A 109355-nucleotide genomic window follows, 5' to 3' on the forward strand; every position below is an offset into this window, starting at 1 on the left:
CTTACAAGGTTCCCGAAATTGGACAGAATGTTTATGAATAGAGCTTTTCCTTTAGGATTTTTCTACCAGTAAGCTCCTAGCACCTAAATTTTCACACACTGCTCCACGACCTTTCTCAAAACGACTGCCAACTTCTACCACCCAACAGCTTTTCAACCCACCCAAGTGAGTGCGGTGGACACAAGATAGAGTGGGGAAGACTCAAGCGAAGAGTGAAATGGCAGTGTAACCCCCGAGGAAGGAGCTGTGGCAGCTTAAAACTCAGGATGTCTCTCAAAATATCAACACAGTCAATGAGATACAAACCTGAATTTTCTCTATTTTTGTGGTGTTTAGTGTTTCTGTTAAAGTGATTCATAATTTTTGTGGTGGATTTAAGTTAAGAATAAAGAAGGACAAAAATCCCACAGCCACCTGCCAAGCACCTATTAACCAAAACCTAAAGTAGCGTTGACTCTCCTCGGTCAAGCCTTTTCGCCTAGGAGATAGATAACTGCAAAACCAACCTGGGTAGGCTAACTAAGGGTGTAAAAGCCAAAATGAAGAAAAATACACAATCAATGGCTTGATGTTACATATGGCTGTAATGCAGAAATACTGTAAACTGCAATTTAGTGTTAATGCTGTCAACTAATCAGAAACTTCTGAAAACAGGCAAGGCCTAAACCATAAGAATAAATATACCTTATGTTTTAAGTCTATCAGCTTGGGATTTAAACTATTCCATGTCTGGTAGCATACACCCTGAAAAAAAATGCACAGCTAAAACAGATGAGACAGAAAGTACCCAAAACTTAAAAGACAAGAGCATATCTCTTAAAGATAAAAATCCTTACTGGAACCACAGAACTTATTGAAGGAGGGCCATTCCACTTAAGTTTTCTTTTCATCTTAAAACCCTATTTTCCCCAGCTCTATGCACCACCAGTCCCTACCATCAGGAAACGTTCACAAGCCTCTCAGATAGTCTCATCCACCAGAGGACAGACAGCAGAAGCAAAAAGAACTACAATCCTGCAGCCTGTGGAACAAAAACCACATTCACAGAAAGATAGACAATTCAAAAAGACACATGCACTCCAATGTTCATTGCAGCAGTATTTACAATAGCCAGGTCATGGAAGCAACTTAAATGCCCATCAACAGACGAATGGATAAAGAAGATGTGGCACATATATACAATGGAATATTATTCAGCCATAAAAAAGGAACGAAATTGGGTCATTTGTTGAGATGTGGATGGATCTAGAGACTGTCATGCAGAGTGAAGTAAGTCAGAAAGAGAAAAACAAATATCGTATATTAACGCATATATGTGGAACCTAGAAAAATGGTACAGATGAATCGGTTTTCAGGGCAGAAATTGAGACACAGATGTAGAGAACAAACGTATGGACACAAAGGGGGAAAAGCAGCCGAGGGCTGGGGGTGGGGTGTGATGAATTGAGTGATTGGGATTGACATGTATACACTGATGTGTATAAAATTGATGACTAATAAGAAAACAAACAAACCCTCCCCCCCCATTTTCTAGCAACAAGTTAAAGACAGCTCCACTTGCATTAATCTACAGAACCGTCCATATGCCAGTGTGAGGCTGCTGTTCCAATACCAGCACAGCTAGTCTGCCTTTCCACAAGTGGTATTTTGGCAAAAATGTCAAAGTCAGGACAGGTCGTGGGTTTCTCCTTAAGAAGGTCATCCTGTCACCCCTCTCTTTCCCTCCCCAACACGATCCCCAGCTCACGCAAAATAAAATAAATAAAGAGTGCAGTAGTAGCATCAGCGTGCACTGCCAGTCCACCTGGGGGCCTTAATTGCTGCCTTCTCCTACGGCGTCGTCTTGCTGATCACTTGTCCAGAGCGTTAGGTTGTCTCGAGGAGCTGCATGATGAGCGTCGAGTCCCTGTAGGAGTTTCCACTGAAAGTGTCAAGCTTGGCAATGGCGCCATTGAAAGTTGTCTTGGCCAAGTGGCAGGCTTGCTCTGTGGCATTCCGGATCTCATAGTAGAAAACGCAGTAGTTAAGGGCCAGGCCTAATCTAATGGGGTGAGTGGGCTGCGTGTGCCCTTTGCTGACCTCATGGGCTTTGCTACATGTCTTCTCAGATGACTCCTCGAAGGTTGCCCTCTTCTCTCCAGTGGAGACTTTGGCCAGGTAGCGGTAATAGTCCCTTTTCATATTCAGTTAGAACACTTTGCTCTCATACTGGCTGTCCTGGCAATTCTTGATTGGGTATTTATCCAGCAGGCTCAGCTCATCCTGACACATCAGCTCCTTGTCTATTTTTTCACGGTAAGCACGCACCATGTCTACCTTCTCGTTACCCTCTGCAGATATCTTCTGCTCAGCACTACTAATGACCCTCCAGGAAGAACAGCGTGCCCCAGCCGTTCTAGGGTCTCTCTTGTAGGCCACAGAGAGAAGGTTTCCTTCTTCACTAGACACTGGCTGCTTCAGCTCTGTCACGTTCTTCGTGGCCGCGGCCCTGTGGTCCTAGCGTTCCGCCTGCTCCACCAGCCGGGCTTCTGCACCAGTTGCTTGCGGTCTACCGTCTTCACAGGCTGTTTCGGGCCGGGCGAGGAGACCGGGGCAGCCTGGAGCCTGGGTGCTGGAGGGACCGACCCAGGCTGCGGCTAGAGCTGCGACCCTGGGACCGGGCGCGAGGCATCTGCCGGGTCTTTCTTTTTCTCTGGGGGTCTCCCCTGCACCCAGCACAGAGCTGGGCACACAGTGGGTGCTCCCTTAATGATATCGAATGAATCTGTGGATTCATTAATGAGCAAAATGGCCTGGCATGGTGGCTTCAGTCTTGGGGGAGGGTCATGGGCGTGTGTGTGACACTTTAATGGACCGGGGACGAGGAGAGGATGACTTAAGAAGAGACAGGGGAGGCAAGGGCCTCAGAACTGGGAGTGGGGGTGGTCAAGGAGTTGAAGGGGTGGGGAGGCAGGCCTGGACTCAGCGAGACTTGGTGGCTGCTTTCAGACGTCTGAAGTGCTGCCCTGGAGGAGGGAGTTGGGGGCTGATCGGGCATGATGAGAAGCCAGGACTCATGAAATATAAGGAAATCTGTCTAACAGTTTGTACTGTCAAACACCAGCACAAAGGTAGTGAGTTTCCCATCACTAGAAGGGCTCAGCCAGGGCTGGGCAGTGCCTGGTGGGGCTACTGTAGAATAGGGTCTCAAACTTTTTTTTTCCAAACTACAACCCATATAAGAATATAGTTCATGCTGCAGTCCTCCTCTGCACATGCACAGAGAGTTTTTTAAAATGCTACTGCTGACCCACTCTGTTCGCATGAGACCCTACTGCCTGGTGCTCAGCACAGGCCTGGGGAATGCATCACGCTAGTTGGCCCCAAGGCCCTATCAGGTCTGGGACTCTTGTGGCTGTCTGTCTTCTCAAGGAATTCAAACTCCTGTGAATAGTCAGATGAGAAAAACTCGTTTAGGAAGGTAAATCTTTGTTTTAAAAACTCACAAAACATTTACTCTTTTCTTATAAAAGAGTGCTTAGTGTTGACTATACCAAAAAGCAAAAAGAATGAATGTCACTGACTACTCAGAGAATGCCAATGTTAATATTGGGGTATATTTTATTCCAAGTCTATTTTTTTTTTTTTTTTGCAGTAACCAGGCCTCTCACTGCTGCGGCCCCTCTCGCTGCGGAGCACAGGCTCCAGATGTGCAGGCTCAGCGGCCACGGCTCACTGGTCCTGCAGCTCCGCGGCACGTGGGATCCTCCCGGACTGGGGCACGAACCCGCGTCCCCTACATCGGCAGGCGGACTCCCTACCACTGTGCCACCAGGGAAGCCCTAAGTCTTTCTTTTTTTTTTCTCGTTGTATATAGCTCTTTAAAAAACTTTTGCGATAACATGGCATAAACGATTTTGTGAACGTTTTACTGCACACTGTTTTATTGTTTTCCCTGATTGCTGTATATTCTTCCACAAGATTATTTTTAATGAATGCATTATATTTTATTGTACTAATGCATCATAAGAACTTAACCAAATTCTAGTTGTCATCAATTACGCACTTTCCAGCTTTTGCTATGTACGTATGTCTTAGTATACTTGGCCTGTAATTTCATTTGGATAAATTCCTAGAAGTGAATTTTGAAGAGTAGAAGTAAACTCTTAAGATTTTCATTATATATTAACAAATTACTGTCCAGTAATATACGCTTTTATAATCCCAAGAGCAATTATGAATGTGAGCTTCTCCATATGCTCATCAATCCTGGCTATTGTCATTAATTTGAAATCTTTACAAATGTGATTTTTTTAAAAAAATGGTATCTTGTTTTATTTTACATTTCTTTAAATACTGGTGGGATTGAAAACCTCTGTGTATTTCTTTGTTTATTCATGTCCTTTGCTCCCATCTTTATTTTATTTTAAAGTATTATTATTACTTTGTAATAATAATATATGATATTTAATATATAAACAGTAAATATATATAAACATATAAATATTATGTTTATATATTAAGGATATCTTGCAAATGTGTTGCAAATATTTTTCTTTAGTTATTTAAAATTGCTTTTCAAGTTGACTTATGCTTTTTGTTTTACATACAGGTTAACCTTCTTTTAAAATATTGCCAAATGTATTTGAAATGTTTGGACTTTGCATGTGATTCTTCTTTCCTCACTGCCCCCTCTGCCTCTTCCCTCCCCACCATGTACACTACAGATGTAGATAAGCAAGTACTCTTTATGGTTGGCGAGGGTTATCTCATTTTCCAATCTCATTTTTTTTCCGCCACTCTCCAGGTCACAGTCAGGTTATGACCATATAGTTAAACAGAAGGGTCATGGGAGAAAAGGCAACTGTGGATATTCCCTATAATCCCAAACTGCAGCCATGCTGGGGATTCAGGCCCCACTCTCCTTCCTGGGCACAAAGCCCTGTCACCCCGACTCTGCTCCACATGGGACAGAGGGGGGATAGCCTGCACTCCTCCTGGTGTCCTCACCCCTGTCCCTGATGGGCTTGTCGAGAAGATTCCAGGGTGGAAAGGCCTTCGAAGCCCTGTCTCTTGGGCCGGGCACAGCCACTCCCGTCTGGGATCGGGCCTCTCACAAGCCCCCAACCTCCATCTGCCTTTCCAGCCCTGACCGCTCCACCAGCACACTCTCTTTCAAACTACAGATGCTTTCACTGTTGGAGGAGGTTAAGTAGCAAGAGTGAAAAGCTGTGGAGAGAGACAGACCTGTGTTCTAACTCTGGCTCTGGCCCCTGTTAGCTTCAAAATCCTGGACAAGTTACTTAACCTCTGAGTTGCTCAGAGACAGTTAGTTATCTGCATGCAAGTAATTTATTTACATATAAGAGGCAGGAGAGCAAATAGGCTGTTGGTAATGAACAAAAAGCAAAACAGGATTTTTAAAAGGCAGGAGAGGAAAAAATTTTCTGGGAACTGTGATTTTCTTTTTAGATTTTCTTTGTCAGTTGATAAGTGGGTGGCTAGGTGAGAGGCCCATTTAGGCAATCAGCCCTGAGCAGGCTGGCTGGGCCTTGGAAGGCAGCAGTTTTCATTGTTTACGGATTCTCTGGGGAGCTTGAGAATTTAGCATGTGGTATACAGGAGGGCAGACTCTGTGAGGTCCGCCATGCCCCTCATGTAGGCTGAGTCCTCACCACTACCTCATGGGAATCTCTCCCAGTAACCACCTCCCGGGTTAGAACTGTGAAGGCTTTATGGGTAAGTACCTGTAAACGTTAAAACAGGACAGTCGGGTCTGCTATAATGATTGTCTCAGAAATACTAATTTGTTCCAGTGCAATTGATACATGAGGGAACAATCTGAACCTACTGCAAATTTCACATTTGCTGATGAATGATTTCATCTTCGGGAAACACTAGGTGAAAGCAAAAATCTTCACCCAGATGAACCAAGCCGCCTGGGAATACAAAAAACACACACGGCCACACCCCAGACACCTCCAGCTACCTTAGTTCACCATATCCTTCCATATCTGGTAATCGCATAACTGATACCCTCGACCATCCTCCATAACACGCAGCCACCCATGTCCAGGAGCCAACATCCCTTCCAACACCCACATCCAGAAGCCAGCTTCAGGTCTTTCTTGAGGTAAAGTACCATACTTATCATCGTCCTGATGAACTTCTTAACCATTCAATGTGTAAAGCCATGCTAGCGTTTTAACTAGGTGTATTTTTTTAAGTTTTTTTTTTTTTTTTTTTTTTTTTTGCGGTACGCGGGCCTCTCACTGCTGTGGCCTCTCTCGTTGCGGAGCACAGGCTCCGGACGCGCAGGCTCAGCGGCCATGGCTCACGGGCCCAGCCGCTCCGCGGCATGTGGGATCCTCCCGGACCGGGGCACGAACCCATGTCCCATGCATCGGCAGGCGGACTTTCAACCACTGCGCCACCAGGGAAGCCCAACTAGGTGTATTTTTTACGTGTCATTGACAAAGTTTTTGAGTGTTGTGCCCCAACCTCATTTTCCCCATAAGCCCTGTGATTTTTGTTCCACGATTTTGCAGAGCGCTGTGAATTTTAGTAACACATGTGCAGACTATAGCCAGGACCAGCTACATAATGTGTGGGATCCAATGCAAAATGAAAATGTGGGCCCCCTTGTAAATAAAAACTAAGACTTTCAAGATGATGGCAGCAGAGCATTAAACCAAGCTCGGTGCCCTCCTAATCCTGAGGTCCTGTCTGCCTGCACAGAGACACACCCATGAAGCCAGCTCTGGTTGTAATAGAACTGACTATGCTAGCACGTAGCAAGTACTTGATAAATGTTAGTTGTCATTCCTATTGTGGTTTCTTTAATGTTTAAGCTATTTTCACACTGTAAAGCAGAAATTCTATAAAGACCCAGTCATTTATTTATCCATTTTACAAACATTTATTGAGAATCATCAGGGGTCAGGCACTGGGCTGGGCGCGGAGACCTGGGGGAAGGGAGTACCTGGCACTTGAATGAGTCGCCCTAGTAAACCCAAGGTAGGGGAAAGAGCCAACAAGCTGGGCCAGCTGGACTTGGGTTTCCCTGGTGTCGGATGTCCGGAGACAATTCCCCTTTGATCTCTCCTGTTTCTGCAAGTCTGGGGAGCAGAGGTACTGACAGCCTTTTGTTCTCCACTATCTTTTCAAGGATGTTTATAAAGTGTGAACAGCCTTGGAAGAGAGAGATAGTGTCTCCCTCTGGGACAGAATGCTAATTTGTTTGCCATCCGATATAATAAAGATAACGTCTACCTTGGGGGAAAGGTTGGGCAGGTTTTCTTGCAGCCCTTAAAAAGATTGGTGTTTTCTAAGGTCAGGGTTCCTCAGCTATGATACAAATCCGTTGTGTCCCAGCATCCACTTGGGCCTACCTCTGCACTGCCCAGTAGGACTTTGTGGGCAAGGGAAGCCAATGTGAACATGAAGTTCAGGCTACTTGCTGCTCCTTGAGTAATAAAGCCCTTTGTCTCTGTCTTCTACCTGAATCCATGAAACTGTGCAGGCCAGTCCAGGAGAGACCAGGAGGAGGGGCCAGGCCGGGGCACTGGGCACCTGGGAAACACCTGACTGAGCAGGACGGCAGGCAAGGAGGCTAAGGTTTGCCTGGGAAAGAGCCTCAGCAAAAACCTGATGAATAAGCTTCATTCAAACCCTGAGGCACTGTGAGGACCTGCCAGGTAGAGTTGGAAATGGAAAAGACAGCTGCAGGGAGAAGGGAGCCAGGGCAGGAATCCCTGGGGGCAACTTGAGGGAGGATCTCCTCCTTAGCAAGCAGGTGTAGGCCACCTGGAAGCTTGGTCAGAGCTTCCTGATTGGGGGTGGGAGATGGCGGCAAAGCCAGTGAGGAAGGGTCTGAGGTCTCAAAGAATCTTCGGACACCGGAGGGAAGCCCGGAGCCTCTGGCCAATGCTGTTCCTGTAGAAAGCCCCTCCTCCCAGAGATGATGACTTTCACACCCTGGTTCCCACCTACCTTCCCTCTCTCCCTCCCCTCCAGGAACTAAAAGTCCTCCATCCCAGGTAGAAAACAGAAACACCCACCCAAGGGAACCCCCAAACACAGGTGCCTTCTGCACAAAGTCCCCCTCCTAACCCTCGCCTCCCAACACAGCAAGCTGGGAGATGCTGCTCCTTGCAAAGCAGGCTCCTGGCATGTTCCTCAGGCCCTTCTCTGCAATTTCCCTCCTTTCCGAGGCTTCCCTCACTCAGGACAGTCATTCTGGATTCCAGTCAGGTACCCAAAGGGTTTCATCTACATTCCAGGAAATTTGGGTGAATCAGCTGCGAGGACTTGCCACGTTTCTCATAGTGCCATGCAAGCTGGCAGCACCAAACGGCTAACACCTTGTAGGAGCCCTGGTTGCACTGCCTCATTTGCTCTTATTACCACTCCTTCCACGCCCACACCTGGGCTGCATTCGCAGGGGCTGGACTCCTGATCTGCCTCAGTCAGAACGACCATCTTCCCGTGTTCTGGGGACTCTGCCCACAGCAGCCCTTTCCCGCGGTTCGGTAGTTCAGGGTCTGGCCTGGATGCCTGAATCAAACCTGTAAATTTGCTCAGCTCTCCCCTCTGGCCTCCGCATCTTCTCCTTGCCTTCCTCACGGGCTGTACTCATCTGATGAAAGGCTGTACTTTAGGTCCTGAGAAGGGAACAAGAAGTCGTTGTTTTTTGTTTGTTTGTTTTTAATGTGTTGGTCATTTATACAGAAACGCAGACTCACTGACATGGATAAAAGCACCAGTGAATTTTGATTTTGCCTCTCATTCTTGCCGAGGGCTGGTGGGGAAGGAAGGAGAGGCTCTAACCAAAGAATAAGGGTTTGGGTTTCACGGTCTTCATTTTTTTTTTTTTTTCCTTTGCTTCCAGTTTATTTTGACATCTATAGTGACAAGAGTCATAAAATGGGTTTTAATTAAATACCATAAAGCAATTGGAAAGAAACAACTCCCTTAATTGTTTTACTGGTAGAAAACCCTCTGGTCAAAAATCTCACCTAAACTCAGACGCATATATCTGTTGTCACCTTGATAGCTTCACTTGAGTATCTCATCAATACCTCCAACCTCAATACATCCCCAAACTCGAATGAATGACTGTAGGTCTGATTTGCCAGGTACAGGCTCAGTTTAAGTTGTTGTCCCAGTTGCTCCAATGGTGCCTCCTTTCATTTTCAAATGTGTGCTGCTCGGGACAGAAACAACGTGGTGACCCTACCGAGAAGAGACTCATGTCTTTCCCTCCTGCAACCTCCCTCCATGCCTCCAACTTACTACTCCACTGATGTTCCCTTTCTCAGTTACTGGCACCATCTTCCTTCCTGTGGCTCAAAGTGGAGCAGAAGAATGACCCTCTCCCATCAAGCCTTGTGGGTTCTATCTCTGAAACCTTTCTCCAGCCAAGCATTTCTCCACCTCCCTGCCACTGTACTTCTCCGTACACCATCATCTCTTGCCTGGGCTATTCTATGAGGCCTCCTGTCTCATCTAGTCTCGCTCTTTCACAACTTGATTTCCACCTTTTTTGAACCAAAAGTTGGATCATGTCACCCCTGCTTAAATCCTTGCAATGGTCTCTCCTTGCCCTTGGATGAGGAGTGCCAAAAGGAGCAGCCTTTTGTGATAGGCCCTAGCGTGATAGCCCAGTGTGATAGGCCCAACGAACCATGAGTTTCATGTTCTTAATCCTTTAGGCAAAGTACAGTGATCTTTACTCTGATGGCATGGGGTGGGGGGGTGGGGGGCCTCTGAAAGCCAGGTCCTTGCAGGTGTGTGCCTGCTCTTGGCAGAGGGGCAAACTAACCAAGGGCGGTGGCCTAACTATCTCATAGGGACCAGGGCTTTGGGGTTTGGCTGCCCAGGACTGTTAAAAGCGATCAGACATTCAGGGGCTCTCCAGGCAATAACAGTCATGAAAGCTTTCAAAGCATTTTTAGAAAGCCAATCTCACACTTAAATTAGGCTAATACGATAAGTATAAATTATATATACCAGTATATCTTTCCAGGGCCAGCCCGGGGGGAAGTGGGCTCACCTGCCGGGCTTCCCTGAGGAGGCCACCTGTCCTCTACCGTAACGACCCACAAGTACCCTTCGCAAGCTTTCTTCGAAGAGATTTTATTGGGCTGGATGAGTGTCCCCCCAAACTCATGTCGCCTCAGAATGTGACCATATTTGGAAATACAGTCTTCACTGATGTCATCAGCTAAGTTAAACTGAGGTCATACTGGATTAGTGTGGGCAGTACTCCAATGACTTTTGTCCTTATAAGAAGAGAAAAGAGACAAAGACACACAGCGGGAAGATGGCCATGTGGTGACGGAGGCAGAGACTGGAGTGGCGCAGCTGCGAGCCAAGAAATGCCAAGGATACCGTCAACCACCAGCTGGTAGAGAAGGCGAGGACGGACTCTTCCCCGGAGCCTTTGGAGGGAGTGCGCTTTTGCCAACAACTCGATTTAGGATTTCCGGCCTCCAGAGCTGGGAGAGAATACATTTCTGTTGTTTTAAGCCACCATGTTTGTGGTACTTTGTTACGGCAGCCCTAGGAAACTAATAGGAGAGAGATCCTCTTGGACTGCCCTCAGTGAGTCTGTTCCATTGCTCAACATACACCCAGCCCTCAGGACCGCACACCCAGAGGGCCCATCTGTAAATGCCCCTACGCCCATGTCTAGATCCCTCTAGATTGTGACCCTGTGACGGCAGGGGCTATATCTTATTCATCTCAGCATCCCCTGTGCTGGGCACAGTGCCTGGCACAGAGGTTCACAGAATAACAGGGCTGTTGGAGTGCCAGGCTGACCCTGAGTTTTGTTGCCTCTGCTGTATCCTGGGGAGCAGGGCTTGCTGGGACTCCTTGGCTCTGCTCCCCTTCCCTCCCCTTGGCCGACCCCTCCAGCTTCAGCTAGTTCCTCTCCCCAGGGAGCTGGGGAAGAAGGAGAGAACCTCACTTCCCAGCTAGGTTTTGCTCCAGGACTATTTCCATTTTCTTCTTCTCTGATCCTCTGGTTAAATTCCCCCACCCCATCCTCTTTCAAATTCCTTCTGGATTACTTTCTCTAGAATATCACCTGCGCTATGTATCAAGTCTCAGTTCTTCAAATAAGAGGCCTGGCAGCTGGTCCTGGATCAGGGCTGGGAGCCCACCCAGGAAGCCATCCTTGAGGGACTCCACCTGTTTCCCAATCCACCTGCAGAGTCCTTAATCCAACCATGATTTTAGCTCATCTGACTAATGATCTCATTTTACTGTTGGTTCTGCCTCTACCGTTAGACTGTCAGCATTAGACCCCAAGTGTCTGAGAATTCGCTCACACACTGTAGACTTAGCTAATTCATGTTCATTGACTTTCTGCTGTAGGAGAAGGAAGATCAGAGCAGTGTATCAAAACATACCAGTCTTGATTCTAGCTTAAGGAAATGAGCTTAAATAGGAAATCATCTCTGCACTGCTTGTAATAGGGACAAGTAAATAGCCCGTGTCCAACTTAATTAAATAAATTATATGGCAGTCCACTCAATGGAACATTATGCTGACTTTAAAAATGTGTGCATGAAGTGTTTCATAACAACGAGAGGAAATGTTTAGGTTTAAAGTTATGTGGTAAAGTAGAATCCAAATTTATCTATGATGTGATAGATTAAAACTATGTATATGAGCTATTCCTGGAGAAGTAGCTAGAAATCTATCAGTGTATTAAGAGGGGTTTTTCAAACGTACTGATGATGTTTTTCTCCTCTCCAGTTTTAAATATTTTCCATATCTGCTATCGTGAGAATGTATTACTTTCATAAGGGGAAAAAAACAGCGATGGTAAACTTTATTTGAAAAAACTCTTTAAGGCCTGGGCTGGGCTCTCTGTCAGAACCCAGTGTTGGAAGTCTCTGCTGGCCGCCCTGTCTGAGAGGGCAGGAGGCCTCATCATGACAGCCCTTACTGAGCATTGCTTGTGGACAGAGGTTTAGGCTAGAGGCGGGTCTGACTGGGGTTCTAGGAGTGCACAAGACAACCTAATAACCATGGGAGGAAGAGCGCAGGGCAGAATGAACACTGGAACCATGGGTGCAAGCCCGCATCTGCCGGTGACCAACCCTGTGACTTGGGACACTCCCTTTTCTGTGGGCCGGCACCTCTTCCATGGCAGAATGAGCAGTGTGGACTCCATGATTGCCAAGGTTCTTCTGGTTCTAAAATTATGTTCAGACTCTTTTTTTCTTTCAGAATTTGAGAAGGGAAGCCTACCCGTAGGTCACAGATAGTGAATCTGAGCTCCTAGGTGCTGGCTTTTTGACTGAGCACTGTTGCTAACTTCCAGGACTGAGTTTTCTTCTCCTCAGAGTGAGAGGAGAAGAAAACTCAGAGTGAGAGTTGAGTGAATGGATAAATTTAGACTCCTGGGCCTCAAGTCTACCCCTTCACCCCTGCCCAGGCACTCAGCACGGAGCCTCCTTCTTGGGTACCCCAGGCCTGGAAGGTGTTGCTTGGGGAGGCATTAGTCCCCCTCCGCCGCAGAGGGAAAATGAGAAATGAACTAACTGGTGTGAGAACGCAGGGCACTTTTAGAGAAAGGGCCTTGAAGCCCAATCCTGGGAGAATGACAGAGGCCTTTGTGTGGCCCAAACACCAGGGCCCTGGCTTCCACCACGGCCTGGGAGCCAAGATCTCACGAGCAGAGCTTGCCCTTTGTCACCTCGGCTCCCTCATCCGCAGTGGCCTGACACCAACACATAGCACACTCCCGTGGCGGGTCCAGCCATGGGGGAGCCCCCGCCCCAACCGGCACCAATCCCATTGGTCTGTATCTTTTGCAGCCTGGGAATCTTGCCCTCGCAAGCAGATATCCCCCTCCTCTGTGTAGCAGGAGCCACGCCCACCAAGACCATAACCACCAACCCCTCCCCTTGCTGGACTGTTGAGTAGAGAGCAGTGGTCAGAGAACTTGGAGTTGTGCAGATTTGGGTTTGAAACCCAGCTCAGATGGTCAGTCTTTATATCGTAAAATGGTCATCCTCTTTTAAGTGAGTGTCTCAGGTTGGGTCCTGCTGGAAGCAAACGCTGAGATGGAGTGAAATGGAAAAGTTTATTGGGAATAACACCTGTGAAAGGAAAAGGCAGGAGGCAGGATTGGGCGGGAGCCAGCACAGCTGACAAAGCCACGAAGTCCCTACAGGTGCTGTGGGATTCTCTGGGGCGCAGACTGCCTCTTAAAGGAATCCTGTGGGACTGGAACTAGCCAAGTCCTTGCACCACTGCCTTTCTCAGTCATTGACCTGAGGGTCACCATGAGAAGGGAGTGCTCCTGGCTTGAAAGTTGAGGTGCACCTGAAGGAGCTGACAGCTGGCGCTACCAACTAACCACTCTCCTTGCAGCCAACAGTGTATCCATTCTTCAAGGCGTATCTCTGCGTCTACCTTGGGGAAATAACCGTTCAGCACATAAGCCCCCACCAGCAGAGGATAAGCGCTCAGGGCATGTTAATTCCATTCTTTGGCTTTGGAGCCAGGCAGACCTAGGCTTGAATTCCAGCTTTGCGACTTCCCCGTGTGACCTGGGCAGGAGTGATTCAGGACAGTTAGCATTCCCCAGTTGCACCTGATCACACAACCCGGACCGTGACTCAGTCATGATGAGAGTGCGTGTTCATTTCCCTGAACGTCAGTTTTCTCAGATGTGAGGTGGGGATGGTGATGTGTACCTTGCAGGGTTACGGGGACATACACAGGGCCTGGCACTCTAGTTCAAGTCTTAAGATTGAATGAATCAGGATGGATACATATCTGACTTCCTGCCCCATCTCAATCTAAGTGTTTTAAGGCTGGCCAGGAGTAACTTTATTAGCAGCATGAGGGTCTATCAGGGCATAACTTATATGGAGGTAAGCAATTTTAACCCCATCCCAAGATGAGAGTCTCCCACTTTGGGTAGCCTAGGAGAGAAGTCTCCTTTAAAGATCTTGACACGCTGCCCAGAACCCAGGCTGAGTCTATTCAAGCCACATCTGTATCTTCCTTCCACGTGGAAATGTCATAATCTTATCCTTGCTCCAATTTACTGATACCCCAAGTCAAGACTGAACTCTCTGGCCCCCCATGGAATATCAACCTCAATTTGGTTTCAGATTCTTGCCCCCGAGAACGCCCAGCAGTCTGCAGGTCTAGGAGGTCTCCATCAGACAGACCTCTGGGAATCTACTCATCTCTTCCCTTCTCACTCACCCCTCTCTGTCCCCATCAGACGCCTCGGGAGGGGAGAAGGAAGGACAAACAGATAAAGAGGGGCATTTGTCATAGAGACCCAGAAGCACACCAACCCCGGAAAATGGGCAAGCCAAGAGGTAGCTGGACTCAAAGGGAAATGGGAAGGGAACTGGAGGCAGACAGGGAGAAGATGAATTAGATTCACACGTGCCAACATCCTAAAACCCAAAACGGATGCAAGAAAGACCTCAGTATGCAAATGAGCCTGGAATTCTTCTCCAGACTCCTCTTCATGCCCTGCTTCCCTCACTTGTTTCTACCTTCAGGGTTGATGTCAGGATGAAACGAGAGGCCAAGTGCCCTCTACAGGTGTCTTCACAACTATAAAGCACTTTTACATGTTTGAGCTCATTTTATTTTCACAACCTTTTGGGTAGGTGTTATTTGACAAAGACTTTTGTTTGACTGAACTTTAGTCAGGCTCCTAAACTTCCTTCTAGGCCCGTCTGTGCACTTCCCTGTAAAATCCGGTTTTAGCAAGAGCCCTGCCAAGTCAGTTTAGCAAGAGTGTCCCATCCTCAATATCTGGAACTCTCAATGTCTGATCAGGCGCTTCATCCTCCTCCATCCCTCCAAGGTGATGTCTGATCACCCTGGCCTGTCTTCGGCCAAAAGTCCTGTTAGGTTGGTTTAGCCAGAATCTGCTCACCCCTGATGTTTTTTCTTAGTAATTTTCTATCCACTGACCCTTACCCTGCTTCTTGGCTATAAATTCCCACTTGCTCATGCTATATTTGGAGTTGAGCCTGGGTCTATACTGAGGTCCCTTTTCTCACATTGCAAGAGTCCTGAATAAAATCTGTTTTTATGCTTTAACTACCTGTCCAGCTCTGTTTTTTCTTTGACATATTATCCTTATTTTATAGATGAGGAAAATAAGTCTCAAAGAGGCTGTGACTTGCCTTGGGTGGCAGAGCTGGGATTCAAGTTCAGGTATCCTGAGCCCAGTTGGAGTCTTGGCCACCACAGTAGCTTCTGGAGAACACTCTGCGCCTCCAGTGTCCCTTGCATTGGAAAGTGGGAGGTTTGCTGTGTTAGGTCGACAAGATGTCCAACGCTTACTTTGGTCTAACCTGGAATGCTTTTTTCTCTTCTAAATAGGAAACTGTAGTCCAGTAAATGTCACCAAACAAAACACATAGCAAGTTAATAGAAAGAACTCATGAGCAAGAACTGACACAGAAAAACTGATTAAGAGACCAAGTTGGCCTTGGCGTCTATGTACATTTTTTCCAGTGATATCTTCCTCGTATCCCGTCCCACTGCTCTATGCTTAAAATTCTTTACCCTTATGGGTTTCCTTCTCCTGGGAAAGAATGGGATCAATGGATCCATACAGAGGTGGGACTGCTGGGGGGACCATGCTACTTCTCTGAAGTAGTTGCACTATAACTGGAAAGTCCAGCCTTTGGGCTTTGGCTGTAATTGGGATTTCAGCTTCAGAAAGCAAGTAGCCGACAAGGTGGTGGAGCCTTCCTGGTCCTCTGAGACGGCGCCACAGTGTAGCCATCCACTCGTCTTTGGATGTCTCCAGGTTTCTGCCTGGGAACGTAGAAATGCCGATTCCTCATCCTAGGCTGTGCAGTGAGAGCCTGAGCTCCCTGCCTGGGGACCAGTCACTCCACAGACCCCACACTCAGGGAATGAAGTCTGGAGAAACCAGGGAAGCAGGGGTTCACACGGTGGCAAAGGGTGGGGGAACATCGCTGTTGCTGTCCTTTGCAGAACTATACCGGCTACCTTCTTTCCCCTTCAAACTCTGCCTGACACGCTCAGTTTGGCGTTCCTGTCCCTTCTTGGTTATGCTTGTGAGTCCCAAGAAGTCAAAATGGGGTGCCCTGGTCTCCAAGGTCTCCAGGAGCAGCCCCACTTCCTCATGGGCTCACAATCCCTTCTCCCCAGGTTCTACTCTCTACCACACTACCCAGCCCAGATCTCTCAAGCAGCTTTCCCAGGTTGCCTTGGGCTTTCTGGACCCTGGTTCTGCTGCGTCCTGTCCTGGAAAGAGGAAATTCACCATTTGGTGAGGGTCTACCTTGTGCCTAGCACTGAGCAGATATTCCGAGCCCAGTCCTCCATCCCACAAGTAGCATACGGGGTGGGGGGGTATTTCTGATTCCCACCTCTCACCCCACATTGTTCCCCCCACTTGCCATATTTCTTAGGGTCTCCTCAAGTTTCACTCTCCTATTCATACAGCCCCAAACTCACTCCCTCTTAGCCCCTCTCTTTCCTGTTCTGCCCTGCCCTTCCTCCTGAAATGACCCGGCTGCTCCCGTTGTGGCAGTCCGAAACGCCGGCAAGAGAGGGGCAGCCCAGGACACCAGGCAGGACGGGGGGCCCTCATTTCCATGTGTCCTGGTTTCTATTCCCCTACATGCCCCTCCCATCCCTCCCGCTACTTGGCCCAGGCTGACTAGGAACAGAGCAGCCTGTTTATATTTTTTATTTTTTCCTGGTAGGGGAAGGGGGTGGAGATTGAGGAAAGGAAAGATGGGTCAAGGATGATTGGCAGGGGCCCCACCTTCTTTTGTCCGCTTCCCCTGGTACTCTGGCCCCTCAGGGAAATACACCTGTTTAAGGCCAGCAGCCAGTGGGGACAGGTTCACCTCTGCTGCTTGCACTACTACTTCTGTGCTGAGGAGCTTTCCCAGGGGAGCGTGAAGGACTCTTTCTGGAGCCATGAGGGGTGTCCACTGCAGGAGGGTCCCCTGGGTGTTCCTGAGCTGCTTGTGTTCCTGCATCCTTGGGCCAGTGCTCCTGGGTAAGTGATGCATCTGGGGCAGCATTCTGGGGACAGGGTAGCAGCTGACGTCGCCGATCCCATCCGAGGAGCTGGGGTCTGTCATGGGGAGAGAGACAGAGAGGTAGAGAGAGGTGAATGGATAGAGATGGGACAATATAGGGGAGAGAGAGGGAGAACGCTAAAGAGACTGAGGAAGGAGGATGTAGAGACACAGAGAAGCAGGGAGATGGGGGAGTGTCCTGGTTTGGGGAAACTCACTGGGGGAACCAGGGCTTATTTTGTGGAAAGAGACAGGTAGGCAGAACTGTAGAAAAAGGGAGAGAGAGTTGAGAAGGAATGACACAGAAAAACAGGAAAGCTGGATAACACCCAGAAGAAAAACTTGCAGAAAGATATAGAGTCAGAGGAAAAGACAGGTGAGAAACAGATGAATCAAAGCAAAGTAGATCCAGAGAGAGGAGGGAATCGGAGGAGACAGGCAGGATAGAAAGGAAGGACCAGGGGAGAAAAGAAGCGACTGGCTTGGAGAAAAAAGGCAGGACAAAAGGGCAGCTGAGACGGGCAGCTGAGACAGGCAGTCGGCTTCTTGCCTCTGAACTTGGGTTTAAAAGCTTCCTCTTGGGCTAATGCCCCCAGGGCAGGGCTCATAGCCCTGGCGTTGGCCTTGGCCTCCTCTACACCCTGCCTGCCCGCCTCTATCTGGAGCTGCAACTAGAGCTGGAACTAAGGCCTTTTGGGGAAGCTCCCCCTGGGTCCCCTGTCCCTTCCTCACTACCTTCCAAGCTGCCCCCCTGGCCCCAGGGCCAGGTTTCGTTCTGTATTTCTGGGTGTCTGAGTCTTCTGAAAGTTTCTGGGGCCAGGAGACGGTGAGGGGTCAGGAGCCCAAACCAAAGATATAATCACAGCTCCCTCCCCTCCTCAGCAGGCCCGGGGAAGCCTTCACCCAAGGAATCATTTCTCACACAGTGGGTCAGAGGAACACATTCTCTTACAGATAGTAAGAGGCACAATGCCAAGGATGTGGAAGATTCCACCTTCCTTGAAATGTTTAAGGGCTTGGCTAAGACCAAACGGAACGCCCACCATCTACACCACCCTCACACCCAAAGCCCCTCATCCTCCCTACTCATCACACAGTGAGGAAACAGAGGCCGGAAGGAGCCTTCGGAACCTTCTGTTGCCAGCCCCACAGGGTCTGTTCCTGGGGGTAAACTAAGTGGTGTCTGTAGGAGTCATGACCATGGGCAATGGGGAGAAGGGGGCTTGGATTTAGGGACCTTGGGTCCAGTCTTGGCTCTGCTGCTAAGTGATCTGGTCCCATTACCAGGTCCTATTGTATCTCTCTCCAGGCCTCCGTTCCCCTATGGAAAAAGGATGGCATGGCCCCTGGATTGCTAAGTTCTTAACGGGCAAGGACTGGGGTGGGAGTGGGCAGGGGAAGGCAGGTGGGGAGCAATGGGGTGTGGGCGAGAGGAGGACCTTGAAGTTGGAAGGGAGTCCCCACGATGGCTCTGAAGCCGCGCAGGGTGCCCTGGAACCGAGTCCTGTGCGTTGCGAAAGGGCACAGGATGGAGCAGGGTCAGGAAAGGAGGGAGAGTGGGATGGGAGGTGGTGCCCCAGGCCTGTGATTGAGCATCCAGAGGACCTTGGAGGGAAAAGTAGTCTCTGCTGGACAGGCAGTGGGTGCCCCACGTCTGCCGGGCTGGGGAGTTCTGGGAAAGTGGGAACTGGTCAGTCCCATTCCCTTGGCTCCCTGAAGGGGACTCACGAGTGACCTGCCTATATTTGAACCCAGGGTCTGCTTCCACGTTGCTGCCAGCACCCTCACCCAGGCCTGGGTCATCCTTGGAGCAGGTGTCTGAGCCTTCACCCCAGGTTGAAGGGAGAAACCCTGGGGTTTCCATGAAGGTGCTGTAGTGTAAGGGCTTCCTTAGGAAAAAGCCCTGGATCCTGAAGGGGAAAGGGGAAGAGAAGGGTGGACAGAGGTGGACTGGACAGGGAGCCAGCGGAGACTTGGTGCCTACAGGTGGCTCCCGGCAGGAATGGCCTAGAAGGAAGCCTGGCAACCCTGATTCCACGCCCTCTGTCAAGAAAACGAGGTAAAATAAGCCTCAGTCTCCCATACTATCAGTGGCCCAGTAACCGAGGGGCCACCGCCCTGCACAGCCACTGGGAGGTGATGGGACTGTAGCAAGTGCAGGACGGTGGAGATCCACGGCCACAGAGGGCCCCAGGGAGGGCTCTCCTGCTTCCCTTTTCTCCGAGAACCTCTAATCTGTCTGTTGGTTTAGGGGAGGCCCACCCAACTTGCCACCAATGGCACCCAAGCCCTCCACAGGCTATCTGCCCCCCACCCCAGGAAACCCTCCCTGGGCTTGTGGGCTTCCAAAAGGAGAAAGTCCCTGAACAGGAAAATCAATCAAATTTAAGTCAATGGCTTGCAAAATGTATGGCAAAAAGCAGGAAGTTCAAACCAGGAGACCCCATGTCAAAATTGCCTCTTACCAGCCCAGAATTTGTGAGAGAAAAAACTTTAACTTGGTGTCTTCATTGGCAAAATTAGTGAAGTGGAAAGAAGCTATTTCACAGGGTTGTGGTGAAGATTAAATAAAGTAATATCTAGTACAAAGTAGAAGATCCATGATATCTTGTTTGACAGACCCCTGCATGTTATCTTTTAAATTTTATTTTATTTTACAATGTATTAAACTATAGTTGATTTACAATATTGTGTTAGTTTCAGGTGTACACCTTCAGATTCTTTTCCATTATAGGTTATTACAAGATATTGAATACAGCTTCATGTGCCATACAGTAGATCCTTATATATCTATTTTATGTACAGTAGTGCGTATCTATTAACCCCATACTCCTAATTTATCCCTGCCCCTCCTTTCCCCTTTGGTAACCATAAGTTTGTTTTCTACATCTGTGAGTCTATTTCTATCTTGTATACAGATTCATTTGTATTATTTTTTAGATCCCTCATATAAGTGACATCCTATGATATTTGTCTTTCTCTGCCTGACTTACTTCACTTAGTATGATGCTGTCTAGATACATTCATGTTGCTGCAAATGGCAATATTTTGGGACCACTGCATTTCAGAGCTGGGAAGCTGGGGCAGGAGGATGATGGAGGCAGAGTGGAGAGGGCACCTCTGTTGGCTCGGGGGCATTCCCATTCATCCAAGGATCTTTGCGCTCTAAAAAGCCACCCCCGATCTTCCTGTGGGTTTGCAAGTGTCCGCTCGGTTTATTCAGAATGTGGCATCTCGCATGAACTGATGCCAGCTCCACCGTGGGGCAGAGGCCCCGCTCCCTGACATCGCGGATGCACGCTTCCTTGTGTGGCAATCTCCTCCACACCCTCGGTTTCTGGGCTCCGGAGGCAGAGGCTGTCCTGGCAGGGTTTGACACACCAGTGATTTACGTCTCCATTGCCAGGAGAGGCCAAGAAGCGGTCGGCCTTTTACGTGCTCAAACAAGCAGTTTGCTACCGTGTCTGTTCTCTGGTTTCGTGGTGCTGCTGAATGCTTCAGAGATGCAGCCACCCAGCCACCTCTCCCAAGGCCAGGACTGAGGACTTTCCAGCCATCTCTCCTCCTACTTCCAACCTTTCACCTTCCACCAGGCTGAATTCATGGCAACAAATACTTAGTCACTGTTGTGTCCCTGTCCCCAGCACAGCACTGAAGAGTTCAGTTGAAATGGACTCCATTTGTTGGCATTTCATAGAGGTTTAAATACTCAACATTTTCCATGAGACTCCAAAGCAGCCCCAGGAACTGGGCGTCTGTGTTTGCACATGAGGCCTCCACAGTCGTGGCCAGGCTCCTACGGAGGGTGCTGGCTTTGCGGCAGGCAGCTCGGTTCTCCTAGTGTGCATTTTTAAGGTCTGCAAATACATCTCCGCTCTATACAGATGTCCCCGACTAAAATTGCAGTTGGAGTTTGACAGTGGGTTTGGAGGAATTCAGAACAGGAAAGAGTGTGGAGTTATTCATTCACTTGCTGAATTTCCACTCATGCCAAATGCTCTGGACACAAGGATGACGAAGTCATGGTTCCAGCCTCCCAAGCTTGTGTGAGGCCGCACAGCCTGTAAATAGGGCAGCTGGGCCTAGAAGGCAGGTCCCCTGACTCCTCGGTCACTGCATTTGCATTGTGGTACACAAGCTCTATAATCCAGCCCTGCTCATTGGTGGAGGATGAACAGAAGCACCCACACCTCGTGCTGAGATATTCGTTCGTTCGTTCATTCATTCATTCATTCATTCATACATTTGTTAGTTAAACAACTATTTAAGGAGTGTCTCCTATGCGCCTGACATTGTTCTAGGCAGTGCTGTGTGAACACAGTGAAGAATGGAACAGATGGGGCCCAGCCTCCTGGAGCTAAGACCTAGTATGCAGAGAGACATGAAATAATTACAGAAAAATTCCCAACTGCAAATGTGGTGTTATGTTGAACAAGTATTATGATGAGAGTAAAATAGGGAAACTTCATTTGGATTAGTAAGTCCTCCAAGGCCTCTCTGAGGAAGTGCCGGACACGTGAGCTGAGACCTGAAGGTTAAGTAGTAAGTGAGGTGGAAATTGGTGGGGTTGGGGAGAGTAGTGGGGGGGGGGGGCAGTGGAGGAGGGAAAGGGAGCATGAACCAGGCAGGGGAAGATGTGCAGAGTAAGGAAAGAGCTTGACCCTTTGGAGGACTTGAAAGAGGTAGACAGGTCCAGATGATGTAGGGCCTTGTAAGCCGTGGAATGGATTGTGGATTTTAAGGAACTAAAATGAGCAGACAGTAAGGGGTTTTAGGTAAAGGAGGGATGTGATCAGATCTGAACTTTGGAATGGTTGCTCTGGATACCATGGAGGGAAATGGATTGGAAGGGGGCAAGGGTGAAACCAAAACTAGTTAGGAGCTGGCTGCGGGAGTCCAGGCAGAAGGTGCTATGATGGCCTAGGGGTAGCAGTGGAGATCTGGGAAGGGCGTGGATAACAGTAAAAACAGCAGCAAACAGAGCTTCTGCCATAATAAGGACGTAGTCACAAGGATTGCTGCCCTTGTCAGGCAGCAATCTGGCATCTCAGGACCTTGTAAAGACCAAGATAACAGGCAGTGCAGAGTGCCCTTTATTGAGCTTAGGAACTGAGCTAAGCATTTTACATACATTACCCCGTTGGTATTACTATTATCTACCATCATCCCACTTTTATAGATAAGGACCTCAAGCCTCAGAGAGGTCAAGTAACTTGCCCAAGTCAAACAGTGAATGTTGGTCAGTTCGACTCTGGAAACAACAGTCATTTTTTTTTTTGAAATTGACGTATGGTTGATGTATAATGTTGTGTTAGTTTCTGGTATACAGCAAAGTGATTCAGTTATATGTATTGATATATACATATATATTATTTTTCATATTCTTCTCCATTATGGTTTATTTTAAGATATTGAATATGGTTCCCTGTGCTAGACAGTAGGACCCTGTTGTTTATCTATTTTACATGTAGTGGTGTATATCTGTTAATCCCAAATTCCTAATTTATCCCTCCCGCTTCCCCTTCAGTAACCATGAGTTTGTTTTCTATCTATGTCTGTGAGTCTGTGGAACCCACACTCTTAAGCACTCTGTGGCCTTGTCTCCATTGACTTGTCCCTGTCGGTCTCAGAAAGGACCTTGTTAGGGGGCGTCAGCAGTACCACGTCTGTCTGGAATCACAGCTAAAATAACCAAACAAACACCAAATCATAATAGTTACTGCCGTATCATCTTCCCGCTTCATTCCCTACTCCCCTAAGTCAGAGACCAGCTGACCTATGTTCTGAGGGAACCGGCGTATCGGAAAATTCACTGACGTCTTTACAGCTTTCTCAAGCCTCCCTTCTTTTCCTCATCAGTAAATGGAGCAATCTCCTAGAGCTGACTGCAAAAAAAATTAGGTCAATAACATCAAAGAAAATTGGATTCCCATTTGGCTTCAAAGCAAGAACTTTATCTCTCCTTCGCAACTGTACCCACTGAAGTCACACCCCAAACAATGCCTATTCTTCACCTTGGATATCACCACAGGTTATTTGACCTAATGTCTGGTGTAGCAGACACTAAGGTTGCCCTGGTGATAACCCCAGAAACTCTGGAACCAAGTCAAGAAGCGTCACAACCTAGCTCTTACCGTCTGCTTGGCACAGCTCCAACTTTCCTTTTCCTCGATGCCCTCCTTGCCTCAGAAGTCCCATCTCCAGCTTCCAATATCTTGGTTTCGGAGCTTGTCTCTCCCTGGCCCCAGTCGAGGCAGACCCACCCTCCTAGCCAAGGGTGGCCCTCAGGAGTTTGGCTACCTTTTGCCACAGCAGTGTTCACACTGCCCAGGCTGCAGCCGTCGTGTTGGTCTCCTGACCCCGGGACCACTGTGACAGTCACAGGAGAAATTGATATCATTTCACCCTCTCTCAGCTAAAGGGACCAAAGACTAGGGGATGGGAACACATGAATTCATTCATTCAGCGGATGTCTATGAAGTAATTCCCATATGCCAGCCATCGTTCTAGGTGCTGGAGATATCTTGAGATCAGTTATCCTAAGGGCATTTTGAGTTAGCATCTTTCCTCATCATGAATTCTAGGAACAATGGAGGAAAGATACCCAGCAGACACAACAGTGGTCACAGTTTCTGCTTCCTCTAACAGCAGGAACACAAACACAGCCACCAGCTCCATTGTCACCTGTCACAGTTCCTATAGCAGGGGCTCCAACAGCCATCACATCCATTACCTAACACCCACCCATCATCCCTGAGGGACAGCTCTGGGAAGTCTCCAGCTCCCAAATCCTGACCACAGAGGGGCAGAAGCCTGAAATTACCCACAGCCCAGGAACCTTTCAGAAATTTCAGCCTTTGGTCACCAAGAATGTCTGAGAGGATGACAGTCTTCATCCTTGATCCTGGGAAGTGCAGACCCAGCTCTCTGTGAGCAGCAGTTTCTACACCCTCCTTCCTCCTCTGTGGGAGGGGCTGAGGCTGCATCCCGTTGAAGATGGGGGGCTACGCCGATTCTGAGGCTGACACACATACAAATGGCCCTGGTCTCCCGGCATAGCATGGCAAGGAGGGTGGTTCTGCCCCTTTCCTCCAACTTCTTCACAATTTTCAGGGCACCTGCCACACACCTGTGAGTCAACTTTCTCTTCAAGGTGAATCTTGCCATTGGGTGGTTTCCTTGGCTCTATGCTGCCCTAGGCACAGCCCAGTGAAGAGCCCCACAGATCAGGAAATAACAGCAGCAAAGTGAAACTTTGTGGGTGAAATGGCATATGGGTTCCTCACCTCCAGTTCCAAGAATAACTCAAGACAAACAGACCAGGCACGAAGAAGAAGCCTCTGGCCACAATGCACGTCAGCAAGACACAGGCTTTGTTTTGTTTTCTCCTCAGGGAGTGACGTCACCACTATGTGGGAACGCTATCTCCCACTATCTCACCGCTTCTGCCACCACTCCTTCACCTGAGTCAACAACACACCCGTCACCGCCTCATACCTCTGGAGTCACCAGAGGGCCACACAGGAGAAATGAGGCCTGTCAGCACCATCACGCTGGCCGTCCCCGCAGCCCTGAGAGCACAGGGGCAAGAGCTGGCCATCTCCCACCGGACACAGTTCAAGGGGAGAAGAATAACGGCCTTGCGGGGAGACCTCTGACTGCAGTGGTAGCAGAGAAATCCATGGAGGGTTCCAGGACTCCGAGTGAGGAATGCTCCACCTCAGTGCCAGCTCTGATGTCCTCACTGTCCTTAGATGCAGGTTCCTCCTCTGGAAGAACTTCTTTAAAACTATCCATTTTAGGTGACATGTGTCTTCTGACAGCAGTCTTATCACTGCAAGAGGTCAACAGCCATCACAACTCACTCCAACATCATCACAGACAAGGGGACACCAAGAAAATTGGCAGAAACCTCCTGGTGTCACTTGCCCCTGAAAATGTGTCAGACTTGTTCCCAGGCTCAGACCACTGTACGTGGCAGGCCAAGAGCTCAGGCAGGTCAGTCACCGTCCCTTACTTTATCTCTCCTGAGGTAGCATTTGAAGAGCCCAAATTGTGGAGAGGCCATGCACTTGGTGACAGCCCCACAGCTGAGCCCTGTCCCTCACAAGGTATGCAATGTTGGGCAAGTGACTTAGCCTCTCCAAGTCTCAGTTTCCTTATCTGTGAAATGGGGGTACTGTTAAATAAGAGAAGCTATAAAGCACTCCACAAATATGTGGTATCAAAATTATTATTATTTATAGAGTGAAAATATGCCTGATGAGAGAAGTGTGAAATAAATTCCTATTCCCAATGGTGTGGGTCAGTTAATCACAAGTCAGTTGACACTCAAGAACTTGATGTGAAGACAGTATCTCCACAGAAACTGCCAACAGGGTAGAAATGCCTGGGTAAGAGGGATTCCTCATTACAGAAACCATTCTGCAGTGCAGACAGAACCACTGACAAGACTCTCAAACACTCTTCTCAGCCACAACCAGAGGAAGATCAGCCAGCACCAAGTGGCCTCCCTCTGAGGACCCTGGTTTCCTTGGCAGTAGTGAGAGGATGACAGGACCAATTCCAGCCACCAGTCTCCATGGCTCTGATAAAACAATGAGACCCTGCCCTCAGGATCCAAGCAGCTGCCTTCTAGGGCAGGCAATTCAGGTGTTTTCTAAAGCGATCCCTGCTACGGAGGTGATAGTAGAAATTCCCCTTCCTGGTCCCCATAGCTGAAGATCAACCCAGCAGTGGTGTGATGGAAGCTAAGAGTCAGGGTGGGAAATGGAGGAATCAGGAAGAGCAGTTAAGAGGTGGCTGCAAAAGGTAATGAGGATAACACAGCAAAGTGAACAGGAGACAGTGTGGGAGAAATACAGTAATTTGGAGGAATAATAGTTGGTCCCAAACTCTGTTGCTGGCAACAAGGAAGAGGAAGGAATCAAAGATGACTCAGGGATTTCTGGCCTGAATATCTGAATATCTTCAGTTAACTGAAGTTACAATTAACCTAAGGAACGTGTTGGAAGGAAAGAATCCTTCAGCTTCTGTGAGGGCAATACTGTGCAAATACCAAAGGGACACTGGTCAGGGAGAGACTATTGAGGTAGATGCTCAATAAACGTTTGTTGAATGAGTGAATGGATGGTGCCAAATTTTACAGAAATTAATGGGAACAGAGAAGAAAATTTGTTTTGGTGCTTAGGAAGGAGTTTTCTGGTAACTCTGGAGGAAAGTGTTTTCAGCAAGGTGACTGAGGTGGAGGAGAGAGTGTAAGGAGTAGATGATAAAGAACACGTGGAGAGTGTAGACCCCTCTGTCAGGATGCTCATCTGAAATGACAGATAGGGATGTGGAGGACACAATATGGATGAGAGACTTTTATTTTAGGTCAAGAAAGACCTGGGCATGATAGTCAGGAGAAGAGAAGGAGCAATGCACAAAGAGACCCTCAGACAGAGAGAAGTGATGGACTAAGCCATCTGAGGGGGGAAGGAGGAAACAGACAGGGCACTGGGCATGCGTACGTGCGTGCGTGTACACAGCCTTTCAGTGAAGACTTAGCCTTTCTTTTTAGGTAGAATAAGGTACCTGGTGAAGACAGAGACATTTCCTGGTGGAGAGGTTCTTGGGACATTGAAGGAGATCAAGTTAGATGGCTTTGGTCTTTTCAGTGAAGTAGAAGGTAGTGTGTCATAGAGAAAGGAGAGAGAGGACGGGAGAGGAGAGGAGGGAAGGGGAGGGGAGAGGAAAGGAGAGGAGAGGAGAAACATATTTCTCTCAAATAGCAACTCTCCACAGTCAAATCCTCAGCTCTCTGCTCTGCAAATATATTACGTATTTGGCCAGGGTGAGAATGACGCGCTTCCGCTGTCTAACAATCTGATGAAAACTGAAAAGCCTGACTTGAGTTCTGCTAAAAGACAAGCAAAGCTTGAGCAGCAAGAATAAGGCTGGGAATATTCTTTAGAACAAAGCGTGGTCAAGACCCCCATTATCTGTGGCTTCAGTAAGGTGGTTTTAGCTTACAAAAAAATGTTAAGAGCAGATACTATCATTTTAAGGACGGTGTTTCTTAAAATGTGGCCCATAGACCACCTGTATCAGAATCACCCTGGGCACATGTTTAAATGCAGGTTTCTGGGGCTTCCCTGGTGGCGCAGTGGTTGAGAGTCCGCCTGCCAATGCAGGAGACACGGGTTCGAGCCCTGGTCTGGGAAGATCCCACATGCCGCGGAGCAACTAAGCCCGTGCGCCACAACTACTGAGCCTGTGCCCTAGAGCCTTCGAGCCACAGCTACTGAAGCCCATGCGCCTAGAGCCCGTGCTCCACAACAACAGAAGCCACCGCAATGAGAACCCGCACACAGCAACGAAAACCCAACGCAGCCATAAATAAATAAACAAATAAATAATAAAAATTTTTTTAAAAAATGCAGGTTTCTGGATCCCACCCCACACATGGGGAATCGGAAGTGGTGGTAGGACCCAGAACGTATCCTTACAAGCTCCCGCAGGGATTTGGATACACCCTATCTTTTGAGAACCACTTTCTTACCAATAACAACTTCTCTATAGCCTTCCTCCCTCACCAGGATTTCGTGCCTAAGAATAACCTACTCAAGTTTAGCAGGTTGGGTTATCTGCAAATTGTTTTCATAAATAGCTGAATAATCTGTTGAAGGAGCGTCTTAAGACATTGTTTAAATGGTGGTGAAAGACAAATACAATACTGTAGTTTTGATGTAACTAATGCTAATCTCTTCCTTCTAATAACGAGCCCTACAGATTTAGAAACTTGTTAAGACTGCACCTAACAGTAAAACTCTGTCATCAACGTGAAGGGGCTCACTTGCCTTCTTATACGCTGGAAAAGGACACTCTAATCAACTCAGCCCATGGTTAGCAAGTTCTTTAAAGATTCAAAAGGACACAGCCCTGTTGGACAATATCTAAAATTGGTACTGCCAAAACAAGATTTTTCCTCAAAGGGAGAGGGTATTGGGAAACATGTACTTGCTCATATACTGCCAGTGGGACTGTACATTGGCACAGCTTTTCTGCAAAGAAATTTGGCAGTACGTATTAATGACATGAAGACTTTTATAACAGCATTAACCAGTAATTCCACTTACAGAAATTTATGTTGAGACAATGAGCTGAAATAATGAAAACAAAACAAAATATCATACAGAAAGATAGTCATCGAAGCTTTATTTATAGTAAACAGCCTAAGTGTCAAACAGTAAGTTAATTATGGGAATATTATTTGATGTAAAAAGGTGATGTCCAATGTTCCACAAGGGACACAGACTCTCTCCCTCTCTTTCTCTCTCTCTCTTTCCCTCTCTCTCTCTCTCTCTCTCTCACCACCCCCCCACACACACCCACACACACACACTAGCAACACATGGAACAAGCATAAAATAAGGTTTATTAAGGAAAAACTTCCAAGCAAAGTGCACATGCTCCCTGAGCTCTCATTATTTCACAGAGAGGGGGTTATAGCAGGACACAATGGAAGAAGTGTTCTAGGAGAAACACCTGCCCCTGTGCTGCTGCTGTTTGTAGGGAAATGGGAATGGTAACAATGCAGGTTTTCAGGTTGAGGGAATGGCTTTGTTAGGAAAGGGGACCTCCAGAGCTCAGCCAGTGGTGTTTATGTAAAACACCCAAGATCTTGCTGTTGACATTAGCTGGCCCAATCCACCTGAGCCAGCTCTTCCATGCCTACAAAAGGAGGAAGAGAAAGAACTACCATCAGAGACAGAAAAGATTTGTCTTTCTTCAGGCTATCTGTACAAAGAATAAAAGCATGAAGAAATGCTTATATCAGGTAAAATTTTTAAAAAGAATGCAAAGTTATATATGCTAGGTAACTTGAACTATATATTTTTTAAAACATAGGAAAAATCCTGGAAGGACACATAACAATGTGATTGTCTGGGGAGTGAGATTATGAAGTTTTGGTCTTTCAAGATCTATAGTTTACAATTTTTATATAATGAGTATGTCTTCTTTAATATATTTCAATATTGTATAACTTTGTCCATAAAGATTAAGCACATCTTTTGTTGGATTTATTCTTATGTACTTTATATTTGTCACTATCAAAAACACTACCACCAAAAAAATTTTTTTTGCTGATGTATAGGAATGCAGTCATTTAAAAATTTTTTGGTCATATATGTAAAATTTGTTAATGATTTATAAACTTAGGTAGTTTTCTATGTAAACAATTATATCATCTGCAAATAATCACACATTTATTTCTTCCTTTCCATACCAAAAAGAACTTCTCTATACCTTCATACCTTTGTTTATTTTTCTTATCTTATTGCACTGGCTAGACCTCCAGCCTGATGTCAAATAGAAGTTGTTATAGCTGGCATCCTGGACTCATTCTGAATTTTAAAGGAAATATTTCCAATGTTTTGTCTTTAAGTATGATGTTTACTACAGGGTTTTATTGATATTGTTGAGCAGGTTAAGGAAGTTCACTTCTATTTTTAGTTTGCTAGGAATTTTAACAGGGATGAGTATTGAATTTTATCAAATAGTTTTTCTGCATCTGTTGTGACGATCATGTTTTCCCTTCCTTCTGTTTATATGATGATTTATATACTTTAATAAAGTTTTAAGTTTTTCTTGTATTTCTGGTTTAAACAGCTTGATCATGATATAATTTTTTATAAATCCAATATTGAACTTGGCTTGCTAATATTTTGTTTAAGACATTTCCATCCATACTATTACTGAGATTTACTGATCTATAGTTTTCCTTTCTTATACTGTCTTTGCATCTTGGTATTATACTAACCTTACAAAATTAGTTGTAGAGCATTCCCTCTTTTACTAAACTCTGGAAGAGTTTGTATAAATTGAAATTATCTATTCCTTGAATGTCTGGTGAAAATTGCCTATAAAATCATCTCGACCTACATTTTGTGAGGGATGGACTTTTTCACTTTTAACTGATGATTCAGTTTGGAATAGTTTATATTCAGATTTCCTATTTTTTTCTCAATTACTTTTCTTTTTTTCTTTTTTAATTAATTTATTTATTTTGGCTGTGTTGGGTCTTTGTTACTGCACGTGGGCTTTTCTCTAGCTGCAGCGAGCAGGGGCTACTCTTCCTTGCAGTTCACGGGCTTCTCACAGCGGTGGCTTCTCTTGTTGCGGACATGGGCTCTAGGCACGTGGGCTTCAGTAGTTGTGGCTCATGGGCTTAGTTGCTCTGCTGTATGTGGGATCTTCCTGGACCAGGGCTCAAACCAAAGTCCCCTGCATTGGCAGGTGGATTCTTAACCACTGCACCACCAGGGAAGTCCTCAATTACCTTTCTTTTCAATTTTTTAAATTGTGGTAAAATACACATACATAAAATTTACTATCTTTACTGTTTTTGAGTGACATTAAATACATTTATAATGTTGTGGTACTGTCACCACCATCCATCTCCAGAATTCTTTTCATCCGTAAAACTGAAAGTCTATACCCACTAAACAATAACTCCCCACTTCCCTCTGCCCCCCAGCCCTTGGCAACTGCCATTCTACTTTCTGTCTCAATTTTGACAAGCCTAAGTACCTCATATAAGTGGAATCATACAATATTTATCTTTTCGTGACTTGCTTATTTCACTTAGCATAACATCCTCAAGATTTGTCCATGTTGTAGCATATGTCAGAATTTTGTTCCTTTTTAAGGCTGAATAATATTCCATTGTACGTATATATCACATTTGCTTATCAACTTATCTATCAATAAATGTTGTCTGGGTTTGGTATCAGGGTTATTCTGGCCTAAAAGAATGAGTTAGAAAGTGTTCTTGCCTCTTCAATTTATTGGAAAGGTTTGAGAAGGATTGGTGTTAGTTTTTCTTTAAGTGTTTGGTAGAATTCACCAGTGAAGTCATCAGGTCCAGTGCTTTTCTTTGTTGGTTCAATCTCCTTATGAGTTGTAAGTCTGTTTAGATTTTCTATTTCTTCATTATTTCCTTCCTTTTGCTAACTGTGTGTCTATTTTGTCTTCAAAAAAACAACTTTTGGCCTTATTCTGTTTTCAATTGTTTTTCTATCACTAAGTTCTGTTCTTTTTATATATATATAAATTTATTTATTTATTTACTTTTATTTTTTTAAATTTTACTTTTGGCTGCATTGGGTCTTCATTGCTGTGTGCGGGCTTTCTCTAGTTTGGTGAGCAGGAGCTACTCTTCGTTGCGGTGTGCAGGCTTCTCATTGCAGTGGCTTCTCTTGTTGCAGAGCATGGGCTCTAGGCATGCAGGCTCAGTAGTTGTGGCCCGTGGGCTCTAGAGCACAGGCTCAGTAGTTGTGGCGTGTGGGCTTAGTTGCTCCATGGCATGTGGGATCTTCCTGGACCAGGGCTTGAACCCATGTCTCCTGCATTTGTAGGTGGATTCTTAACCACTGCACCAGCAGGGAAGTCCTGCTGTTCTTAATTATATTGTTCATTCAGCTTTCTTTTTCTTTCTTCTTTCTGATTTTTTCTAGTCCACCTTTTCACTGAGGGTTCCAGCTTTATGCAGAAGATACTCAATTTACAGTGTCCTGATCTAAGATTCTGTCTCCTTTCCCTATGAAGCCCTTAAATCCCCTAACTCTAGATCTCAGAAATACATGCATATCTTGCGAGAGCACTTACTTATCCTCTTAGTTTTCAACTCCTTCACTCCTGAGTGTCTCCCTCTCTTTCTTCTGTTCTCAGTTCAGCATTCAGACAACACTTATTACACATTATTTGTCATTTGCAGGTTTTGTAAAGACTTATCTCTTCTGCCATATTGCTGGAAATGGAGCTGTACTACTTTTATAAACAAAAAAATCTTTACTTAAAAAATTGGGCTGTGCAGTCATGAAACTTTTGCTGCTGATACTGATTTTAGCAGAGGTGATGTAGGCTCTGACAAGATTTAATTGCCAAGAATCTATAATAAGTTTAGTAAGTTTGGCATGTAAATAGCTTCTGTCTGGTGACTCAAAGCCAGATGACAGAGTGTTGCTTTTATTTATGTTTTTAGGAAAATAAAATAAGCCTAATAATAATTGCATAGTGTATGTTTTCCAATCCAAACCTTATCTAGAGAAACCAAGTTTTGGAACTTTACTGAGGAGAGAGAAGGTATAGAATATGGAGTCCTACAAACAAATCTACTCATAATTCTGAATAAAGAAAGTCCCCTTTTAAAGTCTAAGCAGAGTCATTTTGGGTTAAATAGGAACCCAAGGACTTTCCAACACAGCTCTGCAGCTCAATCCATGCATTTGTCCATACCAACTTAGAAGCGTAATTAGTACTATTAGGACTGTAATTAGTTACTATTAATAAATAGTAGGTGAGTCACTTTCTTTTTAACAAATTAGAGCTGCAGGTGAGTCACTTTCTTTTTAATAAATTAGAGCTGATTCATAGTCATTCTCACTCAAAAGTCTAAATTGCTTTCTTTTTAAAAAATATTTTATGGAAGTATAGTTGATTTATGATGTTGTATTAATTTCTGCTGTACAGCAAATTGACTCAGTTATACATATATATTCTTTTTCATATTCTTTTCCACTATGGTTTATCACAGGATATTGAATATAGTTCCCTTTACTACACAGTAGGACCTTGTTTATCCATTAAACTGCTTTCTTAAGAAAAGAAAGTGGTGAAATTGCAGTCACCTCCAGGAACAGCACTCAAACCTAAATTCTTCTCTAGGAGTTTGTCTCACTGTGAACTATATCCCTCCAACTAGTTGTGAGCACAGAAGTTAAAATTTTTTTTGAGAACAGCAAGGGACCTAACAAAACCCAAAACGACTAAGTTCCTAAGAGGGGGAAAGACACGCTTTCTTGGTTTCTTCTTGGTTTAGAAGACTCATGGACCTTAAAGTTCAGGAGGATGGTATGTTCTCCTGGCTGACAGGGTTTGTCTGTAGCTAGTGTAAGTGCAGTCAAATATTTTAAATAAAATAAGTTGATATTTAAACATTTTTCCAGGCCAATAAATTGAAAAAAAAATTAGGTATGATCAATTAAATTAACATCATGTTATGATGTGGTCAGGGCTAGAGTATGTGTACTTACTCATTAGGTTTCTGCTAGATTGGGACAAATGTTAAAAATAAAAATTAAAAATGGTAGGGCTTCCCTGGTGGCGCTGTGGTTGAGAATCTGCCTGCTAATGCAGGGGACACGGGTTCGAGCCCTGGTCTGGGAGGATCCCACATGCCGCGGAGCGACTAAGCCTGTGTGCCACAACTACTGAGCCTGCGTGTCTGGAGCCTGTGCTCCGCAACAAGAGAGGCCGCCATAGTGAGAGGCCTGCGCACCGCGATGAAGAGTGGCCCCCGCTTGCCACAACTAGAGAAAGCCCTCGCACAGAAACGAAGACGCAACACAGCAAAAATAAATTAATTAAAAAATTTAAAAAGGTAGAAATTTAATTTGCTTTTTAAAAAATGCTATAACACTCCTTCCCATTATGGAGTTTAAAATAGTCTGGTCACTATTCTAGTCTAATGCTGCCTTCTTTCTCATAAGGAAGATGAGTTGTTATATTCCTGAGATTTTTTTCTTAATAATTTGAAGCAGCCCTAATCAGGTTGCCTCACTCTGTGGGAATCCTGCTTTTCCATCCCTTAGCCTTTATTGTAGCATTTTTTTAAGCTTCCCTCCAAGCATGTCTAAACCTCCGACCTGGCACAAGTTTTATCGACCAGACCTAACCTGGGCTCATTTAGCCTCAGTACTGCCTGGCAACCCAGGAACGCACACACTTGGGACTCAGTCATCTCCTTCTGCACAGATACTGCTTATTCTCCACAGCGAAGGAATTTGTCTTCATCTTTTGTACCTCTCAGGGCGGTCTTAAGGGAAGGAGTATTTGGTGACTTTAGCAGGAAGACTGGCCATTTCAAATCAAATAAAAAATATTAAAATTTAATCTTATTCTAAATTCCTTGAAAAAAATTGATGATGCTTTTTCATTTCAAAAACAAATTCAGGGCTTCCCTGGTGGTGCAGTGGTTGAGAGCACCTGCTGATGCAGGAGACACGGGTTCGTGCCCTGGTCCGGGAAGATCCCACATGCCGCGGAGCGGCTGGGCCCGTGAGCCATGGCCGCTGAGCCTGAGCATCCGGAGCCTGTGCTCCGCAACGGGAGAGGCCACAACAGTGAGAGGCCCGCGTACCACAAAAAAAAAAAAAAAAAACATATTCACTTTATAGGATTTTTAAAAAATCAGTGTATGTAGTTGTCAAATTTACTTTTGAGGCCCTGAATGTATATGTCAGAGGCCTTAACCACCTAGAGAAGCACTTTCTTCTAGATGTTAACCTTATTAATGCTCTGTTTTGAATTTGACTAATGAGGAAAAATCTCCCCCTTCAATTAAGTATTTTGAAACTGGCTACTGTCATCACCTTGGAGAAAAGAGCTCTTTTCAAAGAAAGAATAGTGTCTTAGCCTTGATGTTCATATTACTTAAGAGAACAACATCTCTTGATAAATGGAAAAGATACTTCTATATAGAACCAAATACTGCAAAATTTGTTTAAAACTGGATTCATTATTGTACTCAGTAACTACTGGAAAAAAATTAGTGTCAACATAAGGGTTGAATCAAAAAGAAGTTAGCTCTGCGGTTTTTTCAATAAATTTTTTTGGGAGTTGAAGATAGTTTGGGGGGAGAAATCAGACAAGGTATCTGAACTAATGTAAAATATAAAATGAAGTTAGATTGTCATCAATGAACTGCCACTATTATGCCTATCTCTTTATCACTGGGTCGAGACTTTTGTTGAGACCGTCTAGAAAAAGGGCCACACAATGACTTTCATGGGTGCTAGGCACTTTTGTCTTCCTGGACTTCTTGCTCTGATTAAAAAAAAAATTAAAAACTGTACTTCATGACTGTGTTGGACTAATGCAATCAGGGCTGGATTCATTATTATATATTCATTATAATTACATTGATTTTTTTCCCTTCTGATTGTAAAAGAAATTAACATGAAAACAGTTTTATTGATCCTAAAAGGAGCTTGGGCCCCAGGCCCTGTGGCTCTATGCCTCATCTTGGGGGCTTGCTGGCAACTCTAAGGCAGTGGTGCCTTGAGAAGCATCTTGCTGAGGTTTGTTAAAAGGGGGTCAGCCTGTTCTCAGGACCTCCCACATTGTTCTAAAAACCAACAGAATTCATGCTACTCCCATTTAAAAAGAAAAATTAAGGTAGAAAGGGAAAGCTCTGGATTGTAGGTAGAGGGAACACCCACAAAGATGGTCCTCAGAGACAGTAAAATGAAATAAAAATAACTGTACATCTGAATATAAAAGAGAGTCCAGGGCTTCCATGTTGGTGCAGTGGTTAAGAATCCGCCTGCCAATGCAGGGGAAACGGGGTCGATCCCTCGTCTGGGAAGATCCCACATGTCGTGGAGCAGCTAAGCCGTGCGCCACAACTACTGAGCCTGCGCTCTAGAGCCACAATTACTGAAGCCCCGTGCCTAGAGCACGTGCTCCACAACAAGAGAAGCCACCGCAATGAGAAGCCCACACACTGCAACGAGAAACCCACACACCACAACGAAGGGTAGCACCCGCTTGCTGCAACTACAGAAAAGCCAGAGCGCAGCAATGAAGACCCAATGCAGCCAAAAAAAAAAAAAAGAGAGAGAGAGAGACCGTCCACCCAAAAAACACCCACAATATTCCAGAGAAGAGGGAGTCACTTTTATACTTGAGTCCTCATAAATTCTCTTGTATTATTTGGTCTACTCCCAAATGCTTTATACTGAATAAACAAAGCTTTTTAAGACAGTACAAGTAGTTGACATGTACTGTCAACAGTACATGTATCTATTCATGTCAGGCATTCAAATACACAAGTTCATAATATTTCCCTTTCCTTACTCTTCAAAGAAGGTCCTGATGAGTCAGCAAAATTCTTAGGTATTTGAGATGGGGTACGAGAGAGAAATAAAGGAGGAAAAGAAGATCAGAAGATTATCACTGGGGGAGAAAATTGAAGGATTTTTAGAAATAGAATTAGGAGACAGGTGAGAAGGAAAACTGAGAGATAAGCACTAGGTTAAGGAAAAGAAAAAGAGGCTATGAAAAAGGCAGAAGGCTACTCATCTCCTTTATCATGTTTAAGAAATGTTTGTATAGGATATGCAAAAATTTGAATGTTTTTCGTTGAATGAACAGTGTGTGTATTTTAATTAAAACACTGTTCTGAGACTGCAGCTAATGGATCTTGGCTTCCATATAAGACTTATATGGGGAAGGTAGGAGTATACTGGGCCAGTTTCAATTACCATACTCACAAAATTAATGGTAATGGAGAAAATGTTAGCACAAAGACATTCATTGAAATATTATTTATGACTAGGTACCACAGTGTTGGTAGAAAACTTAGACATGGTTAAATAATAAATCCTGCAGCCATTTATTCTGAAGCCCTGTGATATAGAGTGATACATGAGCAGAATGATTCTGTTATAGACTTTCCAGCTTCACAGAAGGAACCTCTCATCTGATGAGTCCTTGTATCTTATATTTAAAGGCACTGCCCAAACAAGCACATCTGGAACTTCATCTGCCACAAATAGACACAAACTGACAAGTAGTGTTACTGAGAAACTATCCCGTTCCAGTATCAGCCACACACTTCTCTCAACATCGGAAATGTCCACAGTAACAACCTCAACAAAGTCCACTGTATACCAAACAAAAGGAACATCACATTCTGTTACTAGCAGTAATGCTCCAGGCACTTTAGCAGTCTCAAAAACACCTACAGTAGAGGGAAAAACAAAAGCATCCCCTTCCAGACCCACTACTCAGGTAACATCACCATCTTCTCAGGACCACCAGGCTCAGAGCACGGAAACCACCAGAGACACTCAAACCACCACCATCACAGATGTGACCACATCCACTCCCTCATCATCCCCACGGGGATCCACTCTTGCAGAAGGCACGCCCCAGGAGACATCCTCTTCAGGTGAAACAACCACTTCATATCCAGCTAGTGTGAGCCGCACACCTGCAACAACATCAGAAATATTGACAACACCAACCTCAACAAACAGAAATTTCTCTCCATCTACTGGAGACAACACATCTCGAATGACATCAAAGATGATGACATCACCAGCTTCAACAGACACCACTGTAATAAACACAAGGGACACAAGGCCAACTGTAACGAGTAATATCACTCCAGTGGTCTCAACAGCCTCAGTGACAGCTGGACTAGAGCAACAATCAACCTTACCCTCTTCCACCACTTCTACTGAGGAAACATCAGCATCTTCTCAGGACCACCAGGCTCAGAGCATGGAAACCACCAGAGAAACTCAAACCACCACCATCACAGATGTGACCACATCCACTCCCTCATCATCCCCACGGGGATCCACTCTTACAGAAGGCACGCCCCAGGAGACATCCTCTTCAGGTGAAACAACCACTTCATATCCAGCTAGTGTGAGCCACACACCAGCAACAACATCAGAAATATTGACAACACCACCCTCAACAGACAGAAATTTCTCCCCATCTACTGGAAGCAACACGTCTCCTACAACATCAGAGATGATGACATCACCAGCTTCAACAGACACCACTGTAGAAAACACAATGGACATGTCACCAACTCTAACGAGAAATATCACTCCAGTAGCCTCCACAGTCTCAGTTAAACCTGGACTAGAGGACCAACCAACCTTACCCTCTTCCACCACTTCTACTGAGGAAACGTCAGCATCTTCTCAGGACCACCAGGCTCAGAGCATGGAAACCACCAGAGACACTCAAACCACCACCATCACAGATGTGACCACATCCACTCCCTCATCATCCCCACGGGGATCCACTCTTACAGAAGGCACGCCCCAGGAGACATCCTCTTCAGGTGAAACAACCACTTCATATCCAGCTAGTGTGAGCCGCACACCTGCAACAACATCAGAAATATTGACAACACCAACCTCAACAAACAGAAATTTCTCTCCATCTACTGGAGACAACACATCTCGAATGACATCAAAGATGATGACATCACCAGCTTCAACAGACACCACTGTAATAAACACAAGGGACACAAGGCCAACTGTAACGAGTAATATCACTCCAGTGGTCTCAACAGCCTCAGTGACAGCTGGACTAGAGCAACAATCAACCTTACCCTCTTCCACCACTTCTACTGAGGAAACATCAGCATCTTCTCAGGACCACCAGGCTCAGAGCATAGAAACCACCAGAGAAACTCAAACCACCACCATCACAGATGTGACCACATCCACCCCCTCATCATCCCCACGGGGATCCACTCTTGCAGAAGGCACGCCCCAGGAGACATCCTCTTCAGGTGAAACAACCACTTCATATCCAGCTAGTGTGAGCCGCACACCTGCAACAACATCAGAAATATTGACAACACCAACCTCAACAAACAGAAATTTCTCTCCATCTACTGGAGACAACACATCTCGAATGACATCAAAGATGATGACATCACCAGCTTCAACAGACACCACTGTAATAAACACAAGGGACACAAGGCCAACTGTAACGAGTAATATCACTCCAGTGGTCTCAACAGCCTCAGTGACAGCTGGACTAGAGCAACAATCAACCTTACCCTCTTCCACCACTTCTACTGAGGAAACATCAGCATCTTCTCAGGACCACCAGGCTCAGAGCATGGAAACCACCAGAGAAACTCAAACCACCACCATCACAGATGTGACCACATCCACTCCCTCATCATCCCCACGGGGATCCACTCTTACAGAAGGCACGCCCCAGGAGACATCCTCTTCAGGTGAAACAACCACTTCATATCCAGCTAGTGTGAGCCGCACACCTGCAACAACATCAGAAATATTGACAACACCAACCTCAACAAACAGAAATTTCTCTCCATCTACTGGAGACAACACATCTCGAATGACATCAAAGATGATGACATCACCAGCTTCAACAGACACCACTGTAATAAACACAAGGGACACAAGGCCAACTGTAACGAGTAATATCACTCCAGTGGTCTCAACAGCCTCAGTGACAGCTGGACTAGAGCAACAATCAACCTTACCCTCTTCCACCACTTCTACTGAGGAAACATCAGCATCTTCTCAGGACCACCAGGCTCAGAGCATGGAAACCACCAGAGACACTCAAACCACCACCATCACAGATGTGACCACATCCACTCCCTCATCATCCCCACGGGGATCCACTCTTACAGAAGGCATGCCCCAGGAGACATCCTCTTCAGGTGAAACAACCACTTCATATCCAGCTAGTGTGAGCCGCACACCTGCAACAACATCAGAAATATTGACAACACCAACCTCAACAAACAGAAATTTCTCTCCATCTACTGGAGACAACACATCTCGAATGACATCAAAGATGATGACATCACCAGCTTCAACAGACACCACTGTAATAAACACAAGGGACACAAGGCCAACTGTAACGAGTAATATCACTCCAGTGGTCTCAACAGCCTCAGTGACAGCTGGACTAGAGCAACAATCAAACTTACCCTCTTCCACCACTTCTACTGAGGAAACATCAGCATCTTCTCAGGACCACCAGGCTCAGAGCATGGAAACCACCAGAGACACTCAAACCACCACCATCACAGATGTGACCACATCCACTCCCTCATCATCCCCACGGGGATCCACTCTTACAGAAGGCACGCCCCAGGAGACATCCTCTTCAGGTGAAACAACCACTTCATATCCAGCTAGTGTGAGCCGCACACCTGCAACAACATCAGAAATATTGACAACACCAACCTCAACAAACAGAAATTTCTCTCCATCTACTGGAGACAACACATCTCGAATGACATCAAAGATGATGACATCACCAGCTTCAACAGACACCACTGTAATAAACACAAGGGACACAAGGCCAACTGTAACGAGTAATATCACTCCAGTGGTCTCAACAGCCTCAGTGACAGCTGGACTAGAGCAACAATCAAACTTACCCTCTTCCACCACTTCTACTGAGGAAACATCAGCATCTTCTCAGGACCACCAGGCTCAGAGCATGGAAACCACCAGAGACACTCAAACCACCACCATCACAGATGTGACCACATCCACTCCCTCATCATCCCCACGGGGATCCACTCTTACAGAAGGCACGCCCCAGGAGACATCCTCTTCAGGTGAAACAACCACTTCATATCCAGCTAGTGTGAGCCGCACACCTGCAACAACATCAGAAATATTGACAACACCAACCTCAACAAACAGAAATTTCTCTCCATCTACTGGAGACAACACATCTCGAATGACATCAAAGATGATGACATCACCAGCTTCAACAGACACCACTGTAATAAACACAAGGGACACAAGGCCAACTGTAACGAGTAATATCACTCCAGTGGTCTCAACAGCCTCAGTGACAGCTGGACTAGAGCAACAATCAACCTTACCCTCTTCCACCACTTCTACTGAGGAAACATCAGCATCTTCTCAGGACCACCAGGCTCAGAGCATGGAAACCACCAGAGAAACTCAAACCACCACCATCACAGATGTGACCACATCCACTCCCTCATCATCCCCACGGGGATCCACTCTTACAGAAGGCACGCCCCAGGAGACATCCTCTTCAGGTGAAACAACCACTTCATATCCAGCTAGTGTGAGCCGCACACCTGCAACAACATCAGAAATATTGACAACACCAACCTCAACAAACAGAAATTTCTCTCCATCTACTGGAGACAACACATCTCGAATGACATCAAAGATGATGACATCACCAGCTTCAACAGACACCACTGTAATAAACACAAGGGACACAAGGCCAACTGTAACGAGTAATATCACTCCAGTGGTCTCAACAGCCTCAGTGACAGCTGGACTAGAGCAACAATCAACCTTACCCTCTTCCACCACTTCTACTGAGGAAACATCAGCATCTTCTCAGGACCACCAGGCTCAGAGCATAGAAACCACCAGAGAAACTCAAACCACCACCATCACAGATGTGACCACATCCACCCCCTCATCATCCCCACGGGGATCCACTCTTGCAGAAGGCACGCCCCAGGAGACATCCTCTTCAGGTGAAACAACCACTTCATATCCAGCTAGTGTGAGCCGCACACCTGCAACAACATCAGAAATATTGACAACACCAACCTCAACAAACAGAAATTTCTCTCCATCTACTGGAGACAACACATCTCGAATGACATCAAAGATGATGACATCACCAGCTTCAACAGACACCACTGTAATAAACACAAGGGACACAAGGCCAACTGTAACGAGTAATATCACTCCAGTGGTCTCAACAGCCTCAGTGACAGCTGGACTAGAGCAACAATCAACCTTACCCTCTTCCACCACTTCTACTGAGGAAACATCAGCATCTTCTCAGGACCACCAGGCTCAGAGCATGGAAACCACCAGAGAAACTCAAACCACCACCATCACAGATGTGACCACATCCACTCCCTCATCATCCCCACAGGGATCCACTCTTACAGAAGGCACGCCCCAGGAGACATCCTCTTCAGGTGAAACAACCACTTCATATCCAGCTAGTGTGAGCCGCACACCTGCAACAACATCAGAAATATTGACAACACCAACCTCAACAAACAGAAATTTCTCTCCATCTACTGGAGGCAACACATCTCGAATGACATCAAAGATGATGACATCACCAGCTTCAACAGACACCACTGTAATAAACACAAGGGACACAAGGCCAACTGTAACGAGTAATATCACTCCAGTGGTCTCAACAGCCTCAGTGACAGCTGGACTAGAGCAACAATCAACCTTACCCTCTTCCACCACTTCTACTGAGGAAACATCAGCATCTTCTCAGGACCACCAGGCTCAGAGCATGGAAACCACCAGAGAAACTCAAACCACCACCATTACAGATGTGACCACATCCACTCCCTCATCATCCCCACGGGGATCCACTCTTACAGAAGGCACGCCCCAGGACACATCCTCTTCAGGTGAAACAACCACTTCATATCCAGCTAGTGTGAGCCGCACACCTGCAACAACATCAGAAATATTGACAACACCAACCTCAACAAACAGAAATTTCTCTCCATCTACTGGAGACAACACATCTCGAATGACATCAAAGATGATGACATCACCAGCTTCAACAGACACCACTGTAATAAACACAAGGGACACAAGGCCAACTGTAACGAGTAATATCACTCCAGTGGTCTCAACAGCCTCAGTGACAGCTGGACTAGAGCAACAATCAACCTTACCCTCTTCCACCACTTCTACTGAGGAAACATCAGCATCTTCTCAGGACCACCAGGCTCAGAGCATGGAAACCACCAGAGAAACTCAAACCACCACCATCACAGATGTGACCACATCTACTCCCTCATCATCCCCACGGGGATCCACTCTTACAGAAGGCACGCCCCAGGAGACATCCTCTTCAGGTGAAACAATCACTTCTTCCGCAGCCACGGTGAGCCGCACACCTGCGACAACATCAGAAATGTTGACAACACCACCCTCAACAGACAGAAATTTCTCCCCATCTACTGGAAGCAACACGTCTCCTACAACATCAGAGATGATGACATCACCAGCTTCAACAGACACCACTTTAGAAAACACAATGGACATGTCACCAACTCTAACGAGAAATATCACTCCAGTAGCCTCAACAGTCTCAGTTAAACCTGGACTAGAGGACCAACCAACCTTACCCTCTTCCACCACTTCTACTGAGGAAACGTCAGCATCTTCTCAGGACCACCATACTCAGAGCATAGAAACCACCAGAGAAGCTCAAACAACTACCATCACAGATGTGATCACATCAACCCTCTCATCATCCCCACGTGGACCCACTCTTACAGAAGGCACGCCCCAGGAGACATCCTCTTCAGGTGAAACAACCACTTCATATCCAGCTAGTGTGAGCCGCACACCTGCAACAACGTCAGAAATACTGACAGCACGGACCTCAACAGACAGAAATTTCTCTCCATTTAGTGTAAGCAACACATCTCCTACAACATCAGAGATGATCAATTCACCAGCTTCAACAGACACCCTGAGTGATGTAGCCTCTCGTTCTCCTTCCACAATGTTGTCCACAAGTGGAGAAGTTCTGACAACAACCCCAGGCTCATTCACCCATGAAAATACGATGGCTGGGGTCATTTCCCCTGTAGGTTCTGACAATAACTCCTTGACAAATACCACACAAGTCCCTAATTCCTCAGTGGGCGAGTCAAGCACACCCACCTCTGAGCATCTTGCACCTGTTCAGACAGTAGCCTCTACTATGCATCCTATTACAAAGCCAACAGATATGGTTTCTACAAGTAATCAAAACAGTGTAGCTGGATCCACACCGACTTCACCATTTCCACCGACAAGCTACCTTTCCATCAATACCACTCCTGATACTTCTTCAGCATGTAAGTATTCTAAGAGTCCATTGCTTACTCTACAGCCATCCACAGACTATTCTGTCTCTGACTCTACTTCTTCTGGTAATGTGGGCACAGCTCAGACCATATCGAGTTTCTATACTTCAACCAGTAATTCTTCATTCTCTCAATCAGCCCCTGGCCCTGCAGTCACCTGGAGCTCCACCACCCTATTCACAGGTCACCCCACTCATCTGTCTGTTACCAGCACTTCTCCACCATCCACAGCATCCTTAAGTTCTGCCGTGAAGACTGAGACATCAGGTAGGTGGGGACTCCGGGGTCTTGGCCTCTTACAGTGGCCCAATTGGCTCAGTTCAGCTTCAAGGAGTGCTTGAGAGAGGAAGGTGAGTTAGCACTGCCAGGCTGGAGTTCAGGTCCACGAGAAGATGAAGTCAGTGGCGGGTATGGTGGGTGACAGGCTCATCATCCCTTCTACCCCAGGAGATAACTGCTTTTCTGCAGGGAGTGATTTGGGTGTGACCAGAAGACAGACAGGTTTCTAGCTGTCTCTCCCAGCTCCTAAAGTCTCTGACTCTCTTTAACTCTGCTATTTTCTCTGTAAAGCCCACTCCAGTCTTCTTTCCCTGCCTGCCCAGGAACAATCGTAACCTCACAGAAGACAGACAGTGGGAGAAGCACAGCAACATCACTACCCTCAACAACCTCCCAGTCCCTTACCACTCCCACTGCTGGCACTTCCAGAGGCACCTGTTCAACAGCTGTCCCAGTCCCTATCAAGCCCGAGAAAGGCAAGTGATTCCATAAAGCTGGAGCCTCTCCACCCTGGGAGGGAGAGGATGGAGTTAGATGTGGAGGTTGTAGCTGTGGCAGCTGGATTGGATCTACCAGTGAGATCCCCCATGGGTCGCTGGGGGAACCAGTTCTGTGGATCTCCCCACTGCCCCACCTGGGCCATTGGAAGTCCAGCCGCTCTCCTACCCCCTTGATAGGGGTGGGTAACTGAGTGCTTAGTTTCAGCCTGCTTGCTCATAGACTGTTGTTTTGAATCAGAAGGGCCTTACAGGGGCAAGGCAAGAGCATCAGAGTTGGGTGCTGAGGGTTGGCTTTGCACGTGGTGCTGGGCTAGGACCTAGAGATACAAGGTGCTGTCTAGCAAGAGACAGAGCTGCTGCCTCAGTAGGTGCCATTAGAGGAATAAGCCCAGGATATTAGCTGCACAGACTGGAAGGCCCGAGGGAATGTCAGGGGTGGGCGGTGGGGTCAAGGTGAAGAGGAGGCTTCCTGGAAAGAGTGAATAGGAGCTGGGGTAGTGGAAGTGCCCCAGGCAGGCAGGAGGGCCTGAACAGCTGGAATAAAGGCATGGACAGGAAAAGCAGTCTTAGTGTTGCATGGGGAGGAGATCCGTAAAGCATTTGGGGTTACCAGAAGTGAGGGGAAGGGTGCTGAGAAGCAAAGCTGTCATGTGAGGGAATCTTGTAGATAACAGGCACCAGGGAGGACGTGGCGTGGTTTACATTTATGAACAGTGCCATGGCGGCTGGGGTGGGGGATGAATTTGCAGGAGGCCAGGAGAGCAGTGTAGAGACTGCTGCAGTATTCCAAGCAGTACCAGGTGAGGGCTGCCAGTATGGAAAGGAGGAGGCCCATTGGAGAAATGTTTAGGACAAGGTTTCTCAAATTGGAGCCCAAGGACCTCCATGGGGGATCTGATGACAAATTCTACGGGGATTTTAAGTTTACCTAGAGAAATACCATCTTAGGGAACAAGTCTCATTCTGTGAAATGATCTTTCAATTACTCATCTTCACTACATTGGAGGAATTTTGTCTTTTCACCCTTAAAAGAATTTTGAGTACCATAACTGGTACAGAATAATCTGTTGGTATTCTGACAGCAGAACCTGTTTTTCTTCAAACTGGGGAAGGCTGAGCGTACCATTTCAGGGGTAAAATGAGGAGATGGGTTGAATGCAAGTGGAGAGAGGAGTCCTTGATGGCTCCCACTTAGGGGAACGGGGGGCAAGGGCGGAGGAGCAGCTTGGGGACACTCTTGGGGGCCCCTACCCGCCCTGATGACATCAGGGCCCATGAGAACTTCCTGCTCCTCTTTGTACCGGCCCAGGCGTTTCCCTCTTCCCCTATGGTCTGTGTGCTGGAGACCAGGAGTTTGTCAAGAGGACTGTGGACTTCACCTCGCCACTCTTCAAACCCCAGATTGGCTTCCCCCTCGGCTCCTCTCTCCGAGATTCCCTCTATGTGAGTCCCCGACTGCAGCCCAAAGGGCAGGACCCATGACCTGCATTCCACAGGCCTTGCTTCTCCCTCTAAGCCTCAGAGACATCCCTGTGACCATGACCAACCATGACCATGACCGAGCAGGAGAATGGAAGCAACGTTGGTCAGGCACCTACTGTGTCCCTGCCGCTAGCTCAGTTTGCATGCACCATCTTTAATGATAGGGCACCAGCTGAAGAAGACAGGGAGCTAGGCAAGCCCTCCCTACCCAGGTGGACAGAAGGGTTGTCACCTCAGTAGAGAGGTGCCGGGGCCCAGTAAGCTCTCCACTGTTTTCACGGGCCCTTTTATTGAGTAGGATGCTCTGCTTGGGAAAATTGACTCTTCGATGCTGTTCACATTTTCTATAATTATTTCCTGGTTCCCTGGTCCAAGTATTGATACTTCATGTCTCCCGGAGGAGAGCTGAATGGCAGTCGTAGCCCTCAGTGAGGGGGCTGAGTCAGGACACACTGTGAAAGTGTGACACAGCGATGGGGTGAGGGTATCAATTCTTTTAGCTCTAACGGATATAGCACAAGCTTCAGGGGTGGGGCTAAGGGGATTTACCCAGAGACATCTGCTCTATGATGATGGGCTGGTCTGTAGATGGGTCTGCCACTGAAGCAGGACAAAACCTACCACCTTAGGAAGGACTTAGGACGTGAGGAATGGCCTAAGGATGAAGAGTATTTGTGGGAGAACTATGTACAGTGCCTCTCCCGGCAGGCAGGGAGATGGATGAGACCTTCCAGAGGTTGTTGAAATCTCTGAAGTTCTACCCTCATGCATCCCAGGAGCTGACCCAAGGCTGGGATGTTCCCTCCCTGAATGCTAACCAGAAGAACTTTGTGCTCAGTTCACAGATAATGGCCAAATCATTTTTCCGGAGTCAGAGTACCAGATTTTCTCCTACCCCAACCCTCCCCTTAGAGGTTTTACAGTCTGGGATCCTGTGGCCCTGGTGGCTCCATTCTGGGACGATGCTGATTTCTCCAGCAGCCGGGGAACCATATTTTACCAGGTGGGCCTTTCAGAGCTCAGCACTCAGAGTCCTGCAGCGGCCAAGGAGAGACAAAGGGCTGTGTGGAGGACCTTGAAAGTGCTCCAGCTGTCAGAGCCCGGGCTCAGTGTGGGCAGGGACTGAAGCTTAAATATGAGGGCGGGAAGGAAGCAGACTAGGACACAACCACAGGAAGACTGCAAGTGACAGAGATGCGGTGCAGCGATCCATGGTTTGATTTTAGAATGAGGTTGTAGGGGTCCATCCTAACGAGGCTGAATCAAGCAGGAACCCTGCGTGTGCTCCTGGGTGGGGTTTATGACTCCAATCAGTGGGAGGTACCAGCACAATGAAAGCTACCGTAGGCCAATGTGGATCGTGCCCCTGCCACGGACAAGGCACTGTAGAAGGTCCAAAGGTGAAGAAATGCATGCCTGTCTTCAAGGAGCCTTCAGCCGGACATAGGGAGGTACAAACGGGCGCAGGTGGTTGCACAGTCAGAACCAGCTTATGCTAAGAGATGCACAAGTTCAAGTCCAGAAGACTTGGGTTTCTGGGCCTCGACTCTCCACTCCATACACCCCAGGTGTCCCTGTGGCCCGAATTTAGATCTATCTTAAGGTCACAGGCACTAACTGTGAAAATGTAGGCCTGGGAGGGGGAAGGATGGGAGACACAGGTGGGCTAAAGTGAGCAGAAAGTGAGGAGTCCCTCAGGAGTATTGAGCTGGGACCCTCATTTCCTTGTCCGTATCCGCCTTCTTTTCTAGGAATACGAGACTCTCTATGATGAATACAACCTGCTAGTGAGGGAGGTGGAGTCTTGGATTAAAAGGTTAACAAACACCTGGAACTACAAAGCCAGGTGGACGCTAAAGGTCACGTGGGTCCACGTCCCCGCCTATCCTGCCTGGGGGACCATCGGGGTGAGTGGACCAATGGGCACTTTCCTGTGAACCATCTGGAAGTTAGACATCCTAGAATCCTAGGCAGGGCCCACTCTTCTAAACTCCTCTCTGACTCAAGGACAGATGGCTGATTATAGCACTCCCCTCCGGGCCCACCTCCCCGCCTCCCCATCCCCCATCCCTCCACCTCCAACGCCCCCCCCCCCACCCACCCTGTTTCCTGAGCACTTACCACGTGCCAGGTGTGCCTCAGGGCTTTGCTTACATGACATCACACCAGCCCAGAGCACTGGGTATTAGGAGTTGAAACATGGGACATGAAATTTCTGTTAGTCAAAAGTGGCTGCCTATTGGCAATTTTATATGGCTCAACCTAATATTATTATTCACATATTAGAGATGAGGGAGATGATGGCTAGAGAGGTTAAACAACTTGCTCATGGTCACCCAGCTAGGAAATGACAAAGCCAGGCCTGGAACTGAGGTTTTTCTGACTCTGCACTCTGGCTCTCAACCGAAATGCATCCAGTGGAAGGGGTCACAGCACAGGCTCTTCTTAATCTTCTCTCTGGGGCCTCACCGCTCGGACAGTCACAAAGTTATTCCTTGTGTCTGGTCTAAAAAGTCACTCATTTCTTCCTTGGCTCAACAAGTTCATTGCTTACCTCCTTTGTACAAGCCCAGTGCTTGACACCTACCTTCAGAGAACCTCCAGTCTCACCTGCGTGGTCCTCCACACTATTTAGGGTGAGGGGACATTGGGACAATATCCTTAAATATCCCAGAGGAAGTTCCTCAGGCCTCTCCCAGCTCTCGAGTGTCTTGGCTAACCTCTCAGGTTGCTGAAGCTTTCTCATACAGACCCTCTTCTAACTGGATTCTAACCCAGAGTCCTTTACTTTCCCTCCTTGGAAAGAAGTCACAAAGAAGGCGAATCCACCATGGCAGGTGCTTTGACAGTTAGGGTGAAATCTGTGCGTAATTCCAAACTTGTTTATATTTTAAGCCCATGCCTTTGCTCTGGGTAGGCCAGGAAAAGGTGACGTGGATGTGGTGGGGGTGGGGGGTGGGATGGGTGGTGGGACATCCCAGATCTCTCACAGGCATCCCTATGTCTGTCTCCTACCAACCCCCAGACCAACACCTACCAGGCCATCCTTTCCACAGACGGGAGCAGGTCCTACGCCATGTTTCTCTACCAAAGCGGCGGTATGCAGTGGGATGTGACCCAGCGCCCAGGCAACCCTGTCCTGATGGGCTTCTCCAGGTAGGACAGGGAGGGGCTGTCAGCCCTTAGCAGATAATTGGAGCCCTGCAGAGCAGGGCTTGCGCTGCACACACACTCCATCCCCCCCAGGACAAGGCAAGATTCCTCCTTGCCAATGCTTCTGACTCACACAGACTCCAGTTCCCATTTCTTGCTGTTTCAGATTAAAAGATCCCTATTCACCCTGCCATTCTCTTTCCTACCCCAATCCCCGTGCACAGTGATAATAATTCCCAGAGCTTTCACTTCTAGGATTTCCACTGACATTAGCTGACCTCTCTTGACTTCTCAAATATCATCACAATAACAGCCAACATTTATTACACCAAGTACTTAATAGGCATTATTTCATTTGACTATCACAGCAACCTCATGAAGGAGATACCATTTACTACCCATTCTGCAGGTAAGGAAACTGAGGTACAAATAGACAAGTCATTGCCCAAAGTCACAGAGCTGGGAAGTGGCAAAGCAGGAAGTTGAATCCAAAATATAATGCTGAAATCTGCCTTCCTGACTTCTGATGGGCTGAGAATTAACCTCTCGCCCAGGGGCACCAACAGCTTGTGTGGGGTCAGTGGCAAAGATGGAGAGCAGAGAGGTGGATGGCGCGTGGATGCGGACGTGGGTTCCCAAGTGTGGAGATGGCTCATTCTCTGACACAACAGCTCCGAGCCATGGTGTGTGTGCAATCAGTTGTGAAGGTCACATGTAATTTGTTACTGGTAATTGCTGCAAGGGTTTTTCTCCGAGAGTGTGTTCAGGATCGCCCCTATAATTACATTGCTTTCACTTGCTTTTTGATGTGCCCTGGAGGAGAAAGTAGCGGAATTATCCAGCCTAGCTAGGAATTTCACACCATTCTGAGTGCACCCATGGAAGGTGTCATGCCCAGGTGCCTCATCTGTCCTGTGTCAAAGGGGAGAAAGGATCCGGAGTCGCTGCTCTGAGGCGTGCACCCAGAGAGGCTGAGGGTTCCGCTCCAGGGTTTCCTCCTTCCTGCAGCGGCGCTTAAACACCACCCCAGGGTGTGTGGGGAGGGGCGGAGCACCCATTGCCCAGGTCCTCCTAACTCAGAGACGGCTCTTAACCCTCACAACCAGCCGTCCCCTACAGCGCCCCCTCTCCAACCCCTAGTTGAAGGGAAACTAACAGGAAGGAGGCCTGAGCTGTTTCTTTCACACCCCTGTCTCAGGACCAGTTTCCTGCAGTTCTCCATCTGATGTGGAATAAATTAGGGCCTCCTACCCCTGCCCCATCCACCTCCTTCCCTCCCCTGCTTAGCGCTGGGAGTCAGTGATTCTGACTGAATAGCTGACTGACCAGCTGATAACTAATGACCGGCTGGACCGAGTGGGCTGACTGACCGGCCAGATGAATGAGTAACTTGCCGACTGAGGGGAAAGACTCTGTGTGTGACAGAGGCCAGAGATTCTTTCCTTTGCCTGCAGTGGAGATGGGTATTTCAAAAATAGCCCGTTGACATTCCAGCCAGTGTGGAAGAAGTATCGTCCAGACCAATTCCTGGATTCCAACTCAGGTAAAAGGGCCACCTTATCACACTGGAGGGATTCAAGTCCTCTTCTGTCTCGCACTCCGTGTGCCATGACAGTCCTAGAGGGGCAGCTCCCTTGTATCTCCACCATCCCAAAGGGTGTTTCCAGCACAATCTGACCTCCCACAGGTGGAATCCAGACTTGGCACTGCCCAGGGAGCAGCGTACCTCCTGCACCCTCATGCAGTACAGAGTCTTTTCCCTGGAATAAGCCAAACCCAGGAGGGCAATGAGAGGGGGCCCAGATCCTGAAAGTGAGGACGGGGTACAGCAGGAGGTGGGGACATAAATGAGCAGTTAGGAAAATTCTCCAAGTGTCCTGTCCTAGAGCTGGAGAGAGAACCCGGATGAGATCCCTTAATGGATCTACCAAAAAGGAGTTCCAGGGGATCTAACATCCATTCAGTCATCATTTATTGAGTACCTGCTGTGTGCTGGACACAGTGCTGAGAGCCACAAGTATGAAAAAAATAAAGACCAATTATGTTGGTCTCAGAGAGCTCTTTGGTAAGAAGGCCAGTACTTTAGGTCCCATGGGCCTCCTCCATGACTTGTACTGTCTGGTGGCCCCAAAGGGAAAGAAATTACAGTTTCCAAAATGTGATAGAACAAAAGATATTTTAGCATTAGAAATTAGCCACGTAAACTGTGAAGCATAAATCCAGTTCTATTTGTTCTGTGGCAAGAAATTCTGGTAAACAGAAGCTGAGTCAAATCATGAGTGCCATCTTGTGGAGAAAGCTATCCTGTCAGATTAAGTCCCTTCTATCCAGATGCATCTGCTTGTGATGTAGGGGGCGCAATGTGATAGCGTGTGTGTGTGTTTTGGGGGAGAGTATCTGGTGTGTTTCCCTCGATACCAGGCCATTGTGGAGAAGATACACGAAGCTAATCATAAACTATGATTATCCTTTTCAAAACCTTATCAAGCTGTAGTCATCTTGATAATTTCTTCTTTTGTGTGGGAACAGGATCAAAACCTAATACATTACGTCCTATTGCATTTTTTTGTACTCTGGAGCCCCATTTCTCTCTCAGGCAGCTGGGGTGGGTGGTAAGTAACTTACAGTTAATTAAAGGTCTATTTGAAGTTCAAACCCCCTTCAGGATTTCTTCTCCCAGTTACTTCTCGTGTCCAAGGATGGCATCTGGGCACAGAGGAAGCTTCCTCAGCCTCGTATTGTCGGAGCAAGCGTCTGCTTCATGTGCCACCCTCCCTGTGGCTCCCCAGCTGACCTCTGAGCCTCAGCCTCCATCCTGGCTGCTTTGGCCACTGGCATGTCTGTGCAAGTGTCTGAGCATGTAGCTGGTGGCTGGTGGCATCACTCACTGAGATATAGGGTGCATGAGGAGAAACTGGTTTGGGGGGATTGGCAGGTATTGGAGCTTAGAGTAGCAGACATGAGGGTAGAGAATGGGGTGGAGTGAAGCTCAGGGCCAGGGTTTGGCTCTGAGTTGGGTATAGGTGAGCTCTCCCTGCCCAGCACTTGTCCCAGGGTTTCACCCTAAGATCCAAGCTTTGGGATTTTGACCGTCACATCAAAGGGGCCTTTGGGGAGGAATCCCTGCCAGCCTCAGTTGGGTTCATCCCTGGAAGAGCTGTCCAGAGTTGGGGGAGTGACATACAGAGGGTGCATTTATGAGTTTTGCTTGTCCCTAAAGCTAAATCAGAGCTTGTGGCCCCAGGCCCTGGGATAACCCCTTCTTCCTCTGCTCCCCCAGGCTTCCGAGGGCTGCAAATCTACAAGCTACACAAGGAAGAAAAGCGCAACTACCGTCTCCAGTGCCTGCAGTGGTTGAAGAGAGAGTCTCAGTGGCCCAGCTGGGGCTGGAACCAGATCTCCTGCCCGTGTTCCTGGAGGCAGGGACTATGGGACTTGAGATTCCAGCCCATCAACATAGGTGACGCCTCCTTCCTACCTCTCGAGGCACCCCCAGTGTCCCCCACAAGCCCACCCCCTCCCTCTGGCCATGCCTGACCTTTCCCTTCCGGGGCACCCTCAGTTCCTCCCTGGAAGCACCCCGACCCCACTGCCGCCACCACCACGGGCATCCTGGGCCTGAGTGTGTCTGGGCTTGTTGCAGCCTGGTCGGGCCTTGGCAGCAGGCAGCTGTGCAGCTTCTCCTCCTGGAGAGGGGGCGTGTGCTGCAGCTACGGACCCTGGGGAGAGCTTCTCCAAGGCTGGAGAGTGCAGAGTCCTTGGCAGTTTGGTAAGTGTGTCCACGGAAAACTCAACCCCGCCTTTTCTGGAGCTTTCTGTTCTTCACTGTCAGAGACCAGCTTGGGCTCCACGTCAGCAGTGGGACCCACAGAATGAAGTCTCTTTTCCCCATTTCCTCCCAGCTGCTTCCCCTCAATTTCCTGATCTTGTAAGATTAGGAAGTTTCCGACATCCCTTCCAGCTGGCATCCTAGGGATTTCTGACTGAGTTCCTCTTGCCCCATCTCCACTTGGCCCATAACCCAGTCCAGAGTAGGGACATCTTTCTAGGGAAGGGGAGGGGCCTGGTCTGACCCAGATTAGCAGGCTGTCTGGGGGAAGACATGGGGTCGTTTCCCGCAGAGACCTTCCAAAGGAGCTAGAGAGGACAGGGTTGGGGGCCCAGGGTAAGCATGTGCTCCCCACCTCCTCCCTGCAATCTCAGCAGCCTCCTTAGTCCCCAGACGACCAGCCACAGCCTCCCACTCCCAGCGCTTGGAAAGCGGTGGGACTCAGCGCCCCCCACTCCAAGAAAGGAAGGACCCTGTGCCTGCCCACCAGAGGCTTTGCTCCACGTGGCTCTGACAAGCCCACAAGGGACATAGTAACTGGTCAATGGCCTAAGGTCATTAAGCAGGGTGGGATCTGAACTCATGTGGGCCTGATTTGCCAACCATGCCCTTGCCGCCCACATCATCCTGCCCAAACCTCCCAGCTGGGTCCTGCAGGTCCCTCATCTCCCCCAACCCGCTGCTCTTCCCCACAGACCAAGAACTGGAGCCGCAGAATTGGTGTTGCCGTTTCAACGATAAGCCCTCCTTCTGCGCCCTGTACCAGCTCAGGAGGCCCCGCGTCAGCTGCGCTGGGTACCAGCCCCCGAGGCCAGGTGAGGCTGCCGGAGCCCAGCCCTGGGGCAGGGCTGAAGTGGAAGATCTGGGGAGGGGTAGCCTCTCGGGGTCTGGACCAGGGCGGCAGAAGCTTCCTGGGGCAGCGCTGTGACCACAAGGGAAGGTGGAGGTGTGTGCGGAGTGTGGCAGAGGAGGGACTTCACACACGGCCCTGCGGAGGGAGAGGTGTGGTAGGTGGGGAGGTAATGAGAGGACATGAGTGGGCACACAAGCACAAGAGGGCTTTCGGGGAGGGTTAAATGCTCCATGAGCACCTCTCCAGGCTGAAGCCTCCCAGGTCTTTCCCTGGTCTGCCCTGCCAACCTAGTACCTCATTTGTTCCAGCCTGGATGTTTGGGGACCCCCACATCACCACGTTGGATGGTGCCAATTACACCTTCAATGGGCTGGGAGACTTCCTGCTGGTCCGGACCCAGGATAGAAACTCCTCCTTCCTGCTGCAGGGCCGCACTGCCCAGACCGGCTCGGCCCAGGCCACCAACTTCATTGCCTTCGCCGCTGAATACAGCTCCAGCAGCCTGGACCCCATCACAGTGAGTAGGGCCGGGGTCCTCCCCTCGCAGGGAGCCTTTAGCTCAGGGACTTTCAGGTGGAGACTGAGGCCCCGGAGGAGAAAGAGAAGGAAGAAGGGAAGGGAGCAGGAGGGAGGGAGGACGCATCCTGCCAGTGCAGTGGTTCAGATTAGGAGTTTGGGATTAACACACATACACACTACTGTATATAAAATAAATCACCAACAAGGACCTACTATATAGCCCAGGGAACTATACCGCATATTTTGTAATAACCTATAAGAGAAGAGAATCTGAAGAATTATATATATATATATTCTTCATATACATATATGTCTGAATTGCTGTGCTGTACACCTGAAACTAACATGATATTGTAAATCAACTATACTTCAATAAAAATAAATAAATAATTTAAAAAAGAGTCAACCCGGGAGACACGGGATTAGGGTCCTGGCTGTGAGACTGAAGGAACAACTTAACTTCCAGTGCCTCTTTTTCCTTAGAGTAAAATGGGGATGATAATATTACCTACCTCACAGGGCCGCAGTGAGATTTAAAAGCTAATCTATGAAACGTGCCTCGCTCAGAGCCTGGCCCATGCCAAGCGCCTCACACATGGTAGCTAGCATCACCTCATGGTCACACTCCCCATCACCTTCACCTTCATCCAAGCCCCAGGCTCTGAGCTCTGCGCAGCCTCCTTCCTCAGTTTCTGGGCCCACCTGCAGGTCGGTCTTAGGCCTCTGCCAATTCCCTTCCAGGTTCAATGGCTCCTTGCGCCCAGTGACACGATCCACGTTCGGCTCAACAACCAGACTGTAACATTTGACACTAACCGTGAAGGTGCAAAAGGTAGGCTGGGGACAGCCGTCAGCTGCCCTCTCCTGCTACCCTGGGTCAGGATCAGCAGGGTGCCCAGCACCAGGGAGAAGGGAGCTGGGGCGGAGAGGCAGTGGCGTCGGGGAAGAGCAGCGTGGTCACCACCCCTGCTGTCCCTCCAGCAGCTGTGCCTGAGCAGTTCCTTCACCAGAGCTGGGCCTTAAACTTTACCTCCTCACTTCTCTCCTTCCCCTGAGGCCATGACAGCCTCTCTACGACAGCCCGTCCTCAGTCCCCAGGGAGAAGGGTGTGGGGTGGGCCGTGAAGGTGTCCTGTGATTGTGGTTTGGGGCCACTGGAGTAGGACCCTGCAGGGCATCTCCCAGCTGCTCTTAGTCTCCTCGCTGCATCTTGAAACCTCACTACTGCCAAGTCTTGGGCCTCCAGGGCTCCAACGCTGGCTTTTTCCTCATTTGTCTCCCAACATTCCAGGCCAGGAGATGTTCAACACCTCTGGAGTTGTAATGACCCGCAATGGCTCCACGGTATCAGCCAACTTTGATGGGGCAGTGACCATCTCAGTGATCGCTATGTCCAACATCCTCCACGCGTCCTGCAGCCTCCCGGAGGAGTATCAGAACCACACAGAGGGCCTCATGGGTAAGGAACAGGCAGGAGCCTGCCTCTGCCGTGGGAGCTCAGACCCCCCAGCCCGTAAGCAGCTCCACCTCCAGTGGGCCTGTGGACATCACAGGTGGAGTTTCCTTTCTCAGCCTCCTTGGAACAGAGCCTGAGGGTACAGAGCAGCAGGGAAGGAGGAGGGAGGTAGCTCTTCAGCTGCCTCTGAGGCTCACTTCCCGTCCTCCTGAAGCTCTGGGTCCAGGGCAGCGGCGGGGGGGGGGGGGGGGGGCAGGGGGCATCGAGGATGGGCTCTGGGGAGCATGGGGCCAGCAGCCACCCTTCCCCTCCCTGCCTCCCTCCCTCCCTCTGGCTTCACACCTTCCCACCTTCCCCCATCCCCCACATTCCCTCCCTTCTTTCCCCACTTCCTCCTTCACTTCCTTCTTCCCTGAAGCAGAGGGGCAGGCTCTGAGGCTATAGTCCTCTCCTGGCCTCCTGGAGGACTGAACCGACAACAGATGCCACTGAAAGAGGCTTCGCAGGCCCCCTACTCCCCACATCTCCATGTGACCTGTTGGATGCTCCCCAGGGAAGGGAGGGCCACAGTCCCAGGGTGGCTGACCCCTGCTCTGTCCCTCAGGCTTCTGGAACGGCAACCCAGATGACGACTTCAGGATGCCCAATGGCTCCACCCTTCCCCCAGGGAGCTCCGAGGAGATGCTTTTTCACTATGGAATGGCCTGTGAGTCTGAGCCTCAGGGTCCCCAGGCAGATGGGGTAGGGCCAGGATGAAGGAAGCTGCCGCACTGTCTCCCTCAGGCCTGTGGGGACCAGACCTCTGTCCTCTATGAGAGGGGAGTAGGAAGGAAGAGACCTGAGGATGCTGGTGCCACCTCAGATTTGTCCCCTCCACTTCCGTCCCACCTGCGTCTCTCTACCTGGAAGAGAGGACAAGGAAGCTGGGTGGCCCTCACTCACGAGAGCGGGGACTTCCAGACTCAGAAGCTGGAAGTCGCTCTGTCCTTCCACATACCCCTCCCCCACCCAAACCATATAAAGTAAGGGTAAGGGGTGGACACAGCGGAAATATAGCTGGAGTCCCACCCTGGTGCCACCACCATCGCACCTTGTGTGTTTTAGGGGAAATCAACGGAACAAGCCTTTTTGGCAAGAGGGACGACCCTTTGCCGTCCAACTTCACCCCTGTCTTCTTTTCACAACTGTCGGGAAACAAATCTTTGAATGAGAATTTGACCTCCCAGTGTAATGGAGATACCCACTGCATCTACGATGCCCTGGCCACAGGAAACAAAAGCCTTGGACTGTCCACTGAGATGCTCTCTAGAAGATACCAGCTGATGAACACCACCCTGAGTAAGTGGTGTGAGGCCCCGGGAGGCATGTGCAGAGTTGGGGGCAGACGAGGTGACCCCCTTCCATGACACTCCTTTAAGCTACACAGTTTTAAAACTTAACAGACTCTTTTGCTCATGTTATTCCTCTGCTCAAACCGTCCCACGATCCCCCAGCCCTGTCCTTACGATAACCTTCACAGCCCTATCCAGTCTGGCCCCCTTGCCTCTCCAAACTCTTCTCCTAGGACTTCCCACCTCACTCATTCCACTCCAGCCCCACTGGCTTCTTTGTGTTCTTCACACATGCCAGGCTCACACCCGACTCCGAGACACTGCACGTGCTCTTCTCTTTGCCTGGAATGACCTTCCCCCAGAGAGCCACAGGCTCGTCCCTCACCTCCTTCCAATCTCTATTCAAATGTCACCTTCTCAGCAGTGCCTTTCTTGGCTAGCCTGCCTAAAATTTCACATTCACCCCCACTTCCTATTTGCCTTCCCTGCTTTATTTTTTCTCTTAGTATCTATAACTATCTAACATATTTTCTAATTTTCATAGGTATCTTTTTTATTATTTGTTCATGGCTGCATCCTTACTACCTAGAACAGTTCCAGCCATAGAGTAGATGCTCAGTAAATATTCGTTATGACTGACTGACTGAATAAACGATTGTATGGAAATAGCAGGGCTCCAAAACACAGAGACCAGTGCAAAGGTTTTACTCCCTCTCCATTTCCTGACAAATGCAAAGCCCATCAGATGTTACCCTCATGGTTTACAGCCCTCTTCCAAAGGTAAAACTCCACAACGGTCTGAGCAATGCTGACCTCTGATTCACTTCATACCATGCCCAGAATAGCATTCTGATCAGGAAAGAACTTGAATCCTGTTTGAGGAGAAGATAAAAGAGAGAATAAAGATTTGGGTGTGTGGGCAGTACAACCACAACCTTCTCTGCATGTGTCTGAGAGCAGGTACACAGAATAATTCCTGCTTCTGGAGGTAGGTCACAGCCCGGGCAATGCCTCACACAAGAGAGAGGACTGAAGAAACAGGAGGCCCAGAAGGCAAGAGAGTATCTTGCCTCACATCTCGCATTCCTTCTTTGTGTCTCAGATCAGTACCCCCCGTCTATTGAGGGTCCTGATGTGATGGAAGCCTACATGGGACAGGCCAAGGTGGCTAATTACACCAGCAGCACTAAGGACGTCACATTCACTCTCAGAAACAACTACACTGACTTCAAGCTCTTTGGTAAGAATCCTTGGCTGGGGCTGTAGCAGATGAGGTCACAGTCAAGCTTTGGGTAATTTTGCATTATTATACCCTGTGCAATTTCATGTCACTTTTCCATTGGAATATCCAGGACCAACATTGCTTGGGAATAATCCCTGTAATTCAAATAGGTGCCCCTGGTGAATAGTAGTGATGGGCTTACGGAGATTTGGCTGGCTAGCTAGACTGCCTCTGGGCATGTACAACTGATTCAAAGATCATTTCATCTCAGTCTTATAATACGCAATCATCCTTATGCAATCAACAGATTATTAGAATAAACATAACAATTAACAAATACTAATTTCAAACATTTTCATATCTATTAAAAGAAGGATATCATATGGAACGAGATTTAAAGAAAAGCAAATAACTTCATTTGGTACCTTTCTCACTATTTTTATGTTTGTCAACCATGTTTACTTCACTTTGCCTCTCTTTATCTGCTTTTCTGCGCTGGGACCAAGCAAAGCTCCATCTTTCCCTCCCAGTAATGGTGTGAAGACCTGGTTTCAGGCCTGTAACCATGATCTGGGTCAAGAGTCAAAGCCCAGGGAATTCCCTGGCAGTCCAGTCCTTAAGACTCAGCACTTTCGCTGCCGTGGGCCCGGGCTCAATCCCCGGTTTGGGAACTAAGATCCCACAAACCACGAGGCACGGCAAAAAAAAAAAAAAAAAAAGAGTCAAAGCCCACAGGATGTAGCTTGCCTTCTGTTGCCAGCACTAATTAAGCTGGTGACTGTTCTTTGCTAAAACCAAAGCCCTTAGGGACCTTATTCTGAGCTCTGAGCGCCTCTCTGACTCATTTTCTTTCTCTGTGCATAAGAAGGGACTGCTTTGGCTGTACCCTGTCGCTCCATATAGCATCCCCTCAGGTGCCAAATGAATAGTATCAGGAGATTTTCTCCTCCATGGGGCTCCTATCCTGAAGAGTGTTGGCCTGGAAGTTATGCTCGTTTGTTCCCTCCTATCAGCTCTTCTCAATCTACTGTTTTAAGGAGACGTTCCTATTTTCTTGAAAAACATAAGACAGGTTGGATCAGAAGAGTCTATTGATAGGTAGCAGTGTTTCACTGTAGTCTGGTGTCTGAAGGTAGCTGGTCAAAAGTCCAGGCAATGAGAGCAGCGGGTGAGAAATCAGGGCGAGGGATGAGGATGCCATGAAGCTGAAGTCAGTTTGGCCTGCAGTGTAGCCTGGGGAAGCGTTGGGAGGATCCTGGCCTTCGTCCTCCATCGCCCCTGGATGTCCCATCCTGGTGCAGGCCTAGGCGGCGTTGCCTTTTGGGGTCTCTTCAGGGGGAGCAGCTGCCTCCCCCTCTGTGAGGTTCCACCCTACAATCGCTGAGTTGGGCTGTGCCACCTCCAGCTCGGAGCGTGGTCAGGATTACTCCAGGAAACCAGCCTTGCTCAAGGAAATGCCGGAAAAAATCGGAGGGGTGTTCTGGCGGGGGGGGGGGGGGGGATGTCCAACATCAGCTCTTGGGGTGGCGGAGAGCAGAGCAGTTGAGGCCTCCAGCTCTCAACAGTCTCGTCTTCCCTGGGGCAGAGAATGGGACATTGCTATGGACACCAAAGTTGCTGGGACCACTTACTCTGGAGATTCTAGCAAGAAGTGCCAAGGACAACTTGTCGTCTGTACTCAAGCCAAGGACAGTGGTCTGTGCGTGCGAGGCAGAGAGCCAGTGTTTATACAACCAGACCAGCTGGGTGGGTGATTCCTCCCTGGAGGTGAGTGGCGAAGAGGGTTGGCGGTGGGGGGGGGGGAGTTCCAAGTTGAGGGAAAGGAAGTGGGAACTGAAAGGATGTCGTCCTTCAGCTCCTCTGTGCTAATGTGTGTGATGGGAGGCGGGTGGAGCTGTGGTAGGTGAGTAGAGCAGACAACAATCTCGGGCCACAAACTTACAAGTGTAAGAAATGGAACTTTCTTTCCTGCTTATAGCTCAACTGAATTTTTATCTCCCAGCTCCCATTTAGCCAGGCTGGCAGGAAACTTCCACCTCAGTCTTTCTTAGAGTTGCCCAGTCGTTGCCAGCTCCACGGTTCTGGAGTAAGACAGTGAAGAAAGACAGTAAGATGTGGGTAGGAAGGTGCCCATGTGGTCCCTGGGCCTGAGTCTACACGGATCACAGCTCCAGGCACCCTCCCTTCAGACACAGGGGAGTGTTCTGTGGCTTCTGTGCGTTGCTCAGACACAGGAAACCTTGTGGCTTAGGGTCCCATCTGCCTAGAAGCACTGCATAGCCATTTCTCTGGGGCTTCATCTTCATGGTGTTGGGAAGAGAAGTACAGATCCCTCTGATCTTGGTCCCCCCAAAACCTTTTTTTTTCCCCTTTTACTCTCTTCCGCCAACTAAAAGAAACATCTCTTTTGCAGTTTGAAGAAAATCCTTCTCCATTCAAGTTTCTAGCCAAGATACTTGGCCTAAGTCCATGAATCTGGCCCCATCTGCTTTTTTTTTAACTTTTTGGGGGGAGTCAGAAAGGAAAGTGTTCGGCTGGCAATACCCCACTACCTCCTTCACCTCTTACACACACACACACACACACACACACACACACACACACACACCCTTCTCCTGAAGCATGAGCAGAGAATTCCTACTTGAAAGGGAGAGAGGTGGAGGAGTCCAGGAGGCAGAAAAGGAAAAAAATACAGAGTAGGGGGAAAAGGGATTAAAATCAATATATTATTTTAGATATCCCAAGATATCCAGTGTTAAAGGGTTCCATTTCGGGGAGATTTCCAGCGTCATCTCAGTAGGCGAGATAGAAAAGAGAGATGAGGAACTTGATGAGGATCTGGACGGTTCCCCTCCCTGTGCCCTTGTTCTGGTTGTTGCGAGCTCTCACTGTGCTCAGCAACGAGCCTCCTTCTTGGCTGGGAGTCAGCAAGGGAAGAGAGAGCAGGAAACTGCAGCTTACGTAAGATCCAGTTTTCCAGGGATAGTAGAATATTTATTTATTTAGCCCCTGTCTAGGAAGGGTTTCAGGCAAGGAGATTTGCTGTAAGAGGGAAGAGGCTGGGATCCCGGAGCAGAGGCCAGGCAGAGGGCTCAGGAAAAGGATGGCCCAGGGAGGCCACGTGGCCTGGAGGACGGTCTGCCTTTGACAGGGACGTGCAGGCCCAGGGCCTGTTCAAGAAGCTGCTCAGTGGATACTGGCAGAATTACGACAAGGACTCAGGGTCCATGGGTTCTCAGACCTGAGGGGTTGGTACAGCAACACCCCAGAAACCCTTAATGGTTCAGCCTCCTGGCCGCCCAGTGATCAGCAACCTATTCCAGGTGGCCGAATGCAAGTGTGACGGGAACGCCACAGGCCGCTACTGCAACCGCACCAAGGACCCCTGTGAAGAGCAGTGCTTCCCGAGTGTGAAGTGCATTTCCGGGAAGGGCTGTGAGGCCTGCCCCCCGCACCTGACTGGGGATGGACGTCACTGTGCACGTGAGCTGGGGACAGGGCCTCGGCAGGAGGAGGTTCTGGGGACAGGTGACATCTCGAGGGCTTAAGACAACTGGGCGAACCATTTCTCCCCCCTTTCCAGCAAGTCTTTAGAATGTTCAATACAGGTGGTTATGGTAAGGAGGTAAGGTGGGTATGGCAGGGTGTGAGGCCGAAGGAGAAGAGATTGTACAGGCATGGAGGAGGGGCCAGAGCTAAGAAGCCCTGAGGCACTGTTGGGGGAAACCCCGGGCAAAAGACTGAAGATGGCCTGGAGAGGGGAGGGAAATTTAGCAGCAGTCAGGGAGCCAGAAGTAAGCTGGGGTGGGGCCCTCAGGCTCCGGGGGTTTTCAGAGATGCAAGGCCCAGGGTCTCTGCATTTCCCTAGTCAGGACATTGTGTGAGGTGGGGAGGGGGGGGCGGGGGTGCTGCCATGGGCATCTGGTGGCAGGGGTGCCTCATCTTCCCTTTGAGTCCTCCTTCCACCATCTGTTGCTTGACCTTTGAGCCATCAGAGTCATGAGGGCATCACGGTGAGGCCTCCACTAAGCCCCCTGAAGCGCCCCAGTGAAGTCTAGAGACCACTGCATCTTCTGAGCAGAGACCAGAGAGGTAGAACCACAGCCTTATAAAGGCAGAAAAGGGGATGGAAGTGAAGAAAACAGGTCGGTCCTTTCCTGATGGAAAGGGTCTGATAAACACTCCATTCCCTCAGCAGAATTGGGAGAACCCTTACCTGGCAGGGGAAGAAGGGTCGCCCGGCAAAGAAATGTCTGGAAAAGGAAGAGGATAGTTCGGGGTTCAGAGTGGCCCACAAGCAGAACGCAGCTTAAGTGGGCTTTGCGGGAAAGAAATCAAGCCTGTCCTGGGAGCAGCTTTCCCTGGGCCGAGGGCTGCCCCTTGCTGCTGAGAGAGGTGTTGCTGACCTCTCTGCTCCCCCTGCAGCTCTGGAGAACCTCTTCCTCTGTCAGAACAAGTCCTGCCCTGAGAATTACTGCTACAACAACGGCCACTGCTACCTCTCCCAGGCTCAGGCCTGCCAGCCTGCCTGCACCTGCCTCCCAGCCTTCACCGACACCCGCTGCTTTCTGGCTGGGAACAATTTCACTCCAACAGTCCATCTAGGTACGACCAGATACTCCACCATCCCCACTTCTCTCTCCTTGGGGGACGATATGGGGCTCTGGGGGCCAGGCTAAGTCCCTCAAACTCACAGGACACAACTCCAAATTTCCCTCAGGTGGTGGTAAGTTGTAGGCTATGGGAGCGAGTGGGGGGCAGCTGTCACAGCATGAACCACGGGCCTGAGCAGTCTGCTGAGGAAAGACTGAAGGTGACCTCACAGCTCAGCAAGACAAGAGTTAGGGAAGCCTTGACCATAGTCCAACATGCATTTGTGTGAGGGTCAGCAGACTTGGCCACTTCTGCTGATCCTTCTGGTAAACCTGTGAGGTGATTATGAACCTCCTTCTCCCGTCTCCAGAGCTTCCCTTAAGGATCATCCATCTCTCACTCATGGAAGACGAAGGTGCCTCCCAAGCAGATGTCAATGCCTCGGTCAGTGCTGCAGGCCAGCTCTGGGTGGGGGACGGGTCTTGGCAGGTTCAGGGTGGGGTCTTAGCCATGGCTTGTGCATTCTGCCTCTCATAATCCGTCTAGATTCAACTGCCAGAGGGGGCTGGAGCCTCCTGCCCCAGGGAAGGCTGAGGGTGAGGAAAGCAGGAAGGCCTAGGACAGAGACCTCCAAGGGGGTTAGAATGACCAACTCGCAATGAATAGAGTCCAGGGTGGCCGAGTCAATGCAGCCTTTCCTTCCGAGCATCCCTCAAGACCTGCCCTTGGATATTATATGGAGGAAACACAAGAGGGCATTTCACCTCCAGGAAGCCTTCCCTGACTTCGCCGAGGAAACTGGGCCTCCCTCTTCTTGGCTCCCATGCCCTTGTCCATTCCCCAATCACAGGCAAAGTAGCACAGTAGTTGAGCTATTGAGGCTCAGGAATCCTACCCAGGTTCAAATCCTGACACTACCACTCACTAGAGCAGGTGTAATAATTAGACAAATTATTTGAACTCCCATCTGTAAAAATAAAGTAATAACAGTACTTATGTCAGTGGTTTGCGTCAAGGTTTAAATGATAATGTAGGTAAGGCACTCAGCATGGTGCCTAAAACACAATGTATTAAAAAAAATTATCCAAATTATTATTACTACTGTTGCTACTACCACTACTACAGCACTCCACACTCTGTACGGTAAAATCTGTTAACATTTGTCCACTGCGCCAGACTGTGGGTCTTTGAGAATGGACTGTTCCTAAGTCACACTGACATCCCTCACACTTGACCATCCCCTAGGACTGGCTAAGTATAATCTCTGTTCAATATGCACGTGGGGAGAGAATGAGTGGGTAAGTCGGGGATCAGAGGCAAGGTAGAGGTCATTCATTTCAGATTCTCCCCTTGTGATAGGAAGTGGGGGTAAGGATATGTAAAGTCCTTCACTCACCAACAAACTTCTATTAAGCAGGGACCTGTGCCAGTCACCAGGCTAGGCTGGGGTGTGGGGATGCAGAAATGCATAAGAAACATTCTGGTGTCTTGGGTCCTCATCTTCAAAGAAGGAAACAGGGAGTTCCCTGGTGGCCTAGTGGTTAGGATTCCAGGCTTCCACTGCTGTGGCCCGGGTTCAATCCCTGGTCAGGGAACTGAGATCCCACAAGCTGTAGGGTGTGGCCAGAAAAAAGTTAAAAAGGGAAGAAGGAAACAGAAAGGGATGAATATGTGCATTAAAGTGGGAAGGGTCTCTTCTCTGGATTGGGCCTCACCCTCACTTCCACCCTCCCACCCCAACTCCCATCCTCTGCCTTAGGTGGCCTATAGACTGAGGAACCTGGATGTGCGGGCCTTTCTCTGGAACAGACGAGTGGATCGAATGTAAGTGGGACTGTCCCTACCTGGTCGCCGGGTCCTCCCCCAAACTCCTCACCCCTTGGCCCCTCACTGTGCCCCTCCCATACAGTGGGCCCCCAATAGCACAGGCCTCAGGAAGCTCCCTTCACCGCTGGAGCATCATCTCAGAGTTCCAGTACCGCCCTGGGGGCCCTGTCATCAACTTCCTGAATACCCAGCTGCTAGATGCAGTGGTGGAGGCGTTCTTAACTCCGTGGAGTAGGTGGAAGAGAAGTGCGGGGCCCAGGAACAACGTGACCTTCCACCCCATCTACAGGAGGGACGTGCACAGTATTATGGCTCGTGAGTCACTGTCTTGGGGACAGCTACTGGGATAGCTGAGGGGGGAGGTAAGCAGAGGGAGCCTGTCACAGATCTGCAGCCCACACAAATCCATGGCTGAAATGTGTTCTACAGCAAGCCACAGACAAAAATTAAGTTAATTTAGTTTTTTTTGTTTGTAATTTTTGAGAGACGTTGTGAACATTTTACCCACCAGCCTTCTAAATTCAAGAACAGGCGCACAAAATACTGCTTGATGAATCCCCACGTGTACAGTTTCACAGAGCAATTACTCCAACTGCTGCTTTCCTGACCGTCACTGCTAACGGTTTTCTTTCCACAAAATTGTTAATGATTTGGTTAAAAGACCATTGTACTTTATAAACATAAACAAGGACATTCTTTTTGCCTTTGCCCTCCAGCTGGAGATATTCAGTTGAAGGCTGGAGACCTGGCCCAGGGGCAGATATATCCCCTCCCTGAAAGAGTGTGACCCCATGCAAAAGCCATCCCCAATCTAGGCCTCCACACTCCCATCTGGAAAATGAGATGGGATTTCTGAGGTCCCTTTCAATTCTGACAGCCTCTAATTATCCCGGAACAGGAATGAAATAGGTTGGCAAGCTTGCCAGGGAAGGAAAGGAATAGCCCACCGTATTTTGTGAGTCAGGCAGAGAACGGGGCAGTGAGTATGTCAAATCCGACAGAAGGTGCTGCGTTACTTGGGTCCAGGACCAAGGCAGAGCTTCTTTTAGAATCTAGGCTAAGCCTCCTCCGTCCCAGGGGCAACGATGTGAAATTCTCCAAACTACTATGCGTATGGGTGGTAGGGGGGTAGGGTTGGGGTTAAGAGGACACCCCAGACCTGATTGTGCCTTTTGTTAGAGAAAACAAACAAACAAACATCCCGCAATTTTTATTATACAAGTACAATGTGTTTATTGTAGAAACTTTAGGAAACACAAATTAACAAAAAGAAAAAAAAAATCACTTGTAATCCCTGTCCCCAGAGACAAATCCATTTTGCACCTATTTTTCTGAATTTTCTTTTATGCATAAGAACCTTCAGACATATAAATTTGTTTACAATAAAGGGATCAAATCATGCCTAATGTTTGTTAACCTCCTCATTACTGAAATAATTGTGAACATATTATCTTGTATATTGTTTACACATTCCAATTTCATATATTAGTTTACAATATGTCTTAATATAGTGTGCTATAATAGATTTTAAAAAGAATGTTATACTAATAGTGACCATTTAATGAGGGCTTCCTGTGCCAGGCACTGTACTGAATACTCTGCATATATTATCTCATTTAAAATTTACAGCAAGGTAGTTTCCTTTTAAAAATAAGGAAACTGAGGCTGAAAGAGTTAAGAAATTTCCCCTAAACCACACAACCAGTTAGTAGTAGAGTTTGAATTTCAACTCAGGTCTGGCTGATTTCAAAGCATATGCTCTTAATCAATGCATTTTTCATACCGTGGTGCTTATCAGTTGCACAATATTTAACAAAACCACTCCTGTTGAACATTATTGCTCTTATTAACCATGCTGCTCTGGTCTTCCATGAACATATGTAGTTTTCATGTGTGTTTCCAATTATTTCTCAGGATAAATGCCTGAAAATGGAATTCTTGATCCAAAAGGTATAGATCTGGTGTTAATCGGTTGCTTTCTATATTCACTTTTATCCTACCTGACAGTGAATGTGAGCACGCTGGAAACTTACCTCCAATGCAGCGGATACAAGGGCTACCATCTGGTCTTCCACCCCCAGAGCGGCTTCACCTGCATGTCCCCCTGCAGTGAGGGCTACTGTGAGCACGGAGGCCAGTGCCAGCACCTGCCCGAGGGGCCTCGCTGCAGGTGGGCGGGGCTGGGGGCAGGAGGCGGAGGGCAGTGCTGGGAATCCAAGCTGCAAGGGGTCCGGAAATGCCATGGTACCTCGTGGTGTCTGAAAATTTAGGATGGCTCCGTTTGTAATTAAGAGAAAGGGGATCAGAGGGAAAAGGGACAATGGAAAAGAAGATGTGTGCATGCCTAAACTGTGCAGATGAAAAAGTTGTTATATTACCTATGCAACTCAAATCAGCTACTGGGTAGATATTATGACCACTTTAAAGATGAGAAAACTGCAGCTTAGAGACGATAAGGAATCTGCCTAAGGTACTCAGCAAGTTAAGTAACAGGATCGGGGTTCCAAAGCCAGACTCTCCCACCTGATTTTGCTTCTTGGGTGGACAGCCTGCTGCCTCATTGTGGAAAAGGAGCCCATTGTCTTGTGTCTAGGCCCGGCCCTGACCCTCCTTAAGAGTAACAGGGGAGGCCCTCTCAAACTGGCGCCCTCTGTCCCACCGGTTCATCAGCAGTCTGAGGGGCTTCCGTGAGGGGAGTGCACTAGGTCGCAGGCCTTCCATGGAGAGAGGCAGCGCCACCTGGGCCCTCTTGTCACATCAGTGCCCTCCGTCTACGCTTGTTCCCACTGCAGTTGCAGATGGGCCCAGCCCTCTCCGCTCCTGAGTCCAAGGAGGGGGCGGGTGGAGCCTAGCACCGGACCCCAGCTCTCCGGGGGCAGGCAGGGTTTGTGACTGCGCATGCTCACCTGCGGCCAGCCCCTCCCCCTCCCCGAAGTCCCTGTGGAGGCGACCTTAGATGAATTCACCACCCCCCTCCCCCATCCCCCGCCCTCCTTGGTAGCCCAGTGGCCTCCCCTCAGCTCCAAGTCAGGGCTGACTCCGCCCCTTCCCTAGACGGGAGCCGAGCCTATCGTGGAAAACCTCCTCTGGCCCGACAGAGAGGAGGGATGGGGAGGCCGAGCCACCTTTTGACCGTGTCCCCTCTCTGTGTCCCCAGCTGTGAGCCCTTCTCCATCTACACGCCCTGGGGCAAGCACTGTGAGCACCTGAGTTTGAAACTCGACGCCTTCTTCGGGATCCTTTTCGGGGCCCTGGGCGCCCTCCTGCTGCTGGGGGTCGTGCTGTTTGTGTTCCTGCGCTTCCGGGGCTGCTGCGGGAGCCGTTTCTCCTACCCGCTGGGCTCGGAAAGCTGAGGCTTTGCCCCGAACGGGCTGCGGTGGCCTATGATACCTCAGGAGCTACCCCAGCCTCACCTGCACACACTCCCAGGCGTCGTGGTTTAGGGAGCCTGGAAAAAGTAAGGTGAATGATGCGGATTCAGGATTCTTTAAGAAGAATGAATAATGGGAATGAATAATAAAGACCACACCTTGTCAGAACAGGAGACACAGAGGCTGAAAGGAAGAGGCCATAAAGGCCTACTATATAAATAGATGGATTCTCACACAGACATACCCACACAGAGGACACTGACCTACAGAAACACTACGTGCACACACCAGCGTTGATGGGGTGATGGCTTTAAATTAAAAACCAAAATACATTTGCACACAAAAGTCTCCAGTTTACTTCTAATTAAAGTTTATTTAAATAAAATCCCTCTGACTTTTTGTGTTCCCAAAGCCATGGATTTCATTCATGATTTTCCTCTGGTGGCTAAAGGGCCTGATACAGAGGGTGGAGGGAGCAGAGGTCGGTTGGACCCAGTCCTGCTTCAGCCCTCAGTTACTCTATGTTGGGAAGCTCGGTTACTCCAGCCCAGACTTGGATCTTTGCTTCAGTCTCCACATCCCCTTCTTCCCCTCCCCACAACACAAGCCAAGGCCTGGCCCTCTGAGGAGAGTGGTAAGGATACCCCCATATGGAGTATCCCCAACTCTCTCCCAGGACCCCTCCCTGCCTTGCTGGTCTCTGCCCATCAGTTTCAAGAGGATAAGTATGCAGTGCCTTTTCCTATCTGGAGTGTTCCCTGGAGGAAGGATTAAATCATTTCAGCTCCCTTTCCAGGAACCACCCCATCCTTAGATCTAGGGTACCCAACCCCTGATACATTTTCTCAGTCCTTTCCTGGGCCCCAGTTAGAGTCTTTTGAGCTGCTCCACCCCGTAGTCCCTCAGTCCCACTCTCTCTGCTTTTCCCAGGAACCTGATCAGTTTCCACCTCAACCTTCTCTCTTAGCAGGCAGAACTTTACACATATCTGGTATAACAACTCCAAGGACAATTGGTCCACACCTCCTGTGTCCAGAGCACCTCAGTTCCAATCCGGTGCAGAAGCTGGGTAGTTGCCTTTTGGTCCTATATCCCAAATCCATGAAGAGAGAATCTGATTGGTCCAGCTTGTGTCAGTTGTCCATCCCTGGTCCAATCAAGTGTAACCACAGAGTAGGAAAAGAGGTCACATGATACAAACCTGGTGATCAGGCTCAGACTTGTAGGTGAGTAAGTGGTGTTGGGAGAAGTTCCAAGAGAAATATGATTTCTGATCTGAGCAGAGACTCCAAACTGTCTGCTTTACGTAGAGAACGACTTCTCCCAGCAGGTGAAGCGCCTCCCAATATGTACAAGTCTGTCGTTTTCCCCTCAAATGCCCCCAAGTGTAATCAAGTCTCCATATAGAACCACATTCATTTAATCCCAGCATTCATTTATCAAGAATTAAGCACATGGGAATTCTCTGGTGGTCCAGTGGTTAGGACTCTGTGCTTCCACTGCAGGGGGTAAGGGTTCGATCCCTGGTCGAAGAACTAAGATCCCACGGGCTGGGTGGCATGGCAAAAAAAAGAATTAAGCACATAGCCCAAATACGTTCACTGGTGAATTCTACTGATACCTAACATTTCAAGAAGAAATTCTGCCAACTCTATAATCTCTTTCAGAAGACTGAAGCAAAGGGAAGCTTCCTAACTCATTCTGTAAGGCCAGCACTTTCCTAATACTAAAACCAGAAAAATGCATCACAAGAAAATAAAACTATACACCAATCTCTCATTAACATAGATGCAAAAATCCTCAACAAAATATTGGCAAATCGAATCCAACAATGGATAAAAGGAATTATACACCACAATAAAGTGGCATTTATCCCAGGTACGCAAGTCTGGTTCTACATTTTAAAATAAATTAATGTAATCTATCATGTCAACAGACTGAAGAAGAAATCACATAATCATATCCATAGATGCAGAAAAAGCATTTGACAAAATTCAACACCCTTTTTTGATGAAAACTCTCAACAGACTAGAAATAGAGGGGAACTTCCTTAGCTTGATAAAACACACACACACACACACACACACACACACATACACACACACACACACACACACACTCTACAAAAAAATCCTACAGCTAACATCATACTTAATGGTGAGAAACTCAAAGCTTTCCAGCTAAGATTAGGAATAAGGCAAGGATGTCCCCTCTTACCACTGCTTTTCAACATTTGTACTGGAAGTCCTAACTAATTCAATAAGACACACAAAAAATTCTTTTTAAGGTATAAAGATTGGGAAGGAAGAAATGAAACTGTCATTGTTCACAAATGACATGATTGTCTATGTAGAAAATCTGAAAGAATTGATTCTAAAAAACCCTCCTGAAACTATTAAGCAATTATATCAAGGTTATAGGATACAAGGTTAATGTACAAAAATCAATTGTTTTCCTGTATACCAGCAATGAACAAATAGAATTTGAAATTAAAAGCACGTTACCATGTCCATTATCAACCAACCAATAGAATTAAATACTTAGGTATAAATCTAAAAAAATATATACAAGGTCTATATATGGAAAACCACAAGACTCGGATGAAAGATATCATAGAACTAAATAAATGGAGAGATACTCCATGTCCATGGATAGGAAGACTCAATACTGTTAAGAAGTTAGTTCTTCCCAGCTTGATCTACAGATTCAATGCAAACCCAATCAAAACCCCAGCAAGATTTTTTATAGATATTCACAAACTGATTCTAAAGTTTCTGTGGAGAGGCAAAAGACCTAGAATAGTCAATTCAATATTGAAGGAGAAGAACAAAGTCAGAAGACCTATACTACCTAATTCAAGACTTACTTTTAAGCTAAGTACTTTATAAACTATAGTAATCAAGACAGTGTGGTGTTATTAAAAGAATAAACAAATAGATCAGTGGAACAGAATAAAGAGCCCAGAAATAGACTCACATAAATATAGTCAACTGATCTTTGACCAAGGAGCAAAGGCAACATAATGAAACAAAGACAGCTTTTTCAACAAATGGTACTAGAACAACTGAACATCCACATGCAAAAATATGACTCTAGACACAGACTTTACACTCCTCACAAAAACTAACTCAAAATGGAACAAGACATAAATGTAAAATACAAAACTATAAAACTCCGAAAAGATAACATAGGAGAAAACTTAGATGACCTTGGGTATGGTAATGACTTTTCAGATACAACACCAAAGTCATGATCCATGAAAGAAAGAATTGATAAGCTGGACATCATTAAAATTAAAAACTTCTTTCAAGAGAATGAGAAGACAAGCCTGGGGGAAAATATTTGCAAAAGATGCATCTGATAAAGGACTGTTATCCAAAATATACAAAGGACTCTTAAAACTCAACAACAAGAAAACAAACAACCTGATTAAAAAATAGGCAATAGACCTCACCAAATAAGATATACAGATGGCAAGTAAGCATATGAAAAAATGTTCAACATCATACATCATTAGGGAATTGCAAATTAAAACAATAAGATTCCACTACACACCTATGAGAATGGCCAAAACCCAGAACACTGACAACACCAAATGCTATAAGGATGTGGAGCAAAAACGATTCTCATTCCCTGCTCCTGGGAATTCCAAAATGGTGCAGCCACTTTGGAAGGCAGTTTGACAATTTCTTACAGAACTAAACATACTCTTACCATATGATCCAGCGATTGCACTCCTCGGTATTTACCTAAAAGAGATGAAAACTTATATCCACATAAAAACCTATACATGTATGTCTATAATAACTTTATTCATAATTGCCAAAATTTGGAAGTCACCAAGATGATTTTCAGTCGATGAACAGGTAAATAAACTATGGTACATCTGGACAATGGAATACTACAGAGCACTAAAAAGATATGAGATATCAAGCCATGAGAAGACATGAAGGAAACTTAAATTCATATTATTGCATGAAAGAAGCCAATGTGAAAAGGTTACATAGCTTACGATTCCAAGTATATGACATTCCGGAAAAGGCAAAACTATGGAGATAGTAAAAAGATCAGTGGTTTCTAGGGGCTTAAGAGGGAGGGAAGGATGAATTGGCAGAACACAGAGGATATTGAGGGCAGTAAAATTATTCTGTACATCACTATGATGGCAAATGCATGTTATAATACATTTGTCAAAACCCATACAACACCAAGAGTGAACCTTAACGTAAACTATGGACTTTGGATGCTAACGATCTGTCAACCAACATAGGTTCATTGACTGTAACAGATGTAACAGATGCTCTCCGATGGGGGATGTCAATAGTGGGGGAGATTGTGTGTGGGGGGAAGGGGCTATGTGGGACTTCTCTGTACTTTTGGCTCAATTTTACTGTGAATGTAAACTACTCTGAAAATAAATTTTATTAACTTAAAAAATAATACAAATTTAAACCAAAAGAATTAAACACATATGGCACTGAGGACAGACAGCATGGGGCATGGGGAGTTGTCCAACAGTTAGAAAGAAGGGAATGTAAAACAAGGAGGGAGGGATGACGGAAGCGTGCTGGACTGGCGAGACTGCCGTGCCTTGACCATTGCAATCCCAAAACTAAGCTATGCGATGAGGACTTTGTAACGTGACTTGAGGTCAGGTAGGGGAAGGCTCTCTTTTAGGGTAAGGTACAAAATTTACGTCTCATCCTCAACCCAGTCAGGACCTTGGTAAGGGATTTACCCATGCTGTGCAAGACATGATTATTATAGATACTTTGTGTCATCAAACCTGCTAAAGGGAAACCTGATAGAACAAAAGCAAGGTGGAAACAGGGAGCAAGGCACCCAAACCCAATGTCCTTTCTCCCCCCCATCCACGTTCAGACACTAAGCTTCTTCTCCTCCCACTGAGAAATGGAGGTGGAGCAGAAAGACAGAATGTGTGTCACGGACATTCCTGCCAGAGGCAGTGGAGCTGTCCGTAAGCCTAAGAAAAGGCTGGGGGCTTGCCACAGCAGAAGGAAACCCACAGACTGGGAAAAGGGAAGAGGTGGGGACACTGGTGGAAGTGGAGGCATTAAAAGTAGGGTTTAACAATAAAAATACAGATTTAACAATAAAAATACAGAAAGCCCAGTTAAATTTGAATTTCAGATAAACCACAATTTTTTACTATAAGAATGTCCCATGAAATATTTGGGATATCCATATATTTTAAAAAGCATTCATTGTGTATCTGAAATTCTAATTTAACTGGGTGTACTGTATTTTATCTGGCAACCTGGTCAGAACGGCTGAGGCGCTGGGCATGTAGAGAGAAGGAGTCAGGAGAAAGGAGGACTGCCTGAGGGGGACAGCCTCCTGGCTGGGAAGGAAAGGCTTCTTCTGAATGGTACGTTTAGATCAAGGACACAGCTGCACATTTTCATCAACTCCCCGGCTCTGTGATTCTGTCACGTATGCACCTGGAATAAAGAACTGATGGGCTCTGCTTCAGGGCTCCAGGCACGTGTTGGCTTAGCAGAGAGGAAGGAGAGACCACACATCCCTACCCCCGGTTGGTGGCAAGCAGCTGAGACACCCTCAGTGGGCACTGGGGGAGCGAAGGGAGCTGTCTGGGAAGATGCTTGGCCAGAGACACAGATTCCCCTGCCCAACCTTCCCTGCTCTCAAAGGAACCTTTCAGAAACACCCTTGGGCCAGCTTTTAATGACCAGGATGATGCTTAATCGATCACTGGTATGATATACCAACGTACTTATTTATTGATATCAAAAAACGTGCCCACTCACTTCAATTTGTGGTGCACCCACGGGATTAGTTACCATTCACTGCTTTCCACTAACTGGTGGCCAGTCCCGCTCACAAGGGATGAAGGAAGGACGGGCTGTGCAGAAGCTTCAGTTGAAGCCTCTTGTCAGAAAAGTTCCACCTCAAGCTGTCCTCATCATGGCCTTGCGTTGTTGCCTTCTGAGTCTGGGCTGAGTCACGGGAGATTTTAGATAGGGTGTCTTGTTTAGGTCCATGACCACCTTTGTCTTTATGAAATATGTGGCATTTTCATCTCATATATATACACGTTTGAATCTTAAATAACTGGAGAATTTTCTCCGGGCACTTCTGGTTCTTGCTGGTTTGGTAACATTACTTCTGTAGTAATGTTCTGCTAGTAATGTTTGGGAACATTACTTCTGCTAACTTTGGTCATTTCCAGTAATTCTCTCTCTCTCTCTCTCTCTCACACACACACACACACACACACACAAGCATAATTATACACTTTAATTCCTAAATGCTTTTAATTGGTGTATCCCATATTTTACAGATATTTTTGGCTTCCAATAATAACAGTAATCAGCACTATATGTACATGTATGTCTTTATAGGTATGTAATTAAGATTAAATTATCCACTTTATTAGGTATCATCTGTTTGAATAAGTGCAAAACAAGAAAAACTATTTAAAAATTGGGTTTCTGTAACAGCAGTGTTATATAAACTGCTCTGTATTCATGCCTAACTATAGTGCAACTTAATAGTTATATCATTAAATTTATCTTCTGTTACTCCAACACTGAATGTCATTTTCTTACCTTTCGGAGCTCAGTGCCCATATTTCATGGTCATCTGCTCACACAGCCCGTCCTCTAAGTCATTCAGTAAACATTTGAGTGCCCTCCGTGACTCTGTGCTAGGTTCTGTGGCTACAAGGATGGATAATATATGATGCTCTGTCCTGATTTAACAAACTTATAATAAATAAATCATGACATAGCATGTTAGCTCCCCTTTAGACAATTTGAGAAAAACCACCATGAGGAAGTAGTGGATGATCTGGGCTTCTAAGCATGAGTAGGAGTTTTCCTCCCCCTACTAACTTTAATCCATGTGGAAAGAGACATCTTTGAATCCCCCAAGGCACACAACATAGTCTTTCTTCTGTTGTAGGTGCTGAACAAATATGCCGAGATGAATGTTTGAATTATTTTTGTCCAATCTACTTTATAAAACTCATTCTGCAAGAGGAAGGGAGTCAATTGAAAACACACACTCCCCTTATTCAGAGCAATATCCAAGTTGTCTTGTTGTTTCCTTCTTTTACTCAACAAATATTTACTGAGAGCCTTTTTTGTACCAGGCACTATCCTAGATGCTAGGGATGCTGCAGTGTGCAAACTCTTCCATTCTAGATGAGGGAGACAGATAATAAACAAGACAAATAAAACATGTATTATGTTAGGTTGTGATCAGTGTTATGAAGAAAATCAAAGCAGAGGAGAGTGGTTAGGTAGGCCCACTGAGAAGGTGAAGGAGGTGCAGGAGTTAGCCAAGAGGATATCTGGAGGAGAATTCTAAGCAGACTGAGCAGTGCATGCAAAGGTCCTGAAGCAGCAGCATGCATTCAGGGAACAGCAAGGAAGTCAGTGCGGCTTGTGTGCAGTGAGCAAGTTCAAGAGGCTGGTGTAGGGGTGCAGATCGTGGACAGTTTTGCAGCATTGTAGGAACGTGTCTTTTTCTCTGAATGAAATGGGAGGGTTTGGAGCAAAGGAGTGGTACAGTCTGTCTTACATTATAAAAAGACAGCTCTGGCTGATGTACTGGGACTAGATAGGGAGTGGGGGGAAAAGGTAGAGACAGGGAGGCTTGATAAGAAGATACTAGTCATCCAGGTGAGAGGATGGCAGCTTGGACCAGGGTGAGAGCAGTCAGTAGAGATGGTGAGGTGGGCTCATGGGCTGGGCATATTTTGATGACAATAGAGCCAACAGAATTTCCTCATGAATTGGATATAACATGTGAGAAAAAAAAAAGAAACAGAGGAATAAGAAATAGTTCCAAGGATTCGGGCTCGACAAACTGAAGGATGCAACTGACATTAACTGAGATGAGGAAGGTGCAGGCAGAGCACGTTTAGGGGTAAGGTTAGTACGCTGATCTTGGAAATGTTGAATGTAAGGTACCTCTTGGTGGAGATCCACTCAGAGCCGCACACGTGGAGAGGCTGAACATATACATTAACAATGGTTGTATTACATACAACTAGACAACTCCAGACAACTAGAGGTGGGATTTTAGACATTTCTTTCTTTCTCTTCCCCCACTTCTCATTTCCTTTCCCCCCACCCCTTGGTTCTTAAGAAGGTCTCAAAAATTTAAATGCAAGTTTTACTTCTACAATAGAAAAAAAATAAGCCAAGTTTAATTTTTAAAAACAACATGACTTATGAGCTATGGGGGAGGAATAATTGAGGATTGCTTGTATCAAAAACTTGAAATTCAAGTCCATTCAACAAGCATTCTCTGTGATCCTACTACAGGCCAGGCGCTCTGCTAGGTTCCAGGGATACCGAGATAAACAGATGTGGTTCCTGCTCTGAAGGAGCTCACAGTTCAAGAGGCTCTAGGGCCAGCCTCAGTCAGTGCTGTAATCAAGGTCCAAACTGACAACCTGGGGAGCATGAAGGAGGGAGGTAGCAGTGAGGGTGCACAAAATTCCTGTACCATAAAACCATGACCCTGGGCCACATTGAGTGTAATTTTAATGTAGGATGGAAACACACAGCAGGTGACAGATGGGTGATCAGGTCACTCTTTACTGAAACACAACACACATGCCAGGGGAAGTCCAAGGACATCTCTGGAACAGGCGAAGACCCCACCCGCTCCCTACACACGTACACCCAGGCATATGTGAGCCAGGGTCCCACTGCCATGACCGGGTAAGGCCGTGGCTTGCTGATCTACATGGGAACCTTCCAGGTAACATGGCTCCAGTCGTGCTGAGGCCCAGGCTGCAGGCGGCACTGCCCCCTTCCACACGTGGCAGTGCCTGATCACAGCTGATGTTCTTCAGCCCCTCCTGACACGCAGCAGGGAGACTTGGATGGGAGACATAAACATATGCAGTTTACGGTCGAGCTGGTGGGCAAAAGGGAACATATTAGGAGGCCAGCAGCACTTTCTGAACCTCTTGCAGGCTGGGCATAGGCTAGGTCCTTCATGCCATTTAAACCTCACAGTAACCTTAGAAAGCAGGTAGTACCAGCCTCATTTTACGAGGAAGGAAAGTAATATGGAGTACCTTACCGAAGGTCACACAGTTAGGAACTGGAATTCACACTCAGGTCTACGTGGCGCCAACGCTTGTTGTTTGTCTGACCCCTGAGCCTTTCGCCAGTGGCCAGCTCCCAACAAGAACTGACACCCAACACCTGCATGGCCTGGTTCCTGCACCTCTGCTCCTGATCTGCTCCTATCTCCCTGGCTTCTTTCTGACCCCTGAAATAGTTTCCAGTTTGAGGGGCTCAGATCTGACATATCCTTGGCTTCCTTCTTCAACCAGGATTCACACTTGCTACTTGGATTATCATGTGCAGTGGGAATTTGTCACTTATTTGGCTCTCCCACTTCAAAGTCCCATGCCATGTTCAGGGACCTCCTTATTATGGGAGTCCTGATAGGCCCCCCTTCCACTAAGAGAACTTCTAGGGCCCAAATATTCCCTCTTCCCATCATCCCCTGGAAGCAAGATGGGGACACAAGAGTTAGGCTGAGCTGACTCATTCTAACCTTCCAATGACTCACACCATCCCCCAAAACCCTAAACCTAGAATTCCACCACTAGAAGCTTTGTCCAGGGATCTGGGTTTTAGAATTTTCCCAACTTCTACAAATATAATCTGGGTCCCCATCTAGAGCGTACATCTATGGTGTTTTTTTGGTTTGTTTTTTGTTTTCTGTCTAATATCCCTATCTCCTTTAGAGCCTTTCCTTCCCATTCCATGTGGTTCAGGTTGGGCTGTCAGTCATGGTGGCCCTTCCAGGTCAATGAGATCCATCCTTCCCTAGTACGATATGCAGACCTTGGGAGAGGTAAGTGCCTTGTGAATCTAGGGCTGTCACAGCCACCTTTCCTTACATATGAAGAGACTCTGAGGAATGAAGGGAGCAGAGCTAAGAGGGGGAGAGAAAGAGAAAATCCTGATGATCCTGTTTGAGCTTCTGGATCCAGCCATAACTGAAGCTGGACAGCCACCTCTAGGTTTCTCAGCCAATACCTTGCCTATTGTATAAGCTACAATGAGTTGGGTTGCCGCCACTTGCAACTAAAGTCCTCCTATCTGCCCATTTATAACATTGACCTTCTCCCAGGGGCCTGAAAGCCTGATCTTCCTAAAGCCTGAGGAAATTGGGATGAGGGAAAGAATCTTTTTTTACATAGCAGAGAAGAGGAATTCAGAACTCAGGAAAAACAGGCAGAAGCAAAGCCAGACAGGGATTTTTAGATCTCACTCCTAATACTCCATAAGAAGCTAGCCCCTCCCAAGTGTACAGTATCTTCTGTATCCTGGAGATCTTCCCCAGGGTCTCCGAGAACCTCTCACTCTCCTCTACTCCCCGGCACAGAAAGTGCCACTCACCTGCTGCATCAACCTCTCTGCCACTCTGGGGGCAGTGAGGTCTTCTGAGGAGGCTACGCTCAGCCTCAGGAGGAGGAAGCCTCCATCCTCACCTGCAAGTTGAGAACAGTAGGAAGATGAAAATATGGGTAAGTCATTTCAGGAATCAAGATGTGAACTGTGCTACCCAGTCTCTGTCCCCACGCTGCATATGTGTGCTCACACTCATGTGTAAATGAGTCTGTGTTCACATAGGATCTTACCTCTATTCACTGCAAAGAGAAAGGATTCCTTCTCTCCAGTAACTGGACCCATCGTAGTGTCTTCCCAACAAGAGGGAAGGAAATGATGGCTAGAGGCCCCATCCACATTTGGAGAAGTCAAAAGAGTAGTGTGAGGAAGGAGAAATGAAAATGGATCTAGAATGTTCTCAAGGCCTGGATGCCCGGATGGGGCTGTTGGGAAAGGGGCCAGCCGGGGAGGAGGCTGCAGAGAGGCTGGTCTCTGAGGGGATGTCCTCAGCCAGTGCTTCCAGCTCCAGGTTGGCAGAGGTCTTTCAATCCAGCCTTCCTGACTTAGCAGCTTGTAGGCAACTTCCGTCTTTTCTTGAGCCCTAATATGCCTGCCTTTACCTGCCACATTTCAGTCATTTCTTCCTATTAGAATACTATTAGAATTGATCCAGCAATTGCACTCCTAGAAGTTTATCCTACAGAAAATGACACACATGTGAAAAATGTACTATTTACTGCAGTGCTGTTTGTCATAACAAAATACTGGAAAAGACCTAAATGTCCAAAAAGAGTCATGTACCACAATATTCATTGCAGCTCTGTTTACAATAGCCAGGACATAGAAGCAACCTAAGTGTCCATCGACAGATGAATGGATAAAGAAGGTGTGGCACATATATACAATGGAATATTACTCAGCCATAAAAAGAAATGAAATTGAGTTATTTGTAGTGAGGTGGATGGACCTAGAGTCTGTCATACAGAGTGAAGTAAGTCAGAAAGAGAAAAACAAATACCGTATGCTAACACATATGTATGGAATCTAAAAAAAAGGTCATGAAGAACCTAGGGGCAAGACGGGAATAAAGATGCAGACCTACTAGAGAATGGACTTGAGGACATGGGGAGGGGGAAGGGTAAGCTGGGACAAAGTGAGAGAGTGGCATGGACATATATACACTACCAAACGTAAGGTAGATAGCTAGTGGGAAGCAGCCACATAGCACAAGGAGATCAGCTCAGTGCTTTGTGATCACCTAGAGGGGTGGGATAGGGAGAGTGGGAGGGAGGGAGACGCAAGAGGGAAGAGATATGGGGATATATGTATATGTATAACTGATTCATTTTGTTATAAAGCAGAAACTAACACACCATTGGAAAGCAATTATACTCCAATAAAGATGTTAAAAAAAAAAAAAGACCTAAATGTCCATCCATAAAACACTGGTTAAATAAATTATGGTAAAACAAAATACTGAGAAGCCATAAAAAAGAATGGCCTTGTCTCAGAGATCTGTGTTTAACACATGCTCCATTTGCATGAAAAGGAAGATGAGAGATATTATTCTATATCTATATGATATAGTATCTATGTCTATATTATATCGATATAATATGTAGATATCTTTCATCTTCCTTCTTATGCTTCCATATGCATATTTCATGTCCAGAAGAGGATTCACAAGAAAGTGATACCATCAGTTATGTATGTAAGGAAAATTGGGGAGCTGGGGGACAGCAATGGGAGAAAGACATTTTATGGTGTACTCTTTTGTACTTACTCAATTTCAAATCATGTGAATGTATCACCTAATCAACAAATAAAAGCTTTTTAAAATAAAAATATATTAATAAATTGAGCCTTTAAAAATAAAAGCACAACAGGAGACTGAGTTTTGGAATCAAACAGACTTGGAATTCCGCTGTTACTTTTTTACCATCTTTAAATCTATTTCCTCATCTGTCAGGTGGGGTGTAAGAATACCCACCTCATGAGGTAGTTTTGAAGGTTTAGTTAGAGGAGATAACATGCAAAGCTCATACAGTAGTTTACTGCCTGGAATCAGAGAGAAACTTCAGCTGGTGCCAATGCTCACTAGCTGTGAAATATTTTTATATCACCTCTGCCTGGAATACAAAAGATATTCAGTAAGGTAGTTGTGATTAATATTTTTATCTCACCCCCCAAAGAAGGCAGTGCAAGCTGAGGATACTGCAGGGATGAGGCAGGAGGAAGGAGTGATGGGAAGTGGAGGTGAAGGCTATAGGCTGACTGGGAGCTGGGCTGACAAGGCACCTCTTCCCCAAGAAATATCTGTTGTCTTAGAGATGTAGCTTTCTTTCTTTTTTTTTTTTAAACATCTTTATTGGAGTATAATTGCTTTACATTTTTCTGTTAGTCTCTGCTGTATAACAAAGTGAATCAGCTATACATACACATATATCCCCATATCCCCTCCCTCTTGAGCCTCCCTCCCACCCTCCCTATCCCAGCCCTCTAGGTCATCACAAAGCACGGAGCTGATCTCCCTGTGCTATGCGGCTTCTTCCCACTAGCTATCTATTTTACAGCTGGTAGCGTATACATGTCCACGCCAGTCTCTCACTTTGTCTCAGCTTACCTTTCCCCCTCCCCGTGTCCTCTAGTCCATTCTCTAGGTCTGCGTCTTTATTCCTGTCCTGCCCAGACATGTAGCTTTAGACTCCCAAACCTTTGCCCAATTTATTTATTTATTTTAAGTCACCATTTACGGCACCAATCCCAGCAAGTGCATCCAGTGAGCTCCATTTTCATGGGGTCCCAGCTGCTCAGAGGGCAGCAATTTGGGCCAGATGCCCATATGGTATGGCCCTGGCTGAACCAGAAGCATTCAGATAATGAGGGCTGTGTCTTTTAAGTAAAATTTGGGTCCTTGCCTGGTGCACAGTAGTTACTTAACAGTCAACTCCGTAGAATGGCAGAGATGGAAAGGACTTCACTGCAACCTCCTCCAGCAACTGGTGGAGTAACTGAGGCCCAGAGAGGGAGAGGGAACTGTCCTAGGTCACTCAGGTTGTTAAGGGCAGAGACAAGATCCCAAACCATTTCTCCACACTTTTTCCATACACCACCTTAATTCTGCTCGTTACTGATTTTGGCAAGAACCACTAGAAGATCATGAAGAGGTGACATCAGAGACAGGGCTCAGAATAGGCCCCCAGAGCCTTCCTTTCTCCCTACTCCCTAAACATGCAGACTCCAAACCCCAAATCCCCAAAAATCACACATGGGGGAAGCTGCTCACCTGCACTAACATCTGTCAGACTTGTCTGAGCACTGGTGGGCGTGACTGTTGAGGGCTTCCCTCCAGCTGTGCTGGCTATCTTCAAGGTCTTTGCTGAGGCTGTGGTCTTGGCTAAGGTGATGTTTGTTTCTTGACTGCTGTTGGCCGTAGCCGGATGGACAGAAGGAAGAGGGCTCCTGCTGTTGGGGGCGGGCACACTGAATGTGATGTCAGTGGTAGAAGTCTCTGTGGGGGTAGAGCTCATGATGGTAGTCACTTCAGACAGGCTGTAGACCGTAGCTGAGAACCCAGCAGGGGAAGTCACCTCGCCTACTGTTGACGCAGTCCCTGTGGAGATTGTCACTGCTCCTGAGACCTCGGTGTGGCTTGTTGTCTCAACAGAGAGGGATGAGTTTTCTTCCAACAGGTTCACGCTAACTGTCACCAAGGTTCCACTGGGGGCCGTGGCCCTGGCGGCTGTTGTTTCCATTTCTGTGGTGCTACTGATGGTGAGTGTGATGTCAGGTGTGGCTGATTCTGTGGCGCTGGCTGCTGACAAGGTCTCAGCAGAGGCTGTGGTCCTGGCGAGGTGTGATTTTGCTTCAGTGGAGTCAGGCAAAGCGGATGTCTCGGGGGTAGACAGGGCCTCTCCTCTCGTGGGGCTGCGATCTGTGTCTGAGGTCCCAGGGATGCTGGCAGTTGCTTCCATTTCTGTAACACTGCAGTCGATCACCTCGATGTTGCTGATGTTGTAGGTAACCAAGGCTTTAGCCAGAGCAGCGATGTCAGGTGACAGGGCTTGTGAGGCGGTGATGGCTGGAACTGAGCTGTCAGAGGAAGCGCTGCTCTCCGAGGACAAGGCCTCGGCTTCTGTAGCGGTGTGAGCTAATTTCAAGAAGTCTACCGTGATTCTCTTTGCCTCTTCAGAGCTGTCGAAATTGCAAAGGGTGTCAAAGGCGGCTTTCGAGAGCTCAGTGCCTGTGACGGTCTCAACTGTGGTCATTCCACGTCCCGTGGGGCTGCCGCTTGTGGCTGATGTCTCCATAGGAGTGGTGATCACAGCCGAGGACTTGGAAGGCATTATTTTTATGAGGGCCATGGTCTTGTTTTCCCTGTTCTCTGCTACTGAAATGGTGCTGCCTGGGAGGAAGGTCGTACCAGAGGTCTGGGTGCTTAGGGTTTGAGTTTCCAAAGAGATACGGTTTGACATAGAGGTCTCAGTGAGGTCAGTGGTCTGGAAGACTCCCTCTGAGCTCATCCTGACCCCTGGAGTCACAGCAGGCACTTCCGTGTGGCCTGGGTCACTGGTGCTGGGGCCTGTATTGGGTAAGACCAACTTTGTGAGCTATGAGTCCCAGGGCACTGACTTCACACAAGCTCTTGTGCTTATGCCCTGGGCACTGCTGGGAGGAAGGTGGGGAGGGAGACTGCTTTTACCCTATTTTTCATCTATATATTCAAGGAAGAGGAGGCACTATTGGGAAGATCAGGCCCATGTGGCAGCCACGGTACTGGGATTGCCCTGACTGATGTCCTCTGATGGCCCACATGAGGCAAGCAATCCCCAGAATCTAGTTGATTATTGGTCTGAAACCATCCGAGTGAATGTGTAGGGCCAGGATCCAGCTTCAAGGGGGAGCAAAAAAGGCAGAAGACCCAAGTGAGCCAAGAACTGCAGAGCAGGGACCATGACTCTTAGAACTTTCTGGAAGAATCTTGTCACTTTTTTTTTTAATGTTTATTTATTTTCTTATTAGTCATCCATTTTATACACATCAGTGTATACATGTCAATCCCAATCTCCCAATTCATCACACCACCACCCCCTTGTCACTTTCCTATCAATTCTTTTCTCATCCAGTGACTGTTTCCCCATGGAAGTAAAACACTTCAACCACAAGAAACGTCTGTGGTTTTGTGTTGAGAGGTAGCTGCGGGGATTGGAGGAGAGGAATTTCCTGGACAGTGTGGGTGATGGCCGCTGCAAAAGAGGGAAGCAGGCAGAGCCCCCGGGGCTCTAGCAAAGGAAAAGGGCAAGCTGTCCACCTGCTCAAGTCTCTCCTGAACGCGGGCCTTAGACGGCAAGGATGGAACCCCAGAACGCCAGAAATGATGAACCCAGCGTCTTCCACAGGAAACAGGGAGCCAGGTGAAGCAAAACTGTACTTTTTAGAAAGAAGCTGCTAGCGTGTCTCCCCAGGGCAGGATGTCTCTGCTCACTGGACCGACACTCTGAGGTCGTGTGAGTGGAGGGCCAGCAGGCACGTATTGCCCGGGGGAGGCTACAGCAAATATTTAGGAGCTGACAAGGGTGCCTCTCCTGTCTACAGAGGGAGAGGGGCTCTCTCTGTATGGAGGCCATGGTGCCTCTTGAGGAGGGTTGCCAGATTTAGCAACTAAAAATCCAGGATGCCCAGTTAAATTTGAATTTGAATTTCAGATAAACAAGGAATTATTTTAATGACAAATTCTTTTAGTATGTGTATTTCTCATGTAATATTTAAGACATACTTATACTGATAAACTTATTACCTGAAATTCAAATTTAGGTGGACACCCTGTATTTTATCTAGTAACCCTATTCTTGGAAGGAAAAGATGAAAATATAACCACCCTTTTTCAGGGTTCTTATGGTTTAAGATGGTCTTTCCTGAGACCTACTGGCCCCAAAGTACCCAAGGGCCCAAAGGAGGGCCAGGACCATTTGGTCACCTCTACCTAGGGTGTCAGGACAGGTCCTCGGCTTGTCCTCTTGTGTCTCCCATTGGATAATGAAGCATCACTGGGCCAGGAGGCAAGAGACTGGCTTCTAGTCCCAGATGTGTCGCCTACCAGCTCTGGAGTCTGATGATTTACTGGTGCAAATACTGACTCTGTCCCCCACCAGCAAGGGTCTCATATCTGCCTTGCTGTGGGGGTGAGGACCAGAGGGGAAGGGGAATGGGGAAGCCCTTACATTCCAAAGCCTGCAGGGGGTTATTAAGCATCCCTCCCTGACCACGTCCTTTCAAGGAGTCACCTGAGAGCACACAACCTACTTTCATATAGCGAGAGTTTCAGGCTGTACCCACATGAGGATTAGGTGGTCATGGCACTCGCTCTCATTACCTGTTCAGTGCGGTCTACCTACACACACAAACCACGCTTTTACAGAAATATACTTGCTTCTCTCCACTTCAAAGCCCGAGATAGTTCTCTGAGCCTCTCAGTCCCCACAGGTGGAGGCAGAGCCCTGCTGCGGCTGCCCACACAGCCTGAAGTTCAAGCTGTGGGGTCTGACCACTGACCTCCCCTCACACATTTTCTTCCTTTCTTGGGAGCCTTGCGGGGTCATCTTGCGGTGAAACCTCCTCATGCTTCCCAAACCCATAGCCTCTTAATCTCTGGGGCCCTCACAACCCCCCACCCAACTCTCTTACCCACTGGCAGTCTTCTCAAACAGAGCAAAGCCCACCCTGGCTCTTTACAGCTCTAGAATGCTGCAGCTCTCCTGACCCATTCCTCAAATCAAACTGGTAGAGAGGAAAACATCTGGACTTTGGACTCTGAGTTCGAGTCCTGTCTCTGCTGCTTGCTCTGCTGCTTACCAACCTTGTGACCCGGCCAATTCTCCCAGCTCCAAGCCTACATTTTCCCATCTGTGGAATGGAGCTGGGGTACCTATTTCATAGGATTGTGAACATTACATTAAATTAAATGTCAAATGTGCAGCACAGGACTTCCCTGGTGGCGCAGTGGTTAAGAATCCGCCTGCCAATGCAGGGGACGTGGTTTCGAGCCCTGGTCTGGGAAGATCCTACATGCTGTGAAGCAGCTAAGCCCGCAAGCCACAACTACTGAGCCCACGTGCTGCAACTACTGAAGCCCACACGTCTAGAGCCCGTGCTCCGCAACAAGAGAAGCCACCACAATGAGAAGCCCGCGCACAGCAACGAAGACCCAACGCAGAAAGAAAAAAAAAAAAAGTTAGAAAAAAAAATGTGCAACGCAAGCCTGGTAGATCATGAGTGCATGCAGGAGGCAGTGTGGTCTAGGGGTTATGTATGTGTGGAATAAAAGCCTGGCTCTGCAGACAAGTTACTTAATCCCAGTAAGAAGCCTCAGTCTCCTCTCGGTGGGTGGGGGGCTGGACGAGAGTAAGAATGAGAATTGTATCTCTCTCACAGGGTTAACTGTGAGGATGAAAAGGATAGTGATGGCTGAGTAGAGTTGCCTGTGCTATACAGTGGGTTCTCATTAGTTAGCTATTTTATACATAGTATCAGTAGTGTATATATGTCAAAATGTCATCAAACTGTATATATTGTGTTACAACTGTTTTCATTCAATAAAACGTTATGGGTATATCCATGTCAAAAAAAAAAAAAGTGATGATCACAAAGAAAAAAAAAAAAAGATAGTGGTGGGAGTATATGGGAAATCCCTGTACCTTCCTCTCAATTTTGCAGTGAAGCTAAAACTGCTCTGAAAAATAAAGTCTTAAAAGATAACGCATGGTAATGATGTGTCAGTGTAGCTTCCTCAATTGTAATACATGTACCTCTCTTGTGAGGGATGTTAATAGCAGAGGAGGCTGTGGGGAGGTGGGCAGAAGATACACAGGAATCTTTGTACTTTCTGCTCAATTTTGCTGTGAACCTAAAACTGCTCTAAAAAATAAAGTCTATTTTTACAAGAGATAATGCAAGTGACAAGCCTCGCACAGTTCCTATTACAGATCAATGTTCATTCTCTTCTTTCATAAAAGCCCTGCCTCTCTCAGAATCCACCCTCCACAAGCAGCCTGTGACAGTCAGACTTTTCACACAAAAATGGGTTTTTGAAGGAAATCCATGCTAGAAAATAAACTTGGAGGAGAAAGAATCTTGTCAAGCCACATTCTTAGGCTTTAATCAGATTTATCTCCAGCCTGCACCTCCCTGACCCCCACAGTCTCCCCGCCCCACGTACTCACACCCTCACAGGCATAAAGACAAACCCACAGCAACCTCACGTTTGTATGGACCGCAGAGTCCCACGTGCTTAAGCTGACCCAGTGCCGTTGCATACTATCAGCCATAGTAATACTTCATGTATAGCTTTATGGTTGATGAAAACTAACCCGAGAGAGCTACCCTCACCCACAAAGGGCTGCAGTACAGAAGCTCCCACCCAGAGTCAGGAGAGAAGCCCACAGGCACCCTCTGGCCTCCTTACCTGCAGAGCTCCTAGGAGCCCCAGCCACCCAGCAGAAGAAGAAAAGGGGCAGAGCCAGGCCCCAGAGAAAGCCCATCCTAGCTGGGGCTCCGGCCACCATTGCCCAGCAGATCTGCCCACTGCCTCTTGCTGCCACCTTTTCCTGCTTGCTCAACCCGTGGAGCAGGGGCGGGCCACCTGCTTAGGTGTGGCTGGGTAGTTTCCAGGAGGTAACCAGGTGATCACAAGTGCACAGGGTGAGAGCTGGCAGGTTGTGTGTCAGGGCTGACGGGGAGCTAACCCTCCTGCCCCCCTTGCCCACTGACACCCCCCTCTCTGAAGTTTGGTTTGAAGCTATGGAATCATTTCCACAGTGATATTCATCCCCTGGGTCCTGTAGGCAGGGAGGCCATGGAAGATGGTGTTTCACACACATTTCCCCCTTCCCATAGCCTTTCCCCCCTCCCTCTCCCCCTGTGCATGGGGCTTTGACTTCTACTTAGAGAAACATGGGTTTTATTCCTAATTCTAGACTTACTAGCTCTATAATCTAGAGCAAATTGAAGAACTTTCTGAACCTCAACCTCCTGATCTGTAAAATGGGCATAATCCTTACCTCACTGGGCTGTTTCATGAGGCTCACATGAGATAAAAAGGTTCTAACAGTGCCTGCTACATACTTGGTGCTTGTTGAAAACATATACATTTTAGGTGCTCAATAAATGAGTGAAGGCTCTGATGTCCACTCAGATCCTCAAGCAACAGAGAGAAGGAACAGCCCCCTGAGGTCTGCAGGAGACAGCTCTCCAGTGTGGGGCAGGACTCTGATTCCTAACATCCTTCCATCTTTACATCCTGTGATCCTGCATCCCAGCCAGAGGCAGGATCATGTCTTGGGCCAGACTGGAGGTGTGGGGTAGGAAGAGCACAGCTGGGAGAAGGGAAAGTGTAAGTGTGCTGGTCTGAGTCCCCAGGCCTGGGAGGAGGGACACTGAGGGTGATTACTTAGGGAACCTTGGGGATTTGGCCACAAGACGGGGAATGAGGTTGCAGAATGTATTTCCAAATGCCCTAGTGAAGAATCTTATCCCCTCAAAGGGTCAAGGACATAAGCTGTTATGGCCACAGCCAGTGGCCAGACAAGGTATCTTGGGGATTTCAGGGCAAGAGTTTTGTGAATAAAGCAGCTCCAGAGTAGAGGAAAGCTTGCTGAACAGGTGTCAGAAAAATCACAAAATCTCACAGCTGGAAGGAAATTTAAAGTGGAATCAGAAGGTCTAGGTTTGGAACTTCCCTGGTGGTGCAGTGGTTAGGAATCCGCCTGCCAATGCAGGGTAACACAGGTTCGAGCCCTAGTCCGGGAAGATCCCACATGCCGCGTAGCAACTAAGCCCGTGCACCACAACTACTGAGCCTGTGCTCTAGAGCCCGCGAGCCACGGCTACTGAGCCCGCATGCCACAACTACTGAAGCCCGCGCGCCTGGAGCCTGTGCTCCGCAAAAAGAGAAGCCACCGCAGTGAGAAGCCCGTGCGCCACAACGAAGAGTAGCTCCAGCTCACTGCAACTAGAGAAAGCCCGCGTACAGCAACAAAGACCCAACAAAGCCAAAAATAAATAAATTTAAAAAAAAAAGGTCTAGGTTCTGTTTCCAGCTCCTTCCTTGGTAGTGGCCCAAGAACTCTGTGCAATCTTGGACAAGTTATTTGCCTTCTCTGGGCCTCTGTCAATAAGACCTCTGAGGTCCTCTTGGCCATGAAGTCTGAGGTCCTGCGTTTGGTGTGAGCCACTGTCTTCTAGAACTCCACCCTCCGTTGGGATAAAGGGCTCTGTGGTCTGGAAGGAGAAGGGAGTCATTCTAGGGCACGGGGGTGGGATGAGGGGAGGAAGACTCTATGAGAGGAGACTGAGGGGTCCATCTGGGACACAGCCCAGCACTTGGGGTCAAGGATTTTGGACCCCAGTTCCAGCCACACTGTTAATCTGTATAGTACTCCTGCCAGGCTGAGCCCTTCCACCCTCCCATTCAACCTCAGTCCTTCACTTTATAAAATGGGAGAATGGATTTCCCCTTGGGGGGTGGGTAGGTGGGGAGAGGAGGCCCCAGGGCCATAGCAGTGACCTGAATTCTGTTTGACCCGATCTAGTAATGAGTGATCTGGTGTGACTCTTCACCCTTGAGAAGACAGAGGAGAAATCCAGAAAGAATGCAACTCCTTTGAGCTGCCTCCCTCCCCTCCTGGCCCACCTGTCAGCCCCACCCTAGCGGGGAAAGGGACTTCCTCATTCTAGCAGCCAGTGGCTTAATCTACAGACCGAGGTACTCCAGGTGCCCTTGCACCCCCACCACAGACTTCCCTTCTCCATTTCCTTTCTCTTTTCATCCTCTAAGTGATCAACAGCTCAGCTCTAGCCCAGATGTCTACGATGAGATCTAACCAGGAACCTGCTAGAAGGGAATCCTGGCTGAGTGCTTTCCTGGGTTTTGCTGAATTTTGTCTGGTCCATCTTCCCCTGTATCTGGGGAATTTCCAAGCCTGGACACATGACTGTTGTTCCTGGGGGCATAATAGTCTTATCCAGAAAGTTCCTGGACATTTTGTTCAGCCCAACTCAGCTCTCACCCTGAATGAGCATAGGAGGCTAGTTTGATTAATTTAGCAGACATATAAGGAGCACCTACTAGATGCCAGACACTGTTCTAGGCACCCAGGATACAGCACTGAGTAAAACAGATCCCTGCCCTCACGGAACTAACTTCCCAGTGAAAGGAGATGGCAAACATTAATACGTGAACAATATAGGGATGAATATTATGGAAAAAAGAAAAAAAAAAAGACAGGTAAGAAGAATCTGGTGTGTGTGGCGTGGAGAGGTGAGGGACAGATTAAAGTATCAAATAGCACCATGGGATCTGAGCAATGATTCCAAGCTGGTGAGAAAGTTAGCCAAGTGGATACGTGGGGAAGAACACTCCAGGCAGCGGAAGTGCTAGAGCAAGATCCAGAGACCTAAGGCAGGACCTAGTTCAAGAAGCACAAAAGAGGGCGTGTGGCTGGAGCCACGTGAGAGGGCAGAGTTGGGGGGCAGGGGAGCAGGGTGATAAGGCATAGGTGACAAAGGGCCTTGCCAGCCTTGGGCGCTGGGTTCTTGGAGTGAGGTGGGAGCAGCCCCTGGGGAGTTTTGAGCAGAGGAGTGACGAGTTCTAACTTGGGTTTTAGAAGGACCACTCTGGCAGCTGTGGGCTGGAATAGAAACTGGAATAGAGTTGGGAGGATTTTGCCCTAGTCCAGGTAAGAGATGAGGGTGGCTCTGACCATAGTGGTACCAGAGGAGGTTGGAGTTGGTCAGATTCTAGATATATTTTGAACGTAGAGCCAACATGACTTCCTACCAGATCGGTGTGGGCTGTCAAAGGAAGAGAAAAGTCAAGAAAACTACAGACTTCTCAGCCTGAACAAATGGAAGGATGGAGTTGTCACCAGCGCCATTTGGGTCTGTGTTTGTTGGGAGGAAAAACTTTTTCCTCTTCCAACCTGGGTCCAGTGACTGGAGGCCTGCAACTTAACTAAGAAAAGACAGATGAACAGGAGAAAAGACAAAGTTTATTTACACGTGCACCAGGGAGTTGCTTAGTAATGAGTAACTCACTGAATAACCAGAGACAAAAGTTTCTCCACCACACTTAACAAAGGCATGGGGCTTAGGACCTCTGTGGGAAAATGTGGAAGGTTCTATTGGCAGTCTGTCTCCACGGCAGCTAAAATTGGCCGGAAAATCCCTTGGAGGGAGATTTATGGCAGCTGTATTTTTAGAAGGCTCTGTTTTAGTCAGATAACGGAAGTTCAGATAACATTTCTTTCTGCATCTTCTGTAGGTCAAATGTTTCCTCTTTAAAACAATCTTTATACCAACTCTGGGGGTCTGAGTGGGTCCCCACAGGTTCAAAATGTGTAGATAAGGAGAGATGGTGGGAATCATTTAAGTCTGCAAAGCCCTGAGAATGGACCCCTCCATACCCTAGCCCCTATTTCCTTGGGTTGTAGCATAGAAACCTCTATGGCTGATTCTATGCACATTTAACAGTGTTTACGACAGCAGCAGGTTTCCGTTTTTCCTCTGGTTGAACCAATGGGGAAGCACACAGGGTGGCAGCTGGGAGACAAGCACCCCTGGGCCCGGTGATCATGGCCCCAGGAGGGGAGGCTGAGCTTTGTTCCAGGGCCCTGCTGGCACCGAGTGGGGGAGGAGCTTCAGGGAGGCGTCAGGCCGTCTTCTTGAGTCCCTTCATGGAGATGGAGAGGGGCTGGTTTGGAGAAGCTGCCAGACCTAATGAGCAGTAAGCGAAGGCCTGTTGCCTCTCCAGCTAATTTACATTTCCCCAAATAACCGCTCTCTCTTGTTCATCCACCAAGAACCAGGCCCTTCCACAGCGGCCCTGCAAGGCAAGCTCTAGGACACAGATGAGGAAAGGGAGGCGCGGAAAGGCTCAGAAGACTGAAGGCTTGAGGTCAGCCAGGATTTGAACCCAGGTCTATCTGGCTCCCAAGTCCAAGCTCTTTCCATCGCGCTATACTGCCTTTCTTTCTGCCCAACGCTGTAATAGGCTAGGGTGGGGGCTGAGAGCTCTCCTCCAGTGCTGCGCAGAGAGCTGGACAGGTCAGGGCTGAAGCCGGGACACAAAAGGAAAATAAAGAACAGAGGATGATTTAGGGCAGAGAGCAGCAAACCACAGTCTGTGGACCAAATCTGTCTTGCTGCCGGTTTTTGGTATAGATCACAAGTTAAGAATGTTTTTTACATTTTTATACGGTTGAAAAAAGTCAAAAGAAGAATATTACTTCATGACACATGAGAATTATATGAAATTCAGTGTCAGTGTTCATGGGCAGGAACCCTGGCTTCTACCCTAAAACCGTGGCTGCAACAGTGCTGCGCCCAGCTCAGGCTCTTTGCCCCCTTTGGTATTTGCTCCTTGACTTTGGGGCTTGGAGGCCAGGGAGGCAGGAGCAGGTTGCCAGCCACCCCTTCTAGGAGCATCTCCAGGGCACTCACCATGCTTTGCATCCAGTCTAGATTGCTTCTGGCAGGGCTTGGGCGGGTTCTCCTTCCTCAGCACCACCTGCAGCACCATGCTGATAGTTTGAGGAGCAGAAAAACACAGGTGAAAGATCCTGTCCTCATCCCTGCCTCCCACCCCCTGCTGCTGCCCAATACCCCTAGCACCTCTCTGCAGACTCCTGTCTGCCCTCAGAAGTCTACATGGGACAGGTCAGGAGGCATCTGTACTGCAAGAGAAGCGGGGACAGTTAGGTGCAACACAGCCACCCTATTTCCCCACCCTATTCCCCAGTCACCAACAGCTGAACCTCTCCTTGTGGGACCTGCAAAAGTGGCTCAGAGGGGAGCAGCAGGTGGCAAGGAGCAGTGGGGAAAGAAAGCGGGGAGGAATGTGTAGGCACTTTTGATATGAAATGGACAGAATGCCAGGATCTTGGGATGTCAGGGACCTTAGAAGCCATCCAGTCCACACCCTGGCCTTGGCCTAAAGTACATGCAAGGGGCTTGCCTCTGTCAATCACAGCATCCAGCTCTGCTGGGGGTGGAATGGAGCCTGCATGTGAGTTACCAGTGTTGCAGAGGGCACGGTGATCCAGGCAGCGGTCTGGTACCACATGGCAGAATTCATCACAGTAGCAGCTTCCTCTCCTGCAGTGGTGATCCATTCCAAGGCAGCAGAGGGGCTGGGGTTGGGAGCAGCTGCCTGGAGACAAAGGGACATTAAAAAGAGACAGGGCTTCCCTGGTGGCGCAGTGGTTGAGAGTCCGCCTGCCGATGCAGGGGATACAGGTTCATGTCCCGGTCCAGGAAGATCCCACGTGCCGCGGAGCGGCTGGGCCCGTGAGCCATGGCCGCTGAGCCTGCGCGTCCGGAGCCTGTGCTCTGCAACGGGAGAGGCCACAACAGTGAGAGGCCCGCATACCGCAAAAAAAAAAAAAAAAAAAAAAAAAAAAAATGAGAGAGACAGATTTAACAAATGGTGCTGGGACAACTAGATATCCATATGCAAAAGAATGAATTTGGACCTCTACCTCACACCATATATAAAAATTAACTGAAAATGGATCACAAATCTAAATGTAAGAGTTAAAACTGTAAAACTCTAGATATTGTCATGACCTTGGATTAAGCAGTAGTTTTTCAGGTATGACACCAAAAGCATAAGTGACAAAAGAAAGAATAGATAAAGTAGACTTGATCAAAGTTTTGGGCTTCTAAGGATACTATCAAGAAAGTGAAAAGACAACCCATGGGATGGGAAAACATCTGCAAATCATATATGCAATAAGAGAATTTTATTCAGAATATGTAAAGAACTCTCACAAACTCAACAACATAAAAAGACAAATAACCCCATTTTAAAATGAGCAAAGAATATATCCAAAGAAGATACACAAATGGCCAATAAGCACATAAAAGGGTGCTCAACATCACTAATCATCAGGAAAATGCAAATTAAAATCACAATGAGTTACCACTCCACATCCACTAGGATGGCTAAAAACAAAAACAAGTGTTGGTGAGGATGTGGAGAAATTGGAACCCCACACATGGCTAGCAGAAGTGTAAAATGGTGCAGCCACTTTGAAAAATTGTTTGGCAGTTCCTCAGAACGTTAAATGTAGAGTTACCATATGACCCAGCAAATCCACTTCTGGGTATATACTTAAAAGAATTGAAAATATATGTTCACATAAAATCCTGTACATAAATGTTCATAGAAACATTATTCATAATAGCAAAAAAGTGGAAATAATTCAAATGTCCATTAACTGATGAGAGGATAAAACAAAATATGGAATTTCTATACAATGGAATATCATTCAGCCATAAAAATGAATGAAATGCTGATACATGCTACAACATGGATGAACCTTGAAAATGTTATGCTAGACGAAAGAAGTCAGCCACAAAAGGCCATGTATTATATGATTCTGTTTCTGTGAAATGTCTAGAGCAGGCAAATCCACAGAAAGTAGATTAATGGCTGCCAGGGGTGGGAGGTGTGGTGAATAAGGGTGTGACTGTTAATGGGTACGGTGTTTCTTTGGGAGGTGATGAAATGTTCTAAACTTAGGTAATAGTGTTGGTTGCACAACTCCGTAAATATAGTAAAAACCATGAATTGTATATTTTAAAAGGATGACTTTTACATTATGTGAATTGTATCTCAATAAAGTTGCTATTAAAAGGAAAGAGACAGGACTTCCCTGGTGGCGCAGTGGTTGGGAGTCCGCCTGCCGATGCAGGGGACACGGGTTCGTGCCCCGGTCTGGGAAGATCCCGCATGCCGCAGAGCGGCTGGGCCTGTGAGCCATGGCCACTGAACCTGCACATCCGGAGCCCGTGCTCCGCAACGGGAGAGGCCTCAACAGTGAGAGGCCCATGTACCGCAAAAAAAAAAAAAAAAAAAAAAAAAAAGGAGAGAGACAGAGCTAAGAGAGAAGAGTGAGCAAGAAGAGAGACAAAAAGAAGAGTGTGACAGGGGAGTGACAGCAAGGAAGACACAGAGGCAATAGAGAAAACGACAGAAGAGTTGTGAGAAGAGGGACGTAGAAAAATCCCACAAAGTTAGAGGAAGTTCTCCAAGGTCGCTATTCACAAAACAGTTTCACCAACCCCAATTCCTACCATTTCCCCAAGGTGCTCAACTCAATTATTATTATTTGTTTTTTCAATTTATTTATCTTATTTTATTTTTGGGTGCACTGGGTCTTCGTTGATGCACACGGGGCTTTCTCTAGTTGCAGTGAGACGGGGCTACTCTTCGTTGCGGTGCCTGGGCTTCTCATTGCGGTGGCTTCTCTTGTTGCGGAGCACAGACTCTAGGTGCACAGGCTTCAGTAGTTGTGGCTTCCGGACTCTAGAGCCCAGGCTCAGTAGTTGTGGTGCACGGGCTTAGTTGCCCCACAGCATGTGGGATCTTCCCGGACCAGGGCTCAAACCCGTGTCCCCTGCATTGGCAGGCAGATTCTCAACCACTGCGCCACCAGGGCAGCCCTCAACTCAGTTATTATCTGATCATTCCTTATCCACTACAAGATGAAGGGGTTCATCTTCTTTAAGACATTAGGAAAACAAGACATTGGCAGATAGGGACGGTGGCCCAGGTAACCTGGTGAGTTTTTGGCTCAGGTCAGAAGGGGCCCCAGGTACTCTCATGCCCAGCACTCTCAATGTTGTTTTCCCTTTACTTTACCTTGACCTTCCCAATTGCCTCTGTTAGGTTAGCACCTGCCTGGGGCTTTGTTTAGGCATAAGCCTGACGACCTTCCAAAGTTGAAAGGATCAGTAGGGAGCGGGCCTCTGAGGGGATGCGGGGCCAGGTGTGGCTAACCCAGCCTGTTGTGGAAACAGGGGCCAGCAGGTAGGTGTCTGGTGAAAGGCGGGCAGCGGCCCAGGGAGGTCAGATCTCTCAAGGTGATGGTGGGCTGGGCTGGAATGGTGGCCTCTGAGTTTGGTCTGGCTTCTGCATGTTCTACTCAGGAGCCTCCTGCAAATGATCAGTTTCCATTCTCATATCATCCCCCTTCCCAAGTGCCTGGTTCAGTGTCAGGTTGTCACCAAGACCAGGAAACGATCAAAGGATTGGAGCCGGCAAAGAGCCCCAGGGACCATCCAAATGAGGGCTGTACCCCATTTGGGGGTCAGAGATCAAGTCAGTGGTCATGACCAGCATTTATTTTAACAGTTTGGGATGGAGTGGAATGGAGTGGAGTGGAATAGGATAGGATAGCATAGGATAGGATAGGATACAAAATATCTACATATATTGTATATTGTATATAGAAGTGTAAGTTGCTTGGGGTTCTTTCTGAAATTTTTGTGTTTTTCCGTATATGTATGTAAGTATTGGATCACAGTGTAAAATATCTCTATTAATGTGGACTGTGGCCAGAAAAGTTTGAAAGACACTGATCTAAAAGTGGAAAAGCAGTGTTCACAAGCAGTGATTGGGTGACAGAGCTGGGAGTGGAACCAGCAATTTTGACTTTCCCCTTGCTTTTTCCACCACATCAGGATCAGGGCTTTTTCTTTCAAAAAGCCTTTGGTTGCACTTGCCACTGCTCTGGGCCATTCTCTAAAGATCCTGCATATTCCTGCTTTTGAGCCTTTAGTCAAGCTGTTTCCTCTGATTGGAAGGCCCTTCCCTCTCATAGCCACTAGAAGAAAACATTCTTATCCTTCAAGGTCATGATTAAATTCAACCTTCCCAGGGTTGCTAACGAACCAGCTTGTTATTTTGAGAGTGACAAATGAAGAATCATTTATCCAGTCTTTCCACACAAACCAAATAGTTGACAAGGGAAAGGTCTTCTTTATAGAAGAACTCCAGCTAACAAATGCAGAATCAATGGGAGAATTAGAAAACCACCATATGGCAATCCTTAATGAAAAACTGGATCTAGGTAACAATCATCAGTGGAAGCTAAAACCATTAGAGAAAGGTCGAGGGGGAACTTTTATAATGGACCTACAAACGGATGCGTCTGGCTGATCAAGTTTAACACCAGTAGAAGTGAGATGACTAGACATTGCCTGTCTCCTTCTCCATGCAATAGGTAGTACATAGCCTCACCTACAGAATATACTTACCAAAAGAAATGAACCTTAACTACCAGATTTCAGGAAATGCAAGGGACAGAAGGGCACCCACAAGGATCCAGTCAGACAAATCCAGAATTCAGGACAGTCTACAGGACAAATGACCTGGTTTCTTCAACAAATAAACAGCATGAAAAAAAAAGGAAGAGCTGATATAGATTTAAAGAGACTTAAGAATATAACAGCTAAATGTATGTGTGGACCTTGTTTGGATCCTGATTCGAATAAGCCAGTTGCAAAAAGGACTTTTTGATAGTTGGAGAAGTATGCACACTAATAGGTATTAAATGGTAGTAATTATTTTAATTATTTCAGCTCTGATAAGGTATTGTGGTTATATATATTTTTTAATATGGTGGATAAGAATTTGGTGTTGATAATTTTCACGCGAGCCAATAGGTCCATTGGGTTCATTTAACTATCCCCTCTACATTTGTGTGTTTCAAATTTTCCATAATAAAAATTTTTTTTAAATAAATTTGATCTATCCTGAGAGGCCTTCCTACATCCCCCCAGCTGGGACGTAGGTATTAACTACATTTACTGGGATTAACTTTTTCCTCTTACTTTAAAAATCTATTGATTTCGATTTCTAACATAGCATTAATCCCTGTCTCCATTATTGTTACGATCTTCTTCCTGAAGGTGTGTTTATCTGCCTTCCTACCAATTGGTGGAAGGCAGGAAATGTATCTCTGTAGTTCTGGTGTCAAATAATTTATACTTAATTTAATTTAAAAGAGATGAATTGGACTTGGGCTCACACTTGAGCTCCCAGGGTGTCCATAGGCCAGGACAGATTTACAGTTCCTGACAGCGCTGACTGGTCCCATCAGAAAAATGGCAGCGCAATAAGGGAAAGGAAGTCCACCCCAAGGTGACCAAGCACCCATTCACTCACTCATGCATTCATTCATTTATTCATTTTAGTCTATTGAGTGACTCTCTGAGCCAAGTACCATGGTGGATCATGGACATACATTCCACTGCCCTGTCCAACCCAACCCTCCAAAGAAACACCTTCCAAGAGCTCAGTCTAGTGAACAGAGCGTCATCATACTACAAGTAACCAGAATGTCATCATACTGTATGGTAAGTGCTGCACCACAGGTAAGAGGAGACAGCCGCAGGGTTGGTGGAGGGGCAGTGAGCCCACCAGGAAGCAGACTCCTGGTGAAGAGGCAGTAGATCAGGGATTCCTGTGTGACCATCTCGTTGGCTTCAGACTAAAAGGCTTGTAGAAGTGACAAGCTGTGAGGCCAGGAACAGCCCCAAACAAGGCTGGGTGAAGAACCCCATGCTAATAGTTGGCACCCCTCCAGAACAACACTCTTTAAACCTGTTTGACAGTTTTATAGAGAAGAGGGTGAGCACTGCTGGGGCAGGGTGTGGAAAGGGGGCACTGGGCAGCCTCCCCCTCCCCTGTACAGTTCCCAGTGATACTGCTCCAGCCCCCAAATTGCGAACCCCACTCAGCAAATTTGAAGCCCCGCCCTTCCTCAGAAGTCCTTTTTACAAGCAATTTATTAACACATCTGTTATTACTTAAGCACACACCTTGAGGCTCCCACCCCTACAAAAAGTATTCCTAGCAATGACATCTAGTTTTCTCCCAAAAGAAGTTCTGGTAGATACAGCTTTCTCCATCCCATTGGATTTCCAGGAATATTTAAGCAAACCGAATGGGTTAGTGCCTGGCAGTTGCCCAGGGAGTCTGCCTATTAATCTGGATCTGGGCTTGTCATACCACCTTCCATCTTGTACCACTCCCATCCCCCGACAGTGCACATTCCAGAGCCCCCTGCTGCCTCTACTCATAGGCACCTCTTCTGGACATTCCTCTTGATTTCCCAACCAAAACAGACCTTCCCAAGCGAATCATCCAAGGACAACTTATAAATATGAATGTGGGTACACAGAGAAGCCACCTTAAGCACTGGTAGATGTCTGAATAAATGAATTATTTAATGAATGAATTAGTGAACATAAGGAGGCGGATCATGCCAGGGACAAAAATGGTTGATTAAACGAATGAATGAATAAATAAAAGAGACTAGAGGCCAGGTCCCTTCGACCTGCTAGCCTGGCTTCTCACCTGTCTCCTGGTTTGGGGCTGCAGGGCTCAGCCACAGCAGGAGGAGGAGAACCAGCCACATGGCTGCAGGCATCAAGCAGAGACAGTGTTTCAGGGACCGAGGCCAGGACTTTTAATACCCACCCATCCCAGTAAGTTCATTTGGTATCTGCACCCCCAGGGAGGAGCCAGCTGGCACCTGGGCAGTCACTGGCAGGGGCAGAGGTGGCACCAAGACAGGGGCACAGGTGTCCCAGTTGCTTGGAATAGCTTGCCCAAGCAGAAGTAACACAGCAAAAAAACAATTCTCCCATCTCCTGGGGTTTCCAAGCCTTTGGGAAGAGCAGAATCAGAGAAACCAGAGCGACTGCTGTCAGGGATTGCAAACTCATCTTACCTTGATTTCATCTGCAAAGACCCTATTTTCATAAAGGTCACATTCACAGGTACCAAGGATTAGGACTTGAACAGATCTTTTGGGGGGACACAGTTTATGCCACAACAGTAATAAAATTTTATTTTTCACATTTAGGTCTTTACCTAGAATTTTTTTGTGTGTTGACTTGAGGTGTGGATCTAAAATAATATTTATTCATATGGATAACCAGTATTAAATAATCATTTAAAAATAATCTATCACTGCTCTATTGACTTGTGATACCACCTCTCTGGCATATCAAGCTTCCTTATATGTATAGATCTATTTATGGACTTTCCATTTTGTTTTGTTGTTCTAATTTGTCTTTTCCTACACAAGTGCCACACTATCTTAATTATGATAGCTTTAGAACACATTTTGATCTCTGTTAGAGCAAGATTATTCTTCTTAGCATTTGCTTGTCTATTTTTAGCCCTTTCCATTTCCATGTATATTAATATATTTATTTTAAATTCCCTTTCATATTGCTCTAAATTCTGTGGTTCCTAGAGATTTTCCTATTACATCTGCTGATTCTTTCTCATGGCAATTTATAACATCAATTTTTAAAATTAAACTTTTAATTTGAAATAATTGTAGACACACATGCAATTATAAGAAATAATACAGAGACAGTCCACATACCTTTTACCCCATTTCCCCCAATGGTAACAGCTTGCAAAACTATAATACAACATCACAAACAGGATGTTAACATTGAAAGAGTGAAGATACAGAATATTGCCAAGGATCCCTCCTGCTGCCCTTTTATAGCCACATTCACTTCCCTCCTGCCCCCACCCTCTCCTTAACCTCTGGAAACCACTACTCTTCTCCGTTTCTATACTTTTGTCATTTCAAGTACGTTATATAAATGGAATCATGCAGAATGTTTGGGGATTGACTTTTTTTCACTCAGCATAACACTCTGGGGATTCATCCAGGTTGTTGCATGTATCAGTAGTTTGTTCCTTTTAATTCTGAGTAATGTTTTAAGGTACGGATGTACTATAGTTTTTTAATTATTCAGCTGTAGAATGATACCTGGGTTGTTTCCAGTTTTTGACTAATAAAGCTGTTATTAACATCACACACGGATTTTTGTGTGAATATGTATTTTCATTTCTTGGAGATAAATGTGCAACAGTGAAATTGGTGGGTTGTAGGATAGTTGCATGCTTAGTCTTATAAGAAACTGACAAACTGTTTTCCAGGGTGGCTATATGATTTTATACTCCCACCTGCAATAAACAAGTGATACAGGCTCTCTGCATCCTTGCCAACATTTAATATTGTTACTATTTTTAATTTCTGTGATTCTGATAGCTATGTAGTTATATTTTGTGGTTTAAATTTGCATTTCCCTAATGGCTAGTAATAGTGACCATGTTTTCATGTGCTTATTTGCGATCTGTGTATCTTTTTCAGTGAAATGTCTCTTCATATCTTTTGCTCATATTCTAGTTGGATTGTTTATTACTGTTGAGTTTTTAATTTAATTATTAAAAATTGAGGTATAATTGACATACATTTACTGTTGAGTTTTGAGAGTTCCTTATGTATTTTAGGTACTAGCTCTTTACTGCATGTGTGGTTTGCAATATCTTCTCCCAGTTTGTAGCTTGTGTTTTTGTCCTCCTAACAGGGTCTTTTGCAGAGAAGAAGTTTTTATTTTGATCTGTCCTTATATAAATCATGCTTTTGGTGTCAAGTCTAAGAATTCTTTGCTTAGCCATAGATCCTGAGATTTTTTTTTTTTTTTCCTAAAAGTTCTGTAATTTTACCTTTTACATTTAAGTCTGTGATCCATTTTGAGTTAATTTTTGTATAGCTGTGATACTAAGTCAAGGTTCATTTTTTTTTGTCTGTGGATTTCCAATTGTTCCAGCAACATTTGTTGAAAGGGCTATCTTTCTTCCATCAAACTACTTTTGCTTCTTTGTCAAAAATCAGGTGGGCATAATTTGCGTTGGTCTATTGCTGGGCTCTCTATTCTGTTTCACTGATCTGTGTCTATACCTCCACCAGTACCACACAGTTCTTTTTTTAAAAAATAAATTTATTTTTATTTTTGGCTGCATTGGGTCTTCGTTGCTGCGCATGGGCTTTCTCTAGTGGCGGCAAGCAGGGGCTACTCTTCGTTGCGGTGTGTGGGCTTCTCATTGCGGTGGCTTCTCTTGTTGCAGAGCACAGGCTCTAGGCTCATGGGCTCAGTAGTTGTGGCTCGCGGGCTCTAGAGAGCAGGCTCAGTAGTTGTGGCACACGGGCTTAGCTGCTCCGCAGCATGTGTGATCTTCCCAGACCAGCGCTCGAACCCGTGTCTCCTGCATTGGCAGGCGAATTCTTAACCACTGCATCACCAGGGAAGCCCCTACCACACAGTTCTTCATTACTGTAACCATATAATGTCTTGAAATTGGGTAGGCTGATTCCTCTTACTTTCTTCTTCTTTTTCAAAATAGTTTGTTATTCTTGTCCTTTGTCTTTTCATATAAATTTTAGAATAACCTTGTCCATAAAACAAAAAAATCTTGCTGAAATTTTGATAGGACTTGCATTAAGTCTGTATATAAATTTGGAGATAACTGACATCTTTACTATGTTGACTCTTCCAATCCATGAACATAATATACCTCTCCATTCATTTAGATCTTCTTTGATATCTTTCATCCAAAATTCGTGCTTGCTGCGTACAAATCCTGTACATATTTTGTTTGATTTACACCTAAGTGTTTCTTTTTCTTTCTTTTTTTAGTAAGTGGTATGGTATTTTTAATTTTGGTGTCCACGTGTTCATTGCTAGTATACAGAAATGCAATTGACTTTTGTATGTTTATCTTATATCCTGCTACATTGCTAAACTCATTAGTTTTAGGAGGGTTTTAAAAAATAGATTCCTTGGGATTTTCTACATATACTGAAGTATGTACAGATCAATTAATATGTCTGAGATTTCCTTCAAAATAATCTTGATGGGGTAGAGGGTGGGGATATAGATGAAACACAATTGACTGTGAGCTGGTAATTGCTGAAGCTGCATAAAGGATACACGGGGGTTCGGTATTCTACTCTCAATATCTTTGTGTATGCTTTCAATTTTCTATAACAAAAAAATGTTCCCAAATGTTATTCCCTGTAAAAGCTGTAGGGGCCCTCATTGTAGGGTAAAGTCATAGTGGTTGACCTGTCATTCAAGGCCCTTTATGGTCTGACCTCCCTGCTAACTATCCAGTTGTTCTTTGAATGCTTTCCAAAAGACCCCCTTCTCTGTATGTCTCATAGTTGTCTAAACAACGTTTTCAGTTTCAGCTTTGTTTTTGCTCCTGCTGCACTGACCCTCCTCTCTGTCCCCAAAGGCCCTTCTCCCTCCTCTCAGATTAAATCCCACGCTGCCTCCCACCCAGCTCCAGAACCAAGAGGCCCTTGAGGCCTCCCCTGATCAGTCTGGCCACATTGATCTCCCCCTTCTCTGACCTTCCAGAACTCTGTCTTTAACATTCATTCCCGTATAACATAGTTGTTAAGAGTGGGACTTTTGGAATTAGACTGGCTGTATTTGAATCCAGGCTCCATTGTTTACTGCTTTGTCACTTTGGGCAAGTTATTTAACTCTCTGTGCCTCAATTACTTCTTTATAGAATGGAAATGATAATGGTATCTACTTCATAGTGTAGTTGGGAGGATTAAATGAGTCATACATGTAAAAACTTTAGAATAGTGTTCAGCACACAGTAAAAAATCCATATGTAATGATTTCATTTGTGTACGTCCTATGTTATAACGAAACTGTAAATTCCTAAAGGGCAGGAACTGCATCCAAGCACTGAGTCATTTACATGGTAGATGAAAAGAATCACACATCCATGATCTGGATCAGTTTAAGTCAGACAAGTAAAGCCAATATTTAATTGCATAATTTGTCACTGTGGCCCTTTCACTGCCTATACCAAGGTTCTTTGCTTGCCAGCAACAGAATCTGGCTCCTGCTAACTTAAGAAAAAGGAATGTACTAAAAAGATTTGAAGGTTAAGCTAAAAAACTGGACTCAGAACAGGATAGGAAACTGGCGGCCCCGGAATCCAGGAGAGAGGAATGACAGTCTCTTCACCATGCTAGAATGAGAAAGCGCCAGCCCACTTACTTTTTTGGTCATTGTCTTATTTGCTCAAGGTTCCAAGACTAGGGAAAGAGTTCAGGCAATCCAGCTTGATCCATGTGCCCACTCCTTGGTCAGAGGTTTAAAAAAATGAACTTATTTCTGGTCATTTTTTGGGGGTGGGTGGGTGATGTTAATTAAGAACTAAAAAGAAGGCTTGCTCTATCTATCTGTTCTCTGGGATCTTTGACTGGCATATTATGGAAAGAAGGCAAGCTGGATAAGTATTTCTGTCTGGCTGGTAAACTCTTTGCCTTTAAAGACTTTACTTCTACTTGGGTCCAAAAGGGGTAAGGTATGGGCAAGTAAGTGCAAATGAAGGAATGGCTTCTGCTCACGGGTGCTGATGGGAGCTCCATGCCAGAGTCAAATAGTGCTGTTTGTAGTCTCTGGAATAGTTGGAATCCTAGAAGCCTCTGGAGAACTGTCCAGATGGTCATTATCTGGACCTTCCATTCTAAAACCTCAAGAGGGTTTTCCTGATTCCCACTAGCCTTGTCTCTGTCCCTGGCTCTTATGGAAACTCCAAGGTGTCCTCTCCCTGTGTGCTCTCAGGACAGAAGGGCTGGACAGAGGCACCAGTTCTCAGAGGAACTGCACATGAGGTGGGGAGATAAAGAAGGAAGGACAAAACTGGAAGGAAAAAAAGAAAAAGAAAGAAGGAAGGAGCTCTCCATGTTTTCTGGGCCAACGTGGGTCAGCACATCTTGTGCAGAATAATATTTGGGGGTATTTTAAAGCAATAGCTATCTTGACCCCCCCCCCAGTGTCTATATACTTTTGTACATTCCCTCTGCATTTCAAGGGAAAGAATTTTTTCCCTAAAACCAAACCAAAGTGAACTCTTTAAATTATAAAAAATAATATGACCACTTTACAGATATTTCAATAGGCAGATAAAAGGAAAAAAATCACTCCATAGTTCCATCATTTCTGCAGAGCTACACTTACTTTTATGTATCTCCTTCTCTCCCCATGTGTATTTTTCTTTCCATGAATGTTTTTCTATAATTGCAATAAGGGGGTATATATACTTGCCTATGTGTAAACTTCTTATTTTGGAACAATTTTAGATTTATAGGAAAGTTGCAAAGACAGTGAGTTCTTATATACCCCTCATCCAATTTGTTTTCGCTAATGTCACCATCTTACATCTTTCAAGACTAAGAAACCAACATAGTACCTTGCTTTTAACTAAACTCTAGACTTTATTCAGATTTTACCGGTTTTGCCAGTAATGTCCTTTTTTCTGTTCCAGGATCCAATCTAGGATAGCACATTGCATTTAGTCGTCATGTCTCCTTAGGCTCTTTTGGTCTGTGATAGTTACTCAGTCTCTTGTTTTTCATGACCTTGATAGTTTTGAGGAGTACTGTTCAGGTATTTTGTAGAACGTCCCTCAAATTGGGTTTGTGTTATGTTTTTCTCATGATTAGACTGGGGCAATGGATTTTTGGAAAGAATACCACATGGCAATGTGCCCATCTCATCACAGGGGTGCATAATATCCAAACGGCACCCCTGGTGATGTTAACCTTGATCACTTGGTTAAGGTAATGTTGGCCAGCTTTGTCCACTGTACAGCTGCTATTTCTCCATTTCCATGCTCTTTTTTTAAAAGCAAATCACTAATTCCAGTCCATCCTCATGGGGAGAGGGGATTAAGTTCCACCTCCTGGAGGGGCATAGGATTTACATATATTGTTTGGAATTCTGTCAGGAAGATTTGTCTCTTCTTCCCAATTTATTTATTTATTCAATTCTTTATTTATTAGTATGGACTCATAAATATTTGACATAAACTTTTTCTCTTTTGTTTCATATAACATTGTGTTATAAGGTTTTTTTTCATGTTACCATCCTGGTCTTTATAACCATCATTTTAATGATCGCATCTACTTTTGGATATTTTCCATTAACTTTGTACTCTCATAAATTATGCTTCTGTAAACATCTTTTGAAACAATGTTCTATGATTCTTTGTATTCCAGATCTGGCCTGGTGTCTGGAATACAGAAACATAGTATATATTCAATAGATGTTTATTTGGGACGGATGGATGGACAGACGAATGAATAAATAAATGAATGAATGAATGCTGGGCTGGCAATGTAACTCAGTAGCCCTTTTTTTTTTCCCCTGCTGAACAGTCTTCTCACTCTTGGCCTATGAAGATTTCAAGTCTAAGTTAAATGTTGAGAAGAGAGGTTTGAGAACTTGCTGGAAATCAAGCTTTGGCTTCCTGTGAACCACACCTAGTTTGTAATAAACAAAGAACCTCAGAACAAGTAAAGATTCTGTACTGTAAGCTATTTTTTTTTTTAATCTCTGATTGGAAAACATTTGGATATTCTATCAACTTCAGCAGTCTTTCACACAGCTTTATCACTCTTCTCTAAGCTTACCTTGTAGACATAACAATTTTTAAATACCTAGGGTATCTTTAGGACATAGAAATATCTTTGTATCTCCTGGTTTAGTCCCTGGCAAGGAAAAGTTGGCAGTTTAATAATAAAGTGAGTGAAGTACATTTGGAATGTTATCTACTCTAATCATGGCTGCTGGACAAAACAAAACACAAACAGTCGCAGACAAAGCTGAGGGAGGAGAAGGGAGATGAGGACATTTTCATCACTTCAAGATTTGGGAAAGTAATCACTGTAGATATTTGCTGGCAAGAAAAGAGATAAGAAAGCTAAGACGGGAGGTAATCAGAGGCAAGGTCAGAACAATCCTGTCCCATGTCCTACAATGTACTTCTGATCATTCTGGTTCCCACTGACAGGCAGAGAGGGAAAAACTATCAAGAACAGAATGTTTCCCAAGTGGTTTTCTCACTCTCCAGGAAGGGTCATGTCTATTTGTTGAACCCAACTGTTATGAATAGCTGAACCCACACAGATTCTGAAGGCATGGGTACCCACAGAATGGTCTGTAGTAGAGTCCTCTGTGGATCCCTGATCTGGGGAAAAACAGCAGGGACACCCTAAAGACAAATTGTGCAGTGAGACTGGAGAGCCCCAGGGTCAGTTGGCTTCATATTCATCTCAGATTTGTGTGAGTTCAGGCTCTTTTGGTTGGAAGAAATCAGACCTGCTCCTGCTGGTAGTAAAAAGGTGAAGAACAGTCATTACAGAGATCCATGTGGCAAAGAGGAAAACTGACTAAATTCATCTGACTACAGGACCCCAATATGGGTTGACCCTGTCAGGGCCTCCTTTCTGCCTAAGACCTCAGCATGGGTTCTTCTGGCTTAATTTGGAAGGGCTCGTGTGGGGTCTTTGGGGATATCATTGGGATTTTGCAGAGGGAACACTAATGAGCTTAGGGTGATTAAAGAGGACAGGAAAGACCACTGCTGTAGCAAAGGCAATCCTTGTCAGGAAAGACCCTCGAAGGGTCATTTCATCTGTCCACTTGCCTCCACATAGAACAGGCAATTCCTTACATTCATTCATTCACTCCATTCATTTACTTGTTTGTTTGTTCTATTTGGGAAAATACTAAATAACAAGATTGTGTGAGAAGTGCTCTAACAGGAGGTTTAGAGAGAGTGCCAAGGGCTCACAGTGGGTGGGTACAGTAGAATGCAGGCAGGGAACGCTGTGATATAGCTGAGTTAGTTTTTTAAAAGAGGAAAGATCAAGGTGTATTTAGGAAACCGCTAGTAGTTCAGGGAATGGCAGGAGATCAGGCCATGAAGCTAAAGTGTGGTCATGTATTGAAGGTCCTTTACATGCCAGGAGAAGAAACCAAACTTTATCTTATGGGGAGAGAAATACTGGTGAGTTTTAGGCAGGGGAGTATGACTCCACAGTAATGCTTTCTGTCCTTCCCACTGCTCCAATCTCCTTATTCCCACTATGGAGGGCAATCTGGAACATTTATCAAAATTACAAATGCACGAATCTTTTGTGCCAGCCATTCCACTTTGGATAATTTATCCTACGGATATGCTTGCACCCATGTGAAATGACATATGACCAGGTTTTTCACTGTAGCGTTGTGTATTAGTAAAAGATTGGAAACAACTTAAATGTCCCTCAATAGGTAAATGGTTGAATCAATTATAATCTATCCATATAATGGAAAATGTACAGCTATAAAAAAGAATATAGAAACTCTTCATGTAGTGATAAAGAAAATTCTCTAAGATATACTGTTAGGGAGAAAAAAAGCAAGAGACAGAAATGTGTATACAGTATGCTAGTTTTTAAAGAAGTGTGAAGAATAGGAGATATATATATATATAAAATTTGCTTGTATTTGCATAAAGAAACTCTGTAAGGATAAAAAGGAAAGTCACGAGTGGCTACCGAAGGGGGTGAGGCAGAAACAGGGCACATGGCTACAGAAATGGGACGGACTTTTCATTGTATATCTTTCTGTGGATTTTAAGCATGTTGAATGTATCAGAAAACTACATTTAAATATTAAATAAGGAAGAAAGAAAGAGAGAGGGAGGGAGAGAAAGAGAGAGAAAGGGGAAGTTCTGTTTTTCCCTTTACCTCTGCAGGCCTCATTCTTGTTTTTCACCTTGTCAGGAGTTTCTTTTGGTTAGCTCTGTGGTTGAGGGCTTCCAGTGGTTAAGAGAGACACATACAACTCTTCTTTTAGACCTATGTGTAGACAGATCCATTGTTGGCATCTAGGTTGAATTTCTTTCTTCAGTTTCTAAGTAGAAAGAGGCTGGGAAGTGAGGGGCAGAGGAGAGAGAGGTGCCTTTAACTTCCCTGTTTGCCCCTTACCACTGCTAGTGCTGTTTTGCGCTTGCTGTGGAAACAGGAGCTTGAAGGCGAAGCCAGGAGTCTGGCTGTTCCTGCAGTGGGCCAGTGGGAAAATAAAACCATTTGGGAACTACAGGCATCACTGTTTAAAAGGAAGACAGGTGAGAAATTGCAGGAGCCGTGAGAGAAACGGACAGGACTTTCCTAGGGCTTGTTGCCTAATGGTTACAGGACATCTGTGCTGTGCTATGTTTCAGGCTTGAGTCTTACTGGTCTGCTGTAGCCTCTTGGAGGGCTCGTCACTAAAACTCCCACCTACATCCTAAGAACCTTCTGACCATGCAAGGTTTCTTTTAACACAGGAACTCTCACCTCGCTGGTCTGGTATTAAGTGTACATCCAAAACCAGAGCACAGCTCTCTGTTTTCCGTTCCTCCCCCAGAAGCAGTCCACAGAATTGAGGGAGGCAAGGGTATATGCAAAGCACATCCTCGTGTTCTTCACGCTCTTAGGATACTAGTGCTAGGTAGATTCTTTTTCCTTTTTATCACATTCATCTCTGATCCCAAGAACGTCAAGCTCACAATTGGAATGCTTGGACCATCTGGCAGCTGCTTCACTAAAGCTTTAAAAGCAAACAGTTTGATACCCTGGAGATCAGAAATGGGAGAGGACTATAGTTGATCAGGCAGAAGAGCCAGCAGGATATGGTGGTGGGCATATTGATCCCCTTCTCCCATCCTCTAGGCCAAACGTTCAAAGGAAAAAGGAAGTAGGGTTGGGCCTCACTTTAACCAGGATGCTATAAAAATTATGCCTACTCTTTACACCATTAGAGGGTAGAGTAAACCTACAAACATTTGGGGCCACAGAAAATGATGAATAACAAAGTCAATGCTGGAAAGGATGAGTGCCCAGCTCACAGTTCCCCTTTCTTTGTGGTGTACCCCCAATCCTCAGTAGGGAGTCCCCAACACAGCCAGAAGTCTACTGTCTGGCCTGCCTCGCTGGCAGCAGACTCAAGAGGACGGCAAATCCTGCAGCTGAGGTTCCAGAGCTGCTCTGATCTCTGCCCTTCCTGAAACTTAGTTGTTAACTTTCCTTGGATTCTGTAATGTATCCCAGCATCTTTCTAATATCTTGCCCCACTCCCCCACCCCCAGCCTTTTGCTCCCTGCTTAAAAATGTCACAGTCAGAACAAAACATTTGGAATTTATCTTGTTTCTAGAGGTTTTGGTCTAATGAGGTGACAGTGACAATGCTATGCCACACCCTCATCCAAACAAACATAATTTCATCTCCTTAGGATATCTACCGCTTCTACTCTTGTTTTACTCTATTTTCTGCAAAGCGGCTGCTGACATTTTAACCAGATCACTCACTACTCTGATTAAAACTCTTCAATGGCTTTCCAATGTTCTCAGAATAAAATCTAAAATCTTTGGTGCCCCATGTTCTTACAATACAATCTGAAATTCTTAGTAAGTCCTTCTTGCAGTTCCTTGCCCAAACTCCTTCTGTCTTAGGACCATC

At 46.7% G+C, this 109355-nt stretch overlaps 2 protein-coding genes and 1 pseudogene across 3 annotated transcripts; 1 reads left to right on the forward strand and 2 right to left on the reverse strand.

The window, feature by feature from the left end:
• Positions 1-1813: 1813 nt before the first annotated feature.
• On the reverse strand, positions 1814-8460 carry LOC309823149 (14-3-3 protein gamma-like; annotated as a pseudogene). The gene is made up of 2 exons: positions 8406-8460; positions 1814-2611 (listed from the first exon to the last, which is right to left on the reverse strand). The product of its transcript is annotated as a 14-3-3 protein gamma-like (transcript).
• An 8481-nt stretch (positions 8461-16941) lies between these two features.
• On the forward strand, positions 16942-67914 carry MUC4 (mucin 4, cell surface associated; the record flags this gene model as incomplete). Its single annotated transcript, XM_082655310.1, has 23 exons — positions 16942-17023; positions 45607-45740; positions 46618-46782; positions 47531-47686; positions 48805-48935; positions 50387-50475; positions 52213-52392; positions 52576-52701; positions 53457-53576; positions 53923-54131; positions 54875-54965; positions 55424-55591; positions 56193-56294; positions 56693-56926; positions 58022-58159; positions 59727-59908; positions 61465-61624; positions 62567-62746; positions 63105-63178; positions 64494-64558; positions 64644-64876; positions 66569-66731; positions 67719-67914. 23 exons carry the CDS (start codon positions 16942-16944, stop codon positions 67912-67914), a joined length of 3378 nt encoding a protein of 1125 aa, XP_082511436.1.
• Positions 67915-76342: 8428 nt separating this feature from the next.
• On the reverse strand, positions 76343-91914 carry MUC20 (mucin 20, cell surface associated; the record flags this gene model as incomplete). The annotated part of the gene is made up of 4 exons (XM_082655311.1): positions 76343-76378; positions 78351-78442; positions 81628-82746; positions 91836-91914. 4 exons carry the CDS (start codon positions 91912-91914, stop codon positions 76343-76345), a joined length of 1326 nt encoding a protein of 441 aa, XP_082511437.1.
• Between the last annotated feature and the right edge of the window lie 17441 nt (positions 91915-109355).

The sequence above is a fragment of the Grampus griseus genome (genome assembly GCF_964374135.1).
Source record: "Grampus griseus genome assembly, chromosome: 5".
Classification (NCBI taxonomy): Eukaryota; Metazoa; Chordata; class Mammalia; order Artiodactyla; family Delphinidae; genus Grampus; species Grampus griseus.